Raw genomic sequence first — 129,002 nt, forward strand, 5'->3', positions numbered from 1 at the left:
CAACTTCAACAGCCCAGACAACCTTGATCCACTAAATTCACCCACACACCCCAAAACCATCAACATCAACATCCCAGACAACCTCAACCAACTGCAATTCCCCACACACCTCAGCAGATTAATATCAACAGCCCAGACAACCTCGACCCACTGCAATTCAACTACAGACCCCAACACCATCAACTGCCCAGACAACCTCGAACCACTGCAATTCACCCACGCACACCAACACCATCAACATCAACATCCCAGACAACCACGACCCACTGCAATTCACCCACAGACCCCAACAACGTCAACGGCCCAGACAAACTCCACCCACTGTGATTCACCCACACAACCCAACACCATCAATATCAACAGTCCAGACAACCTCGATCCAACTGCAATTCACCAACACACTACAACACCATCAACATCAACATCCCAGACAGACTCGACCCACTGCAATTCACCCACACACCCCAACACACTCAACATCAACGGCCCAGACAACCTCGACCCACTGCAAATCACCCACACACCCCAGCAGATTAACATCAACAGCCCAGATAACCTCGACAAACTGCAACTCACCCACACACCCCAACACCATCAACATCAACATCCCAGACAGACTCGACCCACTGCAATTCACCCACACACCCCAACACACTCAACATCAACGGCACTGACAACCTCGACCCACTGCAATTCACCCACACATCCCAGCAGATTAACATCAATGGCCCAGACAACCTCGACCCACTGCAATTAACCTACACACGACAACACCATCAACATCAACGGCCCAGACAACCACGACCCACTGCAATTCACCCACAGACCCCAACAACGTCAACGGCCCAGACAAACTCCACCCATTGCGATTCACCCACACACCCCAACACCATCAACATCAACGGCCCAGACAACCTTGACCCACTGCATTTCAGCCACATACCCCAACACCATCAACATCAACGCCCATACAACCTCGACCCACTGCAATTCACCCACACACCCCAACACCATCAACATCAAAGGCCCAGACGACCTCAACCCACAGCATTTCAGCCACACACCCCAACACCATCAACATCAACGGCCCAGACAAACTTGACCCACTGCATTTCAGCCACACACACCAACACCATCAACATCAACGCCCATACAACCTCGACCCATTGCAATTCACCCACACAACCCAGCAGATTAACATCAACGTCCAGACAACCTCGACCCACTGCAATTCACCCACACACCCCAACACCATCAACATCAACAGCCCAGACAACCTCGACCCACTGCAATTCACCAACACACCCCAGCAGATTAACATCAACGTCCCAGAACCTAGACCCAGATCAATTCACCCACACACCCCAACACCATCAACATCAACGGCCCAGACAACCTCGATCCACTGCAATTGCCCCACACACCCCAACACCATCAACATCAACATCCCAGACAACCTCGACCCACTGCAATTTCCCACACACCTCAGCAGATTAACATCAACAGCCCAGACAAACTCGACCCACTGCAATTCACCCACACACCACAGCAGATTAACATCAACGCCCCAGAACCTCGACCCACTGCAATTTACCCACACACCCCAACACCATCAACATGAACGACCCAGACAAACTCGACCCACTGCATTTCACCCACACACCCCAACACCATCAACATCAACATCCCAGACAACCTCAAACAACTGCAATTCCCCACACACCTCAGCAGATTAATATCAACAGCCCAGACAACCTTGACCCACTGCAATTCACCCACACACCCCAACACACTCAACAGCAACGGCCCAGACAACCTCGACCCACTGCAATTCACCCACACACCCCAACACCCTCAACATCAACAGCCCAGACAACCTCGACCAACTGCAATTCACCCACACACCCCAACACACTCAACATCAACGGCCCAGACAACCTCGACCCACTGTGATTCACCCACACAACCCAACACCATCAATATCAACAGTCCAGACAACCTCGATCCAACTGCAATTCACCAACACACTACAACACCATCAACATCAACGGCCCAGACAACCTCGACCCACTGCAATTCACCCACGCACCCCAAAACCATCAACATCAACATCCCAGACAGACTCGACCCACTGCAATTCACCCACACACCCCAACACACTCAACATCAACGGCCCAGACAACCTCGACCCACTGCAAATCACCCACACACCCCAGCAGATTAACATCAACAGCCCAGATAACCTCGACAAACTGCAACTCACCCACACACCCCAACACCATCAAGATCAACGGCACTGACAACCTCGACCCACTGCAATTCACCCACACATCCCAGCAGAATAACATCAATGGCCCAGACAACCTCGACCCACTGCAATTAACCTACACACGACAACACCATCAACATCAACGGCCCAGACAACCTTGACCCACTGCATTTCAGCCACATACACCAACGCCATCAACATCAACGCCCATACAACCTCGACCCACTGCAATTAACCTACACACGACAACACCATCAACATCAACGGCCCAGACAACCTTGACCCACTGCATTTCAGCCACATACACCAACGCCATCAACATCAACGCCCATACAACCTCGACCCACTGCAATTAACCTACACACGACAACACCATCAACATCAACGGCCCAGACAACCTTGACCCACTGCAATTCACCCACAGACCCCAACAACGTCAACGGCCCAGACAAACTCCACCCACAGCATTTCAGCCACACACCCCAACACCATCAACATCAACGGCCCAGACAAACTTGACCCACTGCATTTCAGCCACACACCCCAACACCATCAACATCAACGCCCATACAACCTCGACCCATTGCAATTCACCCACACACCCCAGCAGATTAACATCAACGTCCAGACAACCTCGACCCACTGCAATTCACCCACACACCCCAACACCATCAACATCAACAGCCCAGACAACCTCGACCCACTGCAATTCACCAACACACCCCAGCAGATTAACATCAACGTCCCAGAACCTAGACCCAGATCAATTCACCCACACACCCCAACACCATCAACATCAACGGCCCAGACAACCTCGATCCACTGCAATTGCCCCACACACCCCAACACCATCAACATCAACATCCCAGACAACCTCGACCCACTGCAATTTCCCACACACCTCAGCAGATTAACATCAACAGCCCAGACAAACTCAACCCACTGCAATTCACCCACACACCACAGCAGATTAACATCAACGCCCCAGAACCTCGACCCACTGCAATTTACCCACACACCACAACACCATCAACATGAACGACCCAGACAAACTCGACCCACTGCATTTCAGCCACACACCCCAACACCATCAACATCAACAGCCCAGAAAACCTCGACCCACTGCAATTCACCGACAGACCCCAACAACGTCAATGGCCCAGACAACCTCGACCCACAGCAATTCACCCACACACTCCAACACCATCAACATCCCAGACAACCTCAACCAACTGCAATTCCCCACACACCCCAACACCCTCAACATCAACAGCCCAGACAACCTCGACCCACTGCAATTCACCCACACACCCCAACACACACAACATCAACGGCCCAGACAACCTCGACCCACTGCAATTCACCCACACACCCCAACACCCTCAACATCAACAGCCCAGACAACCTCGACCCACTGCAATTCACCCACACACCCCAACACACTCAACATCAACGGCCCAGACAACCTCGACCCACTGCAATTCACCCACAGACCCCAACAACGTCAACGGCCCAGACAAACTCCACCCACTGCGATTCACCCACACACACCAACACCATCAACATCAACAGTCCAGACAACCTCGATCCAACTGCAATTCACCAACACACTACAACACCATCAACATCAACGGCCCAGACGACCTCGACCCACAGCATTTCAGCCACACACCCAAACACCATCAACAGCAACGGCCCAGACAACCTCAACCCACTGCACTTCAGCCACACACCCCAACACCATCAACATCAATGCCCATACAACCTCGACCCACTGCAATTCACCAACACACCCCAACACCCTCAACATCAACAGCCCAGACAACCTCGACCCATTGCAATTCACCCACACACGCCAGCAGATTAACATCAACTTCCAGACAACCTTGACCCACTGCAATTCACCCACACACCCCAACACCATCAACATCAACAGCCCAGACAACCTCGATCCACTGCAATTCACCCAAACACCACAGCAGATTGACATCAACGGCCCAGACAACCTCGACCAACTGCAATTACCCCACACACCCCAACACCATCAACGGCCCAGACAACCTCGACCCACTGCAATTCACCCACACACCACAGCAGATTAACATCAACGCCCCAGAACCTCGACCCACTGCAATTTACCCACACACCCCAACACCATCAACATGAATGACCCAAACTCGACCCACTGCATTTCAGCCATACACCCCAACACCATCAACAACACAGACAACCTCGACCCACTGCAATTCACCGACACACCCCAACACCATCAACATCAACGGCCCAGACAACCCCGACCCACTGCAATTCACCCACACACCCCAACACACTCAACATCAACAGCCCAGACAACCTCGACCCACTGCAATTCATCCACACACCCCAACACCATCAACGGCCCAGACAACCTCGACCTACTGCAATTCACCCACACACCCCAACACCATCAACGGCCCATACAACCACGACCCACTGCAATTCACCCACACACCACAGCATATTAACATCAACGCCCCAGAAACTCAACCCACAGCAATTCACCCACACACCACAACACCATCAACATCAACATCCCAGACAAACTCGACCCACTGCAATTCACCCACACACCCCAACACCATCAACATCAACGGCCCAGACAACCCCGACCCACTGCAATTCACCCACACACCCCAACACACTCAACATCAACAGCCCAGACAACCTCGACCCACTGCAATTCATCCACACACCCCAACACCATCAACGGCCCAGACAACCTCGACCCACTGCAATTCACCCACACACCCCAACACCATCAACGGCCCATACAACCACGACCCACTGCAATTCACCCATACACCACAGCATATTAACATCAACGCCCCAGAAACTCAACCCACAGCAATTCACCCACACACCCCAACACCATCAACATCAACGGCCCAGACAACCCCGACCCACTGCAATTCACCCACACACCCCAACACACTCAACATCAACAGCCCAGACAACCTCGACCCACTGCAATTCATCCACACACCCCAACACCATCAACGGCCCAGACAACCTCGACCCACTGCAATTCACCCACACACCCCAACACCATCAACGGCCCATACAACCACAACCCACTGCAATTCACCCACACACCACAGCATATTAACATCAACGCCCCAGAAACTCAACCCACAGCAATTCACCCACATACCGCAACACCATCAACGGCCCAGACAACCTCGACCCACTGCAATTCACCCACACAGCTCAACAGATTAACATCAACGCCCCAAAACCTCGACCCACTGCAATTCACCTACACACGCCAACACCATCAACGGCCCAGACAACCTCGACCAACTGCAATTACCCCACACACCCCAACACCATCAACAGCCCAGACAACCTCGACACACTGCAATTCACACACACACCCCAACAACATCAACATCAACAGCCCAGATGACCTCGACCCACTGCAATTCACCCACACAGCTCAGCAGATTAACATCAACACCCCAGACCCTCAACCCACTGCAATTCACCAACACACGCCAACACCATCAACGGCCCAGACAACCTCGACCCACTGCAATTCACCCACACACCCCAACACCCTCAACATCAACAGCCCAGACAACTTGAGCCACTGCAATTCACCCACAGACCCCAGCAGATTAACATCAATGGCCCAGACAACCTCGACCCACTGCAATTCACCCACACATCCCAACACCATCAACGTCAATAGCCCAGACAACTTGAGCCACTGCAATTCACCCACACACCACAGCAAATTAACATCAACGCCCCAGAATCTTGACCCACTGCAATTTACCCACACACGCCAACACCATCAACATGAACGGCCCAGACAACCTCGACCGACTACAATTCACCCACACACCCCAGCAGATTAACATCAACGCCCCAGAAACTCCACCCACTGCAATTCACCTACACACGCCAACACCATCAACGGCCCAGACAACCTCGAACCATTGCAGATCACCCACACCCTAACACCATCAACGCCAACAGCCCAGACAACCTCGACCCACTGCAATTCACCCACGCACACCAACACCATCAACATCAACATCCCAGACAACCTCGACCCACTGCAATTCACCCACAGACCCCAACAACGTCAACGGCCCAGACAAACTCCACCCACTGTGATTCACCCACACAACCCAACACCATCAATATCAACAGTCCAGACAACCTCGATCCAACTGCAATTCACCAACACACTACAACACCATCAACATCAACATCCCAGACAGACTCGACCCACTGCAATTCACCCACACACCCCAACACACTCAACATCAACGGCCCAGACAACCTCGACCCACTGCAAATCACCGACACACCCCAGCAGATTAACATCAACAGCCCAGATAACCTCGACAAACTGCAACTCACCCAAACACCCCAACACCATCAAGATCAACGGCACTGACAACCTCGACCCACTGCAATTCACCCACACATCCCAGCAGATTAACATCAATGGCCCAGACAACCTCGACCCACTGCAATTAACCTACACACGACAACACCATCAACATCAACGGCCCAGACAACCACGACCCACTGCAATTCACCCACAGACCCCAACAACGTCAACGGCCCAGACAAACTCCACCCATTGCGATTCACCCACACACCCCAACACCATCAACATCAACGGCCCAGACAACCTTGACCCATTGCATTTCAGCCACATACCCCAACACCATCAACATCAACGCCCATACAACCTCGACCCACTGCAATTCACCCACACACCCCAACACCATCAACATCAAAGGCCCAGACGACCTCAACCCACAGCATTTCAGACACACACACCAACACCATCAACATCAACGGCCCAGACAAACTTGACCCACTGCATTTCAGCCACACACACCAACACCATCAACATCAACGCCCATACAACCTCGACCCATTGCAATTCACCCACACACCCCAGCAGATTAACATCAACGTCCAGACAACCTCGACCCACTGCAATTCACCCACACACCCCAACACCATCAACATCAACAGCCCAGACAACCTCGACCCACTGCAATTCACCAACACACCCCAGCAGATTAACATCAACGTCCCAGAACCTAGACCCAGATCAATTCACCCACACACCCCAACACCATAAACATCAACAGCCCAGACAACCTCGATCCACTGCAATTGCCCCACACACCCCAACACCATCAACATCAACATCCCAGACAACCTCGACCCACTGCAATTTCCCACACACCTCAGCAGATTAACATCAACAGCCCAGACAAACTCGACCCACTGCAATTCACCCACACACCACAGCAGATTAACATCAACGCCCCAGAACCTCGACCCACTGCAATTTACCCACACACCCCAACACCATCAACATGAACGACCCAGACAAACTCGACCCACTGCATTTCACCCACACACCCCAACACCATCAACATCAAAGGCCCAGACGACCTCAACCCACAGCATTTCAGACACACACACCAACACCATCAACATCAACGGCCCAGACAAACTTGACCCACTGCATTTCAGCCACACACACCAACACCATCAACATCAACGCCCATACAACCTCGACCCATTGCAATTCACCCACACACCCCAGCAGATTAACATCAACGTCCAGACAACCTCGACCCACTGCAATTCACCCACACACCCCAACACCATCAACATCAACAGCCCAGACAACCTCGACCCACTGCAATTCACCAACACACCCCAGCAGATTAACATCAACGTCCCAGAACCTAGACCCAGATCAATTCACCCACACACCCCAACACCATAAACATCAACAGCCCAGACAACCTCGATCCACTGCAATTGCCCCACACACCCCAACACCATCAACATCAACATCCCAGACAACCTCGACCCACTGCAATTTCCCACACACCTCAGCAGATTAACATCAACAGCCCAGACAAACTCGACCCACTGCAATTCACCCACACACCACAGCAGATTAACATCAACGCCCCAGAACCTCGACCCACTGCAATTTACCCACACACCCCAACACCATCAACATGAACGACCCAGACAAACTCGACCCACTGCATTTCACCCACACACCCCAACACCATCAACATCAACATCCCAGACAACCTCAAACAACTGCAATTCCCCACACACCTCAGCAGATTAATATCAACAGCCCAGAAAACCTCGACCCACTGCAATTCACCCACAGACCCCAACAACGTCAATGGCCCAGACAACCTCGACCCACAGCAATTCACCCACACACTCCAACACCATCAACATCCCAGACAACCTCAACCAACTGCAATTCCCCACACACCCCAACACCCTCAACATCAACAGCCCAGACAACCTTGACCCACTGCAATTCACCCACACACCCCAACACACTCAACATCAACAGCCCAGACAACCTCGACCAACTGCAATTCACCCACACACCCCAACACCCTCAACATCAACAGCCCAGACAACCTCGACCAACTGCAATTCACCCACACACCCCAACACACTCAACATCAACGGCCCAGACAACCTCGACCCACTGTGATTCACCCACACAACCCAACACCATCAATATCAACAGTCCAGACAACCTCGATCCAACTGCAATTCACCAACACACTACAACACCATCAACATCAACGGCCCAGACAACCTCGACCCACTGCAATTCACCCACGCACCCCAAAACCATCAACATCAACATCCCAGACAGACTCGACCCACTGCAATTCACCCACACACCCCAACACACTCAACATCAACGGCCCAGACAACCTCGACCCACTGCAAATCACCCACACACCCCAGCAGATTAACATCAACAGCCCAGATAACCTCGACAAATTGCAACTCACCCACACACCCCAACACCATCAAGATCAACGGCACTGACAACCTCGACCCACTGCAATTCACCCACACATCCCAGCAGAATAACATCAATGGCCCAGACAACCTCGACCCACTGCAATTAACCTACACACGACAACACCATCAACATCAACGGCCCAGACAACCTTGACCCACTGCATTTCAGCCACATACCCCAACGCCATCAACATCAACGCCCATACAATCTCGACCCACTGCAATTCACCCACACACCCCAACACCATCAACATCAACGGCCCAGACGACCTCGACCCACAGCATTTCAGCCACACACCCCAACACCATCAACATCAACGGCCCAGACAAACTTGACCCACTGCATTTCAGCCACACACCCCAACACCATCAACATCAACGCCCATACAACCTCGACCCATTGCAATTCACCCACACACCCCAGCAGATTAACATCAACGTCCAGACAACCTCGACCCACTGCAATTCACCCACACACCCCAACACCATCAACATCAACAGCCCAGACAACCTCGACCCACTGCAATTCACCAACACACCCCAGCAGATTAACATCAACGTCCCAGAACCTAGACCCAGATCAATTCACCCACACACCCCAACACCATCAACATCAACGGCCCAGACAACCTCGATCCACTGCAATTGCCCCACACACCCCAACACCATCAACATCAACATCCCAAACAACCTCGACCCACTGCAATTTCCCACACACCTCAGCAGATTAACATCAACAGCCCAGACAAACTCGACCCACTGCAATTCACCCACACACCACAGCAGATTAACATCAACGCCCCAGAACCTCGACCCACTGCAATTTACCCACACACCACAACACCATCAACATGAACGACCCAGACAAACTCGACCCACTGCATTTCAGCCACACACCCCAACACCATCAACATCAACAGCCCAGAAAACCTCGACCCACTGCAATTCACCGACAGACCCCAACAACGTCAATGGCCCAGACAACCTCGACCCACAGCAATTCACCCACACACTCCAACACCATCAACATCCCAGACAACCTCAACCAACTGCAATTCCCCACACACCCCAACACCCTCAACATCAACAGCCCAGACAACCTCGACCCACTGCAATTCACCCACACACCCCAACACACACAACATCAACGGCCCAGACAACCTCGACCCACTGCAATTCACCCACACACCCCAACAACGTCAACGGCCCAGACAAACTCCACCCACTGCGATTCACCCACACACACCAACACCATCAACATCAACATCCCAGACAAACTCCACCCATTGCGATTCACCCACACACCCCAACACCATCAACATCAACGGCCCAGACAACCTTGACCCATTGCATTTCAGCCACATACCCCAACACCATCAACATCAACGCCCATACAACCTCGACCCACTGCAATTCACCCACACACCCCAACACCATCAACATCAAAGGCCCAGACGACCTCAACCCACAGCATTTCAGACACACACACCAACACCATCAACATCAACGGCCCAGACAAACTTGACCCACTGCATTTCAGCCACACACACCAACACCATCAACATCAACGCCCATACAACCTCGACCCATTGCAATTCACCCACACACCCCAGCAGATTAACATCAACGTCCAGACAACCTCGACCCACTGCAATTCACCCACACACCCCAACACCATCAACATCAACAGCCCAGACAACCTCGACCCACTGCAATTCACCAACACACCCCAGCAGATTAACATCAACGTCCCAGAACCTAGACCCAGATCAATTCACCCACACACCCCAACACCATAAACATCAACAGCCCAGACAACCTCGATCCACTGCAATTGCCCCACACACCCCAACACCATCAACATCAACATCCCAGACAACCTCGACCCACTGCAATTTCCCACACACCTCAGCAGATTAACATCAACAGCCCAGACAAACTCGACCCACTGCAATTCACCCACACACCACAGCAGATTAACATCAACGCCCCAGAACCTCGACCCACTGCAATTTACCCACACACCCCAACACCATCAACATGAACGACCCAGACAAACTCGACCCACTGCATTTCACCCACACACCCCAACACCATCAACATCAACATCCCAGACAACCTCAAACAACTGCAATTCCCCACACACCTCAGCAGATTAATATCAACAGCCCAGAAAACCTCGACCCACTGCAATTCACCCACAGACCCCAACAACGTCAATGGCCCAGACAACCTCGACCCACAGCAATTCACCCACACACTCCAACACCATCAACATCCCAGACAACCTCAACCAACTGCAATTCCCCACACACCCCAACACCCTCAACATCAACAGCCCAGACAACCTTGACCCACTGCAATTCACCCACACACCCCAACACACTCAACATCAACAGCCCAGACAACCTCGACCAACTGCAATTCACCCACACACCCCAACACCCTCAACATCAACAGCCCAGACAACCTCGACCAACTGCAATTCACCCACACACCCCAACACACTCAACATCAACGGCCCAGACAACCTCGACCCACTGTGATTCACCCACACAACCCAACACCATCAATATCAACAGTCCAGACAACCTCGATCCAACTGCAATTCACCAACACACTACAACACCATCAACATCAACGGCCCAGACAACCTCGACCCACTGCAATTCACCCACGCACCCCAAAACCATCAACATCAACATCCCAGACAGACTCGACCCACTGCAATTCACCCACACACCCCAACACACTCAACATCAACGGCCCAGACAACCTCGACCCACTGCAAATCACCCACACACCCCAGCAGATTAACATCAACAGCCCAGATAACCTCGACAAATTGCAACTCACCCACACACCCCAACACCATCAAGATCAACGGCACTGACAACCTCGACCCACTGCAATTCACCCACACATCCCAGCAGAATAACATCAATGGCCCAGACAACCTCGACCCACTGCAATTAACCTACACACGACAACACCATCAACATCAACGGCCCAGACAACCTTGACCCACTGCATTTCAGCCACATACCCCAACGCCATCAACATCAACGCCCATACAATCTCGACCCACTGCAATTCACCCACACACCCCAACACCATCAACATCAACGGCCCAGACGACCTCGACCCACAGCATTTCAGCCACACACCCCAACACCATCAACATCAACGGCCCAGACAAACTTGACCCACTGCATTTCAGCCACACACCCCAACACCATCAACATCAACGCCCATACAACCTCGACCCATTGCAATTCACCCACACACCCCAGCAGATTAACATCAACGTCCAGACAACCTCGACCCACTGCAATTCACCCACACACCCCAACACCATCAACATCAACAGCCCAGACAACCTCGACCCACTGCAATTCACCAACACACCCCAGCAGATTAACATCAACGTCCCAGAACCTAGACCCAGATCAATTCACCCACACACCCCAACACCATCAACATCAACGGCCCAGACAACCTCGATCCACTGCAATTGCCCCACACACCCCAACACCATCAACATCAACATCCCAAACAACCTCGACCCACTGCAATTTCCCACACACCTCAGCAGATTAACATCAACAGCCCAGACAAACTCGACCCACTGCAATTCACCCACACACCACAGCAGATTAACATCAACGCCCCAGAACCTCGACCCACTGCAATTTACCCACACACCACAACACCATCAACATGAACGACCCAGACAAACTCGACCCACTGCATTTCAGCCACACACCCCAACACCATCAACATCAACAGCCCAGAAAACCTCGACCCACTGCAATTCACCGACAGACCCCAACAACGTCAATGGCCCAGACAACCTCGACCCACAGCAATTCACCCACACACTCCAACACCATCAACATCCCAGACAACCTCAACCAACTGCAATTCCCCACACACCCCAACACCCTCAACATCAACAGCCCAGACAACCTCGACCCACTGCAATTCACCCACACACCCCAACACACACAACATCAACGGCCCAGACAACCTCGACCCACTGCAATTCACCCACACACCCCAACAACGTCAACGGCCCAGACAAACTCCACCCACTGCGATTCACCCACACACACCAACACCATCAACATCAACATCCCAGACAAACTCGACCCACTGCAATTCACCCACACACCCCAACACCATCAACATCAATGGCCCAGACAACCCCGACCCACTGCAATTCACCCACACACCCCAACACACTCAACATCAACAGCCCAGACAACCTCGACCCACTGCAATTCATCCACACACCCCAACACCATCAATGGCCCAGACAACCTCGACCCACTGCAATTAACCCACACACCCCAACACCATCAACGGCCCAGACAACCACGACCCACTGCAATTCACCCACACACCACAGCATATTAACATCAACGCCCCAGAAACTCAACCCACAGCAATTCACCCACACACCCCAACACCATCAACATCAACGGCCCAGACAACCCCGACCCACTGCAATTCACCCACACACCCCAACACACTCAACATCAACAGCCCAGACAACCTCGACCCACTGCAATTCATCCACACACCCCAACACCATCAACGGCCCAGACAACCTCGACCCACTGCAATTCACCCACACACCCCAACACCATCAACGGCCCATACAACCACGACCCACTGCAATTCACCCACACACCACAGCATATTAACATCAACGCCCCAGAAACTCAACCCACAGCAATTCACCCACATACCGCAACACCATCAACGGCCCAGACAACCTCGACCCACTGCAATTCACCCACACAGCTCAACAGATTAACATCAACGCCCCAAAACCTCGACCCACTGCAATTCACCTACACACGCCAACACCATCAACGGCCCAGACAACCTCGACCAACTGCAATTACCCCACACACCCCAACACCATCAACAGCCCAGACAACCTCGACACACTGCAATTCACACACACACCCCAACAACATCAACATCAACAGCCCAGATTACCTCGACCCACTGCAATTCACCCACACAGCTCAGCAGATTAACATCAACACCCCAGACCCTCAACCCACTGCAATTCACCAACACACGCCAACACCATCAACGGCCCAGACAACCTCGACCCACTGCAATTCACCCACACACCCCAACACCCTCAACAGCAACAGCCCAGACAACTTGAGCCACTGCAATTCACCCACAGACCCCAGCAGATTAACATCAATGGCCCAGACAACCTCGACCCACTGCAATTCACCCACACATCCCAACACCATCAACGTCAATAGCCCAGACAACTTGAGCCACTGCAATTCACCCACACACCACAGCAAATTAACATCAACGCCCCAGAATCTTGACCCACTGCAATTTACCCACACACGCCAACACCATCAACATGAACGGCCCAGACAACCTCGACCGACTGCAATTCACCCACATACCCCAGCAGATTAACATCAACGCCCCAGAAACTCCACCCACTGCAATTCACCTACACACGCCAACACCATCAACGGCCCAGACAACCTCGAACCATTGCAGATCACCCACACCCTAACACCATCAACGCCAACAGCCCAGACAGCCTCGACCCACTGCAAATACCCCACACACCCCAACACCCTCAACATCAACAACCCAGAACCTAGACCCACTTCAATTCACCAACACACCCCAGCAGATTAAGATCAATGGCCCAGACAATCTCAACCCACTGCAATTCACCCACACCCTAACAACATCAACATCAACAGCCCACACAACCTCGACCCACTGCAATTCACCCACACACCCCAACACCCTCAACATCAACAGCCCATACAACCTCGACCCATTGCAATTCACCCACACACCCAGCAGATTAACATCAACGGCCCAGACAACCACAACCCACTGCAATTCACCCACACACCCTAACAACATCAACATCAACAGCCCACACAAACTCGACCCACTGCAATTCACCCACACACCCCAACACACTCAACATCAACGGCCCAGACAACCTCGACCCACGGCAATTCACCCACACACCACAGCAGATTAACATCAACGCCCCAGAACCTCGACCCACTGCAATTTACCCACACACCACAACACCATCAACGGCCCAGACAATCTCGACCCACTGCAATTCACCCACACACCCTAGCAGATTAACATCAACGCCCCAGAACCTCGACCCACTGCAATTCACCCACACCCTAACAACATCAACATCAACAGCCCAGACAACCTCGACACACTGCAGTTCACCCACACACCCCAACAACCTCGACATCAACAGCCCAGACAACCTCGACCATTGCAATCCATCCACACACCCCAACACCATCAACATCAATAGCCCAGACAACTTGAGCCACTGCAATTCACCCACAGACCACAGCAGATTAACATCAACGGCCCAGACAACCTCGACCCACTGCAATTCAACGAGACACCACAACACCATCAACATCAACATCCCAGACAACCTCGACCCATTGCAATTCACCCACAGACCCCAACAACGTCAACGGCCCAGACAAACTCCACCCACTGTGATTCACCCACACAACCCAACACCTTCAACATCAACAGCCCAGACAACCTCGACCCACTGCAATTCACCCACACACCCCAACACCATCAACATCAACAGCCCAGACAACCTCGACCCACTGCAAATCACCCACACACCCCAACACCCTCAACATCAACAGCCCAGACAACCTCGACCCACGGCAATTCACCCACACACCCCAACACCCTCAACATCAACAGCCCAGACAACCTCGACCCACTGCAATTCACCCTCACACCCCAACACCATCAACATCAACAGCCCAGACAACCTCGACCCACGGCAATTCACCCACACACCCCAACACCCTCAACATCAACAGCCCAGACAACCTCGACCCACTGCAATTCACCCTCACACCCCAACACCATCAACATCAACAGCCCAGACAACCTCGACCCACGGCAATTCACCCACACACCCCAACACCCTCAACATCAACAGCCCAGACAACCTCGACCCACTGCAATTCACCCACACAACCCAACACCCTCAACATCAACAGCCCAGACAACCTCGATCCACTGCAATTCACCCACACACCCCAGCAGATTAACATCAACGTCCCAGAACCTAGACCCACTGCAATTCACCCACAAACCCCAACACCATCAACATCAACGGCCCAGACAACCTCGATCCACTGCAATTCACCCGAACACCACAGCAGATTGACATCAACGGCCCAGACAACCTCGACCCACTGCAATTGCCCCACACACCCCAACACCATCAACATCAACAGCCCAGACAACCTCGACCCACTGCAATTCACCCACACACCACAACACCATCAACATCAACAGCCCAGACAACCTCGACTCACTGCAGTTCACCCACACACCCCAGAAGATTAACATCAACGGCCCAGACAACCTCCACCCACTGCAATTCACCCACACACCCCAGCAGATTAACATCAACGGCCCAGACAACCTCCACCCACTGCAATTCACCCACACACCCCAGCAGATTAACATCAACGCCCCAGAAACTCGACCCACTGCAATTCACCCACACACCCCAACACCGTCAACGTCAACGGCCCAGACGACCTCGATCCACTGCAATTCACCCAAACACCACAGCAGATTGACATCAACAGCCCAGACAACCTCGACCAACTGCAATTACCCCACACACCCCAACACCCTCAACATCAACAGCCCAGACAACCTCGACCCACTGCAAATACCCCACACACCCCAACACCCTCAACATCAACAACCCAGAACCTCGACCCACTGCAATTCACCCACACCCTAACAACATCAACATCAACAGCCCACACAACCTCGACACACTGCAGTTCACCAACACACCCCAACACCATCAACATCAACACCCAGACAACCTCGACCCATTGCAATTCACCCACACACCCCAACACCCTCAACATCAACAGCCCAGACAACCTCGACCCACTGCAATTCACCCACACACCCCAACACCCTCAACATCAACAGCCCAGAACCTAGACCCACTGCAATTCACCCACACACCCCAACACCCTCAACATCAACAGCCCAGACAACCTCGACCCACTGCAATTCACCCACACACCCCAACACCCTCAACATCAACAACCTAGAACCTAGACCCACTGCAATTCACCAACACACCCCAGCAGATTAAGATCAATGGCCCAGACAATCTCAACCCACTGCAATTCACCCACACCCTAACAACATCAACATCAACAGCCCACACAACCTCGACCCACTGCAATTCACCCACACACCCCAACACCCTCAACATCAACAGCCCAGACAACCTCGACCCACTGCAATTCACCCACACACCCCAACACCCTCAACATCAACAGCCCATACAACCTCGACCCATTGCAATTCACCCACACACCCAGCAGATTAACATCAACGGCCCAGACAATCACAACCCACTGCAATTCACCCACACACCCTAACAACATCAACATCAACAGCCCACACAACCTCGACCCACTGCAATTCACCCACACACCCCAACACACTCAACATCAACGGCCCAGACAACCTCGACCCACGGCAATTCACCCACACACCACAGCAGATTAACATCAACGCCCCAGAACCTCGACCCACTGCAATTTACCCACACACCACAACACCATCAACGGCCCAGACAATCTCGACCCACTGCAATTCACCCACACACCCTAGCAGATTAACATCAACGCCCCAGAACCTCGACCCACTGCAATTCACCCACACCCTAACAACATCAACATCAACAGCCCAGACAACCTCGACACACTGCAGTTCACCCACACACCCCAACAACCTCGACATCAACAGCCCAGACAACCTCGACCATTGCAATCCATCCACACACCCCAACACCATCAACATCAATAGCCCAGACAACTTGAGCCACTGCAATTCACCCACAGACCACAGCAGATTAACATCAACGGCCCAGACAACCTCGACCCACTGCAATTCAACGAGACACCACAACACCATCGACATCAACATCCCAGACAACCTCGACCCATTGCAATTCACCCACACAACCCAACACCCTCAACATCAACAGCCCAGACAACCTCGACCCACTGCAATTCACCCTCACACCCCAACACCATCAACATCAACAGCCCAGACAACCTCGACCCACTGCAATTCACCCACACACCCCAGCAGATTAACATCAACGTCCCAGAACCTAGACCCACTGCAATTCACCCACAAACCCCAACACCATCAACATCAACGGCCCAGACAACCTCGACCCACTGCAATTCACCCAAACACCACAGCAGATTGACATCAACGGCCCAGACAACCTCGACCAACTGCAATTCACCCACACACCCCAACACCATCAACATCAACAGCCCAGACAACCTCGACCCACTGCAATTCACCCACACACCACAACACCATCAACATCAACAGCCCAGACAACCTCGACCCACTGCAGTTCACCCACACACCCCAGAAGATTAACATCAACGGCCCAGACAACCTCGACCAACTGCAATTCACCCACACACCCCAACACCATCAACATCAACAGCCCAGACAACCTCGACCCACTGCAATTCACCCACACACCACAACACCATCAACATCAACAGCCCAGACAACCTCGACTCACTGCAGTTCACCCACACACCCCAGAAGATTAACATCAACGGCCCAGACAACCTCCACCCACTGCAATTCACCCACACACCCCAGCAGATTAACATCAACGCCCCAGAACCTCGACCCACTGCAATTCACCCACACACCCCAACACCGTCAACATCAACGGCCCAGACGACCTCGATCCACTGCAATTCACCCAAACACCACAGCAGATTGACATCAACAGCCCAGACAATCTCGACCAACTGCAATTACCCCACACACCCCAACACCATCAACATGAACGACCCAGACAAACTCGACGAACTGCATTTCAGCCATACACCCCAACACCATCAACAACACAGACAACCTCGACCCACTGCAATTCAACGACACACCCCAACACCATCAACATCAACGGCCCAGACGACCTCAACCCACAGCATTTCAGCCACACACCCCAACACCATCAACATCAATGGCCCAGACAACCTTCACCCACTGCATTTCAGCCACACACCCCAACACCATCAACATCAACGCCCATACAACCTCGACCCACTGCAATTCACCAACACACCCCAGCAGATTAAGATCAATGGCCCAGACAATCTCGCCCCACTGCAATTCACCCACATACCCCAACACACTCAACATCAACGGCCCAGACAACCTCGACCCACTGCAATTCAACGAGACACCACAACACCATCGACATCAACATCCCAGACAACCTCGACCCATTGCAATTCACCCACACAACCCAACACCCTCAACATCAACAGCCCAGACAACCTCGACCCACTGCAATTCACCCTCACACCCCAACACCATCAACATCAACAGCCCAGACAACCTCGACCCACTGCAATTCACCCACACACCCCAGCAGATTAACATCAACGTCCCAGAACCTAGACCCACTGCAATTCACCCACAAACCCCAACACCATCAACATCAACGGCCCAGACAACCTCGACCCACTGCAATTCACCCAAACACCACAGCAGATTGACATCAACGGCCCAGACAACCTCGACCAACTGCAATTCACCCACACACCCCAACACCATCAACATCAACAGCCCAGACAACCTCGACCCACTGCAATTCACCCACACACCACAACACCATCAACATCAACAGCCCAGACAACCTCGACCCACTGCAGTTCACCCACACACCCCAGAAGATTAACATCAACGGCCCAGACAACCTCGACCAACTGCAATTCACCCACACACCCCAACACCATCAACATCAACAGCCCAGACAACCTCGACCCACTGCAATTCACCCACACACCACAACACCATCAACATCAACAGCCCAGACAACCTCGACTCACTGCAGTTCACCCACACACCCCAGAAGATTAACATCAACGGCCCAGACAACCTCCACCCACTGCAATTCACCCACACACCCCAGCAGATTAACATCAACGCCCCAGAACCTCGACCCACTGCAATTCACCCACACACCCCAACACCGTCAACATCAACGGCCCAGACGACCTCGATCCACTGCAATTCACCCAAACACCACAGCAGATTGACATCAACAGCCCAGACAATCTCGACCAACTGCAATTACCCCACACACCCCAACACCATCAACATGAACGACCCAGACAAACTCGACGAACTGCATTTCAGCCATACACCCCAACACCATCAACAACACAGACAACCTCGACCCACTGCAATTCAACGACACACCCCAACACCATCAACATCAACGGCCCAGACGACCTCAACCCACAGCATTTCAGCCACACACCCCAACACCATCAACATCAATGGCCCAGACAACCTTCACCCACTGCATTTCAGCCACACACCCCAACACCATCAACATCAACGCCCATACAACCTCGACCCACTGCAATTCACCAACACACCCCAGCAGATTAAGATCAATGGCCCAGACAATCTCGCCCCACTGCAATTCACCCACATACCCCAACACACTCAACATCAACGGCCCAGACAACCACGACCCACTGCAATTCACCCACACACCCCAACACCCTCAACATCAACAGCCCAGACAACCTCGACCCATTGCAATTCACCCACACACCCCAGCAGATTAACATCAACGCCCCAGAACCTCGACCCACTGCAATTCACCCACACCCTAACAACATCAACATCAACAGCCCACACAACCTCGACACACTGCAGTTCACCAACACACCCCAACACCCTCAACATCAACAGCCCAGACAACCTCGACCCACTGCAATTCACCCACACACCCCAACACCCTCAACATCAACAACCCAGAACCTAGACCCACTGCAATTCACCAACACACCCCAGCAGATTAAGATCAATGGCCCAGACAATCTCGACCCACTGCAATTCACCCACACCCTAACAACATCAACATCAACAGCCCACACAACCTCGACCCACTGCAATTCACCCACACACCCCAACACCCTCAACATCAACAGCCCATACAACCTCGACCCATTGCAATTCACCCACACACCCAGCAGATTAACATCAACGGCCCAGACAACCACGACCCACTGCAATTCACCCACACACCCTAACAACATCAACATCAACAGCCCACACAACCTCGACCCACTGCAATTCACCCACACACCCCAACACCCTCAACATCAACAGCCCACACAACCTTGACCCATTGCAATTCACCCACACCCTAACAACATCAACATCAACAGCCCAGACAACCTCGACACACTGCAGTTCACCCACACACCCCAACACCATCAACATCAACACCCAGACAACCTCGACCCATTGCAATTCACCCACACACCCCAACACCCTCAACATCAACAGCCCAGACAACCTCGACCCACTGCAATTCACCCACACACCCCAACACACTCAACATCAACGGCCCAGACATCCTCGACCCACTGCAATTCACCCACACACCACAGCAGTTTAACATCAACGCCCCAGAACCTCGACCCACTGCAATTTACCCACACACCACAACACCATCAACGGCCCAGACAATCTCGACCCACTGCAATTCACCCACACACCCCAACACCTTCAACATCAACAGCCCAGACAACCTCGACCCACTGCAATTCACCCACACACCCCAACACACTCAACATCAACAGCCCAGACAACCTCGACCCATTGCAATCCACCCACACACCCCAACACCATCAACATCAATAGCCCAGACAACTTGAGCCACTGCAATTCACCCACACCCTAACACCATCAACGCCCATACAACCTCGACCCACTGCAATTCACCCACACACCTCAGCAGATTAACATCAACAGCCCAGACAACCTCGATTGACTGCAATTCACCCACACACCCGAGCAGATTAACATCAATGGCCCAGACAACCTTGACCCACTGCAATTCACCCACACACCCCAACACCATCAACGGCCCAGACAACCTCGACCCACTGCAATTCACACACACACCCCAACACTGTGAACATCAACGCCCGAGAACCTCGACTCACTGCAATTCACCTACTGTTGATACAGGAATAAGGCAGACGTCATCTCCTTGGCTTGACACTTGTCTCTGGAGCTTCTGGACAGTAGAGACACCTATGTCAAACTACAACTCTGTGTTCAGTACTCTAATTTCAAGCAACCTCTGAATTAGGAGTCTATGACACCCTCTACAACTGGATACTGGACTTCCTGGCTAACAGACCACAATCAGTAAGGACAGGCAGTAATATCTCCACCACAGCTATTCCCAACACTGCTGTCAAATAAGCTGGCGTCATCAGCCCCCTATGGGTATTTACAGGAAAATGAAATAACGTCATGAAGTTTATGAAAAAGTATAAATAACAAAGACTGACCAACAGTCACTGTGCAATAGAAGACAATTTGTGTAAATAAATAATGCTGAGTACATAACTTTTTGAGTCCTTGAACATTAGTCTGTAGGTTGTGGAATTGGTTCAGAGCTGAGGTGAATGAGGTTATCCATGCTGGTCCAAATGCCTGATGGTTGAAGGGTAATAACTGTTATGGTTCACAAGGCTCCCGTACCTCCTGCTGTATGAGAGCAGCAAGTAGAGTGCAAGGCCTGAATGGTGGGGGTCCTTGATGATGTGTGCTGCTCCCCTTGTAAGTGTGCTCAGTGAAGAGGCTTTGCCTGAGATGAACTGAGCATCACGGATTCTGGTAGATATTTCAAGAGCAAATCTGAGAGGGAATTAAGTATGAATATGAGAATTGTCAATGTCCTTTGGCAGTTGTGGGTTTCAAGCAGAGAGGACACAAGTCACTGGAGAGGGCAGAGTAGCCAGAGTCTTGGTGTATAAAACTTGGTGCTGGACAACAGACTGTGTGGACAGTGGCGGAACAGTCAGAAATGATGTTCAGTAACTCCAATCAACCATCAAACTACTTTGTTTTCAGCAGTTCAAAGATGTTCAAGCCATAGAACTGTTAAACACTGCACAGATATGTTTTACTGTTTGAAACACAAGAGATTCTGCAGATGCCGCAAATCCAGAGTAACACACAAAACGTAGAGGAACTCAGCAAGTCATGGAGAGGAATAAACAATATTTTGGGCTCAGACTCTTCATCAGGACTGGAAAAGGAGGAGGAAGAAGCCAGAATAAGAAGGTGGGAGGGGAAAGTAATACAAGCTGGTCGGTGATAGGTAAGACCAGGTAGGTGAGTGGGAGAGAGGAGTTGAAGTGAGAACCTGGGAGGTTACCCTGGAGTGTGTGATGGGAGAGTGTGGAGGGAGATTCACTCTGTGTCTGACCCTGGAGTGTGTGATGGGACAGTGTGGAGGGAGCTTCAATCTGTGTCTGACCCTGAAGTGTGTGGAGGGAGATTCACTCTGTGTCTGACCCCAGGAGTGTGTGACAGGACAGTGTGGAAGGAGCTTTACTCACTGTCTGATCCTGGAAGTGTTTTGGTCAATTCATAAGACCATAAGGAGCAGGAGCAGAAATGGGTCATTTGCCTATCAAGTCAAGTCTGTCAAGTCAGTCCTGACGAAGGGTCTCGGCCCGAAACGTCAACAGCACTTCTCCCTATAGATGCTGCCTGGCCTGCTGTGTTCCACCAGCATTTTGTGTCTGTCATTTTAAATTGCCTCAACCCCATTCCTTTTGATACCCTTACTAAACAAGAACCTATCAATCTCCATTTTAAATATACCCAATGACTTGCCTTCCACAGCTGTCCATAGCAACGAATTCCACAGATTCACCAACATCTGGCTGAAGAAATTCCTCCACCCCTCTGGTCTAAAGGGACATACTGCTATTCTAAGGCTGAGCCCTCTGGTTCTAGACTCTCGCTTAGCCTTTCAATATTTCTAAGGTTTCAATGAGATGACCCCTCATTCTTCTAAACTCTAGCAATTACAGGCTGAGAGTCATCAAACATTCCTCATATAATAACCACACCCACCCACGTGTGGCAACGTACCTGATGCCCATGCTCTTAGGTGCTCCAGCCTTCGCTTGGATTTCATTGGCTGTTTCCTTGGAGCTTTCATGGTGTGCTGGGTGTCGTCCTTTGAACACACAGAGGCTTGGTTCAACACACCTGTCAAACAACAGCACCAAGCCTGGTATGTCTGGCCCTCTCCCACCCTTACCAGATGCCTCACCCCATTAAACCTCTGCCCCGCTATTATGACTGGCACAGAGCTGAGGAATCCTCACCTGGCACCCTCCCGCCCTTACCAGATGCCTCACCCCATTAAACCTCTGCCCCGCTATTATGACTGGCACAGAGCTGAGGAATCCTCACCTGGCACCCTCCCACTCTTACCACAGATTCCTCTCCCCAGCATTAAGAGCCTAGTCTCAGCTCTAACATCACCAACCTCTCTGACTCCCTCTTCAACTATAATTCAACTCTACTCCCAGAACACCTTCAACTTCGACTCCCTCTCCCTCAGGCCACCTATAACACCACCCTCTTTCATTGAGCTTCTGATGATGCGGTTTGACCAGAGGTTGGTTTGAGAACCACACCTCGTCTCCCTTGCCCTCCCAGCAGTGCTGCAGCCGATAGAGCCACTGCTTCACCACTCCAGTGAGCCAGCTTCGATCCTGCTGCCTGCGTGGAGTTCCCCATGGGTTTCCTTGGGGAATTCCAACATCCCAGAACTACGCCATTCAATCCCAGAACCATAACTGTAAATTGCCCCTTGTGTAGCAGGTGGTAGAACAGATGGAAAGACTTGGTTGCAGGGAAAATAAGTTGGGGATGGGGGTGGCATTCAGCTAGAATTGGTGTGATGGGCCAAATGGCCTCCTATATGAAAATGCAAACTTCGTCCATGTGAAATTGCTGTTATCCAATTTGCCCTCACATTCAATTCAGCTGGAATGAGTTCCACATTCTTCCCACCCTCTGGATAAATGAGAGGGTAGGCAATGGGAAGGGCTGATTTGGGAGGGTCAGGGTAGGCCGGGGGTGGAAGAGAGAAGAAAGGATTGGCAAGCTGGGGATCGTCTCTGAATGGAAGGGGAAGCAAAGCATTGTTCTGGTCATTCTATTATAGGAAGGACGTGGAGAGAGCATTTACCAGGATGTTTTAGAACATAGAATAGTACAGCACATTACAGGCCCTTCGGCCCACAATGTTGTGCCAACCCTCAAACCCTGCCTCCTGTATAACCCCCCACCTTAAATTCCTCCATATACCTGTCTAGTAGTCTCTTAAACTTCACTAGTGTATCTGCCTCCACCACTGACTCAGGCAGTGCATTCCACGCACCAACCACTCTCTGAGTGAAAAACCTTCCTCTAATATCCCCCCTGAACTTCCCTCCCCTTACCTTAAAGCCACGTCCTCTTGTACTGAGCAGTGGTGCCCTGGAGAAGAGGCGCTGGCCGTCCATTCTGTCTATTCCTCTTAATATCTTGTACACCTAATATCATGTCTCCTCTCATCCTCCTTCTCTCCAGAGAGTAAAGCCCTAGCTCTCTTAATCTCTGATCATAATCCATACTCTCTAAACCAGGCAGCATCCTGGTAAATCTCCTCTGTACCCTTTCCAATGTTTCCACATCCTTTCTATAGTGAGGCGACCAGAACTGGACACAGTACTCCAAGTCTGGCCTAACTAGAGTTTTATAGAGCTGCATCATTACATCATGTCTCTTAAACTCTATCCCTCGACTGATGAAAGCTAACACTTCATAAGCTTTCTTAACTACCCTATCTACCTGTGAGGCAACTTTTAGGGATCTGTGGACATGTACCCCCAGAACCCTCTGCTCCTCCACACTACCAAGTATCCTGCCATTTACTTTGTACTCTACCTTGGAGTTTGTTCTTCCAAGTGTACCACCTCACACTTCTCCAGGTTGAACTCCATCTGCCACTTCTCAGCCCAGTTCTGCATCCTATCAATGTCTCTCTGCAATCTTCGACAATCCTCAACACTATCCACAACATCACCAACCTTTGTGTCGTCTGCAAACTTCTATCCCCACATCCAGGTCGCTAATAAAAATCACGAAAAGTAGAGGTCCCAGAACAGATCCTTGCGGGACACCACTAGTCACAACCCTCCAATCTGAATGTACTCCCTCCACCACGACCCTCTGCCTTCTGCAGGCATGCCAATTCTGAATCCACCTGGCCAAACTTCCCTGGATCCCATGCCTTCTGACTTTCTGAATAAGCCTACCATGTGGAACCTTGTCAAATGCCTTAATAAAATCCATGTAGATCACATCCACTGCACTACCCTCATCTATATGCCTGGTCGCCTCCTCAAAGAACTCTATCAGGCTTGTTAGGCACGATCTGCCCTTCACAAAGCCATGCTGACTGTCCCTGATCAGACCATGATTCTCTAAATGCCCATAGATCCTATCTCTAAGAATCTTTTCCAACAGCTTTCCCACCACAGACATAAGGCTCACTGGTCTATAATTACCTGGACTATCCCTACTACCTTTTTTGAACAAGGGGACAACATTCACCTCCCTCCAATCCTCCGGTACCATTCCCATGGACAACGAGGACATAAAGATCCACGAGGCAAGGCAATCTCTTCCCTTGCCTCGTGGAGCAGCCTGGGGAATATTCCGTCAGGCCCCAGGGACTTATCCGTCCTAATGTATTTTAACAACTCCAACACCTCCTCTCCCTTAATATCAACATGCTCCAGAACATCAACCTCACTCATATTGTCCTCACCATCATCAAATTCCCTCTCATTGGTGAATACCAAAGAGAAGTATTCATTATGTATTTCTTATGAGGATAGTCTGAGCGAGCTAGGGCTTTTCCATTTGGACCAAAGGAGGATGAGAGGTGACTTAATAAAGGTGTACAAAATGATAAGAAGCATACTGTAGGTAGAATGGATATGATTTGCCAGACTTTTTCCCCAAAGTCAGTATGGCTAATGCTCGGGCCATCATTTTCAGGTATAGCAGGGGTGGGTGATCAGAACTTTTTTGTCCTTTTAAACAGGGTGTCGGGTGTCTGGAACAAGAAGTGATGGTAAAAACAAATATATTAGGGACATTTAAAAGACTCTTAGATTGGCACAGGGATGAAAGAAAAATGGAGGTTATGTAGGAGGAAAGGGTTAGATTGATCTTGGAACAGGTTAAAAGATTGTGACAACATTGTGGCTGAAGGGACTATGTTCTAGATGAGTATAGGGAGTTTGGGGAAGGAGAGGAAGATTGGAAAGTAAAGGAGAGAATGCTGTGGGGAGGGGAAGGAGTTGGTGTTTGGAAGGTAGAGAAGGGGTGGGAATCAGTGGGGCGATTCAGTTGGCAAAAGAAAGGAGGGAGAATGGTGTGGACCAGCAAACTGAGGAGGGGAGAAGGGGGATGGCTGGGCAGGGATGTAGCCTGATATGATCTTACATTGGTGATATCTCAACAAGTGGTCCTCTCCAACACCTGAGGTTCAGTCTGGGGCCACTTTGACATGCCGTTGTTCCCTGCTGCTGGACCAGCATGCTCAGAGGGGTGGGTGGCAATTATTTTGAGGACCATGAACTTCAAGAGGTGGAAGCACCAACAGACGCAAGATGGGCCTCGTTCTTCTCAAACCACTCTGTCCAGTGGTTGCCTGCTTTCCGCTGTCCAATCAGACAAAAGCCTCTTGTGGTGCTGACAAGGATAATGCGGGGATGTTGGAAAATTAACTGAAACAAAAGACGTCATGTATTTTCAGGATATGCAAAATATGCTTTTTTATTCTGCGTGGTTATTCTTTTACCTTATTCTACAGAATACCTTAACCACCTTGAAGAATAACATCACACTCAGTAAAACTTCTTCCAACTAAAACATTGCAATATTCTCAAGTCACAGTGGAGGGGCTTACAGAGAATAACGGTAGAGTGTACTGTAAATATAGTTGTATCATGCCTGATTTGAGGTTACCTGCTAACATGGATGCCTAATATAATTTAGTATCTGGTGTTACTTATCTGTACTAAATGTTCTTGCGATGGTTTGTGAGTGCTTTGAAATTCACATGGCGGAATCTGGTTAAAACAGTTAACACATGAGCAGTTACTGGAAACTTTTACACAACTTTTCAAGCTTTAAATCACAACACACTACCTGCTACTTTAATCTTAACACCGCCTTTCTATCCCTCCCCCACTCGACTCTTCACTGTAACGTTCCTGATTCAAGGGGAGTCCCATTTCTTGACATTTTAAATCAATACAATTTGCAGGAAGAATCAACTTTCACTAACTGAGAACTGCAAATGAATTTCTGTTAATTCTTTCACCTAACTGGCTGACAGTTAGAATTCATTGTGATTTAATTCTTGGCTGCATTTGATTTGGAAACCCTCAAATCCTACCCTATCTACCACAGACAGGCTGATGCCATAAAATTATTAATGAAATCAAGGCTGCATTTAATTGCTAACAAGAGAAAATCTGCATATGCTGAAAGTCCAAGCAACATACACAAGGAAATCAGCAGGCCAGGCAACATCAACGGAAAAAAAGTACAGTTGACGTTTCGGGCCAAGACTGAAGGGAAAAAAAAGCTGAGGAGTAGAAGGAGTTGATTTAAACTGGGTGGGGGGGGGGTAGGAAACACAAGGTGATAGGTGAAATCGGGAGGGGAGGGATGAAGCAAAGAAAGAGATGTTGCTTGGTGAAAGAGATAGAGGGCAGGAGAATGGGGAGTCTGATAGAAGACGACAGAAAGCCATTGAAGAAAGAAAAGGGGGAGGAGCACCAGAGGGAGGCAGTAGGCAGGCAAGGAGAGAGAGGGAAAAGGGAATGGTAAAGGGGGATTACCGGAAGTTCGAGGTCGATAGTCATGCCATCAAGTTGGAGGCAACCCAGGCGGAATATAAGGTGGTGTTCCTCCAACTGGAGTATGACTTCATCGTGACAGTAAGGGAGGCCATGGATAGACATATTGGAATAGGAAGAGATATAGTCTAGGTGGCTGTGAGAGTCCATGGGTTTATAATAGACATCAGTAGATAAGCTGTCTCCAGAGATAGAGACAGTGAGTTCGAGAAAGGGGAGGGAGTTGTCAGAAATGGACCAGGTAAATTTGAGGGCGGAGTGGAAGTTGGAAGCAAAGTTGATGAAGTTGGGCATGGATGCAGGAAGTGGCACCAATGCAGTCGAGGATTTAGTGCAGGAAAAGTGGGGGGCGAACACCAAAGTAGGCTTGGAACGTAGACTGTTCCGCATAGCTGATGAAAAGGCAGGCAGAGCTGGGACCCATACAAGTGCCCATGACAACACATTTTGTTTAAAGGAAGTGGGAGGAGCCAAAGGAGAAATTATTTAGAGTGAGGGCAAGTTTCGCAAGACGGAGGAGAGTGGTGATGGAGGGGAACTGGTCAGTTCTGATGTCCTAAAAGAAACAGAGAGCTCTGAGGCATTCATGGTGGGGATGGCAGTGTATAGGGACTGGACATCCATAGTAAAAATAAGATGATGGGAGCCAGGGAACTTGAAATCGTTGAAAAGATCCAGAGAGTGTGAGGTGTCACGGATGTAGGGAGGAAGGGACTGAATGGGGGGGGGGGGGGGGGGGAAGATAAGACAGAGTCCAACTAAATTGATATGAGTTCAGTGGGGTAGGAACAGGCTGCAACAATGGGTCTACCTGGATAAACTGGTTTGTGGATCTTGGGTAGAAGGTAGAAATGGGAGGTGCGGGAACTATGAGGTTGGTGACAATGGATGGGAGATCCCCAGAGCTAATAAGGTCAGTGATGATGTGGGAGACAATGGTCTGGTGCTCCTTAGTGGGATCCTGTTCAAGGGGTAAGTAAGAGGAGGTGTCTGAGAGTTGTCGCTGGGACTCAGTAAGGTAGAGGTCAGTTGACCCACCAGACCATCTGCAGGTTTGATGGTGAGGTTAGGATTAATGCGGATTTCATTGCTTTCCGGGTAGATATGAGCGGAATCTGATCCCAAACTCCCTCTGAAGTATTAATTGCCTCATGTTTTGCATCTTTTTTTGCCGCTCCTCACCTTTGCTGCGTGCTTCTAATGACCCAGACGATGCTGCAACTATAGCCTCTACCATGATGGTTAAACCACCACAGACAATTTGGAACTTTAAGAAGCCACGCTAAACACCTTGACCAATGGGTGCTCGGTGTCTCTGCTCAGTGTTGCCAATGACGCAACTCCACACCACTTCCACACATGCCCCCTGCCAGCCTTGATTAATTGAACAGTGAGGTCCCCACGATGTGGATGCCGGACTGATGAAGCTGAAGATAGCTAATCCCATCCGCCTGCTCATGGTCTTTGAATTTAGTCATAGAGAGCTGCGTCACAGCTCTTCAGCCCATCTAGTCCACGCCGAAGGACTAGATAGTATGGGGTCAATGGGCTAATTTAGTGCCAACAACCACACTGGAGCATAGCTCTTGATACCCCTCCCACCTATGTAACTGAAACTCAAATTAATGAAGGCCAATATGCCAAAATCTCTCTTCACGATCCTATCTACCTGTGATGCCGCTTTTAAGGAATTGTTGATCTGTATTCCCAGCTCCTTCTGTTCTACTGCACTTCTCAGTGCCATACCACTCACTGTAGATCCCACAGCTAGCTTTGATATCCCTCCTCACTGTCTACTACATCCTCAATCTTGGTGTCATCTGCTTTATGTTCAGCAGTCATGGCCAAGGGAAAGAGATGAAGTTGTTATTTGTGACTCCTTGTTCCTCTGAACTCTCCCTGCCAACAGAGGTGAAACACCTGTCCCTCACCACCATCCAAGGACCAGAGACACTTCCACCCTGGTCCATTACATCCAGTGCTCTCTCTATGGCCTACTCTACATTTGTCAGAGCATCTACTCTATCCATCTCAAGCTTCCTGTTGCTTGTGATTTTAATTCTCCTCCCCATTCCCATGTGGACTTCTCCATTCCTACTGGAAGAGTGACAACTCATATTTCATTTATAACCCAATGATATGAACACTAAGCATTTCACTTTCAGCTGGCATTCATAGCAAAAGGATTTGAGTACAGGAGCAGGGAGGTTCTACTGCAGTTGTACAAGGCCTTGGTGAGACTGCACCTAGAGTATTGTGTGCAGTTTTGGTCCCCTAATCTGAGGAAAGACATTCTTGCCATAGAGGGAATACAAAGAAGGTTCACCAGATTGATTCCTAGGATGGCAGGACTTTCATATGAAGAAAGACTGGATCAACTAGGCTTATACTCACTGGAATTTAGAAGATTGAGGGGGCATCTTATTGAAACGTATAAAATTCTAAAGGGATTGGACAGGCTAGATGCAGGAAGATTGTTTCCGATGTTGGGGAAGTCCAGAACGAGGGGTGACAGTTTAAGGATAAAGGGGAAGCCTTTTAAGACCGAGATGAGGAAAAACTTCTTCACACAGAGAGTGGTGAATCTGTGGAATTCTCTGCCACAGGAAACAGTTGAGGCCGGTTCATTGGCTATATTTAAGAGGAAGTTAGATATGGCCCTTGTGGCTAAAGGGATCAGGGGGTATGGAGAGAAAGCAGGTACTGGGTTCTGAGTTGGATGATCAGCCATGATCACATTGAATGGCGGTGCAGGCTCGAAGGGCCGAATGGCCTACTCCTGCACCTATTTTCTATGTTTCTACATCCCACACATTTGTGTATCCACATAGTATCTTCTCCCTTTGTTCAGCAACCCCCAGCCTAGTTCCATCTGCCCACCCCAATTGGTCCTGAGGTTGGAGTCCAGATGGCAGATATCGAGGTCAGTGAATTCAAGACCGAGGACTGAAGGGCAGAGGCCTGTCCTGCTGTTGGAGGACCTGGATCAGCAGGTTCAGAGGTCATGGTGTCCCAGCCTAGTGGGGCAGGGGGTAGTGTTTGTTAAGCTGCTGTGATTGTTTTGTATGTTGACTGCATGTTGTTCTGCTGAGCATTGAGGTCTTGATCTTGACAGGGGCAGGGATCGGTGTTTCTCCTGCAGTGATTTGCCACGTATAATCTATGATTTGCTTGAGGGAACTAAATCCAAATATGGCCAAGTGTGCAAAACTAGGCGGATTTTGAGTAGGATGCAGCAGATCAGTGAGGGAATGCAAAGATGATAGTTGAAATAAAAAACAGGAAACTGTAAGGTTATGCACTTCAGAGCATTAAGGAGAAAAACACTACTTTTAAAGAGATAAGGAGAAGTTGTTACTCAAAAGGACCTGGGTGAACTTGCAGGTTAAACCATGCAAATGAGAGGGTAAGTGAGGGGATATTTTCTAGACGTATACAGAATAAAGAGTGGTATAGATAGGGTAAATGCAAGCAGTTTTTTTCCCCACTGAGGAGAAACTTAGAACTAGAGGTCTTAGGTTAAAGTGAAAGATTAAATGTTTAATGGGAGCCACTTCACTCAGAGGGTGATGTGAGTGTGGAACAAGCTGCCAGTAGAAGTGAAGAATGCTGGTTCGACTGCAACGGTTAAGAGAAGTTTGGATAACTACATGGATGGAAGGCTAAGGTCTAGGTGCGCATTGATGGGACTAGCCAGAATAACAGTTCAGCAAAGACTGGATGGGCCAAAGGTTGTTTTCTGTTACTCAGAGTGATAAATTGAACATCAAGTGCAGAGCAGAAGTTGTACATCAAGTATACAAGGTTTAACATCTGGAATACTGAAGGTAGTTTTATTCTCCTTACTGAAATGCAGTAAAGATTCACTATTTTGGTTCTTGCAATTGCATTATCATTTAAATGAGATGAAATAGATTATGCCTGTAGAGAGGTGATCTCACTGAAATTTATATTCTTACTCAGCCTGAAAGGGTAACTAGAGAAAAGTAGTTTCCCAGGCTGATGGGACTAGAAACAGGGATACCATGAGTTGAAGTTTCTTTATGAAGAGGGAGGTAAATCATTGGAACTCATTTAAGATTCAGATACTGCAGCTATTCAAAAGATTTAAAGATGAGTTTATGTGTCGCATGTATTTCAAAATGCATTATTTGAGTCAACCAAGACTGGGGACACCCGGCAGTGTCACCACCATTCCGGTGCTAACAGGGCATTATAACTTACCAACCCTTCTTGTAGGTCTTTGGTACGTGGTCACTGGGAGAACATACAAACTCCTTACAGCAGGGGTTCCCAACCTGGTGTCCATAAACCTCCTGCCTTACAGAGAGAGGTGGGTATTGAACCCCAATCAGTGATCACTGGCACTGTAAAGCATCAAGCTTACCTTTACTCTACAGTGGGTATTAAAGGAAGTGAGGAATACAAGGCAAAAATGTGGCACTGAGATAGAAGGTTTTGATGAGCAGATGCAAAGGGCCATGTACTTCTGCTCCAAATTTTCATGTTCTTGTTCAGTTTTAAAAAGAGGATTTGAGCGCAGTGCACAACAGAAAGCTACAGCACAAGAGTCACTTGTTCCAAGGTGTTAACACCAGCCCAGTAAGAATCTATTTACATTTCAAAGCCTATTGAATGTTTAGAATTGAAGGACACTTTAGAAAGGTTGTTTATGAAGATCCGAGATGAAGTACAGAAGAAATTTACTGGATAGGTTTCAGGGATGAGGAATTTCAGCTACAAAATTAGACTGGAGAAATTGGGCTGAGAAATGTAAAAAGATTAGCTTCATTTGTCACATGGACAGCAAAACATACAGTGAAATTCATTATTTGCATCAATATCCAACACAGTTTGTTGATGTGCTGGGGACAACCCACAAGTGTCACCAAGTCAAACTGGCATGCCCACAACTCACTAACCCTAACCTGTATGCCTTTGAAATATGGGAGGAAACCAGAGCTCCCAGAGGAATCCACATGGCCCTTGCAAATAGCAGCAGGAATTGAACTTCAATGGTTGGCACAATATTAGCATCACGCTAACTGCTTTGCTACCACGTTGTGTAGAATATGGCTAAGCAGCTTTGCAGAACAAAATAGGAGGGGGTTAAAGAACAGGGGTGAGAACAGAATATAGGAAAAGGCAGGAAGTACAGAAGATCTAAAGCTCACCATCTGCTTTAATTACCAGGAGTCACGCAGGGCTTTCAAAAGAAAATTAGAGTGCTGGGAAAGAGCTGGACAGGCTGGATTGCTTGACATACAGCTTGTATCCATCTGGTGGGCTGGATAGATACCATCTGTGCACTAACAGCTCTAAAAAGCATTAAAATTGAATTAAACCAACTGGTGTCAGTGCCTTTGCCCATTGACCTAACTTGACCCTCAGTTCAGCAATCCCTCAAATTTTCAGAACAGCTTAGCCCTTCTCCATAGCAGCCTCCAGAATTACACTCTCCATGTTCCTCCAATATTGGCCCCTAACATCTCACATATCCAGAGTCTTAAACTCCAGAATCACTGTGCCTTAATCCTCTTTGTGGGCTGTAGGTTTTCTATGTTTTTGGACCAAAGTTGTGCCGAACATGTCCCAACCTTAGAAATTACTAGGCTTACCTATAGCCCTCTATTTTTCTAAGCTCCATGTACCTATCCAAAACTCTCTTAAAAGACCCCATCGTATCCGCCTCCACCATTGTTGCCGGCAGCCCATTCTACGCACTCACCACTCTCTGAGTAAAACCTTACCCGACATCTCCTCTGTACCTACTGCCCAGCATCTTAAACCTGTGTCCTCTTGTGGCAACCATTTCAGCCCTGGGAAAAAGCCTCTGACTATCCACATGATCAATGCCTCTCATCATCTTGTACACCTCTATCAGATCACCCATCATCCTCCGCCGCTCCAAGGAGAAAAGGCCAAGTTCACTCAACCTATTCTCATTGGGCATGCTCCCCAATCCAGGCAACATCATTGTAGATCTCCTCTGCACCCTTTCTATGGCTTCCACATCCTTCCTGTAGTGAGGCGACCAAAACTGAGCACAGTACTCCAAGTGGGGTCTGACCAGGGTCCTATATAGCTGCAACATTACCTCTCAGCTCCTAAATTCAATTCCACAATTGATGAAGGCTAATACACTGTACGCCTTCTTAACCACAGAGTCAACCTGCACAGCTGCTTTGAGCGTCCGATGGACTCGGACCCCAAGATCCCGCTGATCCTCCACACCAACAAGAGTCTTACCATTAATACTATATTCTGCAATCATATTTGACCTACCAAAATGAACCACTTCACACTTATCTGGGTTGAACTCCATCTGCCACTTCTCAGCCCAGTTTTGCATCCTATCAATGTCCCGCTGTAACCTCTGACAGCCCTCCACACTATCCACAACACCTCCGACCTTTGTGTCATCAGCAAACATACTAACCCATCCCTCCACTTCCACATCCAGGTCATTTATAAAAATCACGAAGAGTAAGGGTCCCAGAACAGATCCCTGAGGCCCTCCACTGATGACCGACCTCCATGCAGAATATGACCCATCTACAACCACTCTTACTTCTGTGGGCAAGCCAGTTCTAGATCCACAAAGCAATGTCCCCTTGGATCCCATGCCTCCTTACTTTCTCAATAAGCCTTCCATGGGGTACCTTATCAAATGCCTTGCTGAAATCCATATACACTACATCCATTGTTCTTCCTTCATCAATGTGTTTAGTCACATGCTCAAAAAATTCAATCAGGCTCATAAGGCACAACCTCCCCTTCACAAAGCCATGCTGACTATCCCATATCATATTATACCTCTCCAAATGTTCATAAAGCCTCTCAGGATCTTCTCCATCAACTTATCAACTACTGAGGTAAGACTCACTGGTGTATTATTTCCTGGGCTATCGCTACTCCCGTTCTTGAATAAAGGAACAACATCCGCAACCCTCCAATCCTCCGGAACCTCTCCCATCCCCATTGATGATGTAAGGATCATCTCCAGAGGCTCAGCGATCTCCTCCCTTGCCTTCCACATCTCATCCAGTCCTGGCGACTTATCCAACTTGATTCTTTCCAAAAGCTCCAGCAAACCCTCTTTCTTAAGATCCACATGCTCAAGCTTTTCAGTCTGCTGGAAGTCACCAAGATGGTTTTCCATAGTGAACACTGAAGCAAAGTATTAAGTACCTCTGCTACTTCCTCCGGTTCCATACATACTTTCCCACTGTCACACGATCCTATTCTTTCATGTCTTATCCTCTTGCTCTTCACATACTTGGAAAATGCTTTGGGGTTTTCCTTAATCCTGCCTGCCAAGGCCTTCTCATAGCCTCTTCTGGCTCTCCTAATTTTCTTCTTAAGCTCCTTCCTATTAGCTTGTAATCTTCTAGATCTCTAACATTTACCTAGCTCTCTGAACCTTTTGTGAGCTTTTCTTTTCTTCTTGACTAGATTACAGCCTTTGTACACCACAGTTCCTGTACCCTACCATAGCTTCCCTGTCTCATTAGAACCTACCTATACAGAGCTCTACACAAATATCCGCTGAATATTTGCCACATTTCTTCCGTACTTTTCCCTGAGAACATCTGTTTCCAATTTAAGATTCCAATTTAAGCCTGATAGCCTGATAATTCCCCTTACTCCAATTAAACACTTTTCTAACTTGCCTGTTCCTCTCTTTCCAATGCTATTGTAAAGGAGATAGAATTATGATCACTATCTCCAAAATGCTCTCCCATTGAGAGATCTGACACCTGACCAGGTTCATTTCCCAATACCAAATCAATTAGAGCCTCTTCTTTTGTACGCTTATCTACATAGTGTCAAGAAACCTTCCTGAACACAGCTAACAAACTCCACCCCATCTAAACCCCTTGCTCTAGGGCAGAGGTGTCGAACTCAATTGCACATGGGGCCAAAACTCAAAGCACACTTTAGGTCGTGGGCCGAACAGGATAAACATTTATTGAACACACTAAAACTAAACATTTTTTGAACATAAATATGAATAAAAACAGACAGGAATATTATTCCAGAAAAAATAAACTAAAACTTTAAATAACTTAAATATTTTGCTCTCCATAAAAATATCTCCTGTCAGTATTATACAAGTTAGAAATATGAGCATGCTGCAAAAAAACCCTGAAAATATAAATAAAATTCGTGCTTTTCAGCAAAAGTTAAAACAACAACAAATCAAAACACTCAGTTTTCTTTGCTCTTATGCCGTTTTGTCAGAGCTGGATGCTTGGCATCTTTTCTTGGCAATAAGTTTGTTTAGGTTTGGTGTAAGGTTCTGTGTTGTGGAGATTCTCAGGATGGACTGCAGGTGTTCATCAGTGAGACGACTCCTGTGTGATGTTTTGTTAATCTTCATCACTGAGAAAAGCTTCTCACACAGATATGTGCTACCAAACATGCACACGGTTCGAGCCGCATGTAGACGGAGCTGAGGCATTGCTTCAGGAATGGAGCGAATAAACTGTACGAGCCCTGCAGTGTCGTATTTTGCCTTTAGTGTCCCATTACACTGCAGCTCTATCAGCTCCATCTGAATCTGTACAGGTGCAGTTTCCACGTCGACGGCAAATGGGTTGCGAAGCAGCTCGAAATTAATTTTTTGTGCTTCAAAGTCACCAAAGCGCCGTGCGAACTCAGTGCGAAGTGCGCTCAGTTTATCAGCAAAGTGTGCATTTAGGAACATCATTGCACCGACCTGGTTCAACATTACTTGGCAACAGGGAAAATGAGGCAAGTTGCACTGGTGCATTTGTGTCTCCCATAAGAGCAGCTTCACTTGAAATGCCTTCACTGCATCATACATGTCAGTGATCATGTGGTCACGTCCCTGGAGCTGAAGGTTTAAGACGCTGAGATGTGTTGTTATGTCAGCCAGAAACGCCAACTCACATTTCCACTTTTCATCCCACAAAACTGTGGAGTATTTTCCTTTACTGTCCATGAACTGACAGATTTCCTTGTTGAGCTTAAAAACTCTATTGAGAACTTTTCCCCGACTCAGCCAACGCACCTCTGTATGATAAGGAATGTCGGCAAACTCTGAATCTATTTCCCGCATAAAAGACTGAAATTGCCGGTGATTTAAACCTTTAGCTCGGATAAAGTTTACGGCTTGTGTTACAGTGCTCATTACATGTTCCATCTTTAGGACTTTACCACACAGCGTTTCTTGGTGTATGATGCAGTGATATGTTGTTAACTCACCAGTACAGTTCTCCTCCTGCATCTTTACCCACATCCTTCCCACTAGTCCACTTTTTTCACCGCACATCGCCGGTGCTCCATCTGTTGTAAGTCCAATAAGTTTGTCCCAGGGCAATTTCATGTTGGTTACACTTTGACATACATTTTCAAAAATGTCTTTTCCTGTCGTTGTCCCGTGCATCTATTTAATGTTCAATATTTCCTCTGTAACGCACAAATTGGAGTCCACTCCTCGGATGAAGATAGCCAGCTGTGCAGTGTCCGTCATATCAGCACTTTCATCCACAGCAAGCGAGTATGCAATAAATGGGTTGCTTCTTTCAATCAACTGTGTTCTTAAATCAGTGGCTATCTCACAAACTATACTCAGCAACCCATCGGTTTTGAAAGACTCTTTTTTCAGAATCAACTTTTCTCTTTGCCATTGTTAGGGGTTAGCTTTGACTTCAGAATAGCGTTGTATACAGCAACAGACGCTTGACGCGGGAATGTTCCCGGGTAGCCTATCGGTAGATGTTGCACTACATTATGGGATCTGTAGTTTGTGTGTTATCAGCGCTTCATATTGCCAGGCCATTAATAATTAAAATAATAGATCTATCTAAAATTATCTCGCTGGCCGGATATAATTGTATGCCGGGCTGGATATGGCCCGCGGGCCTTGTGTTTGACACCTATGCTCTAGGGAGATGCCAATCGATATTTGAAAAATTAAAATCTCCCATCATGACAACTCTGTTATTATTACATCTTTCCAGGCTGTTTCCCTATCTGCTCCTTGATATCCCTGTTACTATTGGGCGGCCTATAAAAAACACCCTGTAAAGTTATTGACCCCTTCCCGTTCCTAACCTCCACCCACAGAGACTCTGTAGACAATTCCTCCATTGTGTCCACCTTTTCTGCAGCCATGACGCTATCTCTGATCAACAGTACCACGTCCCCACTTCTTTTGCCTCCCTCCCTGTCCTTTCTGAAACATCTAAAACCCGGCACTTGAAGTAACCATTCCTGTCCCTGCACCATCCAAGTCTCTGTAATGGCCACCACATCATATCTCCAAGTACTGATCCACTCTCTAAGCTCATCTGCTTTGTTCACAACACTCCTTGCGTTAAAATGGACGCATCCCATACCTTCGGTCTGAGCGTATCCCTTCTCTATCACCTGCCTATCCTCCCTCTTGGTCTGTCTACAAGCTTTCTCTATTTGTCAGCCAACCTCCTCTTCCCCAGACTCTTCAGTTCGGTTCTCACTCCCCAACAATTCTACTTTAAATTCTCGAATTTATACCGGCATCCATCCCCCCCTTTTCCTTCGCTACATCGACGACTGCATTGGCGCTGCCTCTTGCACGCATGCTGAGCTCGTCAACATCATTAACTTTGCCTCCAACTTGCACCCTGCCCTCAAATTTACCTGGTCCATTTCCGACACCTCCCTCCCGTTTCTTGATCTTTCTGGAGACGGCCTATCTACTGATATCTACTATAAGCCTACAGACTCTCACAGCTACCTGGACTATTCCTCTTCCCATCCTGTCTCTTGCAAAAAGGCTATCCCCTTCTCACAATTCCTCCGTCTCCACCGCATCTGCTCTCAGGATGAGGCTTTTCATTCCAGGACGAAGGAGATGTCTTCCTTTTTTTAAACAAAGGGGCTTCCCTTCGTCTACCATCAACTCTGCTCTCAAACGCATCTCTCCCATTTCTCGCACATCTGCCCTCACCCCATCCACCCGCTACCCCACTCGGGATAGGGTTCTCCTTGTCCTTAACTACCACCCCACCAGCCTCCAGGTCCAACGTATAATTCTCCGTAACTTCCGCCACCTCCAATGGGATCCCACTACCAATTACATTTTTCCCTCCCCCCCCTTTCTGCTTTTCGCAGGGATCACTCCCTACACAACTCCCTTGTCCACTCGTCCCCCCCATCCCTTCCCACCGATCTCCCTCCTGGCACTTATCCTTGTAAACAGAACAAGTGCTACACCTGCCCTTACACTTCCTCCCTCACCACCATTCAGGGCCCCAGACAGTCCTTCCAGGTGAGGCGACACTTCACCTGTGAGTCGGCTGGTGTAGTATACTGCATCCGGTGCTCCCGGTGTGGCCTTTTATATATTGGTGAGACCCGACGCAGACTGGGAGACGGTTTCGCTGAATACCTATGCTCGGTCCGCCAGAAAAAGCAGGATCTCCCAGTGGCCACACATTTTAATTCCACATCCCATTCCCATTCTGAAATGTCTATCCATGGCCTCCTCTATTGTCAAAATGAATCCAAACTCAGGTTGGAGGAACACCACTTTATATACTGGCTGGGTAGCCTCCAACCTGATGGCATGAACATTGACTTCTCTAACTTCCGTTAATGCCCCTCCTCCCCTTCTTACCCCATCTCTCACATATTTAATTGTTCGCCTGTTCTCCATCTCCCTCTGGTGCTCCCCCCCCCCCTTTCTTTCTCCTGAGGCCTCCCATCCCATGATCCTTTCCCTTCTCCAGCTCTGTATCACTTTCACCAATCACCTTTCCAGCTCTTAGCTTCATCCCATCCCCCTCTGGTCTTCTCCTATCATTTCACATTTCCCCCTCCCCCCACTACTTTCAAATCTCTTACTATCTTTCCTTTCGGTTAGTCCTGACAAAGGGTCTCGGCCCGAAACATCGACAGTGCTTCTCCCTATAGATGCTGCCTGGCCTGCTGTGTTCCACCAGCATTTTGTATGTGTTGTTGTTTCTACTTTAAATTCTCCCCAGTAGACTTAGCAAGCCAGGATATTGGACCCCTGGGATTCAGGTGCAACCTGTCCTTTCCCATCTTCCAAAATATTAATGTAAACCTACTCCATGAGAAACACATTGCAGTACAATACTTCTTTGTTCATATTGCATTGCCTGTATAATTTTGAATTATTTAATCTAGATTTTTTTTCTTGCGAATGTTATGTCTCTAGAACCATAGAACATTACAGCACAGAAACAGGCCTTTTGGCCCTTCTTGCCTGTGCCGAACTATTTTTCTGCCTAGTCCCACTGACCCGCACCTGGGCCATATCCCTCCATACACCTCTCATCTATATACTTGTCCGAGTTTTTCTTAAATGTCAAAAGTGAGCCTGCATTCACCACTTCATCTGGCAGCTCATTCCACACTCCCACCACCCTCTGCGTGAAGAAGCCCCCCCCCATGTTGCTGTTAAACGTTTCCCCCTTCACCCTTAACCCATGACCTCTGGCTTTTTTCTCCCCTAGCCTCAGTGGAAAAAGCCTGCTTGCATTCGCTCTATCTATACCCATCATAATTTTATACACCTCTATCAAATCACCCCTCATTCTCCTACGCTCCAGGGAATAAAGTCCTAACCTATTCAACCTTTCTCTGTAACTCAGTTTCTCAAGTCCCGGCAACATCCTTGTAAACCTTCTCTGCACTCTTTCAATCTTATTAATATCCTTCCTGTAATTAGGTGACCAAAACTGCACACAATACTCCAAATTCGGTTTCACCAATGTCTTATACAACCTCACTATTACATTCCAACTCTTATACTCAATACGTTGGTTTATAAAGGCCAATGTACCAAAAGCTCTTTACGACCCTATCTACTTGTGACACCACTTTTAGGGAATTATGTATCTGTACTCCCAGATCCCTCTGTTCTACTGCGTACCTTGTACGTTCTACCTTGGTTTGACCTTCCGAGGTGCAATACCTCACACTTGTCCGCATTAAACTCCATCTGCCATTTTTCAGCCCATTCCTCCAACTGGTCCAAATCCCTCTGCAAGCTTTGAAAACCTTCCTCACGGTCCACTACACCAACCTTTGTATCATCAGCAAATTTGCTGATCCAATTTGCCACATTATCATCCAGATCATTGATATAGAAGACAAATAACAATGGACCTAGCACTGATCCCTGTGGCACACCACTAGTTACAGGCCTCCACTCAGAGTAGCAATCCTCCACTACCACTCTCTGGCTTCTTCCACTGAGCCAATGTCTAATCCAATTTACCAGCTGTCCATGTATACCTAGCGACTGAATCTTCCTAACTAACCTCCCATGCGGGACCTTGTCAAAGGCCTTACTGAAGTCCATGTATACAACATCCACTGTCTTCCCTTCATCCACTTTCCTGGTAACTACCTCGAAAAACTCTTAATAGATTGGTTAAACATGACCTACCACGCACAAGGCCATGCTGACTTTTTCTAATAAGTCCCTGTCTATCCAAATACTTGTGGATCCTATCTCTTAGTATTCCTTCCAATAATTTACCCACTACCAACATCAAACTTACCGGCCTATAATTTCCCGGCTTACTTTTTGAGCCTTTTTTAAACAACGGAACTACATGAGCTATCCTCCTATCCTCCGGCACCTGACCCGTGGATATCGACATTTTAAATATTTCTGCCAGGGCCCCTGCAATTTCAACACTGGTCTCCTTCAAGGTCCGATGGAATAACCTGTCAGGTCCTGGAGATTTATCTACTCAGATTTGCCTCAAGACATCAAGCACCTCCTTTTCTTTAATCTATGTTCCATGACCTCCCTGCTTGTTTGCCTTGTTTCCATAGACTCCATTTCTGTTTCCTTAGTAAATACAGATGCAAAAAACCCATTTAATATCTCTCCCATTTCTTTTGATTCCATAAATAGCCAACCACTCTGATCTTCAAGAGGACCAATTTTATCCCTTACTATCCTTTTGCTCTTAACATACCTGTAGAAGCTCTTAGGATTATCCTTCACCCTGACTGCCAAAGCAACCTCATGTCTTCTTTTAGCCCTCCTGATTTCTTTCTTAAATATTTTCTTACTCTTTTTATACGCCTCAAGCATCTTATTTCCTCCCTGTTGCCTATACATGTTATACATCTCTCTCTTCTTCTTTATAGAGTTCCAATATCCCTCGAGAACCAAGGTTCCTTATTCTTATTCATTTTGCCTTTAACCCTGACAGGAACATACAAACTCTGCATTCTCAAAATTTCTCCTTTGAAGGGCTCCCACTTACCAATCACATCCTTGCCAGAGAACAACCTGTCCCAATCCACGCTTTTTAGATCCTTTCTCATTTCTTCAAATTTGGCCTTTTTCCAGTTTAGAACTTCAACCCGAGGACCAGATCTATCTTTATCCGTAATCAAGTTGAAACTAATGTTATGATCACTGGAACCAAAGTGTTGCCCTACACACACTTCCATCACCTGCCCTAACTCATTTCCTAATAGAAGATCTAATATTGCATCCTCCCTAGTTGGTACATCTATATATTGATTTAGAAAACTTTCCTGAACACATTTTACAAACTCTAACCCATCTAGACCTTTAACAGTACAGGAGTCCCAATAAATGTGTGGAAAATTAAAATCCCCTACAATCACAACTTTGTCTGCTACAATTGTCTGTTATGTCTCTGCAGATTTGCTCTTCCAATTCTTGCTGACTATTGGGTGGTCTATAATACAACCCTCTTAATGTGGTCATACCTTTCCTGTTTCTCAGCTCCACCCATATGGCCTCAGTAGACAAGCCCTCTAATCTATCCTGCCGAAGCACTGCTATAATATTTTCCCTGACTAGCAAAGCCACCGCCCCCCCACCCTTCATCCCTCTGCCTCTATCATGTCTGAAACATCAGAACCCTGGAACATTGAGCTGCCAGTCCTGCCCCTCCTGTCGCCAAGTTTCAGTAATGGCTATGATGTCATAATTCCACGTGTCAATCCAGGCCTTCAGCTCATCTGCCTTCCCCACAGTACTCCTCGCATTGAAATATACACACCTCAGAAGATTATTACCACCACACACAACCTTAATATTTGTGACTTTGCATGAACTACATTTATTTTTACCCCCATTCCACTATCTACTCTGGTACACTGGTTCCCATCCCCCTACAAATCTAGTTTAAACCCTCCCCAAATAAAACTAGCAAACTTCTCTGCAAGAATATTGGTCCCCTTGTAGTTCAGGTGTAACTTGTCTCTTGTACAGGTTCCACCTGCCCCAGAAGAGGTCCTAATGATCTGGAAATCTGAAACCCTGCCCCCTACACCAGTTTCTCAGCCACATAACATGTTCATCTGCCAGAACATCCTACTCTTACCCTCACTGGCACATGGCACAGGCAGCAATCCGGAGATTACTACCCTCGAGGTCCTGTTTTTCAACTTCCTACCAAGCTCTCTGTACTCACTCTTTAGGACCTCCTGACTCTTTCTAACTATGTCATTAATACTGATGTGTACCATGACATCTGGCTGATCACCCTCCCACCTCAGAATGCTGTGCACGTGATCAGAGACATCCCTGACCCTGGCACCCAGGAGGCAACAAACAATCCGTGAGTCTCTATCACGACCACAGAATCTCCTGTCTGGACCCCTGACTATGGAGTCCCCTATCACTACCGCTCTCCCCTTCTTCCTCCCTCCCTTCTGCACTGCAGAACCAAACTCAGTGCCAGAGGTCCAACACGTGGAAATCTGCAGGTGCTGGAAATTCAAACACGTGGAAGGACCGTCTGCAGCCCTGAATGGAGGTGAGGGAGTAAGTATAAGGGCAGGTCCTCCCTCACCACCATTCAGGGCCGGTCAGTCCTTCCAGGTGAGGCGACACTTCACCTGTGAGTCGGCTGGTGTGGTATACTGCGTCCGGTGCTCCCGCTGTGGCCTTTTATATATTGGTGAGACCCTACGCAGACTGGGAGACTGTTTCGGTGAACACCTATGCTCGGTCCGCCGGAGAAAGCAGGATCTCCCAGTGGCCACACATTTTAATTCCACGTCCCATTCCCATTCTGATATGTCTATCCATGGCCTCCTCTACTGTCAAGGTGAATCCACACTCAGGTTGGAGAAACAACACCTTATATACCGGCTGGGTAGCCTCCAACCTGATGGCATGAACATTGACTTCTCTAACTTCTGTTAATGCCCCTCCTCCCCTTCTTACCCCATCCCTCACATATTTAGTTGCTTTTTTTTCTCTCTCTCTCTCTCAGCCCATCACCCTGCCTGTTCTCCATCTCCCTCTGGTGCTCCCTCCCCCTTTCTTTCTCCTGAGGCCTCCCGTCCCATGATCCTTTCCCTTCTCCAGCTCTGTATCACTTTCGCCAATCACTTTTCCAGCTCTTAGCTTCATCCCATCCCCCTCTGGTCTTCTCCTATCATTTTGCATTTCCCCCTCCCCCACTACTTTCAAATCTCTTAGTATCTCTCCTTTCAGTTAGTCCTGACAAAGGGTCTCGGCCCGAAACGTCGACAGTGCTTCTCCTTTAGATGCTGCCTGGTCTGCTGTGTTCCACCAGCATTTTGTGTGTGTTGCCAGAGATCCAGCTGCTGCAGCTTGTCCCAGGTAAGCCATCCCCCCCAACAGTATCCAAATCAGTATACCTGTTTTGGAGGGGAATAGCCACAGGGGAACCCTGCACTACCTGCCCTTTCCCCTTCCCTTGCCTTTTGGTAACCCAATTACCTGTGCCCTGTTTCTTAGGTGTAACTACCTCCCGGAAGCTACTATCTATAAACTGCTCAGTCTCCCGAATGATCCGGAGGTCATCCGGCTCCTGCTCCAGTTCCCTAACGTGGTCTGTTAGGAGCTGCAGCTGGATGCAGTTCTCGCAGGTAGCGTTGTCAGCGACACCGGACGTCTCCCCGACTTCCCACATCTTGCAAGAGGAGCATTCCAACATCCTGCCTGGCATATTCTCTAGTCTGAACAAAAAAAAAGAAAAACAGAAACTTACCGGAACCTACCCTCGCCTCTGCCTATTTCTCGCCGAAGCCTGATTGAGCCAAAGCCATCCCACTCCGATTCAATCCACTCCAACGATGGCCACTGTATGTGGCGGTCTTTCTTTTAAACCTTGGCGCGCTACGTCATGCGCTTGCGCAGTCTAGCCTCTTTTCCCCGAGCTGTTAAAGAAAAACAACCTTCTCTCTGCAATGCCTTCAGTCTTCCAATCTCAGCCTCTTGCTTTGATTGAAAAGCAATCTAATGCAATATACCTGTGATACTGGTACAAGCCAGTCACAAGTATGTGTCTGTACAAATGCAATAGGGCTTGTTTTAGCACTTGAAATGTTTTTGTTCTGCCAAGCATCATGGGCATGCTAAGTTGGCACCAGCACATTTCTAGGCAGCACATCCTTGTTGTGTTAGTGTTAATTTGAAAGGATGCATTTCACTGTTTCAGTGTACATCTGAACTTTAGTCTTTGTGGCTTAGCATATATTGCTTCAGAGGATGTTAAATCCAAGTTGTAGCTGAAAGTTGATGCCAGTCTGGGAATCCATGATGCAAGACTCCCTACTATTCTGCAACAAATTTCACTACACAGGATTTTCTAACAGAATTTAACACAAAGGTACAAGGACAGATGACCACCAGCATGGTCAAAAGTATATGTGGTGTGGGATGAGGTGGGTGGTGGGCTTCTTCAATTATAGAGGAAGGACAAGAAACTTAGAGGAGGATACCAAAGCAACACACAGAAAACACAGAAAGAACAAGGAGAAAAATTTGGTTTTTCTTAACTTTATTTCCAGTAAAAATATACAGATACAAACAGTGCATGGCTCAATATTGTGATAGTTTGTCTCAAGCACCACTACCACGCTGTGCTCTCCTCAGATGATTTACGCCCCCCAACTTAGCCCCTTAATCCTACCCTACACTGAGCTTCAGTGCCTCCTCACCAGAACTCGCTAACAAGCACCAAGACCTCATATGGTTGGTGGTGAGAGGGACTCTCCCTGTCTGATCTTTCCTGTATAGTCAGCATCTCACTCCCAGCAAATGGCCCATGGCACCAACCTCTGCAGACTGCATACCTGCAAAAGGATGCAATGTGCCTTAAAGAGCAAACACGAGGAAATCTGCAGATGCTTATCCCAGTTGATCTTGAGCAGATGTGTAACAGATCCAGTCTGCTCATAGGGATACATACAGAGACACATGTATGAAGTTACATCAAGTGGTGCTGGAAGATCACATTAGTGAGAGACACTTGTTGGTCTGCCCCATACAAGATGTAGTTAAGGAAACACTGCTGACTCCACATTTCACACTAAAGAAGCACATGCTGGTTGGGAAAGACATTGCTGATTCAGGCTGAGGTCCTATGTTTATTATTTATTTATATAAATACTTGAGGTTGTTATAGCCGGCTTGGGGGGGGGGGGGGGGGGGAAGAAAGAGGTGATAATGGGGACAAGCTCCCACTACTTATTAAATGCTCCCAATGGCATATGCCTCAAATAGCTTCTGACAACCAAGTCCAGCTCCTGGCCTTCACGGGTGGCTTAACTACTTCTACTGACAGGAGAAGGGGCAAAGGCTCCCTAAAACCAGTCACTTCAGACAGATGGGAGTCGGCAGCCATGGTTGGCAGTTCATCTAGGAGAGCAAAACTCTGATCTCAAATCTCCAACTACCTTACGGCTATACCCACTCATGGTGGAAGGCTTCAGGAGTAAACCCAGGGGAAAAATCCAGAGTCTGGACTGACAACTCCTGAAACACTGCTGGTACCAAAATGTATCAGTCTGTCATTCCTTTGGGTTCATCAGCTGTGTGGAGAGTGGGAGCTTGCTACATGGGTAACAGCTTGCTCTCCATATCGTACTGCGCCAGGTTAGCGTATCTAGACAGTTAGGACGTTATATCCATGGTCAACTTTGACTGACGGTGGACCATGTCACGCATTGTGATACAGTGCAGAATAGGCCCTTCGAGCTGCCCCGCTCAGCACAGTCATAGTACAATTTATAATGACCAATTAACTGACCAACCCCAAACTGTGGGAGGAAACCAGAGCACCCGGAGTAAAGCTACAAGGTAGCAGGGGAAGAACATGCAAAGTCCTTATAGACAGCGGTGGGAAACGACCCCAGGGTCGATGGTATTGTTCTGACCACTATGCTACCGTGCTGCCCTAATATGACCGAGATTGAAAAGGGAAGGTGTTTATAATATTAAAAGGTATAAATAAAATGCAGGGCAGGTGATCGGTCTTAAGAGTCGTACAGCATGGAAACAAGCTCTTTAACCCAACTCATCCTGTCGACTGTGTTGCCCTTATACCTGGATGGCCACAGCCACTACTTCATTCCAAATGTACAGATCCTTTGTGTAAGGAAGCCGCCCTGAAGTCTCCTTTAAATCTCTGACCTCTAGACTTAAATGAATCTTCGAGTCCTGAAGTGTCTCAGCCCAAGTCAACGACTGTTTACTCTTTTCCATAGATACTACCTGTCCTGCTGAGTTCCTCCAGCATTTTGTGTTGCTCAAGATTTCCAGCATCTGCAGATTTTCTCATTTCTGTTTAAAACAAATCCTTCTTGGTTTTAGCACCTCATCTGTGGGGAAAAAAGGACCATAAGCTTCAGCCTGTTAAGAAGTTATGAAATTACAGACAGCAAATAATTAAGATTGAAGTCTATTGTCATTTAACTATATTTATGTACATTTAAAGAACAGTTTGATATAGAAACAAGACAACATTTCTTCGAACCAGGGTGCAAAGCACAGTACTACATATTAACAGATAATTTGAGGGTATGGGTAAAATCTACAGATGAATCACATACAATTACTAATGTGCATTAATATTAAATATTGTAAGGAACAGAACAGATTAACCAGTGACACTTTGAATACGATACAGCAGGCAGTGCCAAAGCCTAATGGCTTGGGGGAAGAAACTATTTCTCATTCTAACTGTTCTTGTTTTTATGCAATTAGTCCCCTGTCTGATGGTAGAAAGTCAGAGGATGCTGGATGGACGGGTGGGGTCCTTATAAATGTCCCTGATGGATGGTAGGGAAGACTCCCATGATCCTCTCAGCTGTTCTCACAGTACTTTGTAGGGACTTCTGGTCCGATGCTCGACTGTTTCTATACCATAGTGGTCACCAACCTTTTTAAGCCCAAGATCCCCTACCTCAGCCTTAGTAAAAGGCAAGATCGACCCCAGATCGATTAGTTACACACACGCACACCGGGGCAGAAAACACAAAGTAAAACCCCGCAACCCAGAAGTAGAAATAATGTATAAACACCAGGAGTACCCACCCTTTTTTTTGCACCATGGATTGGTTTAAAATTGACAATATTCTTATGGATCAGCTGACTGGGGGGGGGTTAAACATAACGGAAATACAGTGATACTCGAAGCAAGTTCCTTATGTCCAGTCTATTCCGCAATTTAGTTTTCGCAGCTCTCGGCACTTAGCTTCTGTCCTGCACTGCTCACGTTTTTTCTGCTGAAAAAACTCAGCGGGTTTGTCTTTAAGTGCTGAGTGCTTGGACTCAGGGTGCCGAAGCAGTTTTGAGGGCTTCATTGCCTCATTAGACAGCCTCCTGGTCCAAACTCCAGCCTCCCACCCGCCCGCCACCAGGCGCCTTGGCCAGGTGCGGTTGGTCGTGGGTCAGGTGAGAGGACAAGATCAGGGCCAGAGGTCCCCTTGCCAGGGCCGCAGCGGTCACAGTCCGGAGAGAGCGACCGAACGAGGAGTGCAACCCCTTATAGGATCTATCGGCCGACAAAAGTTTGTTTCAATAGATTGCAGTGAGGAAGCTGCTCTGATACTTATGAAATGCTGAGCCCAAATTAGGTCGTCTGCGAAAATTTTAGCACCGGATTCCCCATGAACATTCGGTGTGTTAAGCAGGTTTAGTGGCAGAGCTCCAGGCCAGTAGCAATGGCACTTCCTGCCGGCCACACGAGGCCAACCAGTGATCCCTGGCACGAGGGTGTCACTGCGTTTAGGCGGCTGATTACCTCACGTGGGTTCAAGTTCAATAGTGGGCGTGACAGGGAATGAGGAAAGGTGCAGCTGACTCCTATCGTTTCTTCGCGGCCTGGAGGTTGGGGACCACTGAAGTACACTGTGTAGTGCGGGGGAGCTACACGCATGCACACTGGACAGAAAGAACGGAACTAAAACCCCGCAACCTGGAAACAATCTCTCAACAGTATTTGTGTATTTTTTAAAAAAAAATTTTCAGGATCCACTGGGAAACCTATACCAGATTCAAAGTGCTTTTATTATCACAAATGATAAAGTTGTATCATAATTGATACAACTTAGAGTTTTGGTTGTTTATAGGCAGTCGCAAAGCAAGGAACCCAAAAACAAAACGATTAAAAAACAACTAGACCAACCCTCAGTGCACAGAGAAAAAAACCCAAAACCATGCAAACAATGGAAGCAAGCAACAACAGCATTCTAAACCAAATTCAATCCAAATCCCTGTAGCAGCCCAGAGTAGGCCCAAAGCCTCAGTATTCAGTTCATCACATTAGCAAAGCAAATCAGTGAGAAGTTTGCAGACACAGCAGCTGGGTCAGTTTCACAGCATTAGCGTTGTGGAGAGAGAAGCCCGAGACTATCTGGGCCAGCATTTCACTTAACCAAATCTCACACTATGACCAGGCCCCGCCACTGCAAATCACTCTGGGCTAGATTTCACTGCCAGAGAAGCCTCTCCAAATCAGCTCAGCACCCAAAGGATCCCACTTCGTCCATCTATCTTAGAGTCTGTATTTAGAATGTCCGAACAGCATGTTGTACCTGGCATTAGGACCCAGGCCTCACCGCTGCAAATAGCTCTGGACCTAGAACCCGACGCCCAGCAATTCTGTTTGGACTTGGAAGAGGCAGTTCTCAACCTCTCCAAATAGGCTCAGTGCTTAAAGCTACCAGACCAGCTGGCCAAGCATCGGAACTCCTGTCCCATCTTCTCCCCACCGAATAGTTCACCCCAAGTGCGTCGATTTTGCAGTGCACCAGCGGGGCACATCCCACAAATTCACTTTGCCTTTGCTTGCCTCTTCATTGTTTGCAGTGATAATTTGCCACAATTTACTTCATTAATATTAATGTTCTTGCATTGAATTCTTTTGCTTTCGAACTACCAGTAATTCTATCCCATTGATACAATGGACAATAGATGAGCACCAAAAGCTTCAGCACATGTTCAGGGAAGCCATTAAGAGCCATCTCAAGCACTAACATCTTTAGAGGCTTATCCCTGCAGTTTGGACAGGTCTGTTTTGGTAACTCCATATTCAGGGAGTTGCTCCTCAACACGGAGTTCGTTCTGCTGATTCAGAGGTGGGAATCTATTTCATGACAAACATTGTGGTGCTAGGACGTAGCAGTCTTATTGAACTCATTACCCCCCCCCCCCCCCGGAATTTCCCATTATTAAGAGCTGACCAATCTACCTGCCAAGAGAGTTCTCCTGTGATCCAAACTAGTTTATATACTGCCAAAAACCGATGTTAAACAGGAAATTGAGGTACTGAAAGTCACCATTAGCAAATAAGACCAGCTTACCTTTTAAGCTTTTCAAATCATTGTTGGGGACTTAATCAGACTCGTTTGAAGAAATCTCTGCCCAATTTTCATCAACATATCACTTGCACCACCAGGGGTCCCAACACACTCAACCACTGATATACTACGATTAGGAATACCTACTGTTCCACGGCTAGACTGCATTTCAGGAAATCTGCAGATGCTGGAAATTCAAGCAACACACACAAAATGCTGGTGGAATGCAGCAGGCCAGGCAGCATCTATAGGAAGAAGCTCTGTCAACATTTTGGGCCGAGACCCTTTGTCAGAACTAACTGAAAGGAAAGATAGTAGGTTAGAGATTTGAAAGTAGGAGAGGGAAGGGGAAATGCGAAATGATAGAAGACTGGAGGGGGTGGGATGAAGCTGAGAGCTGGAAAGGTGATTGGCAAAAGGGATACAGAGCCGGAGAAGGGAAAGGATCATGGGACGGGAGGCCTAGGGAGAAAGAAAGGGGAGGGGAGCACCAGAGGGAGATGGAGAACAGGCAGAGTGATGGGCAGAGAGAGAGAAAAAAAGAGGGGGGAGAAAACCTAAATATATTAGGGGAGATGGGGCATTTGGTGAACTCTTCAGCCAGTTCAGCACTAGTCAGGTACTATAAGCTGGATGCTTTCAATGGGTTCAGCTTTCTGAAGGATGCTTTTGCATTAGTTCAGACTGAAATCACAGGGTCATCAGGTGCTGTGGGAGTTTTTGAAGGGGTCTCCATGTTTTGATGGTCAAAGTGGGCATATCTGGGAGAGAAGATTTCAGGAAATCTGCTCACCTGGCTACCCTCTTCCTACCTGCATTTCAGCAGAGGCTAAAGAGCAAGGCTCCAGAAATAAGGACAACAAAGAGGTGGTTGCAGGAGGTATAAGCAGCTACTCGGTTGCTTCGAGTTGTTAGACCAGATAGCTGTTCAAGGATTCAGAAGATCTGAACAAATACACCATGGCTGTCAGTCTTTATAAAAGCAGGCAGATAAGTGTTTGTCTGCACAAAATCATCCAGCGTCTTCTCCAACCAGAAGGCCTGGATGAACCAGGAGATCTGTAATCTGCTGAAGGCCAGGCCTGACAACCAACCAAGATGCAAGGAGCCTAGCTACAATCTCCAGGAAGCCATGCTATCACCTCCTACAATGTGAAAACAAGCAACATAGGTGACAAGGCTCCTCTCCCAGATATGCCCACTTTGACCATCAAAACATGGAGTCCCCTTCAAAAACGCAAAAGCATCCTTCAGAAAGGTGAACCCATTGAAAGCATCCAGCTTAGAGTAGCTGACTAGTGGTGAACTGGCTGAAGAGTTCACCAATATCTTCAACCTCTCGCTTCAGCAGTATGAGGTACCCACCTACTTCAAGCAGGCTTTAACTATACAGTGCCTAAGAATGTGGTAACCTGTCTCAATGAGAATCACACAGTAGCACCTACATCCAATGAAGAACATGGTACATAACGCTTAGAAAAATAGAGGGCTATAGGTAACCCTAGGTAATTTCTATGGTAAGGACATGTTCAGCACAGCTTTGTGGGCTGAAGGGCCTGTAATGTGCTATAGGATTTCTATGTTCTGAGAAGTGCTTTGAGAGGTTGGTGATGAAATACATCAATTCCTGCTGGAGAAGCTACTTGGATCCACTTCAGTTTGCACAACAGGTTAACAGCAGATACTATTTCACTGGCTCTTCAATCAAACCCTGGAACATCTGGAAAGCAAAGATACCTAGTCCACGGGTAAAGCAGCATCTATCAAGAACCTCCAACACCCAAGCCATGTTCTCTTGTTGCTGCCCTCAGGAAGGTGGTACAGGAGCTTCAGGATCCACACCACAACAATCAGGCTTTTGAACCTGAGGAAACGATTTCACTTGCCCCATCACTGAATTGTTCCCACAACCTATGGACTCGCTTTCAAGTGCCCTACAACTCATTTTCTGGATACTTATTTTTTTGTAATAATCTTTTTCTGCCTGATTTGCATTTACACAATTTGGTGTCTTTCCCACAGCGGTTGTTTGTCTATCCTGTTGGAGGCAATCTTTCATCAATTCTATTGCATTTCTTGTTCTTATGTGAATGCCCACAAGAAAATTAATCTCAGGATCGTATACAATTACATATATTCAATGAGGTTCTGCTCATGGGGATGTACCATAATTATAAGTACACAATTCTGCAAAGATACCAGTATATATTTAAAATATTAAAGTGGGTAATTATTAGGCAGTTCATCATGTCACTCTGTATAAAGTACAGAAATAGATTCTCCCCAGATCTGCTATGTCATATAAAAGCTTACCTGACAAGCTTCAGTCCCTTGTGACTCAGCTCACAGATGTCCCTCATGATCCTCTAAAAGGTCACCCCTCAATTTCCTATCTCTGGAAAATAGCCCATCAAACCTTGACTGACAGGAACACCAAACAGACTCTAGGTGGCAGATTTTGAGGAAAACTAATCTTGTATTCCTCAAGGTGTACACCCAGACTCTATTACCAAGAGCAGCGACCACAAACTCTACAGAGAGGTCAGGACTGAACCCAGGTCCCTGGAGCAGTGAAATAGCTGTAATACCTGCAATGCCAATGCAAATACGTTATCAATTTATATGACACACTTGATGACATGGGATATTGTAACCCACCCTAGACCAAACCAAATACTATCGGGAGGTGCACAAACAATAGCAGCAAACCTGAGAATAGTAAACACCAAAGCTGCTTAGCAGCACAGGTGGCCACGAAGGGCAGTTTCACAGCCGAGACCAAATTGCATCTCAACCCATCAGGGCAGAGGACACTGCCACAGTTCTACATGGGTAATTTGCATGCATTTTGCCAAAAATGACACTAAAGTGAGAGGAACTGTGGGACTGGGGTGCAAAATTTTTATTTTGCTTGCAGTTTAACTTTCCTGTGCTTGCTTACATATTTATATAATTACCCATATACACGTAATTGTTAGTGAATTTTCCATTATGATGCAGCTGCTTCTGTATTTTCTTACAAATGTTAGTTTTCAGTAGTACGTGTCCCACTATTTGGTTGTGGCTAATTTACAGGTCAATTGTATCAGTGCAGCCGGCTCTTATCTCTCGTCCGAGTATGAAATGACCACAACTGATTTAGTCTCTTTTCTCCCCCTTGTTCTCTCAACAATTGTTCATTTTTGCTCTTGTAACATTTAATAAAACAATCTAAGCAATAAGTTTTATTCCTCATTCTTGACTTAAGCAGCTTGGGATCACCAAAGAATCAGTCAGAATCCAAAAGCTTAAGATCCACCTAAGAGTACATAACATTTAACGGAATGCACACTTGGATAGAAGGAAAGAAAATTGCTAAGCTGCTGCCTGTTACCTTCCAACCCCCTGAAGAGGTGGCGGCAGAGAACTTAAAATGCTAGAATCTTTTTCAATAAAAGACTGCAAAGATAAATCCTGGAACTGTATACTCAGATATATAAATGAAACAGTGAAATGTGTCTGTCATGCACCCAAGGATATTTTGAGGGCAGACTGCAAGAGTCACCAATTAAATGCAGGCCACTTTGTTTATCTGACCTAGTGAAGCTTCAAGAAACAACAATCCAAAACAAAATTAAATACAACTTGGATATGCTGAATTAATAGAAAACACTTCATAATTTGTAAAGACAAATCATATTTGACAAAAGCAATGGCTTCTCTACTTGAGGTAATGGATGCTTAATCCAGGATGCTGCCACTAATAGCATTATGCTAACTGCTATGGTACTATGCCATCCATTACCATGTTAAGTGGATAGATGAAATTAAAACAAATGGATGCTGTCTATATGGACTTTAATAAGGCCTTTGACAAACTCCCACCTGACAGGCTGATCTGCAAGGTCAGGTCGCATGGGATTTAGACAGCTACGTAAGTGAGGTGGATTCAGAATTGGCTCAATGATAGGAAGCAGAGGGTGATGGATGAAGACTGGAGGGTTGTGATGAGTGGGGTGCCCCAGGGGTCAGTGTTGGAACCTCATTCATATTGAAAATGGTCATAAATGACCATTACTAAATTTGCTGTTGATACTAAATCAGGGTCTTGTTGATAATGAAGCAAGTTTCAATGAATTGTAAAGAGATGTTGATCATTTCAGGCAGGGGTTCCCAACCAAGGTCCACAAACACCTTGCTTAATGTAATTGGTCCATGGCATAAGGTTGGGAACCCCTAAATTTAAGGGAGATGGGCTGAGGAAAAAAAAAGGATTTCAACTATGTATGTTAGTGATGTATTTTGGAAGGACTCCTACAGTGAGTAGCAGGGCACAAGTGTTGTGGAACAAAGAGACCTGGGAGTACAAGTTCACAGTTTGCTGGAAGTCACTGGGTAAGTGGATAGACTGGTGAAGGCAGCCCTTAGCATTCAGGCCTTCATCAAACTTAGGAATAGGGACAGTTATCGGTGAGGATGCACCTGGAAGTATTGTGTATTGTGAGAGGGTTCAGGTTTTAGGTTGCTGAGTTATAGAAAACAGTTGACCATGCTGGAGTGCAGAGAATGAGGGGTGACCTCATAAGTTTATTAAAATGGATAAGGCACAGATATGAGATTAAAGGTGAGAGATTCAAGAAAGACCATAAGACAAAGGAGAAAAATTATGCAATTTGGCCAATCAAGTCTGCCCTGCCATTCTGTCATGGCTTATTTATTATGCCTCTAAACCCCATTTTCCTCCTTCTCCCCATTACCTTTGACAGCCTTAGCTTCCATTGCTATCTACGGCAATGAATTCCACAGACTAACCAGCTGATAAGTAACTTCTTTACAAAGAAGGGAGTGAGTAACCACAATGAGGAAGCAGCTGAGCATTTATAACAGCAACATTTATTTATTTAGAGATAGAGCAGGGAATAAGCCCTTCTGGCCCATCCAGTTGCACCCCCAGCAACCTGATTTAACCCTAGGCTAACCCAGGGACAATTTACACTGAAATTGAACTCTCAACTCCCCACTCTCAAATTGCTTCACTGCACTGTATTCTCCATGCACATGTTTGTGCTCCCAACTATTTTTAACCTCCTTTCCTTGCTTGAAAAAAATATCAGGCAAAGATTTAAGTTCACAAACCTTAGCTAAATCACATTGGCTGATTGCTCAGAAAATTCCAGCAAATTTTGATTTTGTTTTCAAGGGCAACACTGAAACACATTGAAATCAATGACAACTAATTTGCTGTCCTCTTCCTGAAGTTTGGTGGTGACCTCATCCTTGTTGCCAGGTTTGAGCACAGCCATGGGTTTTCCTCATCTTTCCCCTTGCTACTATTTATACAAAGCTTGCCAAGAGTTCTAACATTTAGAGGCATTTGGATAGAGCTGATTGCAGACAACCGGGGATAGCAGGGAGATTGTTGTGGATCTGTGGTGCTGAAAGGCCTGTTTCTATGCTGTATTACTAACTCCATGTAGGATGATGTGAAAGGAAGGTCACATGGACTCAGTGGACTGAAGTACCCATTTCTATCCTGTATTTATCTCTGGCTCAGACTTAGATGTACACAAGCTCACATCTTTGATGTTGTCAGGGTGGGCTGAGAAAGGTAAGGAGGAAGCCTGGACTTGGAGGCAGAGTGGAAACTTCTGATGCTGTACTTACAAATAGTAGTTGTTATGATCCCAGCCCCCTCCTTTGTGAGAATCGCCAGAGCCCTAGTGAAGGGGGGGTCAGTGACCCAAGAGAAGAGAGAGATACGTGCGGTGTCTCTCGTTTCACTGCGAGGCAAATCTGGCGACTGTGGTCATTGTCTCGTGGAGACACCTTTGTGAATTGGGAACTGTACTACGTGTATACCCTCAGGGCAACGTGGGTGGAGAGATGGAGAGAGATTGCATCATCCCAACCTGATTGACATCCGAGACCCCGTGAGTTCAGATAAAAGAGGGGTTGTAAAGACGGCCCCCCAGATGCACCAGAAGACACGCTAGAAAGCCTGCGACAGCGTTTGATAGCGACAGCCGGTGGTGGGGTTCGTGTGCGTCTTTTCCTTGCCTGGGATTGGCAACCTCACCACGAAAGAACGGCTTAGCTACAGGGGAGGCCACAAGTGAGCGTCCATTCCCCAACGAGTCTCCGACGAATCGAACTCCTAAAGGTTGGAAAACCCCGCCGGGTAACTGTTTCATTTAATCTCTATCTCTCTCTCTTTAACAAAGTGCACCAACGCGACACCACAAAAGACGGCAGCTGGTGGAACTGCAGTGAACGCAAGAGACTTTCAGATATACAGCGGACAATATATACATTACCCCTAGACAACGATAGAGCTTATTTCTTATTGGTTATTACTATACCTGTGCTTTAGATTGAGTATTGACGACTTATGGTATCTGAATGTTTGTATTAACCTTACTTTTGTGCCCCTTTATAAATAAAAACGTTTGAAAATGGTACCATCAGACTTCAGCGGACCTCTCTATCTTTGCTGGTAAGTGATCCAGTTACGGGATACGTAACATAGTAAAGCATTCATTCTGCTCACAGGACTTCAGAAAGGATATGATCAGGGTGCAGAGGAGAAAGGATCTGGAAATAAGTAGTGTTGTGTGGATTTTCCTCTGCAAAGAGTAGGCTGGAAGTAGACGCAGTAGGTGCAGAAAAGCTGTTCCTATTGGTGAAAGGGTCAAGAAGAGAGTCAGTAAAATAACCAGAGTGGAGACTATTTGGAATGCCTCAGAATACCAGACAGGGTGGTGGGTGTAAATTTAACTGGTACTTCACAATTTGAATTGCAGGGCTTCAGTGAAAGTGTAGAAGTGACTCTATACAGAAAAAATGTAAAGGACCAGTAGCTACACTGGCAAAGAGTTTATACTCTTACCATTTCATCATTTTGCATCTAGATACCCACCAGCTGCTCCATAGCCAGAGGACCTTGCATCAGGTCTACTCCAGTGCAAGGATTGGTCTTTACTCCAGTTAATCAGCACGTGCTAGTCCACTAAACTATGATTATAAGGTTAGTAACTGCAGCCTACACATTCCCCAAAGGCAAATGCATCAACTACCAGAAAAATACAAGGCAACAGAAACACTGAGCAGAACAGATGACATCTGTGGAAGATGGAACAAGTGTGTTGGATAATACACAAAGGAGGGCCTTTGTTTCAAGGAAGGCAACTAATATTTCTTCCTAGCTGAAACACCCTAGTCCTGGCATACCCTTGTAAATTTCACTTGCCCCCTCATCTTTTCAGTAACAATGCCAGAAATCTAACTGTGGCTCAGCTGATATTATACCATTATCTTCCATGCATTCTGAAATGTTTTATTTACTCTTATGACTGAATCCATATTTCAACTTTCAGAAAGCCTTTGACAAGATGCCACACACGAGGCTGCTTACCAAGTTAAGAGCCTATGGTATTACAGGAAAAGTTACTTGCATGATTAGAGCATTGGCTGATTGGTAGGAAACAGTGAGTGGAAATAAAAGGAACCTTTTCTGGTTGCCTGCCAGTGACTAGTGGTGTTACATGGGGGGGGGGGGGGGGGGGGTCAGTGTTGGGACTGCTTCCTTTTATGCTGTATATAAATTATTTAGATGATGGAATAGATGGCTTTGTTGCCAAGTTTGCAGATGATATGAAGATCGGTGGAGAGGCAGGTAGTGTTGAGGAAACAGGTAGGCTGCAGAAGGACTAGATTTAGAAGAATGGGCAAGAAAGTGGCAAATGTTGGAAAAAGCAGAGCCAAGCACCTTGGTAGTAGAAATAAATGTGCAGACTATTTTCTAAACAGGGAGAAAAATTCAAAAATCTGAGATGCAAAGGCCGTGGGAGTCCTTCGCAGAACACCCTAAGGGTTAACTTGCAGGCTAAGTCAGTGGTGAGGAAGGCAAATGCAATGCTAGCATTCATTTCAAGAGGTCTAGAATACAACAGCAGGGATGTGATGCTGAGGCCTTATAAGGCACTGGTGAGGGTTCAGAGAAGGTTCATAAGGATTATTCTGGGAATGAAAGGGTCATCATATGAAGAACATTTGATGGCTCTGGCCTGCACTCCGCCTTCAGAGCAGGCAACAAGGCAGCTCTAACAACAGCAAGGGCCAAACTGTCCCCAGCCATCAGAGGGGCAAAGCGTGCACACACCCAGCTAATCCACAGCCACTTCCAGGACAGCGGCGACACGAGGCACATGTGGAAGGGCATCCAGGACATCACCTGACTGTGCAGGTGATGCCTCCCTCCCAGAAGCGCTGAATAACTTCTATGCCCGGTTTGAGGCAGAAAATGATGTGGCGGCGAGGAAGTCCACCGCTCCTACAAATGACCAGGTGCTGTGTCTCACCGTGGCTGACGTGAGAAGAACCCTGTGCAGGGTCAACCCACGGAAGGCTGCTGAACCAGACAACATCCCTGGCAGAGTGCTCAGAGGATGTGCAGACCAGCTAGCAGATGTTCTCACTGACATCTTCAACATCTCCCTGAGCAGCGCCACCATTCCAACGTGCTTCAAGGCCGCCATCATCATCCCCGTGCCGAAGAAGTCTTCAGTGTCCTGCCTAAATGACTACCATTTACACATTTACCATTTGCACTTACATCCATCATCATGAAGTGTTTCGAGACACTCGTCATGAGGCATATCAAGACCCTGCTGCCCCCCTCACCGGACCCCCTTCAGTTTGCGTACCGTCCCAACCACTCAACAAATGACGCCATTGCCACCACCCTCCACCTGGCCCCAACCCACCTGGACAAAAAAAGACACATACGTTTGGATGCTGTTCATAGACTTCAGCACCGCTCGTACAATCTCTTCTCCCTCCTGCCGTTTGGGAAAAGGCTCTGAAGCATTTGGGCTCTCACAGCCAGACTTTGTAACAGTTTCTTCCCCAAAGCTATCAGACTCCTCAATACCCGAAGCCTGGACTGACACCTTGCCCTATTGTCCTGTTTATTATTTATTGTAATGCCTGCACTGTTTTGTGCACTTTATGTAGTCCTGTGTAGGTCTGTAGTCTAGTGTAGCTTTCTGTTTTTTTTTATACATAGTTCAGTCTAGTTTTTGTACTGTGTCATGTAACACCATGGTCCTGAAAAAAGTTGTCTCATTTTTACTATGTACTGTACCAGCAGTTATGGTCGAAATGACAATAAAAGTGACAACTTGGAATTTAGAAGGATTGGGGGGGGTGGGGGGGGGAGAATCTCATTGAAACCTTTTCAATGTTAAAAGGCCTAAACAGTGTAGATGTGGAAAGGATGGTTGAGTCTAGGACAAGAGGACACAGCCTCAGGATAGAGGGGCATCCATTTAAAACAGAAAAGTGGAGAAATTTCTTTAGCCATTAGGTGGTGATCTTGTGGATTTTGTTACCACAGGCAGCTGTGGAGGCCAAGTCGTTGGGTGTATTTAAGGCAGAAATTGATAGGTTCTTGATTGGCCAAGACATCAAAGGTTATGGGGAGAAGGCTGGGTTGTGGGGCTGAGGAGGGGAAAAAGGAGCAGCCATAATTGAATGGCAGAGCAGACTTGATGGGCTGAATTGCCAACTCAAATTTCAGACAAGGATCTGGTGCAGATCAGAGGCAGTGACATTCTTGCATTAGGTCAGGTCTCAGATTTTAATGGTGGCCCTTGGTTTTCATAGGAACCAAATTATATGAAAAACTCAGACTTAAATTTATTGATCATGCATATATCAAAACAACGAAATACACCATTTACATTAACCACCACCACAAAAGATGTGCTGGGGGCAGCTTGCCCCCAAGTACTGCCACACATTCCTTTAGAACTAAGTTAAGGAGGGATTTCTTTAGCCAGAAGATGATCAGTCTGTGGAATTCATGGCCGTAGACAGCTACGAAGGCAAAGTCATTGGGCATATTTAAAACTGAGGTTGTTTCATTCTTGATTAGTCAGGGAGTCAAAGGTTATGGGGCTGAGGGGGAAAATAAGTCAGCCATGGTTAAATGGCAGTGCAGTCTCAATGGGCCTAATGCCCTAACTCTGCTTCTCTATCTTAAATGCACCAGCTGGACAAATGTCCAGACCCAGGTTCCCTCAGTTTTTGGAAGGGATCTTGAATGTCTTATGGAAATCGTGCTGCTCATATCCAGGGCCAGTGAGTGTGGACATGCAGTGACAATATCAATCGGTGAACAAAGTGTGGACACTCAGATCTAAGTGAACTATGTTAGACCAGTAGAATTTACAAACTGATCACGTTAACCTAAAGAACACAAGAAATAGGAACAAGAATAAGCCAGTCAGTCCATTAAAACTTCAAGTTACAAAAATAAATGTAATAAATTAAAGCAAAAGGAAAGATAGTGTTCATAGATCATTGAGAAATCTGAAGACAGAAGGGAAGAAACCCTTTGCAAGACACTGAATGTCAGTTTTCAGACTCCTATACTACCCCCCCCCCCATGATAGTAATGGGAAGGGGGCATGTGTCCTTAATGATGGATGCCATTTTCTTGAGGCAACACCTCTTGAACATCATTTTCCAGAAAGCAAATGAGCTGCTTTGAATTCAGTGACTGAATTTTTACAACCTTCTGGGAGGTAAACTTTGCAATGAAATTCCTCCACATTTCAGTCTTAACAGCCTAACTCTTAAAGAGTCAATAACCCTGTGGAAATAGCCTCCCTCCACCTATAGTCAGGCCTATCAACCTGTTCTCATTAAGGCAGAGCCATCATACCTCGAAAAAAATCTAGTACATTCCATCATTAACAAGTAAAAATATTTTAGGCTTAAACTCCAAAGATGCACAACTAATAAAGCCTTTGCCTCACAGTACCAGACAGCCAGGTTCTACCAGAATTAAGATCAGGTTTATCATCACAGACATATGTTGTGAAATTTATTGTTTTGTTGTGTGGAGTTTCCACATTCTCCCTATGACCAAAGTTTCTCTTCGTCCTCTGGCTCCCTCCCACATCACAAAGACCAGATGGCTGGCCATTGTAAATAGACGATAGGCAGGTTACAGAATCAGGAGGAGAATGATCAGGTGAACAGGATCAGTGCTGATGGACAATGTACAACTATAATTCTATAAAATATCCCAGTTGATCAAAAATGATTTACTTCAAGCATATTAAAAAAGCCGTATGAGCCCGTACCACCCAATGTGACAATAAACCTACTAACCCACACATCTTCTGGAATGTGAGCACCCGGAGGAAACCCACATGGTCACACACTTTTTTTTTACAAGTACTTGCTCACTTTGCTAAATTATTTTTGTTCAATAAAGTTCCTGGATATTACATCCGTCAGATCCAACATTTACTCGCCTTAATTAGCATGTCCATGCTGACTACATCGGGCTAATGGGTGTCTGGAACACAATCTATAGTTGTTATACCTTGGAGTAGATGTTATATTTACAAGTTTGCTGATGGCTTTAAACGAACAGAGATGGTAACTGTTTAGGAAAAACCCAACTTGCTGGAGGATCTCAACCCGAAATGTCTATTCCCCTTCACAGATGCTTCCTGCCTGCCGGGGTCCTCCAGCATTTTGTGTGTGCATGTGTTGTTCTGGATTTCCAGCTTCTGCAAAATTGCTTGTTTATGATAGCTATCAAGGATGCAGGGCTCCAAGAGAATATGAACAGGCTAAATTTGCAGGCACTAACATTAGAGAACATGGAAAATTGCTAATTATCCATTTTGACACACTATACAACCACTCTACAGTGACAAAGTGGGATGTAAACTATTTAGCATCATTCTTAATTAAAATATACACACATTAGCTAACAACCTAATTATTAAATTCTATTTACATATAAATGGCCCTAAATGTTTTGAACTACCGGTATTTGTATTGATGTTATTATTGAATTAGCCTCATCTTATTTCAATCCAATCATTTAGGACTAATATATATTAAAGTCTAAACTATTAAACATTTATAAGTATATGCTCAAGTTTTAAAATATTTTATATTAAATACCTAACATTATAACGCATTATGCGCTGCTAGCTGTTTTTTTTAAGCGTTTTGGAAAGTGGACATTTTAATTTGTAGTCAAAAATAAAGTTCTGCTTTAAGTAAACTTGCCAATTAAAAAACTTCAAAAAAAATGCGATTTTGCTCCTCCCGAAAAGATGAGTAGCTTGATTTAAACGCATGTCGAAAACAATTTAAACAGAAAGGTATAAAAAGCTACGCCACAGCCACATTTTACTTGGAGGCATTTGTAGAGTTCCGATGATCGTTTCAGGGGGAGAAAAGAGAATTGGCCGTTAAAGAGTTTTGAAACTTGTAAACATTAACTTGGTATAAAAATAGCGTTTTATTTCGGTTTAAAACTCGAAGACAAGACCTGCCTGTCCATTGTTGGTCAACGGCTACCAAACAACTTGCCACCATTTTCTTTACATGATCACAACCGGGGCCTTGGCTAACAAATCCCCCACCAATCGTTCTTCAAAAGCGAATTTAATGGGGTTTTCATAATCTAATAGTTCGGTAAGTCAACTCCTTCATGTAAAGCCAGTTTTTTTCTCTTGGCTTCCATCCCTCCCATCAAAATAACTCACCGGTAGGCTCTCAGCGGACTTTCCTGATAACCACATACCGACCGAAGACAACAGGGATGCGGGTACCCGGGTAGGATAGACCGGGGCTCGGCTGAGATATGAGAATTTCGACGGAAATAGCACATAAGAGATACCGACCAACGGAAAATCAGAATTGGGCTTGATTCGATCCAATTTAACATCGAAATTTCTCTTTAGGGGTGTGAATTGACGATAAAAACATAGCTAGTAAACGGCGCTTCCGGTGAGAAGAACCTAGGCCGCAAGCACTACAACGCCTCAGAACAGCCAAGCGTCGTCGCTTTCTCCCTTCTCTGGATCCGCCAAAAAAAATCCCTTTCCCTATACTTCGGTAATTCTCGGGCATTTCCGTAGCAACCACGGAGGCGGGGTTCCGAAAATTAAGATATGCAATGATCCGAACGGCACGAGTGGAGCCAAATCCCACCCAGCTTCCCGTAGCTGGACCAATCGGCTACCCGCTGGCCTCGTTCGGCCGAGCTTATTTCCATATGGTGGGGTTCGAGTCCCTGCCGCAGAAGTTTGGTAACCCCGTAGCCATCTGAAATCTATATAATACGGCGCACAAGCTCGATAGTCTTCAGATGCGCTTCGAGCGCATTCGGTGCGGGAGGGAAAAAGGGGAAGAGTAGGGAGGTGTTGGTAGGGGTAATAGTTAAAGGCGAAATCGCGGTTTCCTGATTCTTGCATTCAATGTGAGTGTTACTGTCGCGTTACCCAGTGGCTGTTTTATACGATTTTATCAATTTCCTCAAAGGAGAGTGGGAGTTATTTCTTACCCACCCCCTAACGAGACGTCGCTAGACTGCTGGGAGTTTGAACCATGCAAGGACCTCCTTCCGGAGACAGCGCATGCCCACTGCGCTCCATCAAAAGGGTTCAGTTTGGTATCCTGAGCCCAGATGAAATGGTATGTCCTTAGACTTGTATTTTGTTTTGTAGGGTTGGGCGATTCAATTTTAATCTGTATAAACGATGAAAGTGTGGTATTTATTATTCGCACTTTGATTTCATTCTCTTAAGCTTTTTTTTCACTATATTGTGACACTTTGCGAACTTCTACCTAATTTTATCTCAGTTTTTTTTATACTTGACCAAATTGTGTAAACAAAAATGACTAAATGGGTATGCTTTTAAGCTCCAGTTCTGCAAAGTGAATGATACTTTTATAACTCGTTAAATTCTACAAAGTGTTTTCAGTATTTATTGAGGGAACCTTGTATGCTGCATTTAAGATTTAAAGAAACAAATCCTTTTTTTCTTAAGACTTTTTCTTGGCACGTGTCCTAAATTTTTACCGTGAATTTAATGTGAAGTTTTTAAACCTGTGAAATAGGCAGGACAACTCTTGTTATTTAAACTTTCTCTTGCAGGTGTTGAATGTAAGCAGAATAAAACTATTTGGTTTACTGTATACAAAACTGCTCCCCCTCATCATCCCTGTCTGCTGTGTTCCCGTATATTCTTCATAAATGGGAGGATTTCCACTCCCTCTTTTAATTCCCAGATATCTCCTAGGCTTCAATTTTTCTTGCCCCACTTCACCCACTTTGATTGTCAACCAATCAGATATTGATTTTAATCCATTTCAGTAATGCCAACAAATTGCTCTTCCAGTCTCATGTGGATGTCCCATTCACTGCAGTAGGTTCTGTGCTCTTTAATCCAAGAGTTGTACTAAAAGTTTGTTCATCTGGGAAAGAGGGTGTCTTGAAAGCACAGTTGTGATTAGAGCTACACTACTTTATTATAAAAGATCGCTGGAGTTGGTGACTGGTTTTGGATTATTCATGAGCCTCTGTGTCACAGTAGTCCAATAAGGGAGACAAGCTGATGGATAATGAATACTAAGCCAAACATCGGCCTGCCTGCTTTAATGATGCCTCTGGTTTGAGTAGATTCAAGTGTCACCAAGGCTTTTCACGCAGATTAAAAGCGGTGAACCATCTGCAGTTGTTTAAGTATTGCAATCTAGGAACTGGCTTTGTTAGATTATTTGCTGCTTCCTGCTGTGATATTCTCCTTGGGGCAATTGGCCTTGTCATGCTGAACTACAGTGGGGCATGGGGCCACTCTACAGCTGCCCTGGATGGGATGTGCTTAAACACTTATTGGAATACTGGAAATGTTGAGCACTCTTCCAGGGGATTTGAGATGACTGCAATTGGCTTCATTTTTTTCTTGTATTAAGGACTGCTTCACCTCCATCCCAGCTAATTACCTGCAGCACCTCAGATCTGACAACAGCCTCTCCTGCGCAATTCCTGCCATAAAGATCAGGTCAGGAGGCATCAGTCCAGGACCACCTCATTCAAACTTGAGTTGACATTGACTGTAACATGGGAGTGATGAAATTGTTGTAACACATTCCAGCAAAGGCTTGTTTGCCCATGCAGTGATCATCTTGTACAACCCCGTAGGTATGGGTTTGGCTCTGGCACCATTTTTTTATGTGACTGTTGATTTGGCATGTATGTTAGCATTTAAAGATTGTTTGCAATAAAAACAAATTGCCAATAAAACTTTCTGCTGTGAGTTTCTCCTGTTATTTTCCAGTTCCCCTGCCCACATCCCAAAATTAGCCACTGCTCATTAACATCTGCCAGTCAGTTGTAATAACACAAATGTAGGCTTTAGCCCATTGCCCAAAATGCCTCCTTAAAGTTCATGGCTGATGACCCTGGCCTCCACTTTCCTGCTTGTTTACTCCCCTAAGTGGCACCACCTGAAGATCCTCAAATCCCTGCTGCTTTTTTTTAAGAAAAGCTGTCCATTTCAGCATTGACTATGTCACTCCATGGCTTGATAGATGATAAAGATTTGTGATCCTTCAGTGAAGTGTCTTCTTGAAGGGGTCTGTCTGGAGAAAGCTTTGCAGTGCTGAAGGGCACCATCGTAATGGGAATTTAGTAGGTGTGGTATTTGAGAGTGCAGGGTTTTTTAACCAGATATGAGACTATCAAGTGTCAAATTTTTAGTTTGGGCTTGAGTGCTGCACGAGAGGCCCTTCATGCCTGTTTACTCTGGTTTACCCTTCATGCTTGGCCTCTCCCCTGTCAACTGGTAAATATTTCCCCTTGGAGTACAGCCCTGCTTAGAAATCCCATCAAATAAATTCTATTTGCAAACAATTACAGTAATGAGTCATTTGCAAAGGATGTGCACCAGCCTTTCTGGAGTTCTTTTCAGCTCTAATTCACAACAGTCTATAAGGTCTGCCCTGTGAATGTTTGCTTCTGGAGAGGACTGCCACACTGTATTGTGCAACGGATTACAATTGTGAACCTTCACAGCAGTGAAAGTTGGGAGATTTCCAAGTGGTTTCATGGCAGTAGGGTTGGTGGCTGAGAATAGCAAAGGAGTGATCCTTGTGTTGGGGGGTGGTGGAGCTCTCTTGCCTAACCCTGTATTATAAGGCAGCTTTGAGCATGGATCCAACAGTAATGTTTTGTATGTCCTTGGATTTTCCCTGTGGTTACATTTCCATTGAAAATGAGCACAGTGTATGATTACCATGCCTCAAAACCTGGAACAACTTCCTAAAAATACAAAGTTTCCTGTGAATTGACTCAACTGGCATATCATACACAGCAAGCAGAGAATGGTCTAGTTGAGAGGAATGAGTAATTGTACAGATATAATTGGTTTAACTTTAACTTACTAATGGTGGATGTCCATGTGAATGTTATCTAGTAGAGAGTCTAACAGAGGTAGGGGCAGTAGAATCTAAACTAAGGAAAGTGTAACTGCCCTAATCACATTCTGGCAGCAAAAGTCTTGATTTAGTGAGAAGGAGTGGATAATGGTGCTGCTGAGGAAATCGGTTACAGTATGGAAGGTATTTGGTAAAGTTCCACTGAGTGTGGGGTCATAATTGGACAATGCTTCTAAGCAGAAGCACAATAGGTTTCTTCCTACTAGAGGCAGCTGGAGTTGAGACCACTGTATGTTCCATCAAACTAAGACCAAAGTCCAGGCTGTGGAAAATGGGATGCAGTGAATTGAACAGTATAGGGCAGAGGTGTCAAACTCATTTTAGGTCACGGGCCGGATTGAGCAAAATGCAGCTTCATGCGGGCCGGATCAGTCGGACGTGTGCGAACACAGCTTTCGTTGCCTCCGTTTTTTCAGCCTGCTCTCATGTGTCTCAGTCTCTGCTATAACTACAAAGTGTTTCACTTTACAAATTCCGTTTCTTATGAAGAAGACTGCCGAATAAACACTAAAAACCCTGAAAACCTGGTACCTGAATAAACTCAGCATTAGCCATATCATACGCCATAGGCGCTTCGATTACTGAGGCCAGCTTTAATAGTAATTAGATATTATCTCGCGGGACAAAGATAATTCCACCACGGGCCGGATTTGGCCCGCGGGCCTTGAGTTTGACATATAGGGTATAGTAGGATGGGTGATGGGCGTGGTGAGATTGATTGCCCTCACCCAATGAAGATAGTTCATTTACTGTGCATACATAGAAATGTATGGTGAAATTCTTCATTTATGTTGACAACCAACACCTAATTATGTGCTTGGGGTATCCTACAAGTCTTGCCACAATCCACCCTGGCAGCACAACTTCTCTGCTTTCTGCCTGTCTAGAATTTGGCTTCCCCTATTGAAGAATCATGCTACAGGAGACTGCTCCCATGTGTCTGACACCCAGGAATCATGTTGCCAGGTCTGTGAATCCATATGAAACCACAAATTGAAGTTTCAGCAGCGCGCTTTACAAGATACTAATGTTTGATATGACTGCTCCTTGTGGAAAAAGTACCTCTGTGTACTGCTCTGTGCAGTGCTGTTAGTGGGTGTAGGATGCTGGGTGGCTGATGGTTAACTGCCTCTACTCTCACCTAATCTATAGGTGTTACTTTGTGATTCGTCTTTTGTCAGTACTTGTGCCATCCACCGCAAAGCCCGATGCTGATCTTTTGCCCTTTGCCTGTTACGGTGTGATGGGGTCCAGTGGAAATCTGCAGCTGTTGAGGTGCTAATGCACCTGCTGCTCCACAGTAGATGGGGAGAAACAGCCAAAACAACACGTATGATCTTATTCACTCAGGGAGTGACTGTGATATCTTTATTGCGATTTCTGGCCCAACTTGAGCAGTCAGCCTCACCAAAAGTAAATGGCATTGATGAAGATTATGCTTGAAAGTACATTACCATGTCTTGGCATGTATATGTGCACAAGAGTTTGTAAATCTGGTGGGAGCAGAGGTTACTGGCAATGGCAAGAGTGGAGTGCTGCAGGAGGGCTGTTAGACAGGTGGCAGAGGAATGCCAGCCAGTGGGTGGCGCAGGTCTGCACCTGGAACACCAGAGGGGGTCATTTGATTCCAAACAGTTGGTTTATTGATCATTACAGAACGTCTCTCTGGTGCTTCCCACTACCTCCCCTCTCCTGCCCCCTTCCCACTCTCAGTCCACAATAGACCCATATCAGAATAATGTGTCATCGCGCACCTGTATCATAAAATTGTTCTTTTGTGGAAACAATACATAAAATTACTACAGTAATGTAGTATACATCTTGGGAGAGGTGGAGTGTAAGTAATAATTGGATAATGAAGCAATAAGTTATGACAACCTCTGCTGAGTAGCATGGTAGCTTAGCAGTTAGCCTCACGCTTTACAGTGCCAGCATCCTGGGTTCAATCCTGCCTCTGTACAATATGCAGTCGGCCCTCTTTATCCGGGAATTCAACCAACTGCGAATAGTGAAAACCTGGAAGTGCTCTTCCAGCACTTGTTGTTCGAGCATGTACAGACTTTTTTTCTTGTCATTATTCCCTAAACTATGCAGTATAACAACTATTTTACATAGCATTTACATTGTATTTGGTATTATAAGTAATCTGGAGATGATTTAAAGTATACGGGAGGATGTGTGTGGGTTATCGTGGATCGGGATCAAAAAAAATTGGAAGTTCTCTTACTCAGTAAGTCCGAACAGGTACTTCTGGTATTATTTAGCGTCAGTTAGTCAAACGTTTGTCTTGGTATATATTTTACCTTTCTATGCATATAAAACACTTAAGAATGTATGTTTCAGCGCTGGGCTCAGAAACTTCTTCCCGAGTTCGATCCAGTGACAGACCGCTATCGAGTGCGCTCTCCACCATGCCGGGTTGATGTGAGGATCAAAAACCCAATAATTAAACCACTGCGTTGCTCAGTAATTGTAGCTTTCATCGGGGCACAGCCTTTCTCACTTTATCCATTAAAATTGCTCCGGTCGTTGACTGACTGTAGCCTAACGCTTTTCCAATGACCGGCGTTTTGCCTCTTTCCGATTGCTTTATTATTTCCATTTCATTTTTAAACGCGATCATGATTATTTTCATGAACTGAAACACTGCCGATTCAGATCTCTGCCGCTGGGTCCTAATGTCCACTGCACTGAGACAGGTTAAATAAGGTCTGGGGTTCCGCTGTGTCCTAAGATCCACCGCATTGAGACAGGTTGAACAAGGGACTTGAGCATCTGTGAATTTTGGTATCTGCAAGGGGTCCCGGAACCAATCCCTCACGGATAAGGAGGTCCGACTGTATAATGAATTTGTACCTTGTGATCGCATGGGTTTCCTCTGGGTGCTCCAGTTTCTTCCCATATTCTAGCTTCGAGTTAGTAAGTTGTGGGTATGCTACATCAGTGCTGGAAGCGTTGTGACCCTTGCGGGCTGCACAAAGCTCACTCCTGCATGAAGTGAGGAAGTTGTCACATGAAGAGTGTTTGATGGCTCCGGGCTTGTATTCATTATAGAATTCAGAAGAATCGGGTTACCTCATTGAACCCTTGTGAAAGGCCTTGATAGAGTGAATGTGGAGAGAATCTTTCCAATGGTGGGGAGTCTAAGACCAGAGGACACAGCTTCAGAATAGAGGGCAGTCATTTTAGAACGGAGATGAGAGGAATGTCTTTAGTCAGAGTGGTGAATCTGTGGAATTCATTGCTGTGGCGGCTGAGTCACTGGGTATATTTAAGGCAGAGGTTGATAGATTCTTGATTGGTCAGGGCATGAAGGGATACATGGAGAAGACAGGAGATTTGGGCTGAGAGGAACAATGGATCAGCCATGATGAAGTGGCAAAACAAACTCAATGGGCCAAATGGCCTAATTCTGCTCCTATATTGTATGGTCTTATGTTTTCTGTCATTCCCAGAAACGGATGTCTGTAACTGAAGGTGGAATCAAGTACTCGGAGACAACAGAGGGTGGCCGCCCAAAGCTGGGTGGGCTGATGGACCCCAGGCAAGGTGTAATTGAGAGGACTGGAAGGTGCCAGACTTGCGCAGGTAAGTGACTTGCTTGGAGAAGGAATATGGGTAGTGTAGCGGTTAGCATAACACTGTTACAGCACCTGCAACACGCGTGGAATTTCCATCACTGTCTGTAAGGATATTCATTCTCTTCATGACCGTGTGGGTTTCCTCTGGGTAATCAGGTTTCCTCCCACATTCCAAGACGTAGGGGTTAGTAGACTAATCATTCATATGGATGTAATTAGGTGGTGTGTGCTCACTGGGTTAGTAGGGTCTGTTACTGTGCTGGATCTCGAAATAAATAATAACTGCACCATACCTGACTACTCTGCAAAAAAAAAACAAGGCTCAAACCCACATGGTTTCCCTGCTTCCCATCCCTAATTGATCTGTTCGAAGCCTGGAGTCACTTTTCTGCTTATGGGATGGGATCTAATTAGTCTCTGTTTATGTTACGTAACTAGAGGGATTCCAGTTTAAATATAGTTGGTATCTTACTCTGGCAAGGCTTGGTCTCCAGGGATGCATGGCAATCTGCTGTTATTCTGAGCCTGATTTTTCAGTCTAATCCCACCTCTGTATAATGGGGTAGTGAGATTGTAAACAGCAGTAATGAAGGGTTGGCAAGAGAAAAATAAAAGTTTAGCAATATTGTGTTGGCAAGAGATTTACAGTCTGCATTTACACTCAGTGACCACTTTATTAGGTAAAAGAGTGGAGTCCTGAACAGTCTTCTGTTGCTGTACGGTTTGATAAGCTGTGAAGCTCTTATACACAATGCTGTTGTATTCCCTTGTTATTTGAGTTACTGTTGCCTTCCTATCAGCTTGAACCAGTCTGGCTATTCTCCGCTGACCTCTCATTAACAATGCGTTTTCACTCACAGAAATGCCACTTTTTTTAAAATGGTTTTTTTGGATCATTCTCTGTAAACTCTAGAGCCTGTTGTGTGTGAAAATCCCAGGAGATCAGCACTTTGAGATACTCAAACCACCCTGTCTGACACGAACATTCCACAGTCAAAGGCATCTGGATCACATTTCGATGTGTTATGCCTGCAGCCCCCTCCTTTGTGAGAATCGCAAGATCACTATTGGGTTGGGTCAGGGGACCCAGGAAATGAGAGAGAGACGTGCGGAATGTCTCGTTCCCCGGCGATGTAAAGCTACGGGACATGGCCATTGTCTCTTGGAGACAAATTTGTGGATTGAGATACTATGCTACGTGAACGCCCTCAGGCAAAGAGGGCTGGGTGAGGGAGAGATTGCATCACCCCAACCTGATTGACATCTACAACCCTGCGAGTCAGGATAAAAGAGGGTCTGTAGGAACAGCCCCTCAGACGCACCAGAAGAAACACTAGCGATCCCGTAATAGCGGGAAGCCATTTGAAGGAGGCCACGTGCGTTCAGTTCCGTTGCCTGGGACTGGTGGCTGGTACCACGGAAAACGGCTTTTAGCTAGCAACGGGGAAATCAACTCCCCCGACTCAAAGGATTGGCATCATAAAAGACCTGGGCAAGTTTAAAACCGTCTCTCTCTTAAACCCAAAACGCTGCAGCTTGAACAAACTAACAGTGACTGTTAGATTTCCATCGGACAATACATTATCCCCTAGACAACGATAGAGCTATTTCTTATTGATTATTATTATACCCGCGCTTTTAGATTTAGTATTGACGACGTATATTATCTGTATGTTTGCATTAATCTTATTTTTGTGCCCCTTTATCAATAAATACTTTTAAAAATAGTACCATCAGACTTCAACGGACCTCTCTATCTTTGCTGGTAAGTGACCCAGTTACGGGGTACGTAACAGATGTTTGGTCCGAACAACAACTGAACCTCTTGACCATGTCTGCGTGATGCTTTTATGCAGTGAGTTGCTGCCACATGATTAGCTGATCTTTGAATTAATAAGCATGTGTACCTAGTGAACTGGCCACTGAGTGTATGTAGCAAAGTTAATGTCATTGAACATTCCTAGGTACTTCATGGAAACACAAAGCAACACCCAGATCAGATAACAGGCATTTTCGGAAGCATCTTGACGGAAAAGATTGAAGAAGTTCTAGGGCTCAGGGTATAAATCGGGTATGTGAGAGAAGTCTGTCTTGGGGAATTCCAGTGTCCAGGAACTTGCTAGACAGAAAGTCACAGGATGTTTGAATACAAGGTATCCAAAATTCAACCTTCCAGTGTGGGTCAACTCATTGCAGAGTTGGTGGGTGAGCAGTGCCTGATGGAAGCTGGTCCTGTCTGGGTGCTGTGATGTGAGCTTTGATCTTGTTTGTGTTTGCAGGTAATATGACCGAGTGCCCAGGTCACTTCGGCCACATCGAGCTGGCAAAGCCTGTTTTTCATGTTGGTTTTCTGACAAAGACGATGAAAGTTCTGCGCTGCGTCTGTTTCTTCTGCTCCAAACTGCTGGTCGATTCAGTAAGTGGTGGTTTGCACCTCTATTTGTAAGTCTGGAGCACAGAGTATAAATCCTTTCAACTTCAGCTTCCCATAATTCCGTACTTCCACATTTCCTTGCTCAGTGCTCTCCCATTCTCTCTTGTTTTACCTGAGAGTTTTTTTCCAGCATCCTCCACCTCTCCTCACTTTCTCAACCCCTTCCCCAAAGCTGAAACACTTCAGGCAGTCATTAAACCCCCTGACCCTGTATGTCTTTGTTGGGGGGAAAAATCTGGAGCACCCGGGATCATTGAGAATGCACAGACTCCCCACAGACAATACCAGTTTGGGAGGGTCAGTGTTGAACCTGGGTCCCTGGAACTGAGGCAGCAGCACGACCGGCTAAGCCAATGCGCAACGCACAAGTGCTTCTGTGTTTACTTAGCAGTGTTGGATGAGGACTAACTGTTGGCCACAGAGCTAATGAGAGAAGTTTGAATGTACAACATAGATTAGTATGGTACAGGCCCTTCAGTCCAACCTTTTAACCTACTCTTGGATTGATCTGACTCAAACCTCCCACGTAGCCCTCCACTTTTCTTTCATCCATGTGTCTATCTGGTTAGTTGGCATCCGTCTGGCTCGGAGAACAATGGATGATCATCATCCCAACCTGGGTAGAAGATATGGAGATCCTAAGATACCCAGTTGCCTCACCAGTGTAGTGCAAAGGAAACCTTATGAAGCAAGGTTCATACGTTTTGCACCAGGTTCGCTGCAAGATCTGCTGGAAGAATGTCCAATAATGTACAGCTGCCTTGGGGAATCCACCCCAGATTTGCTCTATGGGTTTACTCCTGTCACCTTCGTCTCTCCCGAGGCTACCCACGAGGCAGTGGGCATCAGTGACTATCTCAGATTGTCGTGCCCTTAATGTATTTGCCTCTACCACCACACCTTGGCAGGGTGTTCCATGCATCTCCCATTCTGTTTCAAAGAAAACATTTCCTATGACATCACCCCCCCACCCCAGCAAGAGAGTTTCCTCCAATCACCTTAAAATTATGCCCCTTTGTATTAGCCATTTCAGCCCTGGGGAAAAAGTCTCTGGCTGTCCACTCTATCTTTGCCTCTTATCATATTGTACACCTCTATCAAGTCGCCTCGTCCTCTTTTCCTCCAAAGAGAAAATTCCTAGAGTTTCACTCCAGTCTTTAAGTCGATGTGTCCTCTGTTCCAGCTCAGTTCCCCACAGCCATCAGATTCTTTTCCCTCTTCTGCTCCGAAATGTTGGACAGCAGCCAATGCCTATCCTCCTGCCAAGTGGCTGGTCTGTGCACGTAGGCCTGGGCAATTAGTGTTGTTAGAGCCTTGTATTTTTCTTCCACAGAAGCAATGCCTCAAATCTCCAAGGTTCAGATAGAGACCAATGTCAAATTGTATTTCTAGTTCAATTCCCATGTAACGACGAGGCCACCCTACGCCATGGCAATGCTCAAACACAGATGTGTGTGACTGATGGGCTGTGTATTCACTTGGCAATCTATAATAATTCCAAGTCATGACCATTTGTCCCTGGGTCTGTACTTGAAGAGTTCAGAAGGATGCGTGAGGCAGATGTGTGTGGAACCTCATTGAAACCTAGATATTGAAAGGGCAGGATAGTCTGGATTTTAAATCCAGGGAAGCCCAGGATCTGAGGGCGCTCAGGAACAAATGATTGTATACAGATTGGATTTGATAGGACAAATGACTTAATTATGTTCCGCTGGTCTTGTGACTCTAGTCTGTAACCTGTAGCTAACCTCGAGGCTGTAGCCTTAATTATGGTGTGAAACCTCAGCATTCCTATTCGAGAATCGATATGCTGTAGAAGTCTGTTCAGCCCATCCTGCCTGTGTCTGCTGCATCTCTGTAGTTTAGAGAAATTTCTTTCCAATCTCCCCATGTAGAATAATCCTAAAATCAAAGACATCTTGATCAAGTCGAAAGGACAGCCACGCAAACGTCTGACCCATGTGTACGACCTGTGCAAGGGCAAGAACATTTGTGAAGGAGGAGAGGAGATGGACAACAAGTTTGGAGTGGAGCAACCGGAGGGTGATGAGGACCTCAGCAAGGAGAAGGTAATGGGATTGGGTGGTTGTAACGCCTCCCTCCTTTTTAACGCTAATCTTATCAGGTGCATACAGAATCTACGTGTTGATACCTTGCTGAAGAAGTTCAGATAGTCCCAAGTTTTCCTGTCCAATACCCCCTTTTGAAATTTGCTGTTGACTTTAAGTGACTTCCAGACACTCCTTGTAGAAAAAGAGTCTGGGGTTTACACTTGGATTAAACATTCTCTTTATTACAAGCTGGTGTCATCCTAGGGCAAAGCTTTCATCATTATTAATTATTCTCTTTTCCCCCCACTATCTCTATCCTGCATATGCTGTTTGCACGCAGTGGAAGGTATGCCTTTTGCAGTGTCAAGCTGCAGCACCTCTGTTCTGTGTGAGCTGTGTGCAGTTCCTCTTTTACCTTGCATGTGCAGTGGCAAGCTTCTGTCCTTTATGAACCTGTTGCCAGGCCAGTATTGAGCCATGTGTTTCCTGTAGTTCACCTTAGCCCAGGGGTGGGCAAACTTTTTGACTTGTGGGCCACAAAGGGTTCTAAAATTTGACAGGGGGGCCGGACCAGGAGCAGATGGACGGAGTGTTTTGGTAATACACCTCATAAGAGAAAATAATATATCATGGGATATGTAGAAAACATGTGCTTTAATTTCAATTGAAAATGAACAAATGCATTACAACAAAATATCTGTCTTTGAAGTCCCATGGTTTTTAGCTATTTATTGAAATGACTTTTAAAACACTGAAAATTAAATGAATAAAATACAGCTTTTTTTAATAGTAACAGTTATTATTTTAAAGCACTGAAAATTCTGTTATCCTTCAAGATATTATCATCATCACTCTCCTCCTGACTGTCTTTATTTCAAAAACGGTAGGAGATGCAGGTCTACTTGTCCTGCTCCTTCTTATTCAATTGTCCCCTGTGCCAAAACTCAACAACGACCAGTGTCACTGACAGAACAGTGACAGCGCGCTAGTATGCGGAGCGCGTTATTTGATCTGGAGCGCATTTTTTATTTTGAGAACGTACGTGCACCTGCGCACTACTCGTGTCCATCACTTAACAGAAATGACATGTAACATGTAAGGCTTATTGAAAAAAATATTTTCAAATGCATTTTTTTACATAACACAACGAAGAAACTTATTTTTAATTTACAACAGTGTTGTTGGTCTCCCTTTTTAGCCAGCGCATCAAAGTCTGGATTTAGTTTTGTTGTGGCGATTCTCAGGATGGATCTGAGGTGTTAACAAGGTTTATTAATATAATTTCATCAAGTTCTGCGGGCCGGATTAAAAAGCTTAGCGGGCCGTAGTTTGCCCATGCCTGCCTTAGCCCAACAGTTTGTGGGTCAGGTTGGTTGAGCCTGTAACAGTTGTTAACTGCCTGGAATCAATCCTTTTATCTAAATAGTGCATGGTCATCCTGTATCTTTCACTGCTGTGCTGTAGAAATGTTCCCTGCTATGACTTTACTATTCACTATTACATTGTGGTAACAAGTTCCCCAACTTGCTGAGTGAAGAATTGGCCCTAAATTCCCAATTGAATTTCTTGGTGACCAATCTGATGGCCATTTGGCCTTCCCACGTCCAAATGTGTTTCCATAGAGAGCCACGGGTCTTTGCTGTGTTTTGATGCTCATCGTCTGTTTTCTTTCATCCTGTCTCCCCAGGGCCACGGGGGCTGCGGCCGGTACCAGCCTCGCATTCGGAGGGTGGGCTTGGAGCTGTATGCCGAGTGGAAACATGTGAATGAGGACTCGCAGGAGAAGAAGATCCTACTGAACCCAGAGCGCGTCTACGAGATCTTCAAGCGCATCACCGATGAGGAATGCGTCATCCTGGGCATGGACCCCAAGTATGCCAAGCCTGAGTGGATGATCCTGACCGTCCTCCCGGTGCCGCCTCTCTCTGTGCGTCCAGCTGTCGTCATGCAGGGCTCAGCGAGAAACCAGGTACCAATCTGTGGGGTGAGGTAGGGTCAGGAAACTGAAGCACTAGACACTGGTAACTCAATACTATAGGTACTGGGGGCAAGAAGGAACAGCTACTCCGTTCAGAGCACAGAACCTAGCAATTCTTTTACTTCAGTCCTTAATTGGTGGGAAAAGAGCTGGGGGAGGGGGCACATTCCAATCGGAGCCTGCTACACCAGTCCCTCAGTAAAGCCTGCACAGTCCAATTATGCCATGTGACTTATTAACCCTCGTATGAGAGAGGAAACCCACACATTCACAGGGAGTACGCACAGACAGTGGGGGGGAATTGCTGGTGCTGTAATGTTGCACCTAGTGGCCTCCAACTTTCTTGTGAGCTCTAAACTCTGTTCTGGGTGATTATCAACCAGCTTCCCCCTCTGCTGGATGCAGTTCTATCATTTCCTACAGTTATGACTTTATTAAATTAGTAATGCTGCAGGTATTATTCATTTGCCCTCCTAATTCCTGCACCAGCCACCCCTTCCTCTACCAGTCTGTGTTAGAGAGGAGGGGGAATTAGACATGGTTAACAGGCATGTGGTGGGCAGGACATGATTCAGCTCAGCTGTGACACACCGCCCACAGACAGTTGGCTGTAGAGGCATCTGCAGACCTGCCCTGCCATTTAAGATATTGGAGCAGAATTAGGGCCACTCAGCTCATTGAGTTTGCTCTGCCCTTCTATCATGGCTGATTTTTCTTCCCTCTCAACTCCATTTTTCTGTTTTTCCCTGTAACTTTTGAAGCCCTTACTAATAAAGAACATATCAACCTCTGCTTTAAGTATACCCAATAACCTGGCCTTCACGGCCATCTGTGCAAATGAATTCCACAGATTCACCACCCTCTGGCTAAAGAAATTCTTCCTTATCTCCCCACTCCTATTTTGTGGCTCTCTGAACCTAGCCTCTCCCACTATAGGAAACATCCTGTCCATGTCCAATCTGTCCAGGCCTTTCAATATTCAGTAGGTTTCAGTGGGAATCTCTTGTGGGGCCCCCCTTTATTCTATACTCCAGAGAGTAGATGCATATGCTTCTGTTAACCCTTTTATTCCTGGAGTCATTATTGTGCATGTCCTCTGAACCCTCTCCAGTGCCTGCATGACCCAAAATTGCCAATGTCTGGTAGATCCTCAACATTACATCCTTGCTTTTTATTCTAGGCCTCTTGAAATAAATGCTAACATTGCATTTGTTTTCCTTACTACCGACTCAACCTGTAAGTTCACTTTTAGAGAATCCTTTCAAGGACTCTCTCAAGTCCCTTTGCACCTCTGATTTCTGAATTTACTCCCTATTTAGGAAAGTCTGTAGCTTTATTTCTTTACTGAAGTTTGGGCAAGGTATTGAGACTCAGCACCTTAAGGGCAGAAGGCAGTGGATTGGATGCACCAAGGTTGGAGCCTGGGAAGGGGTTGTTGGCTTTTGAGCTGCTGTAAACCCGACCTGCGTCTTGCTCACAGGATGACCTGACACACAAGCTGGCTGACATCGTGAAGATCAACAACCAGCTGCGACGCAATGAGCAGAATGGGGCAGCAGCTCACGTCATTGCGGAGGATGTCAAGCTACTGCAGTTCCACGTGGCTACCATGGTGGACAATGAGCTGCCCGGTCTACCCAGGGTGAGTGGAGCCAGGTCTGGTGGGTGTCTTTGTTCCAACTATTCTCAAGCAGTGGGATGGATTCAGATTCATTTATGTACGTTGAAACAATTCCCTCCTCCCCCATGAAAGGGCAAGAGCTGGCCCTTCAAAGGCTAAACTCCAACCCAAAAAGCAAGGTATTTTGAGGTGTACATAATGGGCAAACCAATCGGGTTCAGTAAAGTTTTCTGGAAGCTAACCTTTAATATTTAAATGGGGAGATGCAGGAGATTTGGATTCATTTATCATGTGCAAAAGTTTTAGGCAGATATAGCTAAGACTCTTGAGATGTTTGTTCGCTACTGTACTTCAAAACACAAGGCAAATGTTTGTGTTAACCATCTACACAACCCAATGATGTACTGGGATGCCCCCAGGTGTCACCAATATAGCATGTCCACAAGCAACAAGACAACAGCAATTCAAAACAAGTCTTTCCTCCCCCTCACTCTCACGCAGCCATGAAACACTGTCAGCTGCTTGCTTGGACATTACTGCCTGTAGCATTATAGATTGCAGTAACTCAGCTGGGACATTGCTTTAAAGGAAAGTGCTTCAAGTGCCCTGCTAATTGTGCTGCCAGGTGCAGGTGCGTGGGACCTGGCCATTTGTGGGAGCCTCGTCTCATCGCTCGTTGGAGTGTGGGTCTTTGCCCTATCAGCTGTGCAATTCTCAATTTCATCTTCTGTTCAAAATGTTTCAGGCGATGCAGAAGTCAGGCCGTCCCCTGAAGTCCCTCAAACAGAGGCTTAAGGGGAAGGAAGGCCGGGTCCGTGGAAACCTGATGGGCAAGCGTGTGGATTTCTCGGCCCGTACTGTCATCACACCTGACCCCAACCTCTCCATCGATCAGGTCGGCGTGCCTCGATCGATTGCCGCCAACATGACCTTCCCCGAAATAGTCACTCCCTTCAATATTGACAGGTGGGTATACTGAGGCTTGTTCTCTACTTGTGGCTGAACTGCTTGGGGTTGCAGTGTCCCTTGTAACTGAAACAGCAATCGCGCTTCATTTTTGTTTAAAGAATGTACTGTCAGTGTTCAATTTTGATATTGCAGTGCAGTGTGATAAGTTCCAGCATAGACCTTGCTAGGTGGGGCTGGCAAAGGCTGTCTCTGTTTTCACCGCTTACTCGGGGCAGTCAGGTTACTGATGATAAGACCATCAGATATAGGAGCAGAGTTAGGCTGTTCAGCCCAAATGAGTCTGCTCCGCCATTCCATCGTGGCTAATCCCAATCCTTCTCAACCCATACACCACCTTCATGCCATATCCTTTGATACCTTGATCGATCAGGAAGCTATCAATTTCTGCTTTAAATAGACCCACAGACTTGGCCTCCACCACGGCCTGTGGCAGAGCATTCCACAGATTCACTACTCACTGGTTATAATGTTCCTCCTTACCTCTGTTCAAAAAGGTCACCCCCTCAATTTTGAGGCTGTGCTGTCTAGTTCTGGATACGCCCACCATAGGAAACATCCTCTCCACATTCACCCTATCTAGTCCTTTCAACATTCGGTAGGTTTCAATGAGGTCCCCACGCATTCTTCTAAGTTCCAGTGAGTACAGGTCCAAAGCTGCCAAACACTCCTCTGTTAACACAGCTTGGTACTAGCCAAGGGGGAACAGCTAGGTGAGATTATGAACATTAAAGAAAAGATAAAGATGAGATTTATCTGGCACATGTACATTGAAAACATAACATGAAATCTGTCATTTGCGTCAAATCAAATCAGAATAGCACTGAGCAGCCCACAAACATCACCAAGCTTTTGGCACCAACATAGTATGTCCACAACTCAATAATTCTAACCGTACCTCTTGAATGTGGGAGGAAACCAGAGCACCTGGAGGAAACCCACATGGGCATAGGGAGAATGTTCTAGCTCCATACAGATGACAGTGGGAATTGGATCCTGATCTTCTGCCAAGTGCTGTAAAAGTGTTAGGGTGACCATTGCACTACAATTCACCATAGAAGGACCAATGGAGAGGGAAAGAAAGATTCAACAGAAGGAAAGAAAATAAATTTTGATGGAAATCTTGGATAACACACAAAATTTGGAGAAATTCAGCAAATCAGGCAGCATCTGTGGAGGGGAATAAACAAACAGTCAATGTTTTGAGGGTTACAGCTTAGAGTTTGAACAATTTTTTTCCCCTAGAGCCTAATTGGCTGTTGGAATTCAAATCCATCTTGGTGAGGGGCGCAAGTGTTTCAGTGGGCTTTGTAACAAGATTATCTCTTGATGTTTGTGCAGACTCCAAGAACTGGTGAGGAGAGGCAACAACCAGTATCCTGGTGCCAAATACATCATCCGGGACAATGGTGACAGAATCGACCTGCGCTTCCACCCCAAACCCAGTGACCTCCATCTCCAAATCGGATACAAGGTCAGTGTGACGTTCTGGTTGGCAGCTTGCTTCACAGTGAAGCTGAGAATGTGGTTGTACTGCTACAGGTCAGCTCTCGTGTCCTATCTGAACCACAATTTGACACTTGTGGGCTCCCTAGCACATCGTTGGACAATGTTGGTCACTGATGCAACAACATATTTCATTGTATAACCCTCGTCTGTAACTTTCTCTACTCCTGATTCAGTGCTCGTTCACCCCTGATTTCAGCATGCCCTATCTGGGGGGAGAGGAGAAGATGCAGTGGTGGGTCCTGGGCTGATGAGGGAGAATTTCTGTGCTACTGGTTGGATAATCTGTTGGCTGACCTGTTGAACCAGCGACACTCGTTGTGGCTTCAGTGGGTATCAGCAGTGTCATAATCTGTTGTGAGCTACGATCTCTCAGGCAGTCCTGAACCAATGACTTCCTCTTGATCAACATCAGTCTCCCCCCTCCCTCTTTCTGCTGTCTGAGACTCTACTGTGCACAAATAATTTGGCTGCAAGATAGTTTTGGACATCCTGAGTTTATTATGTGGAAACATCTTGGCTTGGTGTAGTTGAGCCAGTTTCCCCTGGAACTTAAGTATGATTGTTCTAAGAAAGTAGTCTATCTATCATTCCATACTCTTGTGTGACACGTATATCAAAACATTCAGTGAAATGCATCACTCTGCGTCATCAACCAACACAGTCCGAGAATGTGCTGGGAACATTCCTGTGATTCTGGCACCAACATAGCATGCCCATAACCTATTGCAATATGGGAAGAAACCAGTGCTTCCGGAGGAAACCCACGTAAGGAAGACATGGAAGCTCCTAACAGAGAGCTGTGGTAATTGATACTCCATCACTGACACTATAAAGCATTAGACTAACTAGTGCACTAATAAGTTGCCCCTCCCAGCCCATGCATTCCACCTCTGAGTGTGTGAAGCTTCTCATGGCTGACATGGGTGTGGAGGTTGCTGTGTTTGAGGTGACACGTGGTTCTGTTTCCACTCTCTCCTGCCACTTACACTATAGCTTCTGTCCATTCATTACAGGTGGAGAGGCACATGTGTGATGGTGACATTGTCATCTTCAACCGGCAGCCCACGCTGCACAAAATGTCCATGATGGGGCACAAGGTGCGCATCCTACCCTGGTCCACTTTTCGACTCAACCTCAGGTGAGTGTCTGACTCTCCCTGAGGCGAGGGTTTCACAATTCCTCACGGAGATCTGCTTGCCTTTCTAGTTTACAAGCTCGGCACCACTAAACAATCAAGATGCTTGTCTATCCCATTGAATAGGTTCTGAGGGGCCAAATGGTCTCTCCAGTTCCATGTAACACTTAAGTGGCTGGCTGACATTCTGTTTGTGCGTGAAATTGGGAGGCAAATGTTTGAAATGTCTGTTTATCTGCTTGGGTGTATCTGAATCAGGTTTATTTCCACTATTTCTTAAATGAGACATTTGTTTTGTGGCCAAAGTACAGTGCAAAGGCAAAATTTTTATGAATTACAAAATAAATAATGCAAAAAAAGGGACTAATTGACTGAAAGGACTGATGTTCATGGACCATTCAAAAATCTAATGAAGAGGCAGAAGCTGTTTCAGAATTGAGTGTGGGTTTTCAGACTTCTGTAACTCTTCCCTGAAGGTAGTAAAAGAAAAGGGTATGTCCCTAATGTTGAGGGTCCTTAATGCTGCCTTCTTGTCACCCCATTACTTAACGGTATCCTTGATGGTGGAGGGTTGTGGCTGTGATGAAGCTGATTGAGTTCACAAATTCTGCAGCCTCTTGTAACCCTTCGTAGCGGATGCCCTGCACGGACACCCTCCGTAGCGGACGGTGATATTACTAGTCAGAATGCTCTATACCCGTAGAGATTTGAAGGAGTCTTTGATATACCAGATTCAGTTGTTACCAACGGCTAAAGTGTGTCATTGGAATAAGTGGTCAGAGTGCACCCTGTTACTTAAAAGAATTGGCATTGCAGTGGTGAACTTTACAATTTGAAAAGCGCGAATCAGTTGGTGGGAGCTGGACTGAACAGTCTGAGTATGGGGTGCTAAGCTGGGTCTGGTCTACACCACGGTCAGTCAGCACCATGTGACAGTGCTGATGGTAGAATCAGGCATGGTGCTTGGAAGAAGCAGCCCTTTCACCCTCGAACATAATGGTTTTCAATTACTGCAGTGTGACAACTCCATACAATGCGGATTTTGATGGTGACGAGATGAATCTCCACTTGCCTCAGTCACTGGAGACACGAGCAGAGATTCAGGAGCTGGCCATGGTACCCAGGATGATTGTCACGCCACAGTCCAACAGGCCTGTCATGGGCATTGTGCAGGACACACTGACAGCTGTGCGCAAGTTCACCAAGCGAGATGTTTTTATGAGCCGGGTAAGACTAGCTTATTTTTGGAAATGTTAATGTTTTGGGTTGATTTAGCTTTAAGCCTTCTCTACTAATTTCTCTTCTTGCCCAGTCTGTTTCCTGATTAGCAAATTGGACAGCACGGTAGCATAATTTTTAGTGTAACAGTATCACGGTGCCAGCAACTCGGGTTCAATTCCCACCACTCTGTACAGACATTATATGTTCTGCCATGACAACGTGGGTTTTCTGTGAGTGCTCAGGTTTCCTCTGGCATTCCAATGACATACAGGTTTGTAGGTTAATGGTCATTGGGTGGGAAGGGCTGTGACCCAACTATTTAAACAATCAGTGAGATTGTGGTGGTTATAGGGTGTTGATAAGGCATTGGGAGCCGGATCATTCAGTGTTTGGGAGGGGGGGGGGGACAGTAAGGTTCCAGGTGTTGTGGAATTGAGGTATACTGCCCTCACCCCTCACCACCATCACCCTAGTGTCACTGGAGAGACCATTTATCCCAAGCAGTGTCACACCCCAGGGTACAGAGGAGATTTACAGACACAGACATACTTTATTGATCCCGAGGGAATCAATAAAGAATAATACCAATAAATTGATTATTTATCAATAAATAATCAATTAGTTCCTGTGACCAACTAATCTACTTATCTGTGTGTCTTGGACAGTGGGAGGAAACTGGAACACCTGGAGGAAATTCAGTTATGGGCAGAACATACAAACTCTTATAAACAGCAGTGAGAATTGAACCCAGTCGCTGGTGTGTCCTGCTATTGCACTGCTACGCTACTGTGCTATTAAGTTGGGGTGATGTATTCAGCTTCTCTTTACGCCCAGTCAGGTGTCTTGAGGGGAGTAATTGTTGACCCTGTGGTCTGTTCCAGGGTGAGGTGATGAACCTGTTGATGCATCTCTCGACCTGGGATGGCAAGGTGCCTCAGCCGTCCATCCTGAAACCTCGGCCCCTGTGGACGGGCAAGCAGATCTTCACACTGGTCATCCCAGGGCACATCAACTGCATCCGGACGCACAGCACTCACCCAGATGACGAGGACAATGGTCCTTACAAGCACATCTCACCAGGAGACACCAAGGTCAGTATAAATTAAGTGAAGGGCCCTGCAGGCTTATAAAGTGTCTGTGTTGACCTCTTTACTTCCCCCTACTTTGTGTGCAGGTGATTGTGGAGAATGGGGAGCTGATCATGGGAATTCTGTGCAAGAAGTCGTTAGGTACCTCAGCTGGATCCCTGGTACACATCACCTTCCTGGAGATGGGCCATGACATCACGAGGCTGTTCTACAGCAACATCCAGACCGTCATCAACAACTGGCTGCTGATTGAAGGTGAGATGCAGGAGAATCTGCAGATGCTGGAAGTCTTGGAACTCAGCAGGTTAGGCAGCATCTAGTAAGAGAAATAGGCCATGCACGTGAGTGGTAGGGCATGGAAACTGCGGTAGAACTGAGGGATTTGGGAAAGCAGGTCCATAATTCCTTGAAATTGGCATCATAGGAAGATGGAGTTGTAAAGAGAGCTTTTGGCACAATTGCCTTCATAAATTGGGAATTGGGGTGCTAAATTGGCTGTTGGGATGTTTCATTGAAGTTGCAGAAGACATCGAGGCAAAATTTGGAATATTGTGTAGAGTTCTGGTCACCTACTACAGGAAAGATACCTATAAGATTGAAAGGGTGCAGGGGCAATTTACAAGAATGTTGCCAGGACTTGAGGGCCTGAGTAGGAGGGGAAGGTTGAGTAGGTCAGGATTATAGGTCTTGGGATTGGGAGTGTAGAAAATGAGGGGAGATTTGATTGAGCAGTATAGATAGGGTAAATGCAAGCAGGCATTTTCCACTGAAGTTGTGTCAGAATAGAATTAAAGGTCATAAGTTTAGGGTGAAAGGTAAAATATTTAAGGGGAACTTGAGTGGGAATCTTTACTCAGTGGGTGGTGTGAATGAAGCAAGCTGCAAATGGATGACAGTTTGATTGCACCATTTAAGAGAAGTTTGGATAAATACATGATGGGGATATTAAGGGCTGTGGCCCAAGTACAAGTCGATGGAACTAGGCAGAATTAGTTTGCCATGGACTAGATGGGCTGAAGGGCCTGTTTCTGTGCTATAGTAGTCTGACTCTTTGGAGGGAAATGGGCAGTTGACATTTCAGGCCAAGTCCAGATAAAGTATCTTGTCCCAAAGTGTTGACCATTTCCCTCAATAGATGCTGCGTGACCTGCTAAATTCCTCTAGCGTTTTGTAGTGCTCACTAAGTTGTGGTTGAGATACTTTACCTGCACTGCAGGCATTTTCTGCTGGAAATACTCATATGATTTGGAGGAAAAAGGGCACTCCACCAACACCAAAACCTCATTCCAACTGTGAAGCATGATGGAAGGAGCATCATGGATTTGGGCTGCTTTGCTGCCTCAGGGCCTGGGCAACTTGCAATCATTGAGGGAACAATGAATTCAAAATTGTTTCAAGACATTTTACAGGAGAATGTCAGGGTAGTGGTCCGTCACCTGAAGCTTATAGAAGTAGCAGAATTCAACAAGAAATACGAGTAATCAACAACAGAATGGATTAAAAAAAAAGAAAATGTGTTTTGTAATGGCCAAGTCAGAGTCCAGACCTTAACCCAATTGAGATGCTATGGCATGACCTGAAGAGAGCTGCTCATGCAAGGTATAGCAAAAATATTGATGAACTGAAATAGTTTTGCATAGAGGAATCATCTAAATTCCTCCTCATTGTTCAAGTTTATCAGCAGCTTCAGGAATCTTTTGGTAGAAGTTATTACTGTTAAAGGAGGTTCTACCAGTTATTAAATATAAGCATTCAAGTACTTTTTCTATCCTGGATTGTGAATAATTCAACAATAAAGACATGAAAAGTTCAATAAAGATGTGAAAAGTGCAATTATTTGTGACATTTAGGTAGATTGTGTTTGTCTATTATTGTGACTCAGAGGAAGATCAGACCACATTTTATGAGTAATACTATAAACCAGGTAATTGCAAAGGGTTCACATGCTTTTTTTTTTTTGCAACTGTAGGTAAATATAAGAGTTCATGGTCTGTTCTATAATCTGATAGCGGAGGAGAAGAAGCTGTTAAAACATTGACTGTGTCTTCAGTCCTCTTCCTCCTGCTAATGGTAGTCACCAAGTTCTGCCTGTCCACTACAGTCTCTCTGGTCTCTCCTCATAGCTGAGGCACACCATCCCAGTGTATCTCCTCTACACCTTCCCCAACACTATCTCATTCCTGGCTGCCACACTTAGAGGAGGGAGGTGGTAGAGTTCATGCGTTGACAGAATTTATAGGTGTTGTTGGAGCTGCACCTAGCCACAATCGTAAGTATAGGGAGAGTGGAGCAGCAGTCGAAGCGCACATCCTTGACGTGATTGTCAGTGAGGAGAAGACATTTCCGATCTGCACTGACTGCTTCTGTTGGCGATAGCTGGCCTCCACTGCAAGCTCACAGACTAAAGATAGTGGAATTGGGGCAGGGAGACCAGAGCAGTGTTTCGTTTTATAAAGTTCTGATCCAGAATGGAGAACCTGAAAGTGGATTTCAGAAGTGTTGTTTTCAGAAGCAGATTAAGCAAGTAGGTGGGAGGATGGTTACAGAGCTGAGGATGGGAGCTTCAAACTCGGGTGAGTAAGTCTCGTGTGCTGAGACGTGGTGTCTCCCCATACCCCTCCTTCCCTCACATGGTTGTGCTTCTATCGCAGCTGTGTAGAATCACTCTGGAGGTACAGCAATACAGGGAGTAGATTTTGCTGCTGGCTCGGGATTCCGACCCATACCAGCGTTTCACTTGCTTGACATGACCTGTAATTATGCTGATTGTGTCCTGGCAATGGAGCATGCTTTCCAGTCTGTGGGCCAAGGTTGTGAGACCTTCCCTGGATCAATAGCTTTGCTGTGTCTGTTCTGACTAAAGCCATGATGCAGCATGGAATTGAAGCTGCTTCAGAATCTTTTTTATTCTCACTTACATTTGGTCATTAAGTTTGTTGTTTTATGGCAGCAGTACATAAAAAGTTACCATGTTACAATATATTTAAATAAAAATAGTGGAAAGCAGGAGAAATCTGATGGCATAGGGGAGGAAGCTGTTCCTTAAAATATTGACTCTGTCTTTGTCTGGTGGCAAAAAGAAGAGGGCATGTGCCAGATGGTGAGGCTAGTGAGTGATCAGTCAAAAGGAGAGCCTTGAAGGGTGAGTGTGGTCCTCCTGTTTTGCTCTCTGTAATACACTGATACTGTATGCACAGGCAGCACGAAGGTGGTGACACAAGTAGACAGGTTGCTGAGCCAGGATTTTGGTATTGGTTTATTGTTGCCTGAAAAGCTTTCCTTGCATATTGTTCATACAGATCTGATCATTACACTGCAGTGACCTAGAACGAGTTAAAACAATAACAACGCAGAATAGTGTAGCAGCTACAGAGGAAGTGCAGTGTAGTCAACAGTAAAGTGCAAGATCATAACACAGTAGACTGGGAGGTCAAGTCCATCTTATCGTACATAAGGTCCATATCTGGGATAGAAGCTTCCCATGGCCCTGGTGGGACACGCTTTCAGGTTCTTGTATCTTCTGGCCCAGTGGGAGGAAAAAGAGAATGTCTGGAGTGGCTGGGGTCTTTGATTGTGCTGCCTGCTTTACTGAGGCAGCCAGAAGATGGACAGTCCATGGAAGGGAGGCTGGTGCTGGTTCCTGTAACGTGCTGAGCCATGTCCACCACTTACTGTGATATTTGTGGTCACATGCAGAGCCAGTGTCATACCAAGCTATTAGGCATCCAGATAGGGTGGTGCATCAGGGAAAAAATTGGTCAGTGTCAATGGCGATGTGCCAGATTTCTCTAGCCTCCTGAGGAAGCAGAGACATTAGTGAGCTTTCTTTGTAGTGACATTAGCATGGTTTCTTTAGCAATTTAGCACTGAGTATAGACATTGGGAGGTTATGTTGCTGTTGTACAAAACACGAGTGAGGCCACTTGCGGAATATTGTGTTCAGCTTTGGTTGCCCTGCTAAGGAAAGTTGTCAATAGGCTGGAGTGAATATAGAAAAGATTTGAGGATGTTGCTGGGACTAAAGAGGATGAGTTAGATTGAACAGGCTTGAACTTTATTCATTGGAGTTCAGGAGAGGTGTGATTATATAGAGCTGGAGGGCACAGGTTTAAGATGGATAGAAACTTCATTGATCCCAAAGGAAATAAGTGTCACATAGCATTACAAATGCACACATTTACAAATGTTAGAAGAGAAGTACAAAAAAAATTTTTTTTAATTAAGTTACTGTAACAGGAGGGGGTCATCACTTACCCAGCTTATAGGTTGACTCATTATAGAGCCTAATGGCCGAGGGTAAGAATGTCCTCGTAGTGCTGTTTGGAGCAGCACATTTGTTTTAGTCTATTAGTAGAAGTGCTCCTCTGTTCGGCCAAGAGGGTGAAAAGCATTGTCTAGAGTTGCTAGGATTTTCCATAGGGTCCTTTGTTCTACCACAGCCTCCAGTGTGTCCAGTTTGACTCCTAAAACAGTCAGCCTTTGTAATCAGTTTATTGAGCCTGTTGGCATCTCCCTGTCACCACCGCATAGAAGATTGTACTGGCAACAACAGACTGGTAGAACGTGTGAAGGAGAGGCCTGCATACTCCAAAGGACCTCAGTTTCCTTTAGAGGCAACTCTGACCCAGGCTTATCCAGGTGGACCCCCCCCCCCCCCCCCACCCCAGCTACTTGTAGGTCCTCACCATCAATAGTAAAAGGGAGCGGTGCAAGCTTAGTCTTCCTAAAGTCCATCACCATCTCCTTTGTCTAATGTTGAGCTGTATATAATTCAGCTTGCACGATTTGACAAAGTCTTCCACCAGGGCCCTGTATATATCCTCCCGACTTCCCTTTATACACCCAACTATTGCTGAGTCGTCATCAGAGAATTCCTGCAGATGATACGACTGTTGTATCTAAAGTCCGAGGTATACAGGGTAAGGAGCCAACATAGTTCCCTGTGGGGCCCCAGTGCTGCTCATAACCATGTCTGACACACAGCTCTGAAGCTGCAAACTGTGCTCTACTGGTCAGGTGGTCATTATCCAGGATACAATGAACGTGCCAATCAATTTTGAATGGAACTTTTCCCCCAGCAGTGAAGACTGTATGGTATTGAAGGTATGATCCTCAGTTCTGCCCAGGGCAGCTTTCCTTTTCTTTCCCTTTTTTGGAAAAGTATAGAAATGTTGAAACAGGACAAGATTGTTCAATCCTTTGACTTCGGCTCTTCAGTATGATCCAGGCTGACCCTTCACCTGTTGTTTTGTGGCAGGTCACACCATTGGTATTGGTGACTCTATTGCTGATGCTAAGACCTACCAAGACATTCAGAATACCATCAAGAAGGCCAAGCAAGATGTCATAGAGGTGAGCCCTTTGAGTTTGCTGTGTATTGGATGGCAGTGACCTTTCTATTCCCAGTCCAGGTGTGTTAACCACTTTCCTCCAACCACAGGTCATCGAGAAAGCTCACAACAATGAGCTGGAGCCCACGCCAGGCAACACCCTGCGACAGACCTTTGAGAACCAGGTAAACCGAATCCTGAATGATGCCCGTGATAAGACTGGCTCATCTGCCCAGAAATCCCTTTCTGAGTACAACAACTTCAAGTCCATGGTGGTCGCTGGCTCCAAAGGATCAAAGATCAACATCTCACAGGTGAGCTTTAACCAGGCTACGAGTTGGGGGCTGGGTGTGTCCTGTACAGTCAATTCCTTGCTGCCTGTCAGTGCCTAATGTTTGGATGAAGATCCCTAGGGGTGGAGCTGTAGAATTCTGTGGTGGTTATTCAAATTCCATTTATCACATGTACATCGAAACATACAGTGAAATATGCCATTTGCGTCAATAGCCAACGCAACCTTAGTTTGTGCTGGGGGGTGCTCAGAAATATCACCATACATTCTGACACCAAAATAACATGCTTATGATGTTCAGTAAAATAACACAACAACAAAACAACAGCCAAACAAGCCCATTCCTCATTCTGCCAGCCACATTCACGCATAGACAGGCTGCCAACATCCAATCTCTGGGCCAAGCTTGCAGATATCAGACCTCTAACTTCCAAATACCCTGACCCAGGACTTGGAATCCTGACTCAAACCTGGATATGGAAGAACTCATTGACTTTCATCTTCAGTGCCTACCAACCCAACGCTAAGATTGCTGGCCTCAGCCGCAGAATACTCTAATACTCTGACCTTCATCTCCTGCCCCAACCTCTAGCTCCCCTTCGTCCCTGTAATTAAACACGATCCTGTCCCCAAATTCCAATCATACAGTGTGTTAGAAACACAGCAAAGGTCCCTGTGTGTAGTCCAGGAGGTGGGCAACTTGGGTTAGATGCAGAATAAAGCTCTCTCGATTGTCCTGTCACACTGCCTGAGTAAGTATAGACATGTTAAACTCAGTGAAGCTCCTTCAGTACTGTCCCGTCACCCACTACTGGAATGGGTCAGCAAACATAACTGGACTTTGTTTCTCCACCCCAGGTTATCGCTGTGGTGGGGCAGCAGAATGTGGAGGGGAAGCGGATTCCTTTCGGCTTTAAGCACCGCACTCTGCCGCACTTCATCAAGGATGACTACGGTCCGGAGAGCAGAGGTTTTGTGGAGAACTCTTACCTGGCTGGCCTGACCCCCACTGAATTCTTCTTCCATGCCATGGGAGGCAGAGAGGGGCTGATTGACACTGCTGTCAAGACTGCTGAGACAGGTAACTCTCCCATTCACTCTTAGTGCTCACGGGGACACATGAAATCTAAGATTTCCACTCTGCATTGATATAAAGTGAGATCTCAGTCCAGACTCCCGAAACTGGCAACACAAGTAGAGAAGGTAATGAAGAAAGTATATGGCTTGCTTATCTTCATCAATCACGGCATTAAGTTGTGTTACAACTGCATAAGACTTCAGTCATGCCACATTTGGAGTATTTTATGCAATTCTGGTCACTGAATTACAGGAAGGATATAGAGGGGGAAGAAGAGGCTTGTGAGACCCTTGGGACTGAAAGGGAAGGGGGCAGAAGCTGAAATAAAGTGAGGGGAGGGGGCGGAGTAGAAGTTGGTAGGTGATAGGTTAAACCAGGTGAGAGTGCCTGGAGTGGGTGCGGAGGAGGAATAGAGAAAGAATCTGAGAGATGATTTGTGGAAGAGGTAGAGTGCTGAAGGAGGAATCCTATAGAGACAGTGGACCATGGGAGAAAGGGAAGGAGTAAAAGAACCAGAGGGTGGTGATCAGCTGAGGTTCAAGATGTTGCCGGGGTTGGAGAGTGTTAGCTGAAGATGGAGGTTGGGCAAACTTGTATTTTTTTTCTCTGATTATTGAAGGCTGAGGAACAGCTTGTTAGAATTTGAACTGAACTGATTATGAATTGACTTCCTTTCTTATATCCTTCACATACATGTGCAATTTATAGTAATTTGTAATAATTAGTATGTACAACAGGGCGGTCAATATAGCATAGAAATACAGTTGTATCAGTGAGAATTAGTAAGTCTGATGGCCTGGTGGAAGAAGCTGCCCCAGAGCCTGTTGGTCCTGGCTTTTATGCTGTGCTATCATTTCCCGGATGGAAGCAGTTGGAACAGTTTCTGGTTGGGGTGACTTGGGTCCCCAGTGATCCTTTTTGTCTCTATAAATGTCCTGAATCATGGGAAGTTCACACCTACAGATGCACTGCAGAGTCCTGCAATGGAGGGAAGTACAGTTCCCGTTCTGGTTGCCTCACTATAGGAAGGATGTGGAAGCATTGGAAAGGGTACAGAGGAGATTTACCAGGATGCTGCCTGGTTTAGAGAGTATGGATTATGATCAGAGATTAAGGGAGCTAGGGCTTCTCTCTTTGGAGAGGAGGAGGAGGAGGATGAGAGGAGACATGATAGAGGTGTACAAGAAATTAAGAGGAATAGACAGAGTGGACAGCCAGCGCCTCTTCCCCAGGGCACCACTGCACAGTACAAGAGGACATGGCTTTAAGGTAAGGGGAGAGGAATTCAAGGGGGATATTAGAGGAAGGTTTTTTACTCAGTGGTTGGTGCGTGGAATGCACTGCCTGAGTCAGTGGTGGAGGCAGATACACTAGTGAAGTTTAAGAGACTACTAGACAGGTATATGGAGGAATTTAAGGTGGGGGGTTATATGGGAGGCAGGGTTTGAGGGTCAGCACAACATTGTGGGCTGAAGGGCCTGTAATGTGCTGTACTATTCTGTGTTCTATACCAGTCAGGATGCTCTCAATTGTGCCCCTGTAGAAAGTCCTCAGGATTTGGGGGCCCATATCAAACAACTTCAGCTGTCTGAGGTGAAAGAGGCCCTGTTGTGCTTTTTTCACCACACAGCCGGTGTGTACAGACCTTTTGAGATCCTCAGTGATGTTTATGCCAAGAAACTTGCTGTTCACCCTCTCAACCCCAGATTCATTGATGTCAATAGGGGCTAGTCTGTCTCCATTCCTCCTGTAATCCACAACCAGCTCCTTTGTTTTTGCAATGTTGAGGGAGAGGTTGTTTTCTTGACACCCCTGTCAGGGTAATGACTTCTCTGTAGGCTGTCTTGTTATAAGACCAATAAATGTAGTATCGTCTGCAAATTTTATTAGCAGATTGGAACTGTGGGTGGCGACACAGACATGGATATACAGAGAGTAAAGGAGGGTGCTTGGGGCACAGCCCTGAGTGGTACCTGTGTTGAGGGGCAGAGGTGAGGGAGCCCACTCTTCCCACCTAGCAGTGATCTGACAGTAAGTCCAGGATCCAGCTGCATAAGGCAGGGTCAGGCTGAGGTCTCTGAGCTTCTTGTCAAGCCTGGAGGAAATTATGGTGTTGAATGCTGAACTGTAGTACAAGAACAGCTTCTCACATAAGCATCCCTCTTCTCCAGATGTGCAAGGTCGGTGTGTAGAGCAATGGCTATTGCGTCATCTGTCAATTGGTTGTGTCAGGTGAATTGTAGAGAGTCCAGTGTTGGTGGCAGCACGCTGCAGATATAGTCCTTGACCTGGCCCTCAAAGCATCTGCTTAGTGTGACAGGAGGCCAGTTGTTCAGACATGTTATCTTGGTCTTTTTAGGTACAGGAATAACGGTGGATGTATTGAAGCAGGAGGGCACTCTCCACTGGGAGAGGGAGAGATTAAAAATGTTGGTAAACACACCTGCCATTTGTGCTGCGCACATCCTGAGTACCCAGCCTGGGATGCCGTCTGGTCCCACAGCCATGTGACTGTCTACTTGTTGGAAACACATGCGAACTTCAGCCTCAGAGATGACCAGGCTGCAGGTCACATCAGCAGCTCTCCTCAGGGGCTCAGTGTTGGCGACATTGAACCAAGCATATTTTTTTTTTTTTAAAACAGATTTAGCTGATCTGGGAGAGAGGTAGTGATGTTGGCAGCACCACTGCACTTCACTTTGAAGTCTACTCTGTGATGGTGTGCAGGCCTTGCCATAAGCTGCAGGTGTTGTTGGTGGAGAGTTGTGTCTGCATCTTGTCCCTGTATCGTTTTGCTGCCTTGATGACCTTGCATAGATCATAGCTGCATTTCTTGAGATTTATGAAATTCAAGATGTATTTATAGAATAGTCGGTGTTTTTCAGGGTAGAAATCTTAAATACTAAAGGCTTAAGATGATGGGGAAAGCTTGAAGGGGGTGTGCAGAAGTTTTTTTTAACAGATCGATCCGGGGAGGTGGTGGAGCACATGTTTAAGAGGCATTTGGACAGGCAGGAAATGGAAGATAGGGCCATGTGCAAATAATGAGTTTATATTGACACGAGAGTTTCTGCAGGGGCTGGAAATCTTGAGCAACACAAAATGCGGGAGGAGTTCAGCAGGTCGGGCGGCACCTTTGGAGGGGAATATTTTGTGCCGAGATTCTTCTTGTCGTCTCCTATTCCCCTCCATAAATGCTGTCTGACCTGAGTTTCTCCGGCATTGAGTTTAGATTAACATAAGGTTGGCGCAGTCATGGCATGCCAATTGGCCTATTGTGGTACAGGGTCACACAACATTCCCTCTCACAGCTGATACCACAGCCTGGAGTTCAGCTGCCAGTTTCCAGATGGAAGTGTTGACCGTGGGTTTCCACCTCCTCACCAGGTTACATCCAGAGACGTCTGATCAAGTCCATGGAGTCTGTGATGGTGAAGTACGATGCAACCGTGCGGAACTCTATTAATCAGGTGATCCAGCTGCGGTACGGCGAGGATGGGCTGGCAGGAGAGAATGTGGAATTCCAGAACCTGGCATCAGTGAAGCCATCCAACAAAGCCTTTGAGAAGAAGTAAGCAAATTCATTTCTTTCTTGGAATCAAAGAAAACTACAGCAGAGAAACAGGCCCTTCAGCCCATCTAGTCCATGCCAGCCTGATCTTCTGCCTCGTCCCATTCACATGCACCTGGATCACAGCCTTACGTACCCCTCCCTTCCATTTACTTATCCACACTTTATCTACATGTTGAAACCAAACCCATGTCCACCACTTCTCCTGGCAGCTCATTCTACAATCACCGCTCTCTAAAGAAATTCACCCTCAGGTTCCCCTCAAGTATACTCATTAAACATTTCACCTTTCACCCTTAACCTATGACATCTAGTTCTAGTCTCACCCAATCTCAGAGGCTAAAACCAATATGCATCTACCTTATCTATACCGTCATAATTTTGTATACCTCTATCAAATCTCCCCTCATTTTCCTACACTCTATGGAATAAAGTCCTAATGCATTCAACCTTTACCTAAACTTAGGTTCTCAAGTCCAGGCAACATCCTTGTAATTTTTATCTGTACTGTTTCAATCTTACTGCTACTTCTCCTGTAGTAGAATCAGAATCCTGTTTATTATTACAGACATCAGTTGTGAAATTTGTGGCAGCAGTAGTAGATTTTGGAACAAAGGGTTGAGAGTAAAGTTGTTGGAATGCCTGACACTGAAGACCAGGTATCAACAAGAAATCTGCACTTGATAAAAAGTGCTGGGGATCCTGAGGGAGGCTGAAGAGTTAAAACCAAACCAGTCTGAGTCTGTGTGCAGCCTCTTCCATGCCAAGTCTCTGAGGACACTGGGCAAAAGCACTTGGCCTCTCACCATCTTGTTCTCTGACAGGTTCAAGCTGGAGTACACTAATGAGCGAAGTCTGCGCAGGACCCTGCAGGAGGACATTGTCAAGGAGATCCTCAGCAATGCTGCCATTCAGAATGAGCTGGAGGTGGAGTTTGAGAAGATGAAGGAAGACAGGGAAGTTCTGAGAGCAGTCTTCCCCACTGGAGACAGCAAGGTAGGATGGTTAACAGTTCCACTAGGCTGTGTGTGGTTCCACTGCATTCTCCTGGAATCTCAAAGTATTACATACAGTGAAATGCAGACCATCCTGATGAGATGATAAACATCTTGTTTCAGTGCATCTTGTCCTGAGCTGCACTGGAAGTGTGGCTTGCTCAGACAGCGGAAGCTTGAGCTACAGGGCCATAGGCATCTGAAACAAGGCAGTATTTCATTCATATGAAAAGCCATCGGGATCGTTCATTGCATCCGGCTCTCCTGATGCAGCCTCTATCGGTGAGATCCATTACAGATTGGAGGACTACTCCGTCCACTCTAATAGATGGGATCTCCCTATGATCAGCATTAAAATTCCACTTTCTTATTCCTACACTGACCTGTCTGTCCAGAATCTCTTCTACTGCTATGTTGAGGCAGATTGAAGAAGCAACACCTCGAATTCAGTCTGGGGAGTCTCAAACCTGATGGCATTGAACATTGAGTTCTCTAACTTCCAGTAAACCACCCTGCCTACCCTGTTTTCCCTTGTACGTCTGCTGCCCTACCTCCCCTTTATTCCATGGTCTTTACTGTCCTCTCCTATCAGACTTGTCCTTCAGCCCTCTTCCTCTCACTTTTCACTTCCCAGCTTCTCGTATCATTTTCTTCTTGCTCCTCACCCCACCTTCCTGCTCACCTGGATTCACCTGTCACCTGCCAGCTTGTGCTCTTCCCCCACCCACTTCTGGTATCTGTCCTCTTCCTTCCAGCCCAAAATGTGTACTATTCATGACCTGCAGCGTTTACTGTGAGATTTGTCGTTGACCTCTCCTCCCTCTGCCCTGCAGCGTTTACTGTGAGATTTGCCATTGACCTCTCCTCCCTCTGCCCTGCAGCGTTTACTGTGAGATTTGCCGTTGACCTCTCCTCCCTCTGCCCTGCAGCGTTTACTGTGAGATTTGTCGTTGACCTCTCCTCCCTCTGCCCTGCAGCGTTTACTGTGAGATTTGCCGTTGACCTCTCCTCCCTCTGCCCTGCAGCGTTTAGTGTGAGATTTGATGTTGACCTCTCCTCCCTCTGCCCTGCAGCATTTACTGTGAGATTTGATGTTGACCTCTCCTCCCTCTGGCCTTCAGCGTTTACTGTGAGATTTGATGTTGACCTCTCCTCCCTCTGGCCTTCAGGTGGTTCTTCCCTGCAACCTGCTGCGGATGATCTGGAATGCGCAGAAAATCTTCCACATCAACACAAGAACGGCAACCGACCTGCACCCCATCCGTGTGATTGAAGGTAAGTTCTGGCTGAGTGACAGGAACTACTCACGCCCCACCTGTACTCTGGGCTTCACATTCCCCCACACCTTTAATAGAATGCAAAACAGTATAACAGTCAAGGCCCTTTGCCCCATAATGTTGTGCTGACCTTCCCCATACTTCAACCACCTTAAAATTATCTCCTTCATATTAGCCACAGCCTCCCTGGGGGGTGGGGTGGGGCAGGAAGATGAAATCTGGCTATCCATTCTATTTATCCCACTAATCATCTGGCACTCATTTATCAAATCACCTCTCATCCTCCTTCCTTTACAAAGAGAAAAGTCCTAGTTCACTCAGCCTGTCCTCGTAGGATGCACTCTCTAATCCAGGTAGCATCCTGTTAAATCTCATCAGCACCCTCTGTAAAGCTTTTACATCCTTCCTATAATGAGGTGACCAGAACTGAACACAATATTCCAAATGTGGTCTAACCAGCATTTTATAGAGCTGCAACATTACCTCGTGGCTCTTGAACTCAATCCTCTAACAAATGAAAGCCAACACACCATATGCCTTCCCAACAGCACTATCTACTTGTGTGGCATTTTTGAGGGATCTATGGACATGGACCCAAGATCCCTCTTCACACTGCTAAGAATCCTGCCATTAGCCCTGTATTCTGTCTTGAAATTCAAACTTTCAAAGTGAATCACTTCACACTTTTCTGATTGAACTCCTTCTGCTACTTCTCAGCCCAGCTCTGCCTCCTGACAATGTCTCATTGTAACCTACAACAACCTTCACTATCCACAAGATCAAAAATCATCTGCCAATTTGCCACTTCTGCATCCAAGTCATTTATAAAAATCACAAAGAACAGTAGCTCAGAGCGGCCTCTGCAGAACAGCTCTGTTTATTGACCTCAGGGCATTAACCTTCACAGTCTCTCTGTTCAAAGTTTGGGTCCGAGTTTATGGATGTTGACTCTTTATTAGCCAAGACTCGGAACTCAGCCACAGGAATACACGCAACCACACTTGAGTTCTGGTCAACGTACTGCAGGGCTCATAACAGTGTGAGTGACAATGCAGAGGATAGGGCAGGAGTGGGCATGGCTTCCCTTGGAATTAAGCTGGCTGGTGGGAGATTTAACCAGTAATTACAATGGAGAAAAATTATCCCAGACATCACAGGGTAACCAATGTGGACTTACCCTGACATTGGGTCACTGGGGGCAAAGATTATCTGACGTGGTACGATTGGAGCTTCTAATCGTATGGAGCTCGCTGCCTGTAGGGTGACAACCCAGAGCTTTTCTCTTTATAAAATAAATAAAACTGCAGATGCTGGAAGAACTTACCTAGCATCTAGCATCTGTGGCAAGGAACCAGCTGTATATTTTGGGTTGACCTCACTATCCCAGTACATTAGTTGCTTTATCTTGTCACAGATTGGTTCCTCCTATCCTGTTTCTCTCTCCCACTTATCAAATACCTGAATAAGTCATGACTTGCAGGCGATGGGAAGTAGCCCAGGTTTTGGCCAGCGCGGGGAAGGGTACACCCTAAATTTAACGAAAAAACAAACTCTGCCGAGGATACGGAAGCTTGCAGAGGGATATAGATAGACTGAGTGGGCAAGGGCACAACATTGGTAAATGCAAGATCATTCATTTTGTAAGGAAAAACAGAAGATTAGATTATTTAAATGAAAGATTACAGCATACTCTTGTGCAGAACATCTCGTGCTTATGCATGAATCGCAAAAGATCGGTTTGCAGGTGCAACAGGTTATCGAGAAGGCAAATGGAATGGTGCCTTTTGTTGCTAGACAGAATTAATTTAAACGAAGAGATTATCCTGCAAGGTAATGACTACAAGGTATTGGTGAAGTTGGACCTGGTGTACTGTGTGCAGATCTGCCTTCCTTAAGGAAAAATGTACTGGCTTTGGAGGTAATGCAAAAGTAGTTCACCAGGTTAATTCTGGAGGTCAGGGTGTTAACCTATGAAAAGAGATTAAGTTGCCTGGGACAATACTCACTGGAATTCAGAAGAATGAGAGGAAATGTTATTCCTGTTCTTGTGCCTAGTCTGCATTTTGGGAAGTCTGATCACTGGCTGTCTTGCTCCTACCTGCATACAAACAGGCTAAAGAGCAAGGCTCCAGAGATGAGGGCACCAGAGAGGTGGTCACAGGAGGTAGAGGAGTAGCTACGGGATTGCTACGAGTCGATGGACTGGGTCATGTTCAAGGACTCATCAGAAGATTTGAACCAATCACGGACTTAATAAAGAACAGTTGGCGACAAGTGTTCCCTGCAATATCATTCAGTCTTAACAAGATCCAGCTCAACCATGAGATGTGCAATCTGCTGAGGGTCAGGTCAGTGGCATTCAGATCTGGTGACCAAATGCAAAGTCCTGATGGATCTCCAGAAAGCCATCTCACATGCAATGTGGCAATTCTAGAACAAACTTGAAAGACTGAAGGATGCTTGACTGCTGTTTCAGGGCTTGAATGTTATCACCACCTACAGAGTGAACCAAGGAACATATGTGACAACAAGGTTTCGCTCCCAGATGAAATCAATGCCTTTATGCTCACTTTGTCAGTCAAAGCATGGAGGCACCTTTACAAACTCCAACAACCCCTGATGAATCTGATTTCAGCCTCTGAGGTCAAGGTGAAAGCATCCTTCATGCTGGTGAACCCACGGAAAGCATCCAGCCTAGGCATGGTGACTGGCTGAGTATTAAATATCTATGCTGATCAACTGGCAGGCGTGTTCACCGATATCTTTAACCTCTCTTTGGCAGTCTGAGGTACCCACCTGCTTCAAAGCAGGCTTCAATTATACCAGTGCCAACGAAGAAAGTGGTAGCCTGTTTTAATGACTGTTGTCCAGTTGCACTCACATCCACTGTAACGAATTGCTTTGAGAGGTTGGTGATATCAACTCCCGAGAAGCAACTTGGGTCCCTTGAGTTTGTCTTCAGTTGCAACAGGTCAACAGCAGATGCCACTTCATTGGCCGTTCACTCAACTCTGGAACATCTAGACAGCAAAGATTGGCATTCTGTACTATCATCCCCTCAAAACTAGTTGATAAGTGTGGCCTCAATACCTTGTGGATTCTAGATTTCCTCACTTGTAGGCCCTTGTCAGTTTGTATTGGCAATATCTTGACAATCTCCATCAGCACAGGAACCACCTTAGTCCCCTGCTTTGTCACTTTATGCTTAGCACAACTCTAGTGCCATATTCAAATTTGTTTAACAACACCACTCAAGTTGTCAAATCAAAGGTAGTGATGAATCAGCATATAGGAGGGAGGTGGAAGATCTGGCTGAGTGGTGCCATAACAACCTCTCACTCCTGGTCAACAAGCTGATTATTGATGTCAAGAGGAGGAAAACAGTTCTCATCAAGAATCTGAGGCGGACAGGGTCAGCAATTTTAAATTCCATTCCTGAGGATCTGTCCTGGGCCCAGCACACAAGTGCCATTATGAAGAAAGCACAGCAGCACCTCTACTTAGAAGTTTGTGAAGACTTAGCACGTCAGAGTTTTAGATGACAGCTTGTGTAGATGTATATCTGAGAGTATACTGACTGGTTGCTTCACAGCCTAATATGGGTCCACCAATGCCCTTGAAAGAAAAATCCTACAAAAAAAGTAGTGGATACAGCCCAGTCCATCACAGGTAAAGCCCTCCCCACCATTGACCACATCTACACAAAGTGCTGTCACAGGAAAAGAGCATCAATCAGGGATCTCCACCACACAGGACACACACTGTTCTGACTGCTACCATCAGGAAGGTGGTACAGGAGCCTTGGGACTCACCACCTGGTTTGTCAACAGTTACTACCCCTCAGTCGTCAGGCTCTTGAACGAGAGGGGATAACTTCACTCTAATTCACTCGCCCCATCACTGAACTGTTCCCATAACCTATTGACTCCTCATTGCATGTTCTTTATTGCTTATTTATTATTTTTTTTTTGTATTTGCACAATTTGTCTTTTGCACGTTGTGTTTTGTGTATTTACTGTGAATGTTCACAAGAAAATGAATCTTGGGTTTGTGTGTGTGGTGATGTATATGTACTTTATAATGAATTTACTGAAAGGAACTGATGAGGCAGGAAAGTTGTTTCACTGGTAGGTAAGACCAGAACTAGGGGACATAGCCTCAAGATTCAGGGGAGTAGATTTAGTTTGGAGATGAAGATAAACTGTTTTCCCAGGGTAGTGAATCTGGAATTCTCTGCTAACCTTATTAAATGTATTTAAGGCAGAGTTTGTAGATCTTTGTATTACAGGGGAATTAAGGGTTCTGCAAAAAGGCAGGAAGATGGAGCCAGATCAACCATGATCTTATTGACCAGTGGAGCAGGCTCAACAGCCCAGATGGCTGACTCCTACTCCTACTTGTGTTCTTAGCTGTGCTGCACCATACCAGAAGCTGCTCTTTGTCTCCCCAGGGGTGAAGGAGCTGAGTAAGAAGCTGATCATTGTTAATGGTGATGACCCCCTCAGCCGGCAGGCCCAGGAAAATGCAACACTGCTCTTCAACATCCACCTGCGCTCCACCCTCTGCAGCCGCCGCATGACTGAGGAGTTCCGCCTCACCAGCGAGGCCTTCGAGTGGCTGCTGGGGGAAATAGAGGCCAAGTTCAACCAGTCCATTGTAAGTACCTTGCCTGTCCCTGGCATCTTTCTTCCTGTGCTTCAGAGTAAGGGATGATTGTGTGGTCAGATCTCCTCTCCACTTGTTCCCACCTCAGCAGAAAGTGAGAGCAGCCCATGCCAGCTCTAATGTATCCTACCTCCACGTGCCCAAGCTGTGGTTTATTTTTCTGTTCTTTCATACATCAGAAATGTTCCCAATAGCAGGAGAGTTTAGGACCAGAAGGCACGGCCTCAGAATAAGAGTGTGCCTTTAGAACAGATGAGGAAGAATGTCTTTAGCCAGTGGGTAGTGTATTTGGTATTCATTGCCACCAACAACTGTGGCGGTCATTGGTTATATTTAAAGTGGAAGTTTGTGATTAGTAAGGTTGTGGGAGAAGGAAGGAGAGTGGGGTGAGAGGGATAATAAATCAGCCATGATTAAACAGTGGAGCAGACTCGATGAGCCAAATTAACTAATTCTGCTCCTCTTCTGGCTTTAAATGCACCAGTTGGAGGGTCACTCACAAATGTTTAGGCCCAAGTTGCATTGGTTTTTTTTGAGAAGGAGGGATTTCAAGGTTCCTACTGCCCTCCTGTCAGAAAAATGCCATGCACCAGCTGGGTTTCAGTCTCGCGGCTGTGGATTCCTTATTCTGGTTCCACTCTCCCCTGCATTCCTCTTCCTCCCCCATCGCCCCCTTTGGTCTCCTCCTCTGTCTTGAACACTTTAATCACCAGAACACCTCAAAAGTTCATCCATAAATCATGTCTGCTCAGTAATGTGTTGGAATACTCAGCACAAGTTTGTATTCCACCCAGTCTGTTTGTGTAGCCTTCAGTGACTGAATTCCTTGCACTTCCCTCTGCTTAATTTCATTCTGTCAGACCCACCAGAGTCAATTTGGTGGCCAGCCTGTTACTCCTTTCTCCTCCTCCTACACCAATGCCTCTAATATACAACATAGTCCATTTTGTATCAATAACTTCCACCGTGCTGTTCTAAAGCCTGAAGATGTTCTCCCTGGGGGAAGTAGGGCATGTCTGTTTCTGAAAGGGTTATGGGGACAGATAACTGCAGACGTGTTCTCTCTTGCCTTTGCTGTCTGTCTCCGTCTTCCCCATGAACTGGATTTTCCATTACCTGTGTTCCATTGGTGAAATACCTCACTGGTACTTGTAAAAGCCCACATGTAAGGGCTGGTGGATTGGTTGGGGCAGGAACATGATTGAGGTATGGGCCAATGCTGTGTGGCTCTGGTTTGTGTAGGATCGTTTGCAGTGAATCACTGTCCTTGACTGGCAATCGCAGGGTTTATGCATGTAGAATTCTAATGTTTCTCTCACTGCCCTCCAGGCCCACCCTGGGGAGATGGTGGGTGCTCTAGCTGCCCAGTCACTGGGAGAGCCTGCCACTCAGATGACCTTGAACACCTTCCACTATGCCGGTGTGTCAGCCAAGAACGTCACCCTGGGTGTTCCACGTCTGAAGGAGCTGATCAACATTTCAAAGAAGCCCAAGACGCCCTCACTTACTGTCTTCCTGCTGGGACAGTCTGCCAGGGACGCTGAGCGTGCCAAGGTATGTGACGCAGTGGGGTTAGGGAGGAGAAAACTCTTCGGTGTTGTGAACCTTTGGTAATGTTTTCCCCAGCAGCCCGTGGAGACCAGCTCAATGTGGACACTCAGTGGAAAAGCAGGAGGGTGAATACAGGGTCAATGGCAGAATTCTCAGTGTGGAGAACAGGAATATTGGGGTCCAAGTCCATAGATCCCTCAAAGGTGCCTTACAAGTTAAATGGGTGGTTAAGAAGGCATTAGGCATGTTGGGCTTCATTAGTTGAGGGATTGAGCTCAAGAACCGTGAAGTAATGTTGCAGCTCTGTAAAACCCTGGTTGAACCTCACTTGGAGTATTGTGTTCAGTTCTGGTTGCCTCATTGTAGGAAGGATGTGGAAGCTTTAAGGATGATGTAGAGGATATTTCCCAGGATGCTGCCTGGATTAGAGAGCATTGCTTATAAAGATAGGCTGAGTGAGCTAGGGCTTCTCTCTTTGGAGTGAAGGAGAATGAGAGGTGACTGGGGGTGTACAAGATGATGTATGTGCCAGTGATATTAAGCTTGATTCTGATAATGAACTGCCAGACTTTTTCCCCAGGGCAGAAAAGGCTAATACAAGGAGCATAACTTTGGCGAGTACTGGGAGGAAATCAGAGCTTTTTTTTTTACACAGTGGTGCTGCCAGAGGTGTTGATAGATAAGGGACATTTAAGAAACTCTTAGATAGGCACATGGAGGGTAGTGTAGGAAGGAGAAGTTGGAGTAGATTAAAAAGGTCAGTACAGCATTGCAGACCATGTTCTCTGTGCTGTAGGTACAGGATTAGGTGGAGTGCGTGAGGCAAGGGTTGAGTCAAGATCATGTTGAATGAGATGCAGCAGTTTCAATCGGCTGTACATGGTTAATTAAAGCCTCCAGGGTTGGGGAAGGTTTGCCTGTGTGAGGCACCAGTGTGCTGGGGGTGTGCTGCATGGCTCGAGACAGACTGAAACTACTACTTCATCAGGGAATGTCGTCGCAATTAACTGGACTCCTTCCTCATACTTTATTTAGTAGTGCACAAGGAGAACAGCCTGACCCCATCACCAAACTGCTCTTAAGCCTGAACAAAATGTCAGTTTTATACAGAAATTGTCCAATTGGTAATCTTATATATGTTCAAATTCCTTATTTGCATATTCAGTCTCTAATCACACTAATAGCCCATAGGATCTCCACGTTAAAGGATTAGTGAAATAACTGTCCTTTAGTATCACTTTGGTTTGCGTCCTTACCTTGTCTCGATATGCTGAACGGCTCCGGTCCCCTGTGTTGTGAAGCTATGCTTTTCAAACACAAATGAGAAAGTCTGCAGATGCTGGAAATCCAAGCCACACAAAATGCTGGAGGAACTCAGCAGGCCAGACAGCATTTATGGAAAAAAGTACAGTTGACATTTTGAGCCAAGACCCTTCAACAGGAGGGAAAAAAAGGATGGAGTCAGATGTTGCTATACTTTTCAAAGACCTTTCCTTGGGTTGACTGCATGCTGTCTGTAAAATATCCTTGCCTGGACATTGTCTTAACCCTTGCCTTCCCACAGCCTCAACAGTAGGTGTGACAGATTCCACCATTCAAAGGGTGATCAAGGCAGTTTTCCCCAGTGCTATCCCCACCCAAGTCATGATCAGATGACCTTTTTTAGGGAGCTAGCACTGCAACAGACCCATCTGGCCCAACGAGGGTCTAATTAATCTACTAACGTGTATGGGAGGAAACTGGAGCATTGGGAGGAAGACGCATGCTGTCATACTTTTTTGTATGTTTGCATGGATGTACAGACAGCAGCAGGAATTGTTACTGGGTTACTGGTGCTGCCCCTAAGTAATTGCTTTTCTGGTATTGCAGCTTATGGGCGCTTGCTGTGCATATTGACAGCATTGTACTTGAGCAGATACCCCCTTTGGAAGAGCCTGAGGTGTGGGTGAATCACTATCCCACCCAGGGTGGGGTGGGGTAGTGGACTCCAGCATCCTACCCCATCCCCACACTGCCAGACAGGGTACCCTCTGTGCTGATAAGTGTTGGTCTTGCAGGACATCCTTTGTCGCCTGGAACACACCACGCTGAGGAAAGTAACTGCCAACACAGCCATCTATTACGACCCAGATCCCCAGAACACAGTGGTGTCTGAGGACCAGGAGTGGGTCAACGTCTACTATGAGATGCCAGACTTCGATGTGACGCGCATCTCCCCCTGGCTCCTGCGCATCGAGCTGGACCGGAAGCATATGACAGACCGGAAGCTGACCATGGAGCAGATCGCTGAGAAAATCAATGCTGGTGAGATTAACTTTATTTTTCACATGTACTGTACATTGAAACATATTATGCCCAACACAGTCCCAGGTTGTGCAGGGGACAGCCAACTTCCAGCGTCCACGACTTACTAACCCTAACCAACACATCTATGGAATAGCCTGTAAACCGGAGCATCAGAGGAAACCCACACGGTCACAGGGTGAATGTACAAACTCCTTGCGGACTGAAGTGGGAATTGAATCCGGTTGCCTAGTACTATAAAGTATTACCATGTCGCCTTTGGTCTTTCCAATCCTTGCTGCGCTTTTTGAGTCAGTCATGCGCGGTGCAGGGTTCCTGCCTTCACCCTCTCCCTTGTTCTTGTTCCCATGCCCACCAGCACAGCATACCCTCTCTCCAGCTTCTTGGAGGAGCTCTGTGCTTTTGATGGTAACCCTAGCAATTTGTGTTGCAATCTCCTGTCCGCCATCTCCAGGTTTCTCTCCAGGCTTCCTGACTGACCGTTGTCTCCTCTCCCAATTCTGCAGAGATGCAGACTGGAAATGCCAAGTTAGGTTTACAGCTAGATCCTTCAATGTAAACAGGATCCACTCCTGGAATAATGCAAATGCCTTTAATTGGTGTGGCTACTGTCAAGGTTAGTCTGTTTGGCACTTTACAGTGTTTATGGAAAGAAAAATCTGTGACTCTCTGTACTCAACAGGTTTCGGTGATGACTTAAACTGCATTTTTAACGATGACAACGCAGAGAAACTGGTGTTGCGAATTCGTATCATGAACAGCGACGAGAATAAGTTCCAGGAGGTGAGACATGAGCTGTGGCACTGAGCCAATTTTCTGGCTCACTCTAGGGAAGTGGTGGATCGGCTCAGAGCTTCTGACACTGCAAATATATATTGGGACAGTGTGGAGGGAGATTCATTGTGTCTGACCCCAGGAGTGTGTGATGGAACAGTGTAGAGGGAGTTTCACTCTCTGACCCCAGGAGTGTGTGATGGGACTGTGAAGCGTTGGTGATGTTCAACTGTGCTGCCTGACAGACGAGGTGACCATGAGCTACCTGCAGAATGTTGAATGTACACGCTGCCCACTGTGGTTCCTTAGTCAGGCTTTCGCTGATGTACTTTTCCTTGCAGCAAGAAGAGGAGGTGGTGGACAAGATGGACGATGACGTCTTCCTGCGGTGCATTGAGTCCAACATGCTGACAGACATGACACTACAGGGGATTGAGCAGATCAGTAAGGTGAGTGCCTAGTGGGATTCATTCATCTTCCCCAATGATCTGACATGAGACATGAAATCGGACTCTGCTCAGGCAAACTCTCTACTTCAGAATGGGGGGTCTTTCCTTGACCACTGTCCCAGCAGCTTGGATAGTTGCCAGCCCCTGTCTGTTCCTCTCTCAGTTTTCCAGTACCTGTCCTGAACCTCAGTAAACCACCCTCAGCCCTGAATTGATTGAACAACATATGGTCTCACTTTCAAGGACACTCCAATTCATGTTTTTACCATTCATCTATCTACCATTTGTCTTTTGCACATTGATTGTCAGTCTTTGTAGCTTTTCATTGATTGTATTTCTTGTTCCACTGTGAATGCCTGCAAGAAAATCATCCTCTGGGGCCATCTGGTACTTTGATCTTTCAGGGTCAAGAGTCCAATGTTGCAGCACTGGACTGGTTATTGGCGATCTATTTTATGCAGGCTCTCCTCATCCCTCCTTATCTTTACACTTGTGCTTAAGGTAGAACCATCTCTGCTGCTCTCTCTGACAGCTCCATATCTCTGCTCTCCCCTTGAACTTCAGTTTTGTTATTTCCTGTGGTCTCTTCCCTATCGGTAATTCAGTGAAGCCCACCCTGGTCTAAATGCTCATCTGTCTGAATTAGCGTAATGCTACATATAAAAGTGTCAGCAGCCCAGGTTCGATTCCAGCCACTGCTTATAAGGAATCTGCACATTCTTCCCATGTCTACGTGGGTTCTCTCTGGGTGCCGTGGGCTTCCTCCCACGTGCCAAAGGCGTATGGGTTAGTAGGTTAATTGGTCACGGGTGTCATTGGGCTGGAGGGATCCTCACCAAGTAGTACTGTGGGTCCGTGGCTCCAGAGACCTGACCTCCACTGCTCGCATGTAGACACCTCCCTGCTGCTCCACTCCCCGTATTCTCCCATTCCTCCCACATCTCACACAAATCAATGCGTTACATGCCTGTGGTAAGTTCCCCTGGTGGATAGGAGCAAGAGGGAGAACAAAAATGAGGTCAGTGTGAAAGGTACTTGGAGCAACTTGGCTTGAGCAGCTTCTGTGGGTGCTCCAGAATCGAGTGTGACTGACTCTGTAAAGGGCGTGTGAGAGGTCCATATAGACCTAGTGGGCCAACAGGCCTTAATCCAAGCTAAATGCCCTGGAATCAGAGTCTGGCCCAAGGACTGGAGACCTGTCCTAGGTTTGTGTGTGTGTGTGCGGGACAGAGAGCGAGAAAGGGGCTACTTTTGCTGTTGTCTTTCTGTTCTGCTGAACATTATGTGCACCAGAATGTGAGCTGCCCCCAGCACCATGTTGGGTAGTGTCAGTCGTTGTTAAAAACAGCACATTTCACTGTATTTCAATGCACATGCCTCTCCATTCTGCAAGTGCTCCACATTTCACCGTCTGAATGGACGTGATAAATATGAATGTGCCTCAGTGTGGTGCATTAATACTTTCTCTGTGCTCCAGGTTTACATGCACCTTCCCCAGACTGATAACAAGAAGAAGATCATCATTACAGAGGAGGGGGAGTTCAAAGCTCTGCAGGAGTGGATTTTGGAGACAGATGGCGTCAGCCTGATGCGGGTGCTGAGTGAGAAGGATGTGGACCCTGTCCGCACCACCTCCAATGATATTGTGGAGATCTTCACGGTAAATGTTTGGTTTCTGCTGCCCGTTCTGATGGGTTGGTGTTTGGGGGAGGGTTGCTGTCTATTCTAAATTGCACTGCACTGCTGCTGCACAGCTGATTGTGGCTGTGATGACCACATGTAGGAGCAGGCCATTTGGACTGTGGTGCTCTGCTAGTTGATTTAGGCAGCACTGTCCTTCAGTCCTTTCTGCAATCCCGGGATACTCTCTGATAACAGTGCTGGGCCAGCATGCTAGTGTAGCAGTTAGCATTACACTTTACAGCTTCAGCTGCAATATTGGGGTTCACTTCCCAGTGCAGTCTGAAAGGAGTTTGTCCGTTCTCCCCGAGACCGTGTGCATTTCCTCCCACTTCCTAAGACGTATGAGTTATGAATTGTGGGCATGCAATGTTGATAGTTGATGTAAACGACACATTTCACTTTTATTGTACATGTGACAAATTAAACTTGTCTCTTTTAAATCGTGATGTATTGTCACCAAGATACAGTGAAAAGCTTGTCCTGCACACTTCACACAGAACAGATCATTACACAGTGCACTGAGGTAGAACAAGGTAAAACAACAACAGAATGCAGACTCAGTGTAACAGCTACAGAGAAAGTGCAGGATCACAATGAGGTAGATTGTGAGGTGAAAACTCCATCTTATTGTACAAGAGATCTGTTCAAAAGTTTGATAGAGGGATAGAAGCTGTCCTCGAGCCTGGTGGTATGTGCTTTTTGTCTTCTGTCCCTTCTGCCTGATGGGAGCGGAAGAGAGAATGTCTGGGGTAAGTGGGGTCTTTGATTATGCTGTCTGCTTTACTGAGACAATGAGAAGTGCAGACAGTCTATGAAGAGGAGGCTGGTTCCTGTGATGTGCTGAGCTGTGTCCACAACTCTTTACAGTTTCTTCTTGTCACAGCAGAGCAGTTGCTGTACCAAGCTGTGGGGTACACAGACAGGGTGTTGTCTGCAATGCATCTGTAAAAATGTGTGGGTCAGTGGGGACATGCAGGCTAAAGAAATTCAGCAAAGGAAGTAATACTGCTAGATAAACAAGTTGTTCAATCCCAGTTCGGGCATTGCATTGTAGTCTCTGAACTGCCACTGGGTGATGATTTAAAGGATATTTATCAATCTTTGTTCACCTGTCTGCGTCTGTTCCAGGTCCTGGGCATCGAGGCTGTACGGAAAGCCTTGGAACGGGAACTGTACCATGTCATCTCCTTCGATGGTTCCTACGTCAACTACCGCCACTTGTCCCTGCTGTGTGACACTATGACATGCCGTGGACACTTGATGGCCATCACCCGGCACGGAGTGAACCGCCAAGACACAGGGCCGCTCATGAAGTGCTCCTTCGAGGAAACGGTAATGTCAGAGTCCTGTTTGGCAGGGTCTGTCCCAGAAATCAGATTCCCCTCAGGGTCTTGGCATGTGGTGGGAGTAGTCTGCTCAGTAACAGGCCCTTGTTAGCACCACCTCCCAGGGTAAAGAACCAGGCCTTCCATGGGGATCTGCAGAGTGACCACCGTGTTCCGTGGCTTAGTGGGGAGTACTGGGAGCTCCCAGGACTCTGCAGTTTTCTATTGCAGTATCAAGGGAGGGCTGCCTTAGCTTTGAAATAGGGTGAGAGAGGGACGACTCTTGCGGGTGGAGTGAGGCAGCACCACCTTGCCACTGGAGGAAGGTGAAGGGGGCTCTGTGGTTCTAATGAGCAGGAGTGTTGCAGCGGGTAGGATGGGCCTTGGGGCAGTGTTCCTTTGACCACCTCATTTTCAGGTGACCCAATCATTAGCAGGAGCGCATTGTGCTGAAGCAACTTGTATCAAAAACACTGGAAGACCAATCACAAACAAGAGAAAATCTGCAGATGTTGGAAATCCAAGCAACACACGAAGGCAGTCCCTATGGAAAAAGGGTACAGTTGACGTTTTTGGGCTGAGACCCTTCATCAGGATTGAATTAAAATAAGAGAGACTCTGGTCTCAGCCTGAAGCTGTTTAATTCCCCATCTTAGATACTACCTAACTTGCTGAGTTCTACCAGCATCTCTTTCTGCATCTGTGTTTACAATGGAAGCTTTTTGGTGGTTGAGAGTGGGTGGGTCATAGAGCACTACAGCACAGAAGTCTGTATCTGGACTGTAGCCCACCTGTGTTCGAATCCAGGCTAGTCTTACATGCTGCAATCAAATCCACATCCACTGACATCTCGTCCCACACTTACCACCCTCTGAGCAAAGGCTCTCCCTAAGTATTTCACTGTTTACCATTAAACCCATGACCCCTGGTTCTAGTCTCACCCAACCTCAGTAAGAAAACCCTGCTGGCACTTACACTACCCCTCTATCAAACCTCCCTTCCTTCTCTTGTGTTCCAGGGAATGAAGTCCTAACTTATTCAACCTTTCACTTTCACTCAGGAACATTCCCACTTCCTGTACTCAAGACTAGTGTGTCTTCATAAATGTTTATGATCCACCCACTCCAGTAACCCTGGTCGGCCTGTGTCTGCCCTCAGGTGGATGTCCTGATGGAGGCTTCGGCCCATGGTGAGATGGACCCCATGAAAGGGGTGTCTGAGAACATCATGCTAGGGCAGCTGGCTCCTGCGGGCACCGGTGCCTTCGACTTACTGCTAGACGCCGAGAAGTGCAAGTACGGCATGGAGATCCCCACCAACATCGGCGGGCTGGGAATTGGAGGACGTGAGTACTGTGAACTGTCCGGAGCAGGCACTGGAGGAGAGAGCATGTGAGGGGTGGGGGTGGAAAGGAGAGGAGGGGAGATTGGAGAGCTGTGTGATGGTGCCAGTGTGATGAACCAAGAGCATTTCATAAATATTATGAATTTATGAAATATTAATATCCAAGATCTTAACACAACAATGGGCTCTGGCCTCAATTGCACAGCTTGCATTGCATTCCTGAACTGTTGCTGTCGATACAATGTTATGATATATAAAGCTAATCTTTAATTTTGTTTTCCCAGCCACTGGGATGTTCTTTGGCTCTGCTCCCAGCCCAATGGGAGGAATGTCTCCAGCCATGACTCCGTGGAACCAGGGAGCCACTCCTGCGTATGGAGCCTGGTCACCGAGTGTGGGTGAGTGTTAAGACCATGGTAAGCAGGCAAACTCTCTTACCTTCACCCTGTAACCTTTGCTCTTACTAATCAAGAGCCTGTTAACCTCCCCTTTAATACATCCAGTGAGTTTGCATTCACAATAGTCTGTGGCAACAATTCCACAGATTCGCTACCCTCTGGCTAAAGAAACTCCTTTTCTGTTCCAAGGGAATGTCCTTGCATTCTGAACCTGTGTCCTCGGGTCCTTGACTTGACACTAAAGGGAACGTCCTCCCACATCTGTTCTATTGAGGCCTTTGGATATTCGATAGATTTCAGTGAGATCCCCCCCCCACCCCTTCTTCTAAACTCTAATGAGTACAGGCCCAGAGCCAGCAAACCCTCATGTGTTAACCCTTTCATTCCTAGGATCATTTGCATAATCCTCCTTTGGACCAGCTCATTCTTAGATGAGGGGCCCTAAACTGCTTCCAATACAGCCTGACCAATCCTTAGAAAGCCTTGGAATCACATTTATATTCTGGCCCTCTGGAAATGAATGTAACATTAATTCCCTGCGTGCATGGTTGACACTGTTACACAAACTGAGTGTGCTGGCCCTCTGCTTGCACTGTGATCATGTGATTTGTGTTTTTTGTGTTTCAGGCAGTGGGATGACTCCGGGAGCTGCTGGCTTCTCTCCCAGTGCAGCTTCCGATGCCAGCGGATTCAGTCCGGGATACTCTCCAGCCTGGTCCCCAACCCCTGGATCACCGGGGTCCCCCGGGCCCTCCAGTCCCTACATCCCATCACCAGGTCAGTACCAAGCACAGACCACCCATAGGGCTCTCCTCTGAATGTTGACTGCTTATTCCCTTCCATAGATGCTGCCCGACTTGAGTTGCTCCTGTGTGTGTGTGTGTTACTCTGAATTTACAGCATCTGCAGAATCTCTTGTTTATAATTTTTTTTACTCCTTCCCACCAGGAGGGGCAATGTCCCCCAGCTACTCGCCAACCTCTCCTGCCTATGAGCCAAGGTCTCCAGGCGGATACACCCCGCAGAGCCCCAGCTACTCGCCAACGTCCCCCTCCTACTCCCCCACCTCACCCTCCTACTCTCCCACCAGTCCAAACTACTCCCCTACCTCACCCTCCTACTCTCCCACCAGCCCCAGTTACAGCCCCACCTCTCCCAGTTACAGCCCCACCAGCCCCTCCTACTCTCCCACCTCGCCTTCTTACTCTCCAACATCACCTTCCTACTCTCCTACCTCACCAAGCTACTCTCCCACCTCGCCCAGCTACTCACCCACCTCACCCAGCTACTCACCCACTTCTCCTTCCTATTCTCCTACATCGCCCTCCTATTCTCCTACGTCACCCTCCTATTCGCCCACATCACCCTCTTACTCCCCGACAAGCCCAAGCTATTCTCCCACCTCGCCCAACTACACTCCCACCTCGCCCAACTACAGCCCCACTTCTCCAAGTTACAGCCCCACCTCACCCAGCTACACTCCTACCTCTCCCAATTACAGCCCCACCTCACCAAGCTACAGCCCCACATCACCCAGTTACAGCCCCACCTCACCCAGCTACTCTCCTTCCAGCCCTCGCTACACACCCCAGTCCCCCACATACACACCCAGCTCTCCCAGCTACAGCCCCAGCAGCCCAAGCTACTCCCCGACCAGTCCCAAGTACTCTCCCACCAGTCCCTCCTACAGCCCTAGCTCTCCAGAGTACACCCCCACCTCTCCCAAGTACAGCCCTACTAGTCCCAAGTACTCACCCACCTCCCCAAAATACTCTCCCACCTCTCCCACATACTCGCCCACAACCCCCAAGTATTCACCCACCAGCCCTACCTACTCACCTACCTCCCCCGTGTACACCCCCACCTCCCCAAAGTACTCGCCCACCTCACCCACCTACTCGCCCACTTCCCCAAAGTACTCGCCCACTTCTCCCACCTACTCACCCACCAGCCCCAAGGGCTCCACCTACTCGCCCACCTCCCCTGGTTACAGCCCCACCTCCCCCACATACAGCCTCACCAGCCCTGCCATCAGTCCAGAGGACAGCGACGAGGAGAACTAAAGGAGCGAGGGAGGGGAGAGTGAGCCAGCAAGAGCCACAGTCCGTTCACCGTGCCATCAAGCCATGCCCTCTGCCATGTGTACACGGACCATGCCAGGCTCCTCTCCTCGGCACACGTCTTCTTGGACGTGAACTCCTCTTTTATACTGACGTTGCGGGATAGAGATGGAGGAACAATTAATTTCTGGAAGGATTTTTAACAACCAAGAAGATTTGGGATGAATGGAAATTCAAACTGTACAATTTGAATATGTATATTTTTTGGACCTTTTTCAATTGCGGGTGCATTAATGGGTTTTAATTGAAGGTTTCGGCCAACCTTTTTTCTTTTTCCTGCTTTAATGCACCAGGATGTGTGAATTTCATTTTTTTGGAAATGACTCTACTGAACTTGTTTGTGGGCCTTCCTGGTACCCCAAGGGCAACAGGCTGGCTTTGTCTGTCAAGCCGAACTGATTTATTTATACAATGTGATTTGAGCTTTAAGGACATCAGCTATGAGAGACTTCATTCTATCTGGAAAGAAGCTGCTCATGGGAGATGGTGGGTACAGTAGCTCAGATGATGGCTGGAAGAAGTCCCTCCCTTCCACACCTCTGCAGTGTAGCTAGAGGTGGGTCCTTTTGGTTTTTCTGAGGATAATGTGAGGGAGGGGTGAGTTGGTTTTTCTTAACCATCAAACTGTAAATCCTGTGACTTCAGCTGTACAAAGTTGGGTGGGAGGGTGGCTGGGGGCTAAGAAAGTGATTTAATAAGCAGCACCAATCAGCTGCTAGTTTGTGTACAGATCATTTACTAGTCTTTTTCTGGTTTTCTCTTTGGAAATGTTGAAAAAGTGCTTAACAATAAAAGTTTTACTAATTTTTGTGGAGTTCTGGTCTGCTGTTCCTATTTTCTACAAAATGTTCTTTCTGAAATGTCATTTGTCATTCCGTGGTTTATAGTGTCATTAATGTTCAAAACACTTGGTCACGGGGACATTCGTATTCAACCCATACCATAAAAATTAGCTTTTAGCAGCAGCAGGACAATATATGACAAACAGCAGTTAAACCTCACAATTGCAATGCAGCAGGAGATACAGATGTCCGCTGTCCACTTGAGGCTGAAGAAGGCTGCTTATCCTGTGGTGGAAGGATGTGTGTGTGTGTGTCAGTGTGACAAAGCTTGTTTTGCTGGTATTATTTTGTGCATTGTATTGTTCTGCCGAACATGTGAACATGCTATGTTGGTGCCAAAATGTGGGCTCCCCACCACTTCATTGAGTGTGTTGGTTCTGAATGTAGAAAAACATAGAAAACATAACAGCACAATACAGGCCCTTCAGCCCACAAAGCTGTGCCAAACATGTCCCTACCTTAGAAATACCTAGGCTTTACCCATAACCCTCTTTTTTTTAAGCTCCATGTAGCCATCCAGGACTCTCTTAAAAGACCCTATCATTTCCGCCTCCACCACCACCACTGGCAGCCCATTCCACACACTCACCACTCTCTACGTTTTTTAAAAAAAAACTTACCCCTGACGAGAATCTCCTCTGTACCTACTTCCAAGTAAATGACGCATTCCACTATGTCCATGTACATGTGAACTTCAGTTCTGAATGCCCTTTACTTTTAATGTTTGCACGATTTGTGTTTTTTTTTCCCCTGCATGTTGGGTGTTTGGCCTATATTTTTAATAGGTTCTGTTGGATTCCTTTGTTTTGTGGCTGCAAAGAGACAAATATCAAAGTTATATAAAGTATAATACTTTTATAATGTACTTTGAACTTTGAATCTGAAGTCCCACACCACCAGGTTCAAGTACAGCAACTTATCCAACTATTTATTCTTGAACCACTGGGCACTAAAACAGACTTTGCTTTTTCTTGTACAGTGTATAATTTGTTCTTGTCAGTGCTCCAATACTATGTACCTGTGCTACTGTAGATGCATTTCTCATTGCCCCTGTGCATACATGCATATGGCAATAAATTCTATTTTATCAGAAGCTATTTAGAAATCACACCAAGTAAATAATGATACATGTACATAGAGTGTGGAAAAGCTAGGGGAGACTCTTAAGATTAATGAGATTATCTGTCACATGTACAGTGCCTATAAAAGAGTATTTGCCCCTCTTGGAAGTTTTCATGTTTTATTGTTTTACAACATTGAATCAGAGAATGTAATTTGGGTTTTTTGATACAGATCAACAGAAAAGTCTCAGGTCAAATGATTTTCTACAAACTTATCTAAATGCATTACAATTGCTAAACACAAAATAATTGATTGCATAATTACCATCCTCGAGTCAGTATTTAGTAGATACACTTTGGCAGCATTTACAGCCTTGAGTCTCTGGATAGGTCTGCATCAGCTTTACACATACCCTCTCCCCTTTCTTTACAAAACTGCTTGAGATATTGTCAAATTGCATGGAGATCATGGGTGAACAGCCTTTTCAAGTCCAGCCACAAATTCTCAATGGGATTGAGGACTGGATTCTGACTTGGCCTTTCCAGGACATTAACGCTGTTTTTAAGCCATTCCTGTGTATAGCTTTGGCTTTATGCTTAGGGTCATTGTCTCGCTGGAAAACAAGTATTCTCCCAAGTTGCAGTTCTCTTGCAGGCTGCATCAAGTTTTCCTCCAGGATTTCCATGAATTTTGCTGCATTCATTTCTCTACCTTCATAGAATCATAGAAATCTACAGCACATTACAGGCACTTCGTTGTGTTGACCATGTAACCTACTCTAGAAACTACCTAGAATTACCCTCTATTTTCCTAAGCTCCATGTACCTAGCTAAGTCTCTTAAAAAAAATCCTATAGTATAATCCTATAGTAAATGTGTAAGGAGATAGCAGATATTTGTAGTAAACACAAGGTGGTGGTTGTGGGAGATTTTAATTTTCCACATGTAGATTGGGAAGCTCATTCTGTAAAAGGGCTGGATGGTTTAGAGTTTGTGAAATGTGTGCAGGATAGTTTTTTGCAACAATACATAGAAGTACCGACTAGAGATGGGGCAGTGTTGGATCTCCTGTTAGGGAATGCGATAGGTCAGCTGACAGATGTATCTGTTGGGGAGCACTTCGGGTCCAGTGATCACAATAGCATTAGCTTCAATATAATTATGGAGAAGGACAGGACTGGACCTAGAGTTGAGATTTTTGATTGGAGAAAGGCTAACTTTGAGGAGATGCAAAGGGATTTAGAGAGAGTGGATTGGGTCAAGTTGTTTTATGGGAAGGATGTAATAGAGAAATGGAGGTCATTTAAGGGTGAAATTATGAGGGTACAGAATCTTTATGTTCCTGTTAGGTTGAAAGGAAAGGTTAAAGGTTTGAAAGCACCATGGTTTTCAAGGGATATTAGAAACTTGGTTTGGAAAAAGAGGGATGTCTACAATAGATATAGGCAGCATGGAGTAAAGGAATTGCTCGAGGAATATAAAGAATGTAAAAGGAATCTTAAAGAGATTAGAAAAGCTAAAGGAAGATACGAGGTTGGTTTGGCAAATAAGGTGAAAGTAAATCCGAAAAGTTTCTACAGTTATATTAAAAGCTAGAGGATAGTGAGGGATAAAATTGGTCCCTTAGAGAATCAGGGTGGTCAGCTATGTGTGGAGCCGAGGGAGATGGGAGAGATTTTGAACGATTTCTTCTCCGGTATTCACTAAGGAGAAGGATATTGAATTGTGTAAGGTGTGGGAAACAAGTAAGGAAGTTATGGAACCTATGACAATTAAAGAGGTGGAAGTACTGGCGCTTTTAAGAAATTTAAAAGTGGATAAATCTCCGGGTCCTGAGAGGATATTCCCCAGGACCTTGAGGGAAGTTTGTGTAGAGATAGCAGGAGCTCTGACGGAGATCTTTCAGATGTCATTAGAAACTGGGTTTGTGCCGGAGAATTGGCGTATTGCTCATGTGGTTCCATTGTTTAAAAAGGGTTCTAGAAGTAAGCCTAGCAATTATAGACCTGTCAGTTTGACATCAGTGGTGGGTAAATTAATGGTAAGTATTCTTAGAGATAGTATTTATAATTATCTGGATAGACAGGATCTGATTAGGAGTAGCCAGCATGGATTTGTGCGTGGAAGGTCATGTTTGACAAACTTTATTGAATTTTTTGAAGAAGTCACGAGGAATGTTGACAAGGGTAAGGCAGTGGATGTAGTCTATATGGACTTCAGCAAGGCCTTTGACAAAGTTCCACATGGAAGGTTAGTTAAGGTTCAGTCGTTAGGTATTAATGCTGGAGTAATAAAATGGATTCAACAGTGGCTAGATGGGAAATGCCAGAGAGTAGTGGTGGATAATTGTTTATCGGGATGGAGGCCGGTGACTAGCGGGGTGCCTCAGGGATCTGTTTTGGGCCCAATGTTGTTTGTAATATACATAAATGATCTGGATGATGGGGTGGTAAATTGGATTAGTAAGTATGCCGATGATACTAAGGTAGGAGGTGTTGTGGATAATGAGGTGGGTTTTCAAAGCTTGCAGGGAGATTTATGCCGGTTAGAAGAATGGGCTGAATGTTGGCAGATGGAGTTTAATGCTGAGAAGTGTGAGGTTCTACATTTTGGCAGGAATAATCCAAATAGAACATACAGGGTAAATGGTAGGGCATTGAGGAATGCAGTGGAACAGAGAGATCTAGGAATAACAGTGCATAGTTCCCTGAAGGTGGAGTCTCATGTAGATAGGGTGGTGAAGAAGGTTTTTGGAACGCTGGCCTTAATAAATCAGAGCATTGAGTACAGAAGTTGGGATGTAATGTTAAAATTGTACAAGGCATTGGTAAGGCCAAATTTGGAATATTGTGTACAGTTCTGGTCACCGAATTATAGGAAAGATATCAATAAATTAGAGAGAGTGCGGAGACGATTTACTAGGATGTTACCTGGGTTTCAGCACTTAAGTTACAGAGAAAGGTTGAACAAGTTAGGTCTCTATTCATTGAAGTGTAGAAGGTTGAGGGGGGATTTGATCGAGGTATTTAAAATTTTGAGAGGGATAGATAGAGTTGACGTGAATAGGCTGTTTCCATTGAGAGTAGGGGAGATTCAAACGAGAGGACATGATTTGAGAGTTAGGGGGCAAAAGTTTAAGGGAAACACAAGGGGGTATTTCTTTACTCAGAGAGTGATAGCTGTGTGGAATGAGCTTCCTGTAGAAGTAGTAGAGGCCAGTTCAGTTGTATCATTTAAGGTAAAATTGGATAGGTATATGGACAGGAAAGGAGTGGAGGGTTATGGGCTGAGTGCGGGTAGGTGGGACTAGGTGAGATTAAGAGTTCGGCACGGACTAGGAGGGCCGAGATGGCCTGTTTCCGTGCTGTGATTGTTATATGGTTATCCGCCTCTACCACTGTTACTGGCAGTGCATTCCACACACCCACCATTCTGTGTATGTGGAGGGTTGGACTTAACTCTGACAGCCCCCCTCGTACCTTCTTCCAAACACCTTAAAACTATGCCCCCCTCGTGTTAGACATTTCAGCTCTGGGGAAAAGCCTCTGGCTATTCACATGATCAATACCTCTCATCTTGTACACCTCTGTCAGGTGACCTCTCATCCTCCATGACTCCAAGGAGAAAAGGCCAAGTTCACTCAACCCATGCTCATAGGCATGGGGTCTGACTAAGGTCTGGTATAGCTTTAACATTACCTCACGGCTCTTGAACTCAATCCTATGGTTAATGAAGGCCATCACACCATGCGCCTTCTTAACAACACTGTCAACCTGCGCAGCAGCTTTGGGTGTCCTATGGTCACGGACCTCAAAATCTCACTGATCCTCTACACTGCCAAGAGTCTTACCATTAATATTATATTCTGTCTTTAAATTTGACCTACCAAAATTAACCACTTCACACTTATCTGGGTGTGGCACGTGACCAAGTGGTTAAGGCTAGCGATCTGAAGGTCGTGAGTTCAAGCCCCAGCCGAGGCAGTGTGTCGTGTCCTTGAGCAAGGCACTTAACCACACGCCACGGAAACCAGCATAAGTACCGGCCTGATGAGGCTATAAGGCTTGGGACAGACTGTAACTTAACTAACTTATCTGGGTTGAATTCCATCTGCCACTTCTCAGCCCAGTTCTGCATCTGATCGATGTCCTACTATAACATCCGACAGCCCTCCAGACTAACCATAACACCCCCAACTTTTGTGTCATCACCAAATTTACTAACCCATCATTCTACTTCCTCAACCAGGTCATTTATAAAAATCGCAAAGAGAGGGGGTCCCAGTACAGATCCCTGCAGGACACCACTGGTCACTGATCTCCATGCAGAATGTGAACCATCTACAACCACCCTTTGCCTTCTGTGGGCAAGCCAATTCTGGATCCACAAAGTAAGGTCACCTTGGATCCTATGCCTCCTTACTTTCTGAAGGAGCCTTGCATGGGGAACATTATCAAATGCCTTGCTGAAATCCACATACATGATATCCACTGCTCTACCTTCATCAATGTGTTTTGTTACATCCTCTAAGAATTCAGTTAGGCTCATAAGTCACAACCTGCCCTTGACAAAATCAGATTGTCTATCCAAATACTCATAAATCGTGCCTCTCAGGATCTCCAACAACTTGCCCACCATGACGTAAGACTCACTGGTCTACAATTTCCTGGGTTATCTCTACTCCCTTTCTTGAACAAGGGAACAACATTTGCAAAACCTCCAATCCTCTGGTATTTCTCCCGTCCCTATTGATGACACAAAGTTCATTGCCAGAGTCTCAGCAACCTCCTCCCTCACTTTTCAGAGTAGCCTGGGTATATCTTGTCCAGTCTTGGTGACTTGTCTAACTTAATACTTTTCAACAGCTCCAGCACATCCTCTTTCTCTGACGGTGGTGTCTGAAAAGAGGGTGCTGTCCAAGTTGCATGCCATCTTGGACAATGACTCCCATCCACTCCATAATGTACTGGTTAGGCACAGGAGTACATTCAGCCAGAGACTCATTCCACCGAGATGTAACACTGAGCGTCATAGGAAATCATTCCTGCCTGTGGCCATCAAACTTTACAACTCCTCCCTCGGAGTGTCAGACACCCTGAGCCAATAGGCTGGTCCTGGACTTATTTCCACTTGGCATGATTAGCTTATTATTATTTAATTATTTATGGTTTTATATTGCTATATTTCTACACTATTCTTGGTTGGCGCGGCTGTAATGAAACCTAATTTCCCTTAGGATCAATAAAGTATGTCTGTCTGTCTATCTATACACTCAAGCATTTCAATCCATTGTAAGTTATCCTCACAATTACCAAGGTCCTTTTCACTGGTGAATACTGAAGCAAAGTATTAATTTAAGTACCTCCGCTATCTCCTCCGGCTCCATGCACGTGTTTCCACTGTTGCACCTGATTGGTCCTATTCTCACATGGCTCATCCTCTTGCACTTCACGTACTTGTAGAATGCCCTGGGGTTTTCCTTTATCCTGCCCACCAAGGCCTTCTCATGGCCCCTTCTAGCTCTCCTCATTTCGTTCTTGAGCTCCTTCTCTGCACCCTTGTAACTTTCTAGAGCTCTAACTACCTACTTTCTTGAACCTTTCATAAGATTTTCTTTTCTTCTTAACTAGATTTTCTACACCATGGTTCTTTTACCCTACCATCCTTTCCCTGCCTCAATGAAAGATAACTATGCAGAAAGCCATGCAAATGTTCCCTGAACATTTGCCACATTCCTGCCATGCATTTCCTTGAGAACATCTGCTCCCAAGTTCCTGCCTAATAGCATCATATTCCCCTCAACCTCAATTAAATGTTTTCCCAAAGTGTCTGCTCCTATCCCTCTCCAGCGCTGTAGTAAAGGAGATAGAGTTGCGAACACCATGACTGCACTCGGGTTTATATTCACAAGCCTTCCAGGGCTCACTGCAGTGAAGCATCCCCACAGCATGATGCAGCCACCACCATGCTTCACTGTAGGGATGGTGTGTTTGTTTGGCTTGTGCCAAACAAGCATTTAGTCTGATGCGCAAAAGCCCAGTTTTGGTTTCATCACACCATAGAACCTTCCGACTGAATTCAGTCTCCCACATGCCTTATGGCAAACTAGCCGAGATTTCATGTGAGGTTTTTTTTCAGCAGTGGATTTAATGTAAAACAATAAAACATTAGGAGTGGGGGAGGTGAATGCTTTTTATAGGTGCAATACATTCAAACATACAGTGTTTTCTGTAACAAATCAGTGAGGATTGTGTAAATGTCACCGTGCTTCTGGTGCTGACATCGCATGCCCACACCTAAACAAACCAATACACTTCTAACGTGGGAGGAAACTCAAGTGGTCATGGGGTTAATGTATAAACTTCTTGCAGACAGTGGTGGGAAATGAACCCTCAACAGGACCGCTGGCATTGTAAAGCACATTGTAAAGCAATGTGCTAACCGCTATGTCATTGTGTCACCCTGCAGGGGAGAGACAAAGGGTAAGGTGTCTGATCCTAGACCAGTTCCTAAAGACTGAACCCCCCAATGTACACCAAGATGAAGACCATAAGATATTGAAGCAGAGTCAGCCCATTTGGTCCTTGGTGTCTGTTCTGCCATTTGATCGTGACTAATCCATTTCCTTCTCAACCCCACTTGTGGCAACGAATTCCACAGATTCACCACCCTCTGGCTAAAGAAGTTCCTTCTCATCTCTGTTCTAAATGAATGTTCCTCTAAGGCTGTGCCCTCAGGTTCTAGACTCCCACACTATAGGAAACATCCTTTCCACCTCCACTCTTCGACAGTTCAAAATTTGATAGGTGTCATTGAGATTCTGCCCCCATGCTCCCCCCCCAACCATTCTTCTAAATTCCAGGAATACAGGCCCAGAGCCATCAAACACTCTTCATATGGAATTCCTTTCAATCCCAGAATCATTTTCATAAGGGGCCCATAACTGCTCACAATACATAACTGAACACTGACCCCTGTGGAACAGCATTAGTCACTGGCAGCCAATCAAAAAAGGCTCCCTTTATTCCCCACTCTTTGCTTCCTGCCAATCAGCCACTGCTCTATCCATGCTAGTATCTATCCTGTTATACTGTGGGCTCTTATCTTGTTAAGCAGCCTCAGGCGCAGCATCTTGTCAAAGGCCTTCTGAAAATCCAAGTACACAACATCCACTGATTCACCTTTGTCTATTCTGCTTGTTATTTCTTCAAAGAATTCCAACAGATTTGTTGAGCAAGATTTTCCGTCAAGGAAACCATGTTGACTTTGGCCCATTTTATCATTTGCCTCCATGTATCCCAAAATCTCATCCTTAACAATCACTCCAGCATCTTCCCAACCACTGAGGTCAGACTAACTGGCCTACAATTTCCTCCCTTCTTGAAGAGTGGAATGACATTTACAAATTTCCAGTCCTCCGAAACCATGATAGAATACATTGATTCTTGAAAGATCCACAATCTCTTCAGCTACCTCTTTCAGAACCCTTGGGTGTAGTCCATCTAGTCCAGGTGACTTATCTATCTTCACTTGTCCACTTCCCGGACACCTTCTCCCTAGAAATAGCAATCACATTCACTTCTGTCCCCTGACATTCTTGTACTTTGAGCACACTGCTAGTGTCTTCCACAGTGAACACAGATGCAAAATACTCATTCAGTTTGTCTGCCATTTCCCTTTCCCCCATTACTGCCTATCCAGCATCATTTTCCACTCACACCTCTCTTTTACTCTTTGTATATCTGAATAATTTGTAAAATCTTTTGTTATCCCCTTTGCTATTATTGGCTAGTTTACCTTCCTGTTTCATCTTTTCCTTCCTTATTGCTTGTTCAGTTGTCTTATGGTTTTTAAATGCTTCCCAATCCTCCAACTTCTTACTAATTTTTGCTCTATTAAAAATTAGAAGGCTATTATATACCCTCTCTTTGGCTTTTATGTTGGATTTGACTTCCCTTGTCAGCCACAGTTGTGTCATCTTGCCTTTAGAATACTACTTTCTTGGGATGTATCTATCCCACACCTTCTGAATTATTCCCAGAAACTCCAGCCTTTGCTGATCTGCCATCATCCTTACTAATGTTCCCTTCCAATCAACTTTGGCCAGCTCCTCTCTCCTGCCTGTGTAATTCCCTTTACTTCACTGATACATCTGACTTTAGCTCCTCCTTCTCAAATTGCTGCATGAACTCAATTATAATCATAGTCTCCTAGGGGTTCCTTTACCTTAAACTCCATAATCATAATCTTGTTAGCTATACAACATCCAATCCAGAATAACTGATCCTCTTCTGGGGTCAACTATAAGCTATTCTAAAAAGCCATTCTAGGCATTCTACAAATTCGCTCTTGGGATCCAAAAATAGTACCAACCTGATGTTCCCAATCTACCTGCATATTGAACTCCCCCATTACTATATTAACAATGCCCTTTTGACATGCATTCTCTGTCTCCCATTATAATTTGAAGCCCACATCCTGACTACTATTCAGAGGCCTGTATATAACTTCCATCAGGGTCTTTTTACTTTTGCAGTGTTAACTTCTGACACACAGATTCTGCATCTTCTGATCCTATGTCACCTCTTTCTAAGGATTTGATTTCAATTATTTTTAACCTACAAGGCCACACCACACCCTCTGCTTACCTGCCTTCCTTTTGATACAATGTACAGTATATCCCAACTATAATCTTCTTTCAGTCACGACTCAGTGATGTTCACAATGTCATTCCTGCCAATCTCTAACTGTGCTATAAGATTTACCTTATTTTGGGTAGATGGAGCTCGTCAGCCTGGGAAGGCAGTCCATCTAAGAGAGGGAAAACTCTGATTTCAAACCTCCGCTGCCTTGTGGCCATACCCACTCATGGGAAAGGCTTCGGGAGTAAACCCTGAGGACAAATCCGGAGCTGGAGTCCCTAAGGCAGTCCGACATTGCCTTCAACCTCACTCTGGCAACTCCTGCGACGACACCGGTGGCAAGCTGTATCGGCCCTTGCCCTTCCCTTGGACAACATTGGTGTCGTGGAGAGGGGAGACTTGCTGCATGGGCAACTGCTGGTCTTCCATACAACCTTGTCCAGGCCTGCACCCTGGAAACCATTCCAGGCGCAGATCCATGGTCTCGCGAGATTAACGGATGCCACCACATATTTTGTATACTGTGTGCATTCAAATATAACACCTTCTGTCCTGTATATGTCCCCCTGTTACACTGCAACTCATTCCACTGACTGCAATTTTGCCTTATCATCTGCCTGTCCTTCCCGACAGTCTCACTACACACTACGTCCGCTTGTGTACCAACTGCCCCATCCTCAGCTCTATCACTCAGTTTCCCATCCCTGTGCTAAATTTGTTGAAACCAGGGGTGCATGGCATGAAAAGGTTGGAAACTCCTGGTTTAAACCTTCATCAACCATTTTAACAAATCTGCCAACTTGGATATTGGTCCCCCTCGGGTCAGAATTAACTTGTCCCTTTTGTACAGGTCATACTGTCCCCAGGAAGGAATCTGAACCCCTGCCTCCTTCACCAGTTCCTCAGCCATGCATTCATCAGCTGAATCATTCTATTCTTATCCTCACTGGCATGTGGCACAGGCAGCAATCCACAGATCACTACCCCGGGGTTCCTGCTTTTCAGCTTTCTACCTAGCTCCCTAAATTCTTTCTTCAGGGTGAGGGCAGAGGTGCGTGAAATACTGGAGATGCGATGGAGGGCAGAGTTGATAGTGGACGAAGGGAAGCCCCTTTCTTTAAAAAAGGAAGACATCTCCTTTGTCCTAGAATGAAAGGCCTCATCCTGGGAGCAGATGCGGCGGAGGCGGAGGAATTGAGAGAAAGGCATAGCATTTTTGAGGGAGACAGGGTGGGAGGAGGAATTTCATGCATCTCTGCCCTCACCCCATCCCCCCGCCAGCCCACCAGGGATAGAGTCCCCCGATCCTCACCTATCACCCTACCAGCCTACAGATCCAACGTATAATCCTCCGTAACTTCCGCCACCTCCTACGGGATCCCACCACCAACCACATCTTCCCCTCCCCCCCGACTCTCAGCTTTCTGCAGGGATCGCTCCCTACGCGACTCTCTTGTCCATTCATCCCCCTCATCCCTCCCCACCGACCTCCCTCCAGGCACTCATCCCTGCAAATGGAAGAAGTGCTACACCTGCCCCCACACTTCTTCCCTCACCACCATCCCAGGCCCCAGACAGTCCTTTCAGGTGAGGCACAACTTCACCTGCGAGTCAACTGGGGTGATATACTGTATCTGGTGCTCCCGATGTGGCCATTTATACATTGGGGAGACCCGCCGCAGACTGGGAGACCGTTTCGCCGAACACCGGCGCTCGGTCCTCCAGCAGTGGCGGGATCTCCCTGTGGCCACACACTTCAATTCCACAGACCACTCCCACTCTGATATGTCTGTCCATGGCCTCCTCTACCGTCAAGATGAGGCCACACGCAGGTCGATGGAGCAATACCTTATCTCCCGCCTAGGTAGCCTCCTTCCTGCAGGCATGAACATCCAACTCACAGACCTCCGTTGATACCCCTGCCCCCCACCCTTACCCCCATCCCTATCTATTATTTTAGTCTGGTTCTCTTTCTCTCTCTTTTCCCCCCTCACTATAATCTCTCCCCCCCAGCCCTACCTTTCTTTCTCTTTTATTTCCCATAATTCTCCACCTTCCCCCAGCCCATTTCCCTCCAGCCTATCACTTCCCAGCTCTCTACTTCATTCCTTCCCCCCACTTCTTATCCCCCCTCGACCATCCCATGTTACTTCACTCCTGATGAAGGGTTTCGGCCCGAAACATCATCACTACCTCCTCCCATAGATGCTATCTGGCCTGCTGAGTTCTGCCAGCATTTTGTGTTTTTATTTATTTCCAGCATCTGCAGATTCACTGGTGTAAACTTACCAGGTATACTCACTTTGCCCATTAACTAGCTCATCACCGAGTCATCAAAACGAGAAGGCCGCATTCCCCTAATTAGCAAACTAGTTTATTTGTTACGTGCTTATCCAAATCATTAATGTAAATTAAAAACAGCAGCAGCCCCGAAACTGATCCCTGCTGAACCCCACTTTTAACATCTTCTAGGTGTGAAAACGATCCTCTCACTGTAACTCGTTTTCTGTTTTGGAGCCAATTCTGCCCCCATTCACACACCTTACCCTGAATCCCTACCCTGTAATTTGATTATTAACCTCATACCTTGTCAAAAGCCTTCTGAAAGTCCAAGTAAATGATATCAATTGTTATATTGTCATAATAAACTTGAGTTGTCTCTTCATAGAACTCCAGTATATTAGTAAAACATGGTTTCCACTTTCTGAACCCATGCTGGCTTTCTGCTAACATGCCTGCTCTTATCATCTGCTTTTCTATCTTATTCTTCATTATTGTTTCCATTATCTTGCCTGCAATACACGTTAAGCTTACTGGTCTATAGTTACCAGGGTCAGTGTGGTCACCCTTCTAGTATAGCCCATTTCTAGTCCTTGGGGATTTCACCAGTCTTCACTGACTTTTGAAAAGTACATGTTAGGGGTTTGAATATGGAATCACAGACCTCTTTACATACCCTTGGATATACGTTGTTTGGCCCTGGAGATTTATTAACTTTCAGCCTTTTCAGGTGAAGCAGAACCTCACTTTCTAAGATCGCTAAGTCATTTAAAACAACTGCATTTTGCTTTACACTTGCTGGCATATTGCTAACATCTTCGCAGGTGAATATAAGTTAAGAGCATCTGCTGACTCTTTCTCTGCATAATTTAACACCCCACTGCTATTCCTCATACACTTACCTTCCTCCTTGACTGTTCTTTTACTACCAAAATATAGAAGAAAATCTCTTGACATCAATCTTAGCATAATCAGCAATATCCTTCTCAACCTGCCTTTTAGCAATCTGAATTTCTCTCTTGACTATAGCTCTCATATTTTCATATGCCCTACGGTTAACATCATTAGTAATTTTTCAATATTTTTTATATTGCTTTGTAATAGCAGTGGCACTCTCTCCTGCTTCCTGACACTCATAGACCTCTGGAACACTGCTAGTGTCTTCCACAGTGAACACAGATGCAAAATACTCATTAAGTTCATCTCCATTTCTTTGTCCCCCATTACTACCTCACCAGCATCATTTCCCAGTGGTCCAACATCAACTCTCATCTCCCTTTTACTTCTTATATAACTGAAAAAACTTTTGGTTTCCTGCTTTATATTATTGACTAGTTTACTCTCATATTTTATCTTTTCCCTTCTTATAGCTTTTTAGTTGCCTTTTGTTGGATTTTAAAAGCTTCACAATCATCCAACGTCCCACTCACTTTTGCTACCTTATATGCCCTTTCCTTGGCTTTTAC

The 129,002-nt window shown here is 46.5% G+C and overlaps 1 protein-coding gene and 1 long non-coding RNA gene across 2 annotated transcripts; one reads left to right on the forward strand and one right to left on the reverse strand.

Annotated features, from left to right (window-relative positions):
• Window positions 1-46,857: 46,857 nt before the first annotated feature.
• Window positions 46,858-64,550, reverse strand: LOC140729364 (uncharacterized). The gene is made up of 2 exons (XR_012099313.1): window positions 64,236-64,550; window positions 46,858-48,696 (listed from the first exon to the last, which is right to left on the reverse strand). It is a non-coding gene; the product is annotated as an uncharacterized lncRNA (long non-coding RNA).
• A 285-nt stretch (window positions 64,551-64,835) lies between these two features.
• polr2a (RNA polymerase II subunit A) lies at window positions 64,836-115,525 on the forward strand. The gene is made up of 29 exons (XM_073049023.1): window positions 64,836-65,166; window positions 71,427-71,559; window positions 73,832-73,968; window positions 75,882-76,055; window positions 77,725-78,006; window positions 79,496-79,657; window positions 80,382-80,602; window positions 81,944-82,076; window positions 83,125-83,249; window positions 84,263-84,473; window positions 85,349-85,558; window positions 85,642-85,810; window positions 90,813-90,907; window positions 90,996-91,199; window positions 92,036-92,258; window positions 95,643-95,826; window positions 96,651-96,822; window positions 97,991-98,096; window positions 102,549-102,754; window positions 104,093-104,317; window positions 106,372-106,618; window positions 107,301-107,401; window positions 107,734-107,841; window positions 109,319-109,501; window positions 110,653-110,856; window positions 112,008-112,194; window positions 112,478-112,591; window positions 113,219-113,368; window positions 113,540-115,525. Exons 1-29 carry the CDS (start codon window positions 65,080-65,082, stop codon window positions 114,652-114,654), a joined length of 5,868 nt encoding a protein of 1,955 aa, XP_072905124.1. The 5' UTR covers window positions 64,836-65,079; the 3' UTR covers window positions 114,655-115,525.
• The last annotated feature ends 13,477 nt before the right edge of the window (window positions 115,526-129,002 follow it).

The sequence above is a fragment of the Hemitrygon akajei genome, chromosome 6, assembly GCF_048418815.1.
Source record: "Hemitrygon akajei chromosome 6, sHemAka1.3, whole genome shotgun sequence".
In the NCBI taxonomy this organism is placed as follows: domain Eukaryota; kingdom Metazoa; phylum Chordata; class Chondrichthyes; order Myliobatiformes; family Dasyatidae; genus Hemitrygon; species Hemitrygon akajei.

Bases quoted from the DNA above. Each gene is read 5' to 3' on its own strand.
- polr2a (XM_073049023.1), top strand. From the start codon at position 65,080: ATGCAAGGACCTCCTTCCGGAGACAGCGCATGCCCACTGCGCTCCATC. The intron at 98,097-102,548 runs GTAAGTTCTGGC...TTGTCTCCCCAG, and splicing joins CCCCATCCGTGTGATTGAAG to GGGTGAAGGAGCTGAGTAAG. The intron at 113,369-113,539 runs GTCAGTACCAAG...CCTTCCCACCAG, and splicing joins TCCCTACATCCCATCACCAG to GAGGGGCAATGTCCCCCAGC.